This window comes from Centroberyx gerrardi, chromosome 19, assembly GCF_048128805.1.
Source record: "Centroberyx gerrardi isolate f3 chromosome 19, fCenGer3.hap1.cur.20231027, whole genome shotgun sequence".
Lineage (NCBI taxonomy): Eukaryota > Metazoa > Chordata > Actinopteri > Beryciformes > Berycidae > Centroberyx > Centroberyx gerrardi.
In genome coordinates, this window is record NC_136015.1 from 5,812,965 (window position 1) to 5,957,143 (window position 144,179).

Genomic DNA, 144,179 nt, shown 5'->3' on the forward strand with positions numbered 1-144,179 from the left:
CTTAGCGCAATGAGTTTGGCCATTCATTCATGGCTGCTATCATAACAGCAAGACTGATATTGTGTTTTACATACTGGGCCACATGACAACAGTGGCGGTCCTTGCTCATTTGGTGTCCGAGGCGAGATCATGAAGAGGTGCCCCTGTTTCATTAATTAACCTAGGTGAAACAAAAAACAACTGGTGCTATGTTTTATGTTTTTAAGAGAAGTTTCAGCTGGGTACAGGGTTGCCAGGTCCGTGGTTTTCCCACTGAATTGGACTAGTTTCAAAATTGAGTCACAGGTAAAAAAAAAAAAAAAAGAAAAAAAAATGCCGCGGGTGATGGGTTTTTGGGCTACTTCTGGGATGTGCCACGGCTGCGATCTGAGAGTGAAAGTAAATTTCACTGTGGTCTATATGTAAAAACTCAAAATCTGCTGGGTCTGAAAGAGAGGGGAGCTTGGTGTGTGTGTGTGTGTGTGTGTGAGAGACAGAGAGAGACTGTGAGTGACAGGCTACACACTGAGGACCACATCAGTTTTCCTCCAGGTAAATCCACTGCATTTGCTACTTGAGAGATTAGATTATACTGATTACTTGGGAAGGTTTAAATCCCTAGTCTTAGTTAACATCACAAATACAGAATCGTTTTGAAGATATGATTTATCTCTCCTCTCTCTTACTTTGTTCATGTAAAGTTCTAAGAAATAAATATAATTTCAAATAACACACACTTTTCAATGGCATTCAATCTAAAAATAAAATGTAAAATAAATACTGGCAGGTATATTTTGGGCTGGTTTCGGAGCTTGATGGGCGGGTTTTCAGTGACAATGGCTAGAAAATTTAGCCTCACCTGGCAACCCTGACTGGGTGCTAGCTAACCCATCCAGCCAGTGCATAAAGCAGCTATCTATAGGTTAGCTAGCAAGCTATCAGTGAGCAACTTTACACTTCAAAATCGTAACCATTACATAATAAAAATGCTCACGATGACATGGTGTACCTCTGTCTTGAGCATCACAGTTGATGGAACCGACGGCACCAGCGCAGGAAGGCAACTACTTTGAAAATAACAATAAATAAGCAGTGCTCTGCATGCCTGTATTGCCTATGCCACTGACCACTAAATGACCAGGCCGGCATTATGGATAGAGAAAACTTACACAATATCTTGAAGTGGGAAGCAGGAGAGGAGTAACAAAATGTTAGTCACAAGGCCAGCACAAGGCCTTGTGTCAAATAGTCACACAATACAGTGAGTGACCATTTAGATCAGGTACACCACTGACAATACGTGTTTGGTGCCTTTGACCCACCTGGAAGTAAACAAAAGACAAAGGGCTTTATTTTCTTGATGGTGCATGGAGGGGCTTTGCCCTGTTTTGTTTTCTTGTCCATTTGGTATTTTTGTGACTCGCAGTGAACTTGACTGTGCCGAAGTGGGAGGAGAGGCACAGTAGGGGCTGTGTCAGTGTCAATCCAGCGACGCAGTGCAATTTAGGTGTCATGGATTACCAGGATTTGTGTTTACGCCACCTGCTTAGACCAAATCAACGCGTGGCACAAGGCGCAGTTGTGTTCTGTGCTATTTCTGTAGCTTTACTAAGTGATGCGCACATGAATAGAACCTATTCAAAAGCTTACAATGATGGTATGTTGACCGATTTTACTTTGATATAAATTCCTCAAGCAGTAAAAAATAAGATACAAGATTTTTCATTCATTCAACTGTATATACATGTAGCTGTGAATGAATGATTGCCATACAACATGAAACTGTCAGTATGCGCCATGACACATGGAGTGGGGATTGTGGAGGCCGCCGCATCCTCTTTAGATGTCAGGAACTGTGGATGCTCCCCTCCTGTAGCCAAACTCCCTGAGGTTTGCTACCAACTTTTGTTTGGCTCTTTGCCTAATCATTGACCTGTTTCCTACATTGAGCAATTGTTCTCCTAGGACCAGAGCAAAATGGTAACCAATGTGTTATCTCCTCCCAAGATAATTTAATTTAAGGTGCCGTATATTCGCTTGTGGCAATTCTGCACCTCCCGCACAAGGACATCAGTTTCCTCTTGAGAGAAGGTTTTGTGGCGGATCTGCGTTGGACTGTTGTCTTCCATCACCAAATTGTCAGAGCGCCGTGGCGTAAAGCGCACTGCTTTTAAAGGGAAGGAAAACAGGTGATTTGATTGGTCATGAAGATGCCACCCCGTTTCCAACTGTGCTGCAGATGCACTGCGCTCCCTGGCCACGAATATACCAAACATAGTCACCACGGCCTTTGCACCGTTGACTTCGCTTTGCGTCGTGCGCCACTGATTCACCAAAGTAGGGCCCAAAATGTTAAGTCTTCTGGCCTTCAGTACCTATTCAGGCTAATGGTTACTGTCAACTTAAGGACCCAGCAGGAGTTTTGGGCCTTTGGGCCAATCATACACCCTCACCCAGGCAACCCAGCTGAGACTGATTAGGCAACCCAAATATCCTAACAATCAAATCCTCTTTAACCAGAGCTTAAAGCTATAATATTTTTTTTAGCTTTTATATTTTTTTGGATGTAACAATCACAAAAAATGACTCTTTCAGTAGGAACTTGTACAGAAAACTCCCTCTTAAAGGCAGATTCGTACCATCCTATTCCATTGAAGAAAAGTCTACCCATTAGCCAGTACAATCGAATACGCAGGATTTGCAGTGATGATGTCAACTACCAAATACAGTCACTCATTGGACCTGGCTAACAGATTTTAAGAGAGGGGATATCCTGACTACTGGATCAGTCAAGCCAAAGAGAGGTTTTCCATTGTCACACAAGAGGGGAAGGGGAGGGGAACAGATCGTGTGGCCTCTGCACTGTAGCTTCAAAGCAAGATGTACAGAATTTAAACATCCTCATACAGAAAAATCATATAATATAAAAGATTACATTACCTGATCCATGCAGTGGTGTATTTGCTGAAGTGCCCCTGCAGCTTAGCATACGTTGGGAAAACAAAAGGGCACTAAAGACTCGGATATCGGAACATAGAAGTAGTATCAGAAATGGAGAACAGAAAAGCCCAGTGGCTATGCATTTTGTGAAAGTGAAACAGTGTTTTCACCTTGAGATTCTGAGGTATTAAACATTTCAAGACCCCCAGAAGAGGTGGGGGCCTAGAGAGACTTGTTACAAAGAGAGGCAAAAGATATATGAACTGAACACTTTAGACCCAAATGTTAAATGAGGACTTTAACATCACCCCATTCTTATGAATGCCACACTGTCCAGTTGGCTCTTGAACAATTCTTGTGTGTGAAGTTCAGATCTAGTATTTATGACATTTGTCTGCTTGATTGTTAACATATACCTATTTTCGTACGATTAACTGTGTGGGCAGAAACGTTGTCTTTTAACTTGAAGAAAAATAAAGGTACCATGTGAGCTCTACTTTACCGTTTCCTTGGATTCTACTTCAGCCCAGAACATGTATAGATGAAATTCACTGGATGCCACATAACCGAGAACATATTTCCATGTTACTTCTGGGATCTTTGTCAATTTGTGTGCAGGGACTGCTGTGACACAGGGATATATTTTTTTTATGATTTTATATAGCATATTGTTGTATATGCGGTGCTTCTATAAACTGTATATATGCAATATGTTATACGCTATGCTTGCTTACGGTCCAGTTGCCACCGTTAAACTGAGATCACATTCAAATAAACTGCTAACTGATGAATATCACAAGTAGTGATCATTCTTATGTTTTTAAACAATTAATTATGGTCTTTGTATAGACATGCCAGCCTTCAGCATACATAGAGAAAATGAAAATAGGGTTTTGCAGCTAGTTAAAGAATAAAGCGTGGTAAGATTGATTTAATGCTCCCCCCATCACTCATGTAAAACACAGTTGGGATTTGTTGGCTGCCAGTTTTTTGCCTCTTTCAATGTGAGCCAGACAGGTAAATGGATCAAGTTACTTGGTTGTTCCAGCTCCTCTTTCACTCTAAGCTATTAATCCAGGCCTGTCTTGTGCTTTTGCCTTCTCGGATTTAGCAGACAGGAACCAAAAGAAGCCAAATCTGTTTCCTTTGGAGAACTTTTGCATGCAGCCCTAAACACAGTGTTTTTGTAGTCATTGTATATTCAATTTCAAACTATTCTCAACTTTGCAGCGTTCGAGGTCTCAGTCAAATGGAAACAGAAATGTCATTGTTATAAAACCATTAAAATTACATTGACACCATTTTGGCAATGACACATAAAGTACTGTAACAATGTGTTTGAAAGGGAGTCTTGTATTATTGTATTATATCAAACTACTGGCGGCTGCCATCATACACAGTATGTGACTGGAAAACGTATTGCAACTGACTGGAGTATACTCTCTCTCTCTCTTGTTCTTCATCTCTCTCCCTTTCTCTCTCACTTCGGGAAAAATGAACTGTATTAAATTAACTGTGTTGCAGGGAAATCAATAGACAAAGGGGCCAGGATTGTATAACTTCACTGTTCCAAAAATGTTTTTTGATTGAATGGGGGGAAGTTACATTCCTTGTATGGATTTTCTACCTCTCAATAAAAAATGTTCTCGTGATCGTTTTGCAGATCAAAGCAAACAAGACATTCTACACTTCGCTTGGTATGGATATTAGATGATTAAGAGAAGGATGATGGGTATAGCAATAACACGCACATGCACACACACTTACATTTAACATTTGAGGCATTTATTAAGTGCCTTTATTCAGAGCAACTTTCAGTGAGTGCCCCCCCCCCCCCCCCCCCCCACCCCCACCCCCACCCACCCACACACACACACACACACACACACACACACACACTCTTACTTTTACATTTTAGACATTTAGCTGCTGCTCTTATCCAGAGCGACTTAGAATAAGTACTCTCTCTCTCACACATACACACACACACTGGACATCCAGGGCTGTTCTAGGTATCAGGGCCATGTGATTTACTGAAGGGCAAGCAAAGTCAGCACAAAAACACAGTGCTGTTGTAGCTCCTTCAGAAATGGATGAACCGCTGCATTTTACATGACACAGGAATTTGCTTGTTGCACAAAATACAGAGGAGGGAAAAGCTCTGCACTGAGTACGGTCTCTCTCACTAGCTCCATGAACAGCCTATTTGGTTGGTGGTAGCCCTCTAATTTATTAACCTTTTGTAGCATGTCTCTCCATTACAATGTGGCAGACTTCTACATCTTAAAGTGTAGAATGTCATGGGGAACAACAGCTGATTACGTTTCTAAACTTACAACTCGTCCGTCTCAACAGTACTGAATAGACATGGTTCATTTCTGTGCTTTTTTAGCTGAGGACTGATCATTTTCGTAACTGACTAGCTAACCATAGTATCTGGTCAGCTAACCATCACTGTCTTGTGAACAGATTTGTGCAATTGCAAACATTAGGTGGCTAGGACCTAGGTTTGGCTAGTAGTTACAGACTGTATGAAGAGTTAGTTGCAACAGCATGCATTAGTTGCTTCGCCAAGATAGCTTGTTGGCTGATTAGCTAGCTAACAAAACAAAAAACTGTAAGTGAGCTGACTCTTCTAAGGCTACAACTTAGCGCCCTATTTTCATGTTGGTGCAGATCAAGTGCAGTGACTTTGCATTGGTGAAGTGGTAATGTCGTTGGGTGCCAGTGGACTTTTTCTCACCTGCAACCATTCGGTAATTATGGGGCTCACCATGACATTGCTTGCGCTGAAATAATGCCCAAAATGATTTTTGTATCTCAGCACTATCTGTCCTTTTTGCTTCAATTTGATGGCGTACTTAATGGCTGCTGAACTTTCAAGTCTGTATAGTGCTATTATTCCTATGTAAATTTGCTTTGTTACAGTAATATTATTCTTACTTAGTCTTGTACTGTTCCTGTTCTGCTGTGCAGGCTTTAATGGAGCCACCGGGCCGCAAATGATTGTTTCATTCCTTTTATTTTCAGCACTTTGTAAGTTTGTTAAGAAAAAAAGTTAGAACATCTATAACTATATCATCACTTCACGGTTAGTTTAAGGTTTAAGGCAATGGAGCCTACAGTAAAGGCATATAGTGCGATGAAAATAATAAACATAGTGAGAACGAATTCAAGCCTCTAAATCACTGGCCCTTCCTCAGAAGCAATGTGTTAAAGGCACCAATGATAGAATCTGAAGGACTTGAAAGTGGCCTATTCTCTGATTACAGATTGGGGCCTAAATTTAGTATGTGTCTGGCTGGCTTATTATGCAGGAGGATTGCTGCAGGAAGACAAATGGAGGAGTTAATGATGTCACCTCTTCCAAGGAATGAATTTATGATGTCATCTTGTGATGGATTCCTTTTGGTGGGCCTATTACAGATGATGTGCGATTTCTGTAAGGGCCGGGGAGGAGACTGGCATGCGCCGAGGTTTCCAATGGAGTCTTGCTGGACGGACATCTTGGCCTTAAAATTACCTCAACATTAATTTGTTGTAATAGTCTACAATACCACTGTCTGTGGTGTGAAACACAAATGAAAAGTTTCCCAGGATGTATTAGGGCAACGCTTTACAAGCTATTCTCCCATATCGGTAGTTCAGCACGCTATTGTGAATTAAGAACATAAGTATGACAGCCAAGCAATGCAATCCTCATCCGGTGACAAGACATTTTCTTAATTAACCCAACTAGAAGCTCCTTCTTCCGGCTCGGGGAGCAGAAATGTCAAAGTGGCCATCAGTTGGGGAACACTTCAAATACACCAAACTGACTTGTTGACCCGCAGCATGCGAGTTCAAAGCTCCGCTACGTGTGGTCAGGGTGTCTGCTGAATATGTGCCTGCCTACTTAGTGTCAGATGAAAATTAATAGACACAGATGTACTCTACAGCTTAGGATAATCATGTAGCCCTCGGGGCAGTGGGGAAAGAAAACCACAGTCTAAATATCTCATTAATTCAAATTCAGGGAGGTCACGGGGAGGTTTTGCCTTCGTGGCGCTGACATTTTAATCAGAAGTCAGCCCAAGTCTCCATTAATAGAATAATGGAGATTATGATAGCGTGCACGCACGGTATAGTAATATCTTCGGACATTTGGAGCGAGATTGTAACTGTACTACTGTAGCTATTTTCTCCGCAATCCACCTGTGAGAGCTACCCCCGGCATTGATTGCTGTGCCGCTGCTAACCTGATACTCAGCACAGTTTTGGAGATATTCTGCAGGTCTGGGACATTCTCTCCTCCGCCTGTCCCAGCATGAGATATTCCTCCCACAGATGGAACTGTGATTTCAGCAATATCCAGGCATTTAATTTATGGCCCGAGGTCTTGCTAAATGATGCACTTACACATTAGAGGTGGAGAGGAGGTGTGCTGTCAAGGCAGGTCCAATATTCCGGCTTTCACAGATACTCTTGATACCCAAGGCAGAGTGCGCTTTATGGGGGACAACTTTCTGTGTGTGTGTGTGTGTGTGTGTGTGTGTAATTTAGAAAAGGACAGCGCTCAACATCCCACTTGGGTGAAGCACCACTCGGTGTTACCAGCGTAATGGCAATTGATATGATGTGTTACAACACAAAGTAAGGGAGAAATGTGTAAAGTCTTTAGCGCAAGTGAGGAATTAATTTGTGGCATCTTCAATTCATGATTAATTTCACAGTTCCAAAAGTAATTAGCAAGGGCTGTACTGCATAATGATGGTGGCGACCTTTGCTAATGGGAACACATTCAAAATGAGTTCTACTGTAACTTAAAGGGGAACAACACTAAATTAAAGAATTCATATGGTATTTCATATGGTAAATATGTCTCTCCCAAACCCAGAAACCGGCAAGCTGGGACTCAAAATTGTGATCAGGTATGAATTCTGCTCCATAGAGGGTGAACAGGGGTGTGTGTGTGTGTGTGTGTGTGTGTGTGTGTGTTTTTAATTAACAACCTAAACAAATTCATGTTGACTTTGTGAATTGAGGTGCACATGCATAAAGGAGAGAATTTGTCTTTCATCCATCCAAATGGTTCAGATAAGGAGAAGATCAGGATCAGAATTTATTCCTGTTGGCACGGCTGGGTTTAGCCGCAGGGCAGACTGTTCTGTGGGACCCCCCACCCCTTCCCTCCCCCCTCTCGCACTGTTCGCAATCACCATTCAACCCTGCTCATTGTGCATCTACACAGACAAATGCCTACGGGCTGGGATAATCTCACTTGTTTCCAATGCAAATCAGCTTGTGTCAAGATTTTCCTTGAATCTTCAAGTGTCATTGTATTGATTCCAGCGGAGTGATCTGCCTTATTCTGCCTTGTTTTAAGATATTGCACATTTGTTTCAGTAAAATTCCTGAAACAAGTGATACTGCATTGGAAACAGGTGGAATTTTCTCACCCCATGGGCAGAATTTTTCACTCGTAAAGTAATAATCTGCAATATTGTCATATCAATAAATGTCGTGATAGTGATTAGACTTCATGAAAGCTTTTACATTTGCTGTTCAAAATACCTGGTGTCTGGTAGGTTTCTGGCTTGTTTGGAATAAATAGAAGAAGAACTGGGTAGTTATCATGAGCAGTGATAGCCACCATGGCTGAACAGACAAAGAAAAGAGAAACTCAAACTGCATCAACAGAAAATCCAAGCTCCGCCCACACTGCTTGATTGACAGGTGATCTGTGAGAGGTGCAGTGCAGAAACACCACAGCAACAGGAACTCATGGATTACCTCTTTAAGAAAAATAAGAGTCACTGAATATAACACAAAATTACTTGTTAAGATAGATGTATTTTTGTATAGGTCAGGCAAACAATAGAAAAATTGAAGATAGCTGAAATTCATATGAAAGAGGACAAGTTTACAATTAAATTACATTTCTAAATGCAAACTGGGGGCTTTCGCAAACATCTTACTCCTTATACTTTTGATTTATGCATAAACTCAGACTCACACAGCATTATGGGTACATTCTGATGTCAACAAAAAACATAGCGGCAAGCAGTGCGTGGTATAACAATTACTACTGCGATCATCAATTCTTTCCACTGTATTGGAGTGTTTATTCATGGCAACAGGGAGACTCAATCAGAGGTTATCAAAAGTTCATGTAAACAGCTTAACCTGAAGGAGACCTTAACTGGAGAAAAGCCAATAGCCCGGTTACTCTGTGCATGTAAACATAGCTGATGATCCCCTGCCATCTCTCAAAAAAAATCCATTCCTTTTCTATTCGCCTGCCTTATCCACACAGAACTGGACTCATTTTTGTCGGTTTTGGCAATGTGTGTGTGTGTGTGCACCTTGAAGAACAGGTCATGCTATGGGAGTTTTAATAGAAGTGAATCTATTTGAAGTATTTGAACTTTTCAATGCATGCTATACACCGAGTTTGGGAGAGCAAAACAGGGTTGGAGTCACTCATTAAAAGCTCAGCATTGCAGAGAGAAGCAGACTCGCCGTTTATTGTCCGAAGGTCCAAATCTGTTGGGAGAGGGAGAGCCATTCATACGTTCAAGTCAAAAGAGTCTAATGTAAAATTTAAGAGGTGAACAGAAATAGAGATGAGAAATGATATGGCTTCTATTCATGGAGTACAGCTCTACAGTAGCTTGTCATGTTGAGAAATAAGAGGAATGAAATAGCAACCAAACTGATCTATCAAATGTCAAATCCCAAAAGTTATACATTATATATATCTCGGTTAAATTCATTTAAAAAACAGTCTGAGAAAATGGTTTCTTTTGTTATTATCATATGGCAATAGCACCTTCAGTCATTATATGGTTGATTCCTTGCCTTAAAGTATAATTTAAAAAGACAAGAATAGAAACAGTAACAGCATAGTAGATTTGATCTTTTCCAAGGTAGAGAGAGGCAACCTGTCCGTTCGCGGTTTGCTCTGAATTCCAAAGCGGCGACCTGACGTGTCAGAAGGGAAGGAAACTGCTCGCTCCTAAGCAGGGCACATATTTTGATATTGATTGCAGCCTATCGTCGCCTCCTTGGAGATTAGCTAAATTACCCTCCCCGTAATTGGGACTTGCACTTAAGTAGAACTCCACTGTGAGGGAAGATTTAAAATTCCATTAGTGTCAATGACAGCTCGGCAGCGGGTTTTAAGACGGGTCTCGTCTGATCACCGTCCAAAATGTTCAAGGTAATTGATGATAAAAAATTAGCCTGCCACAGCGGGGTGATTGATACCAGTGACTCTCTAATTACAGAGCCGCGTCTCTCCGAGGGGGCTCTCTCACTTAGCCATTGTTGGAAAATCTCTACCCCTGCCTCTCGACTCGAGGAACAAATGACGGGGGATCATAATTTCCATTCACGGTGAACGTATGTGGCCTAATCGCTTAATGGCTCCTGAGTCATCATAAGACTTTCGCTTTCTCTGTATTCCCCACCCCTCTCTGCAGTATAATGACATCTAATTTGAGCTAATACTGTGTCAGAAATACAGCAAACGACAACCACACTCTTCACCTTACTTACCTTACCTACTTTCCCGGTCCTGTATACATTTCACCTATAGAACTCCTGCCGACTTTTCCACTTACCCAGACAATGCTCTCACTTTCTGAATGAGTTCAAGTACGCCGGTTAAGTTGAGGAGGCTGTGGCTAATTGCTGATATGATTAATGAGTTAGTAGTACATGATCCTCTGGCGTGAATCATGGAATTCACACCACACAGTGCAACTATGCTGAGATTTCGGTATTTCCCTCATGACTCATTTAATGCGGTTCAGTTGGATAAACATATTGTTATACCACTATTTGTACAGCAGCATCTCTGACAATGTCTACGCGAGGCATGTGCATTAAATGGATTAATTACATTTTCAAAGACGACATGCAGTGGAAATGTAATCGCCCTCTTTAAATTTAATCTTCTCACTTATTGTTTGCAGTAATCCCCGTGAGTCTTACAGTGCCGTCATACAGCGGCACACACCTGATGACATTTTTCCCCCTCGGCGGAATGCGTTCGTGATTAAGCGGCGAACTCAGACCTGAAATCAATTCTCATTTCTTTCTTATGTTTCAAGGACAGAAATTCATGCCTACATGTTTACTCTGCCTGTGCCCCTGTTACCATCATGACAATCAGCGGCTCGCACGCTCTCGCTCCTCTTGTTCGTAATCTCCGTCTGCCTTTCCCCACGCCGCGAAAGAACAAGGTCTCATCTGCCGCTTTATTTCACACTTCACTTGCCATATTCTTCACGAGGCAGGACCTCCGACTCATCACCAGCCCCAGATTGGCTAGAGAAATATTATGCAAATGCTCCCATGGTCTGCGAAACAGGAGGCGAGGGATGGGAAGCATATTTTAGCGCACCTTCATCCACTCCTGCACTAGTTCTCTTTTAAAGGGCAAACTATTTCCTAGATGAGGCTGTAATGAAACCTTTTTAGCTAAGTGGATATGAATTTTTTGGAGAGAAAAATACCAGTAGGGCAAAGAGGTGAACTGAAGTTCGATTGAAAAACCAAGACGTTAAATCATCTCCACCTACCGCAAATTTAATTTCGAACCCGTAGGCAAGATCAGCCGGACAGTGAGGGAGGATTGAAGAGCCTGGTGATGAAGGTGTGGCTGTGTGACTTTGGCATAGCAGCAGCTACATGCCATGAGGGCGCTAAATGCGATGCATCGAATGAATAATACATGCGTTTTCGCGAAAAACAAAACTCGGCCTGCGTTAGCGTTTGCCCCAGCTGGTGCCCTTGGTTTCACCCCGATGGTACTTGGTGACCCATTTGAAGATCAAGCCTGCCACACCTTTAACCACTTTGGCATCAATAAAATATTGACAGTAAGAGCAAACGGCATGGTTAAATATTTACAGGTAGTACAGCTCTGTGTTCGCCACGGTGTGGTGTTAGCATCAGAACTGAATGCCACGATGTCCTGATAACCTCAATTGAAAATGGGTTTCAGAGGATGATTTTATCGCCCATCATGATATTCCAGATGCTTACGAGAGTGACAAAACTGCCATGTATTACCGTGTCATGTCATGTCATTTCATGCAGATAGTTTTTTTCTTTCCCCCAGCTGATACTGTGATTATATAGGCGGGTTGGAGCATGTTTCCTTTATGCCTGATCCCGCTGTGTGATCCCTTTTTACGCCGGTGGAATCCAGACGCGAGGAAATGAGAGTAAATTGAATCAACGTCGTGAGTGACAGGAGCATTATGGTCCAGGGTTGGCCGTCAGTAGCCAAGCTCCCAACAGGATAGCGAAGAAAAGATCAATCACAGGGGCTTTGTAGCTCTTATCCATTAAGGTACATAGTCACACAAGAACATCACAGCCAAGCCACTCCGAGAGACCGGCAGAGTCTGTTCTGTCAAATGAACCGGTGATGGGATTGTAGTGGAAGGCTCATTTGAATATACTTCCATCATAGAACTAGATGCAATGCAATGACGTTTCTCTACAGATATTTCAGCAGATCAGCAGTGTAGGATCGAAATAAGAGTAAATACATGCCTGGAAAACAAAGAGAAAGCAGTAGAGGATATAATGTAAAGGTCAGCTATTAATTCTCTCGTCCCCGGGGAAACAACTGCCAAGGCCATTCAGCACCTTGGCCATGAGTATTTCTCACCTCCGAAGCAAATGAGCACCGTGTCATCTTACATTTGGTTGTGGTAGTTTTTAGTCTTTCAAAAACTGCTGTCAAAGTCTGCACTGTGAGTAAAGAAGAACATCTCAGCACCTTTATGGGATCTTCTGCTCGTCCTTAGGAGAGCTGAATACAAGGGTAAATGCCGAAGATAATACTTAGGGTTTTGTGCGTTTGATGTTCATTCGTGCTTTCTTGGGATTCAAATGTTATTTTGCCTTTGTTTATGGCAAATTTTTATAAAAATGGTTGTCCCTTTTGTTACTAGTTAGTAACCCATACATACAGTAATGCTGAGGAAAGCCAAGGGCTGAAACGCGTCCGTTTGTTTTGCTGCTGTGCATCATTAAAGAAGTGATATACATTTATCTGTGAGTGCTGACGACTTCATTTGTTATTTTTGTGATTTTTGGGTCGGCACCCATTACGCTCTAAAGACTGTGAGTTGAGCATGCCAGTTCTTTCGTTTAAGTAACCCATACATACCTCTGACCTCTGGTGAGCTAATATTCAAGCTGTAATACTCCATAGGCATCCCAAAACTGAACAGATATTGCACCTATAAACATAACACCACTGGCTGAAAATAAAGAAATAAAAATCAAATATAGATTTTACTCCTGAAGTTGCAAATTTTGCCTGGATTTGTTCTTAATCTAGCTGTGGATTTAAAAAGGATACGCTAATAACCAGGTAATTCCATGGGAGCAAACAAAGCTTTATTTTACAGTCCTGTTCCACCTTGATATCAGAGAAAATTAGAAGGTAATGCACTTAGAAATACACTGATGCATACATGGTAGCCGTTCAGCAGAGATGAAGTTATCTCGGGATACCAAACGTATGCATACCTGTATGTACCCATTATTTAAAGGGGCAATGAGTAAGATTTTTACTGCCCACAAGATGACAATAATTTATCTGTGGGGGTTGATAGCCTTGTTCAGTAGCAATGACTCAACGTTTACTTCACCAGGTGCTGAGATTTCTGGCTTTCAAAACTCACTAGTATTTCAAGAAAGTACTGGCTAATTCCTAGAAAGTACACAATTTTTTTTACTGTAAATCCAGTGACAAAGCATCACTGGCTACATTTACAGGCACACAATATTTCAGATACTGACTCATATCCCGGTCAAGGTTTTAGTTGAAAATCCCTGTATTCATGCATCTGGAAATAAACAGAATTTCTGCCTTTCTGCGTCCTCCTGCCAATGAATAAGCCAGCAAAGTAAGCTAGTTACAACTGCATTGAAAGATGCTGGAGTTGAATCACACAATTTTGATTCTTGGCTGCATTATATAATCTCTTTAGAACTTTCTACTGTGACCCGACTCGATCAGTAGCTCGCAGAAACCACGCCGCCTTGCATTTTTTCCCACGAGGAACATAAATAAATCGCCATCCAAACAACCAGGTATATTCACGTCGTTCACAATTCAGTTTCATCTTCACTCCAGAAGTGAGATGGCCTGGACCTAACTTTAACCATGATACAATGTAATATTGAGCTTGTGAAGACCTCAAACAGTAAATGGGATAACATGTTAATATGCGACAGAATCCTAGATAAAATGGAAATATCCCAGACACTTCTATAGCTGGAATATTGGGTTAACTGTACACTGTGAGTGGGATGATTGATTATTAACTTAAATATGTCACTGACAGTGATTCATTGAGGCCATTCATCTAATCATAATCATACCTGTTATCAGAGTCACACATAAAATACTTAGAACATTTGCTCTGAACGTTATGGAAGCTGAATGCTCTCTATTTTAAACAGTGTGCTGCCATTTACATATTTTGAATAAATATAGTGAAAGGGATCTAAAGAATGGGCTAGGGTTAGCTTGATGTATTTGTTTGATGGCTATCATTATTATTATTACTATTATTATTATTGTTATCATCCTGGGTTTCAGTTGAGACGTTAAGTGTCCCATGGTCTAATTGCTGTTTAAGAGGCTTTTCCACACAGTAAACAATGAATACTAGTAATTTGGGGGTTTTTTTGGCATGAAAATAGTCAAATAAATCAGCAGCTTCAATCAAAGACTTTGGTATCGTAAACCCATACTGGTCGAACCCCAGAATGGGCCGATGCTACTTTCAGAACTTTTAATCCTCAAAATGTGAGCTCTTATTTACGAAAAAAGTAAAGCAACACCCTTTCGGAACTCCTATTTCTTTTCAGTGTGTTTGACATTATCTTGTTGTGAGCCATTAAGCTCTCCTAAGTTGATTTGTCAACACATTTTAAGGTGCCAAGTATAAAAGTATGAAGCCTGGGGGGACGTGTGAGAATAATAGAGGGCCAAGGGGAACATTAGCGTCGTCTATTAATTGCAATAGCTGCTGTCTGTAGTCTGACATTGTGACAGAGCTGGAGCTCACCCAGTCCACAAACAAGCCGAACATAGACTTTAGACAACTGTGGAATCACCTTTGGAAAATTCATTACTTAGAAGGCAATAACAAACACTGTTAAAATGCCTCTTATGACTGCTGGCAGCTGTACTGCAGTCAAATCAAACAGGAGAAATCAAAGGTTAGCATCTAAAAGCTTTTTATGAGCTTTTGATAGTACAAAAACCGAGTACAGTAGCTACAAAAGAGAAGCTCTGTCAATGTGACGTTCTTATATAGAGATATTCATGCTGAATTGAATCTATTATTCACTATTTACATAATTGATCAGATTGTCTGCGGGCCATATTAATAGGTAGTGACAGTTCTTTAGATGAGAGGGTTAGCTGGGTGGTGGTATGAGTTCAGGAAGCCGAACAGCTGAGTCGCTGCTGATTTAATGCAGCGTTTTCCCCACGGACGGCGAGTTGGATGGCGACGAGACCACCGGAGGGGTCCTAATGACCAAATCGAGTTAGGTAAATCACCACCTGTACCCCAGCAAACGAGATGATATCGGAACCGGAGTGACGGAGGCCTGGCGTCGTTTGTCTTCCTCTTCCGTTTACCCGGCATGACTGGGATTAAATGGGCCATTCTTTATCATCGCCGACAAACGTAAGGGATACGGTCTACCTGTCACAGTGGGGAGACGCTTAGATAAAAATCAAAGCAAACAAATAATATGCTCTAGCCTTTCGAGGACTGACGGCGATTCACAAGTGCTGATTAATAATCCATGACAAAGAGAGTGGTTATACCCATATCACCGTTGCCACAAAAGACCCAACAAAACCATGTGCCGTATTAATGCTAAATATAACAGTTTATCGTGAGTAAATGATAGCTCTTTTCCCTGTTCGTGTTACACTCGCTACATGCTGACTGTCCAAAAATTGTACGTCCACGTAAACCTCTGTGATTTAGAGGTAGAAAAGCAAAGGTGGATAATTGTTATGATTATTTCTTTTTTAATGTACCTGCATATTGCCCATGGTAAAGAGACATAAACACGTACACGGCACATGCAAACGCATTGTGACAGCGGTGATGATATTGCACTGGTAGTAGCTGTTGTCGAAAGAGAGAGAGACCTTTGATGGCTAATTAGTGTAGGCAGCTGTCAGAACAGTAATGGCAGAGATTTGAAAGTTTTGATACTACGGTTATATTTATGCTTTCACAGCTCGCTTTGTTCTCTCAGGGATTATTGGGTTGCTGAGGACCGCGCTGGAGCGAGGGAGAGGAGAAGGAACATCAGATTTCCTCTTCCCGCGGTGGATGTGACCACATTAATTATAGATCATGGAAGCGGCAGTTACATTCTCTCCACATATTTTTAGAATATGAGAGGCTGATTTATTTCTTTAATCAAGACGACAGGTGTCAGCTCAGTTCAGAGAAAAGATACTGAAAGCTACTTAAAATTGTCAGACAGTGACATTTGGAGGAGGCTGAGGTGTGAAGCGTCTATTTGTGAATTCTGGCCCAAGGCGAAAGGCGGAGGGAGGTGGAGGTGAGGGTGTTCCATAGATATCAAATTACTGTAACATACGACCATTTACAGTATATTCTGAAAATCACCGCATCACCCATGACTAGGGGTGGAAAGAATACCAAAATATCCCTCTTAAGTGCTGTTGCTTTGCTGAAATTTTACCGAAATAGAAGAGAAACTACGAGCCTGGTCTCCTGACATTTTGTGGAATGTGCACAATGTCTTAAATTGAAAATTCATTCTCAGTGCACGAAAAATATGTTTCCCCACCACAAAAGGATGACATGGAGACACAACTAGAAGCAGGCAGTACATTGAACTGGCGCGGAGGTGGAGGTGGTGGATGGGCGTAAATATTTTGCCTTCAACTCCAACAACCCGGATTCAATTCCCAGATTTCCACTGTGAGTGAAGTTTTTATTTTTAGCAAAAGTTTTTTTTAATTTAACCCTGACCAAAACCTAACCCTAACCTTAACCAAAGTTTTAGTTGCCTAACCATAACCTTGTTTACAAGGGCGTAGGTTTGATTTTGACATTGGTAGGGACACAAATGGGGGAGGTCCGGAGGGGATGTAACCCCCACTGGAAGCTGAGGCATTTTACATTTATGATAGACTTCTGACCGCCATTTCATGTCATCTAGATCAGTGATTCTCAACCTTTTTCATATCGAGGACCCCTAGTTTAGTCCACATTAGAGCCATGGACCCCCATTTGATGAGATTTTGTCTCTCGGACCCAAATCTGAGAATACTTTTATTGTTAGATATGATTTTGATCCAGAATCCCATGACTGTCTGTATTGTAGGTAGAGAGATAACAGTGAAACTATGATCAAAACAGTCATTCTTCTACATTCTGTAATTGTGTTAACTATTTGTAAATTAAATAATGCTGAAGTTTAACAATTCATCAATTTGCTGGGGACCCCCTGGAACCTCCTCAAGGACCGCTGGTGGTCCCCGGACCCCACGTCGAGAACCACTGATCTAGATAGTTATGGTAGCCAATACACTCATTAACAGACACACAGACACAGGGGTGTAGCACATTAATGAATCCTTTACTCAAATTTGCCAGCTGAATGGGACTTTGAAGAGCACATTTTGTTTTAAGGCAGGTACTGTAGTACTGTTGCCTATTCAAACCAACGATCTGTATTTACATTTAAAATAATAATAATAATAATAATAATAATAATAATAATAATAATAATAATGATAAGATATTGTAAACTATATCCAAACCCTACATACAAACAGCTGAGTGTCCACTGCCTTGCTCCTATTTGAAGGAGCCAAACACATGCCTACGCCTGTCATTAACAGAGATGAACTGTTGGCATATTTGTTTTACATCAGTGTTGTCCAGTGTGGCACACAGCAGCATTGTTCAATCTCACTTGTGACATGTAGGCTACTTACGGTCGTCACTCGTCACAGACGCACGCGACACGGTACTTAAATAAACTAACTTTAATGGCTAAACACAACTGTTACTAATATAAAATAGCATGGAGTCTTCACTCGCATGCTCGCCGGTAGGCGGAGCTTTTGCTCTTCTTGCGTTTCGTTACAGCGTCCGTTGCTATGCCGACGCGGGACACCAATGCACTACACCAATGCAGCGGGACTCGTAGTAGAGAACGCGATCTGTTAACATTGACTAGACACTGACGGACAAAACAACGTTTATTGTCAATCAAAATAATTGCTAGGGACATTTCAGAGTCGCTTGATATTGGTAGGGACACGTCCCTACCGTCCCTACCCATATTCTACGCCCTTGCTTGTTTACTTGCCTAAACTTAACCGTTAGCTCACCCTTTCATGTGACAAAGAAGTGAAAATGGCATTTCCAATTCATACTATTTTCACATAATCCTTTCATGGTGGAGGAGCCTTCACCTTCACATAACTCATAATAATAATTCAGCATTTCAGTTTGTCCTTGTCCATTGCACGTTGTTAGTCTATTGAGCTATGTCATTAAAAATATGATATTCATGTCACTATTGAATCTGTGATTTAAAAAAAACAACTGAAAATGACCATCTCCATTATTCATTAACATTGCTCCTCTGATGTGTCTTTTGCTACTAGCTATCCAACTAGCTAGCAAGGCTAGCGAACTAGCTAGACAACAACCAAAACAACCCAATAATACTGTACTGTAGATGGATGACTTTTTGGCTAATGTTAACTAAGCTATTGGATAAATTTCAGCATTTAATGTTACAGTTAGCTAACATAACATCCTCCACATGCTTCAGCGGGTTTGAGATGCCTAATTTCCAACTGTCCAGTTTCCCATGATGCTTATGGAGCGCTTATAAAAATTGTAATGGAAGCCATTCAAAATGTAGTGAAATAGCTACAATACATTACTCAAAAAGTATTTAAGTAAAAGTAAAATTACTGACTTCAAAAAACACTCAGGTAAAAGGTAAGGTGAAACTACACAAAAACGCTGCTCAGTTACAGTAACAAGTGTAAATGTCAATTCCACCCTTGACCATAACCAGTATATGTGTAATACACTGATGAGCACAGGAGAGACTGGAGACTAAACACTTCACCAGCTGTACATTCATAGGACAGTGGCTGTCAGCCTAGTGAGTACAAGATGATTTAAGCAATGTGGAAAATACTTTAATATAGAAATATGTAAATAACTGTGTATTATCTTAGTGAAAAAAGTGTTATTAATAATAAAATAACAATAATTTGCAGCCTATAAGCTTCCTACAATAATTACTAGAAAACTAGAAAACACTGGACTAGAAAAAAATACAATGACCCAATAGAATAAAAAAACTGAATTGCTGTTGTCATTGTCATCATTGTCATATTTCATTCTCTGACTGGCATCCTTTAGTTGTTGTATGCTGATATATACTAAAATAAACTGTATGTTGCTACTTTAGGTAAACATTTGTCATTGTGTTTGCAGTACATTAACACACTGGTTGCCTCGTATTTCTATTTATACATAGCTTATCCATTACATAATGTTGTATGACTAATGGGATGAGAGAACTACTAACCTGACTTTTCAGATGCATTAGGAGGGATTGTTGAGGGACTTTCTCATTGTCACATGGTGTTTCAGAAGCTATGAAGCCATTAGGACTTGGCAGGGCACACGATACATCCTAACTCTAATTTGTTTAGTCCAGGGATTAAATTAGCTCGTCTAAGAGCTCGTTTGAAAAAGAGAAGATTAAGTCATTTCCGTTCTCTAGTGTTTTCTAGTGTCACCTTGGGCGGAATTTCCTCTAAATGTGGTGCAAAATGATCAATACCCTGAGTAGTGTAAAATGGCAGGTGACATCCTCTGAAGGGGAGATGTGATAATGGATCCCACACCACGTCTGATACCAGCGGCATGTCAGTAACCTCTTCCTCCGGCCCCTCCTGCGGTCTGCACCAGGTATATCATCATATCAGCTGATTGTTTTCAATGTGACTTTGATTGATATCAAATTCACGCTGTTTTCTAGTTCACAGACCAGAAGCTGGCTCTCATGGGGTATCGGTTACCTGCGAGTCACCACATTACCTTTGCTACAACTATACTTTGATACATGTGATGGCACCACAATACCCCCAATCTACTCCATCTTCCCACCCGGGATGTGTCATGTTTTCTAGATCAAGAGGAGTGGATGGAGTCACTCCATTCTGACAGATCATTACAACCCTTAGAAATGTGTCTTACAGTGTGACAGCTGAAGTAGGAGCCACTTCTCTATCTCTTTCTCTCCCTCTCTCATTATTTATTTTGTATTCGTTTGGTTGGTCGTTTTTAACATGGATGGAAAGTACTGGCTCAGCTGTGGTTTGATTTGCTTGAGTGACTTGATGATAAAAGCACATCTACTGCAAAGCAAAGCCTATATGGTATCTGAGAGTAGGGACACATACACAATAGCTACAGGAAACAAACAGTGTGTACAAAGATACTGCAGAGGATGTTTCATTTTAAAGTAACAATGCGCAACATCTTTAGATGAATAAATGTACATTTTGCTACTCTCTATTGCTGACTATTATAACACAGTGGTGATTCAATCTATATCCAGTTCATGAAGTTCATGACCAAAAAAATCCTCTGGCGCACTCGAAGTGATGTGTTTTGCGTTTCCAGCGTCAGTAACAGCAGTTTGTTTGGAATCAATAGAAGAAGAACTGGGTAGTTAGCATGAGCAGTGATAGCCACCATGACTGAACAGACAAAGAACAGAGCGCCACCTACAGAAACTCAAACTGCACCAACAGAAAATCCAAGGAAAAAGACGTCACAGTACTGGACACACTGTTTGACTAACAGGTGATTTCTGGGAAGAGCAGAGCAGAAACACCACAGCAATGAGCGCTGAGCAACAAAGATGTCACTAAAATAATAAAAAATCTTGTGGATTACCACTTTAACTCAATGCAGGATGATGCATTGAACACTAGTTATAAGTTGCACTTTATAAATGTCAGTAATGATATAATTGTATGATTCAGTGGTGATAAACTATCACATACGTACCCTGGTGATGTATTTTTGTCTGCTCTGATTAAGGCATTTCATGTGCTGTCAACTGAACTACATGTCCCCGCATTGCATCAGTCTTACTGTAGGTAACCGTACACAAGTGGCAAATCAGCCTAATACTATTCAGCTATCTAGAGGCAATCGCAAAATGAGTGTGCTGACCAAGCCAATATATTATTACCAACCCCATTTGGATTCTTTTCATAAATATAAAAAGAGACATTTTTCTGGTGGGGGGAATGCAAAGGGAAAAAGAACTAACTCAGGTATTACAGTGCACAGATATCTCTGCATGTATAAATAAACAACCATGGTCAACAAAAACATGCTGTGATTCCTATCAACGGGAAACGCAGGCAATTTGTGCAGAGGCAGTTTTTGTGTCAGCTCTATTTGCTAGATTTCCATACCCCCGCCCCCGCTGTTCCTGCAGCCCCTGTCTCACCGGCCAGCAGGAAATAGGCATTCAATGCTTTCTAGATGACTTCCTGAAAGAAATGAATCTCTCACGGAAAATGAGAACAATGAATAATGAAACACTGGATGGGATGTGCCTGACCCATGCTATTCATACAACCTGCGCCGTCGCAGAGAGCCATGTATGAAATTGAAGGTTCGTGATCACAGGGCCGGAAAGCGCCGTTGGTTGGACCATTAGATGGAGGGGAAACAAATAGGTTTTCTCGGCGCACATATAATCATATGATTTAGGCTACATGCGGACCGGAGAGCTTTAGTCAAGATAAATCTTGAATTTCACAACTGTAAAATAGATTACATATTTTTTCTCCATTCACAACATCCTGCATTTCTTCTGGGAATCGCGGTGTTATCAATCACAGCCATTTTGACGACTAAGCTATGCAGAATTGAAAAATGGATAGAAAACTTTGCCCCGTCTGTATGCCTACAGTGTCATTGCACGCAAAGTTCCTCAGGGAGAAATAATGGCATTGAACAGACCATTTCCACCGTGTGTAGCCACTTTACGCCAGAGTCCTAGCAACATCCACAACCCCACGGAGAAAATAATCCACCAATGAGGGCGACCGCAACTGTATGGCAGCAGAAGAATGCCAGGGCCAGGAGGTGTTCCTGGGTTTGAAAGCCTGTTTCTCTGCCTCACATTAGCCTCAGCAGGACGGCCAAGAAAAGGAAGGCAACAATGTTGCTCGCGCCCGTTTAAAAAGAACTCCGACGGCAGCCCTCCAGCTACCACCGCAATCCTGACATGAAGGAGTCAGCTTGAGCACTTACAAATCTTTCTAATCCCTTTCAACATAGAGCAGCATTTGCCAGACCCCTGCTCCTCCAGGGTCTTAGGGAGAGAGAGAGAGAGAGAGAGAGAGAGAGGGGGAGTGCGTGTATTGGTCTGTCAGTGAGGTTAAATTTGAAATGGGGGAAGGACTTTTGAGAGTCATTGGGAGAGGGAAAGCACAGCGGCTCCTCAGTATGAAACTCCACATTCTGCTGTACAGCTATCATTTACCCTGCGGGTGTCGGCGTGGCTTACCGCATGTGCATTACCAAAAGCTGTGAATGGCAGACTCAAATAATTACTGAGCATGGGTGAGGTGCCTGTGTGTGTGTGTGTGTTTGGGATGCTGCACAGTGTTCATTTGGCTGTGTATAAGCGTATTGAATGCGGCGGCACGGGCGCCTAGCTGCCACGGAGCGCCGACCGCTGCGCTTTGGGTCACCGAGCACCGTTTACGACTCATCGATTTTGTTGTACGACAACATCGCAAGACACAAGGCTAGGCTGCGTCTCATCACACACCAAGCGTTCCTAGCGAGAGGCCAACAAACATGAGAAAGGTGGGGGGGGACCATGAAGTGTCACAGCAGCCCAATTATGTTTTTGTAATAAGCCAGTGTGCCGGGCCAGTGTGCCGGGGGCCCCCCAGGGGGAACGCCGGCGCCCGCTATTTCTACCGGAGTCGCCAATTCCAATCTAATTCGCCGCGTCATTTTCATCTTCTAAATGTTGGAATCGTAATCAGATGATTGATTGAAGAGAACTGTTGTTCTGACAGAATACTGACACGGACACAGCTGGCTGCCTGTCAGAGCGGATGGCTGAATGATATATGAGTATCATCGCTCAAAACAAAGCAGAAACCGCCCACAGTCGCAAGGTGATACTGTACCCCCTTACCGGGGCGCGCGTCACATGTCTCCGTGTTCGCTCGTTATCCGCAGCGTTTGAAGCATATCAGGAGACCCCTTGTCTTTTGATTGCTGACCGCAGCCACACGTCCATGCTTTACCATTGATGGGTTAGCTGGGTTTGCTCATAGTGTTTGGAAAAAGTCTTCAGTGTGGAGTTTGCATGTTCTCCCCATGTTTGTGTGGTTTTCCTCCCACAGTCCAAAGACATGCAGGTCAGGTGGATTGAAGACTCGATTTATGCAGTATGTATATGATGTAGTATAGGATGTATATGACATAGTATAGGATGTATATGATGTGTGTATATACGTATGTTATGATATAGTATGGTATATGACATGTATATGATGGTATGTAAAGCCCTTTGAGACTTGACTGTGATAAAGGGCTATAGAAATAAACAAGACTTGACTAGATTAGTTAGTTCAAATTTATAGAAATCCAGTTACTTATAAGTTTTTATATGTTTACTAAAATCTGGTTACTGATAAGCACAGCGAAGATCTTGATTTCAGTCTGCAGCAGAGCACCAGCTACCTTGATATAAAACCCGCCATCTGTTTCTTCCCTTATTTTAATGAATGCTATGGCTACAGTGGTGCAGAGTGATACTGAGATGCAAGAATACTCCCACACATATAATCTCATAGCTCATTTTAAGTACAGACACAATCATTAGAGAGGGAGAAAACACAATAGAGCCACACTCCATTAAATGTTACTACTGTAGATGGCTGTTGTCGGCTAATAACAAAAACATATTGGATTTTAACTCGGAACTATTGTGGAAAAACTGGGAGAATCTATAAGAAAAATCCATCCAGTCCAAGTCCGTCAGATAACTCTTGTACACTTGAACTGATTGATGCTGTGGAAAAATAGTATTGATTGATTAGAGTCTCTTTATCATGTTTATTGATTGTGTTTTATACCAGTGTGCTGTGGATTACAGCCACATGTCTATACTCTTGCTAGTCAGAGGGGAAGAACTGCTGCTTCAGGTAATGAAATATGAGGATCTATTGAATCGGAAAAATAAATGCTTTAGAAAATATTGCTCTACAAAGCTAAATTGACGGGCTTCTGAAACAATCATTATTTATGGGGGAACAAGCTGGGGAAGATGACATGGCACATCCTTTTCAGCATTTTTCATGCAACAAGATACTACACAATGGCTAGACTGGCTCCAAATAAAAGACTGCGCAAAGGCAAAGAGAAAAAGTGCATGTGGCAATATGCTTAAAGAAACCGGGATCAATAACCAATCTGGGGAGCAGAGAGGGTCAGGTTCGGCATGGGGAGGTTATCATATAGCTCAACCCATATAATGAAGGGCTTCTCACAGTGTCGGGACAGCTTTAAGATAGCTTTCAGAGCGGAGTCGGAGTGATAGTATGGGAAAGGAAAGGAGTTTTCTTTTTGATAGCTTGAAGAGGAGAGAGCGCAGCCTCGTACCTGTCATGTGGAGATTACCTTTGATATGGCAACAGGGTGTTGCCAGATTAAATTCACGATTTTTAGCATTGCACTTGAGAATTGTTGCAGTTTATTATCGTAGCTTATAATGCACTGTATAACGTCTATAGAGGGCTTTCAGGTGATGTAGCGCACCCTCTGGCGGCCATATTGGAGGTACTCAGCTCTTGGGCTACAGCTGGTTGCGTTAATAAATGTACTAATACTTGTCCATCTCAACAGAACTGAATAGACATGGTTGATTTCTGTGCTGTTTTAGACTGGGAAGAGATCATTTTGCCACTGATGCTCCAAATACCAAATACATGGAACGATCTACAACACATCCTAAAAATCAATACTCTCGTAAACTTTGGTCATTTCAGAAACATGATCACAAACCTTCCCCAGTCTGTATGCACTTGTTTTTAACAGTTTATTCATCCCTTACTGTTTAGTCAGGTCCTTTTTGTTGTTTTGTCTGGCTTCGTTTTGTTTTATCCATCATTGTAATGAGGGCCACCCTCAATGATTTCTTCGAGAAATAAATAAAGGTTGAATGAATGAATGAATATGATCAATTTTGTGTTTAGATCATGTCAGCTTCTAGCTAACCGTAGTATCTGGTTACTGTCTTTCTGTAAACACATCTGCTCACTAGCTAACCTATCTACTAGAAGCACAGACCAAATAAACATTGGTTGGAAACGCAGAATCAACATATTAAAAGTTGACTCAACTTCCAGAGTCATTGGCTGAGAGCCGACCCCGACTCTTTTGGGGTTGACACTCCACCATACCTGCTGGATAGTTAGCTAGCTAACCAAGCCAAAAACCATCACTTTGTATTTGTAGTAGCTAGCTAACAAAAACCAACAGTGAACTGGTCTGACTCTTCTCAAGTTACAACTTGTAGAGGTTTTGAGTAGAGACTAGGGCTAAAGAAAAGACAGTTTACTGTGTCACCTACATCTGGAAACAAATCCACCATATAAGACTGTTCACTTTTACTTGTAACATTTCATATGTCTCTCTGCAACTGCAAAGCCTTTCATTTTAAACTGAATATAGACATTTCTGACATTTGTTTCCACAATGCCTGACAACATTAGCTTCATGTGGCTGTATAGTGCTAAGGACCTAATAGCACTCGTGTCCATGGCTACACTATATTTCCAACCCTAGCTGTGCTGTTCATATAATGTTATATGGCATGAAAGAGTAAGCTTTAATTCATGTTTGGTGTCATGCTAACATAATGTATACTTTTGCATGTGAAAGCAATATAAAGCTTGAATTAGCCATGCGGATATTGTGATGTTAGCTGACATGCCAGATTAATGGAGTCTCTTACAGTCGTGTACGGTTATTAGGAACCGGGTTCACAGATCCTTTCACAGCAGATATCACAGGACCCATTACGTTACTGCTATTTGTCTGATCATTGAATAAGCCCGGCCACTCTTTATCACGATTGCTGTTTATCCCCGTGTCATAAAATCATTTCACAATATGTAGCTCTTCATCATATCTAAATGGCTTTTGTAAAAGTCTTGGGGGAGACATTTGGAGAGGATGGAGGGGCGAATGTGTCTGTCAAGTATTGTTAATTCTTAAGAGAATAAATGTCATAATTCCAGAGGGCAAACATAATCTCCAACAGTTGAACCCAAAAAGCTGAAGCAACGAAATCCCCTCCTTCCGCTTCTTCTGATGTGACTTGGACACGGCAGAAAACTAGCAGCCAGTAAACAAGGAAGTGTGTGAGCAACGCTAAAAAAGTTTCAAATGGACTATTATGCACGATTATAAATGTCATGATAATTGTTCAGTTGCAGCTACTGTATTTAAAGACATGTAGCTGCACTGTGGGTGTTATTGTGTTGCCGTGTTTTAATTGCTTTTCGTGTTCGACTGTGGGGAGAGTGTGTTTGCCCTGTGGGTGTGTATTGGAGAGCAGCGCTCCCGGCAAACTGGAGGAATGAATTAAGCTCTATACAGCGAAATGAGTGGTGAGTTATTCTTTAATACAGATGTAAAGAAAAATTGTCATCAAAATTGAGTGCATTAGTACATTTTCAGCCCTTCACCTTGGTTATAGACTTGCCATGGTCATATTGTTTTGTTCTGTGGTCAACCATTTGACCATTCACAATAAAATATTGTATATCTTGTGTCCTAAACCCAAATCGACCTCAGTATTGCTTTTAAAGCGTGAAATATTTGACTTAAATTCACAGTATACATCATAGTCAGTGGCATAGTCAGTGAGAATAGGGTCTTTTAAGGGGAAAAAAGGCATAAATTAATAATATAAAATATTAGTAAAATTAGTTTACCCACTTTTTTATTTGCCACTACATCACTGCCCAAAACTAATATACAGAAATCTCAGTAAACATGAATAGCTACAGATCTGTCGTGGTTATGCTGCACTTGTGGTTCTGGTTTAACAAAAGTCTCAGCAGGCCAGCTCCTAACACAGAGGGGGCTCTCTGTGGGAAGGACATGATGAACATGACTAATATAACCACAAATGCAATTTTAGAGTACAAATTTGCAGCTTCATGCAGCTTGGCTCAGCCAGCGTTACCAGATCCACTCTTTCTCACCTGATTGCTTTGTTTTAAAAATCGGATATCGGCCAGTCACAGTCGTCCACCTCTGATATTACGGATGTGATGCAGTTTGATTAATTACATATTTATTGTATAACTGATCAATACCACGCTAGTGGTGTATGGGAAAACCTTAGCCTGAATTAATTCCAACGAGACAGATGTTTAGTATACTTCACTAATTTTTTGGCATGAAAATTGTCAAATTTAAAGATAATGAAAATCTACAAAAAATATCTGCTATTGATCCAAAACATATTAGTATCGGCCTTCAAAAGCCCATATCAGTCTTTATCAACCTCTCAATTGTCCATTCATACTGTTTAGTGGACACTGCACAACCATAATCTGACTAGCTCTTATTAAAATCAGAAAGCAGTGTAAATATGAATGATAATGGGAAATACACTGGGAATCCAAACACTTCTGACATGGACGAGATATGAGATTGACCTCAAATACAAGGCTCACGTCAGGTCTTGCTCTGTATAAATAAGCTGCTTCAGTGAATGTCCCGCAGCACCCAAAATAACTCACTTAGTTAATTAAAACGGGTAAAGGATCAATAAACCTCACTGTCCCCTTCTCCTAATTCTCCTAATTCTCCAGTATTAATTAAAGATACTGGCTTTGAAGAGCATTTTCTCTATTCTGTATCTAGTTAATGAGAAACTTTGAAGCAGTAAACGGCTCAAAATTAGATTAACAAAGCAACAGTAGATCTAAAGCCACAGTTCTGATGTTTATCAAAAAATTTCAGCCGTAAGCGACGGAATTGAGTAGAAATTGTTGTCATACCACTCATTCTGACGAGTTTGTCCGGAGAGATTGTGGTATTAAATATGGATTTGGGTTTTTGACCAATCTGGTTCCACAGTCAGAATCTAAATGACATGCCATCAGGAGGCCCAGACAAAAGAGCACTGCCTCAAATTGTTCCACAGTGGCCTAAAGCGAAGGAATATGAGGAAAATGGCTTTCACTGCATCATAACCTTGACCTGAGTGGTTGCTCTGCTCTGAGCTTTGGCCGCTGATGCACTCGAGGGCCACTTTGTGCCAGTATTACCCCTCCATGTGCTCTTGCCATCAGAGTGCAGCAAGCCCAGTGGCAAAAAATAATAAAATGAAATGTCAAATCAAAGAGAGGACAGAGAATGGTCTTTACCACAGGGCTTAGATTTTTGAGTGAAATGGAAAAGTGGATTTACTGTTGCTAGTCTCGCATTTAGTGGATATGCTCCAAATTGAGTCAATGAAATATGGACTGAGCGTCAGACCTCGACTGGTGAGGAAGACATGTATCCTCCGCCAAGGATCGCCTCGGTTACAGGTGCTATGTGCAGAATTTTGACATGAATAAATTATTAACACATTAATTTTGAGACATTAGTATAATTACCATAAACAATCAAGACCATCGCTAAGAAGATTGGCAGCCTCTACACTAAATTTTATACTGTTTCCAGGTCAAATTTGGGGGGAAATCTGCTGGATTGCTTTACAGCACAAAGGAATATTGCTTTACAACACAAAACATGACAAGTTTTTACTTTGCTTTTAGTAATACACAACTTCAGATTACCTGATCAGAATACATATTTGCGGTTATCAAGGCTTATAAATTCTTAACTATAACATAATTTTCCGCTGTTGCATTTTAGTATTTTACTGTATCAGTCATTGTTTTGAAAGCTCTGTGCTTTTATGTCTGCATTTTAACAGACGGGCCAGAAAGTGAGTTTTGAAAGCCAGAAATCTCAGCACCTGCCCAAGTAATCATTGAGTTATTAGTATTGATCCACAACCCTATCAACCCCCCACAGATATATGATGGTCATTTTGTGCTATGGGGCAGTAAAAATCGTACTTATCGCCCCTTTAATAGTGAGAAACAAAATGCAATGCATCGCACCTTTAAAAAAGATTCCTGCAGAAATCAAAGCTGACACACACTGATGCAAGACGGTCTATTGTTAGCCAAAGAGACACACCCCCCTTCTATAGAGACATCACGCACCTCGCTCTCCTCGCTCATGCGTCGATATCACCAACGCTCCGTGGATCGAGCAGTAGCGATGGCCTCCCGAGAGTCCAGATGCTGCGGGGAAGGTCTCCGCTGACCTCGCGGCAGACCTGGGATCAGTGTACTGTGGGCCCGCAGTGATCATCCTAGGGCCCTTTTTAGATGAGGTGTGCATAATGGGGAGGTTTCTTTCACTGAAGGATGAATCAATGTGGCATGAAGAAGAGAATTTCCACCCCATTTCCTCCCCTGATTACCCCACCACATACAGCTCCTTAATAGCTTGTTGTGTCTCATAAATCTCTTTTTACCACCATCGCATCACAGATGTATTACAGTGTATGCCTTACATATTAAACCAAAGGTGTCATTGGGATTTGGTGTGGGTAGTATGTTGAGACTGTAAGGGTTCAGGCAATCCATAGGCAACATGTTCCATTTGTTGTGGTGTCAGGAAAGTCTTGCAGCCGGCCTGCTGGTCTTCAAACGGCTCTCAGGTTTATAATAAACCGGTCCCAGGATGGGATGCAGTGAGGAACGCTGCTGCTTTCACCTCGCAGATGGGTTTCCAGTGTAGGTTAAGGCCCACAGGCGATACGCAAACCGCAAACTGTGGGTGTGCTGTGGCTTAGGGTCACTGGAATTTCCTGTTAAGAGCGGTTGGGTATCAGTATCTACTGTGGGAAATACTGTTCCAAATGGAAGCCAATAGAAAAAGGTCATCTATATGTGCAAAATATCTGATCTACTGTTTAATTATACTTCTAGGCAAACACCAGCAAGGTCCAGCTTTTAGAATATTTACATTCCACGCAAAAAGAACATTTACAAGATAAAAACGTTATTGGCTGACAGTTTCATCCCATGGCTCTTGCAGCATTGATTACTGGGTTTACAGATAATGCGTCAATACAAGCTAGTTATCGCATATATCATAATCCCGCTCACCTTTCAAAAAGAAAATAGGTGCTGTCGCTTAGCATAGTCAGGAGAGTTTTGGGGCAGCATTTGTCTCTGTAAACAGCATGGATCCACCCGAAAGTGAGAAAAGGGGGCGAGACTGCAAAACAATCAATATGAAATAAAACCGAAAGAGACGTTTACACCGGGCTAATATGAATTCATTGCTATGCTTAACAGTCATTGGTTTTTCATGGATTCAACAAAGCCTTTTACTTACTGTGCATGATTATTGCATTCATTTCATGCAAGAGGGAGATAGTTTTTTTTTTTTTGTTGTTTATTCAAATAAACAGTGTCAGTGCAGCGGTCTATGACAAACACTCAATTGAATTGCTATTGTGATAAACAAGTTACTTTCTCAAACACCTTTTTTTAAATGAGACTGGGGAAACAAATAGCAAGTGTTCCAGTGACTTCATTTCCATAGCAAAGGTTTGAATGAACTCGACATCACCCCCAATGACAGCCGCTTCCCGAGGAGATTTTTTCCCATAATTTCATGGGAAGTGAATATATCAGCTTATACCCAGAAATTATCAAGCAAATGGTCTATCCTTGCGTATCGCATAATATCCACTGACTGAAATTACATCTATATGCAAGGCTCATACGTCTATGACAGATATCTCAATATGACTGTAATTTCAGGCATATTATATCAGTCCTCGTAAACCAATATCCCACATAAAAAAGTTTGATGGCCACATAAATAAAAAATGCCCCCCCAAAGACACTCCACTCTGCTTTTGAATCCTCCTGCAATTTACATATTTTCCATTTATTTACCAATTACACTTCTCTTCACCTATGGGCACAGTCTTTAAACAGTGGAAAAAAATCATGCACACTCCTTTAATCGTTACCATTTGTTTTTATTTTTTATTTTGATAAATGAACACTCGGGCAGAATAATTCAAGGATTAAACAAAAAAAAACAATAATTTTTGCTGTGGGATGTTATCGACTCACTTTTCCCCCCACATTTCATTCATCAGCTGTGAAACACGATTCATTTTTGTCATGCAAGGCTTGACACAGTGCCCTAATCAAAACAGATTTTAATTCCACCTCCATCTTCTTACAGGAACAGTAAATATTTGGTCAATTGGGTGGGCATACTCCTCACAAAATTGATTTCTCACTGAATAACATGCAGCCTATTCTTTGCTGTAATAAATCACAAATTTCAAGATGATGAGAAAAGCAACTATTGAGGGGAGGAGATTGCGTTGCATCGTTGAATTTAGCAACTCGTATTTCAATACATTTCTTTGTGAATTCACAAGAGGAGAACAGTGTTTTTGACATATAGATTAAACATATGACAATGGAATTACACACACAAAAGGTAAAGCTGAAGACTTTAAATCCACGTCTAATTCTCTCTTACATCTGTCCATGTTTTGACATGAAGCAATCTGAATAAGAATAAGCATCAGATGCAAGGTATACCCTCAAGTGCTGAGTAAGTGTTTTTTTTTTCTATCACACAGGCCTATTTACCCCTGGCCGTTACTGTAAAAGTGCAATTTCTACAAAACGCTAAAGACAAATACACTTCAACTCATGCAAGAGCTTAATGGCGGAGTAAAAAGACATCTGAGAGAAGACATTATCATCCCAGAGGACGAAAACGCTATTATAAACTGATTAGGTGGAGGAGAGCTGGATGGAAATCACTCTCGAATCTTTTTTTAACCATTAATTAGTGCTTCTGTCAGTGAGGTTCATTCTGCAGGGATGACTAATGCGTATAGCTCTCCCACTGGTCTTCATGACCAGTTGGTACATTGCTGTCACATTTGCATATGAAGCTCTGACAGCAAAAGAAAAATCCCATTGCCTATTAATGTAGCTGCAGTTCTGTGTGCTGTTTGTGTGTTACGGCGCGGCTGCACTTGCCGCTCAGAAACAAGACGACATGAAAGCAACAGGATAGCTGCCTTCTGTCAGTAATTGCTTGACTGTAAAATGAGTTGGACAAAGTTGTGCAAACATAAGAATGTACAGTATCCATTTACACTGGAACAGCATTGTCAAGCGAGTTTTTAGGGTGACAGAATCTGTTTTAAATACCTTTTGGGCCAAAAGTGAGAGATATTATATTCTCTCTGACAAATACGGATTTCTCCGTGACTACGTCTTCCAATTGACGACTCTGTGTTCAAAATCACTGAGAGGGTTTGTAAGCCGGTGCTTAGAGGGCGATCTGCAGCCAAAAAAATATTGTTCAGTGCTCGTTACCAGCCCATACTCTCTCACTGCTTTCCTGACATCTTCTATTGAATTTTCCCTCAGCTGGGATCAATAGGGCTAAGCCTGGAACGATTCAAATGTGGATGAACAGCACCTCCATTTTCAAAGAACTTCTCCTAAAGTGAAATGCTTTATGTAGGCCAAATATTTTAATTGATGTATGTGCCTTTGCATTTGACTTTTTACTGGAATGCTTTAAACATTCTACTGTATGTGTTGTGGGAATGGAGGGTTAAAGTGGGGGTTAAAGGAGGGCTGGTTTCTCTTCTCACATCCAATGTGTATAGCATGTCTTCTGTTATGTTCATTAATGAATAAATACAAACTTAAATTCAAGCATGTGAAAACTAGTTTAGCGCTAGTTCTATGCTTGCCAGCTGTGAGTGACTCGGCAAATAATGTAATAAAATCAAATCAGCAATAATAACTCACTAATACAACTAATGTTACTGCTAACATACACTCAGCAAGACTACTATACATCCTCAACAAAGGATTAAACCCACTTACAACAAAGTAGTTCAGTAAACAGTATGCAAAAAACCTAAATCAAACAATCTGATGTTGTAAAATGATACGACTCAGGAAAGCAGGGAACTTGAAATGAATCTTCTGCTTGCCAGTGAAACGCTTCCACAAGCAATTTGAATTGTAGAGGAATGGAAAAAGGAAAAAGCAATCTTCCAATACAACTGCACAGCGGCGGGCTATAAAGGTTACTACCACAGGCATTTCAGACATGGCAGTTCAACAAGGACCTAATGAAAATCCTACAGTCTCTTAGACACAAGAGCATATGGAGATGCTGGACCTTCTCATAGCATGAAAAAGAATCAGTTTTGAGCTGATAGTTTCAGCAAAGACAAGACCCTGGAAGTAAAAAAAAGTCATCAATCAAGAGTCATTACCCATTTCAGTCAGGGATTTGAGCAGCTACCATACGTACGTCACCTCCGTTTAGCGTTCTGTTTTGTGTTTTAGAGAACGAGACTGACTGGGGTTCAGTCCGAGGCCGGCGCAGATCGCGGGACAGCGCTGACCCGATCCCCCGCCGTCACAGCGGAGTCATCACCCGGCCCCGCGTGCCGAGCAGCCACCAGGCGACCTCTGACCCCCGGCCGGTCGCGGAGGTTTTGATCCGACCGTCAGCCAGCGGCGGCACAGCTGTAGCGGCAGAGGGAGGCGTCCTCGGGCCCCAATTAGGCTGCCGAGTCCCAGCCGGCCCGCCGCGGCAGCCCTCCTCCAGGGAGCTGAGGCCTGACACTGATGTGGCTGTACAGCAGCTGAGGGGGAGGGCAGCAGGAGGTGCTACCTTTGAGGCAATGCCAATAAGTGGTTTAAAAATGTATGGCACCCTTGTCAAACTTTCTCCATTTCATGATGCCATAGCAACCGACTTTCGGGCTCGTGGCATGGTTGGAGGTAACAAAACTGAGGGTCACATTTGTTCTGCCTGTGTGTCTCTCTCTCTCTATCTCTCTCTCTCTCTATCGTTTTCTCTCTCTCTCACACACACATTTCACAATTCATTGACTTCATTGACGTGACTGTTTATCTGAAACAATGTTTCCACAGCAGTGTACAAAAAAATACATACAAACCATATTGAGATGATTAATTATTTGGTGAATTGTAATATACAATAGTACATAATCAAAATCTATTATGACTATTATAATTATTTAGTTTGAAAACATGTAATATACAATAGCACATACTCAAAACCTATTATAGATATTAATTATTTGGTTTGAAAACATATAGTATACAATAATACATAATCAGAATCTATTATAACTATTAATTATTTGGTTTGAAAACAAATATATATATACAATATACAATAGTACATTATATGTATAATATTGATTAGAACTTGTTGTATTGAGACATTAGTATATACATACATTATATATTAGTTATGTATATAAATCATCGGCCATAGTAAATTCATTTTCTCTTTCTATCTATCTATCTATCTATCTATCCATCTGTCATTTTGTCAGCCTATCCATAGCTTCATTTTGGCTGTACACTAACATGTTCAAATTATATAATGCAAAAATTATTTTCATAGCAGAACACTTGGCTGACAGCACCTTCCCAACTTATGTTAATGAGCATCTCCCATGTTGAATGCTGGCCAGCAGCCTGGCAGTGCGAGGGAGTGAGAATCTGTGCTGTCAATTATCCAATGTGAAACTAGCCTGGTAGGGACAGCTTGTAGCCTCGCCGCTCATCTACCAGATATAGTCAGTCTAATGCGCACTGTCTTTCCATCAGTGGCTTTAAAATGAAGTGCTCGTCTAATAAAGATCACATCCGAGTGTGGGCCCAGGAACAGAAGCCAGAGCTGTGCACGATTGTTTCAAAGCAAATTTGTTGATTTTGTTTGATTTAAAGGGCCGATAAGTAAGATTTTTACTGCCTCATAGCACAAAATGACCAGACTATTTCTGTGTGGGGTTGATATGGTTGTTAATCAATACCAATGACTCAGCGATTACTTGGCCAGGTGCTGAGATTTCTGGCTTTCAAAGCTCACTTACTTTCTGGCCCGACGATCCCAACCTCCCCACCCACCAACCCCCACTTACTGGCTTTTTCAACTGTTTAACAATGGAGGACGGTGCTATGAGCGTCACAATGCATTTCAGCTACGCCTTGTTCTCAAGCCAAAAAAGCAAATGACACAGCAGCATTATTGTTCCATTATTGTATTGCCTCTTCACTAGATGTTTCTGTTGGATCTGCTGTAATTACCTAGCTTACTCCTCTCTATTGTAAAAATGTGACCTGTGAGGTGTGTGTGTGTGTGTGTGAGACACCTGTTGATGATGATGATGAATGATGCCATTGCTACTGTTCACTGATAGCGGTTGACGGAAGCCATAGATTTCTTATGCCCCTTTAATTTGTGATTTTAACCATTTGCTGACCTTTTGGTTCATTTTGCAGATTTGAGAAGAGGGGGGAATTAATTGCCTCCTGCTCTACTGTCTCTATACATTATTTGCATGAGCATGTGACTGAGACAAGGCGTTTCATTAGGATTGAGAATATGGTCATGGTAGCCCCTATCAACTTCCCGCAGACTAGCTGACGCTATTCATCCCGGATGTGAAACTCTCTGGAGGGCCTCTCCTTGGGTTCAACCCTTGCCAATCACTCCGGTGCTTTGTTCATGTGCAATTTTGCTCATTTTGTCACATTTAATTACATTTGAGAGAAGTCAATTGTTTCCCAGGCATTAAGATAATTGGAGAATCCAAGTTTTCAGCGCATCACATGATCACATTGGATCCTCGTGCAGTGGGCAAAACATGGAGGAAGAGGTTGATAGAGAGATAACAGTCACGTGTTCACATTTTTCTTACCGATTTAGATGCGCGCTCCTCATAATGTCTGATTAGAGGTAGAAAACAACCCCTAAAAACCATTAAATAACTTTCACACGTAACACGCCTCCGAGGTGATTAAGGAAGACAGTAATAGCGCGGGGTGCAGTTGAGCGCAGTGAGCAGGCTGAACTCATTTGAAGAGGCCCACTTTCGTTCCCGGAGAAGAACTGCTCGGATGAAGACAAAAAATGCTAATTTCCAAGCGGCTCTTGTAAGAAAGTGACCCTCGCTGGAACTCCGGGGGAGGCTTTCTTGTCGGAGGTACCCCCAGAGATGTGATATTTTTCCCCAAGTGATTTATTAAATGGGGCTGGCTGTGTAACAGCAGGGGAGGTGGGGGTGGGGAGGCCCGGTATCGTCTTCCCTCGGGACGCGTGTGCACACAGCTATGTGACAAATTAACATCAAAAAGTGCCTCTTGTCCCCCCCCCCCCCCCCCCCCCCCCCCCCTCGGCAGCAAAGGGGAAACTTCCTTACGGCTGATTTATGTCGTCTCTCCGCTCCCGGACGCTGCAGCCGCTCTGACCGCTCAGACGGCTCGCAGCCACATAAAATTGAGCCGTTTAATTAAATCCCAACCTAAATGACCCTACCGTATTTTGCCCTAAATGTGACCCACAATAACGCTCAACGATCCCTCCGTGTGACCGCCCACGTGAGATTTCACTGGCTTCGGGGATTTTACGGTCATTAAGGTAAAGGAAACATAAAGCGGCAGTTTCTTGTGATGCGTTTAATTCCAGGAGCCGTTTTCTTTTCATTGGCAGCCAATAAAAACGTTATTCGTTTGCAATTGTCAAGGCTTTCATTTCATTACAAAACGAACTAAATGCTCTGCCCACCATACAATATACGCCTCATCACATAGAGAATCTGAATTACACTACCAGTCAAAAATTTGGACACACTTGATTGAATGTACTGTGTCTTTCATTCTCTTAAAGCCATTCTGATCTAAAGGCTTATGCTTAAATGCTTGAAATTAGTTTCTTAGACAAATATAAATAGTGAAGTTGATCCTATGTATGAATTTCTTTCCAAAGCCTTTGCCTTTACATCAAGGCAAAGGGCGGCTACTTTAAAGAATCTAAAATATAAGATAGTTTTGATTTGTTTAACACTTTTTTTGGTCACTGCATGATTCCATTTGTGTTATTTCATAGTTTTGATGTCTTTACTGTTGTTCTAAAACGTGGAAAATAGTAAAAATAAAGAAAAATGTGGTGTCCAAACCACATCTAACCGAAGGAAGTGTTCTGGTTTCCACTGAGATATTCTTGAAGTCCAAAACAGAAATGTGTGTCAAGGTCCATGTGTGTCGCTCAGGTCTGGGTCTTTAACAGTGTGTGAGTGGAGGTGTAAAGCTTCCCTCCAGACAGACAGCAATAAGAAGCCTCTCCACTGACCTCAAAGAATTTAGATTGGCTTGCTATCTGTTTAATCTCACCTCTCATGAATACATATTAAACATCACACAACTGGGTTTTACAACAGAACTTGTACTGGAAAGTGATTTTCGGTAATATTTTACAACAGACTTATTCCAGTGTATTAACCTGCAGAAATGTACTGTAAATATACAATAAGGCCATGATCAGATAGGAGGCTTTTATTTCTCCTGATAACTCGCAAAGCTCAGCTGTGAGCGTTGCTCGCAACAGAGACAGCAAGAGCTCAAAGGGCGCAAGAAGCGTTACATCATTCTTGTTGCCATGCAACGATCTAATCAGCGTTAGCTAGCTAACCTGAAGTAACAAAGGGATAACGTTGTTGAAAATGAAAACGGACTAGAGAAAGTTAGCGGTTGCTCTAGTCGCTGTTGAAGAAGAGGATGAGGAGGCCATTCTGAAGCAGAAAATGTAGATGCATAACATCCTCCCACACTGTCAGTGAGAGCTTTATCTGAGAGACAGTGTAAGGAGAACAGAGCAGCCAGTTTCATCATCTCGTCCAACATTGATGTAGCGGCGCGGCTGAAGCTGAGGCATGTTCAACAAGGAGCGCCGCCAAACGTGAGCCGCATGGTGTGGAGGAGACGAGTGCCTGCTGTGACCCAACCATTGACTGGGGAAAAAAAGCGCAGGTGTATTCAAAAAAGCCTCCAATTTGATCATGGATTAAGGAGTTAATGTCAGTTAAACCCCTGAAACATAATGTACTTTACAAGGTCGTAACAACACAATAAGCAACCTATTGGCTGCGATGCAAAGTTTGATCACAGCTTGAACATAGCCGGATAACTAAGAAAACAAACTGACATCAAACTACTCCAATTATACCTTAGTGCTCAATGAGGCACATCATGGCATCATTTCAGTAATGCTGGCACATTTCCCACATACTACATTACATTTGTACATTTGCAATTACACTGTTTGTTGTTGCACCCCTGTAAGTACATTACGCATTAGGAGGATTTTCATTAAGTCCTTAGACTATTATTGCGTACTTATACTATTTTTACGCTGAAATAAAACCATTGTAAAGCATAATCAGATTTTTCCACCTGAACAAATCGGACACACATTGATTCTTGCTCCCATTACTCACCATGTTCTTGGGTAGAGTTAAGGTGTAGCGGACATTTTAAATGCCACACACACTTACAGTAGCTTAACAGGAGCCAAATGTCATTTAGAAGGTCAGTGTCCCATGAGTGGAAATAAGTGTTAAGGTAAACACTTATGGGAGTCCATTCATATTGAGCTTGCGATATGACAGTGCCGTTTCTGTATTATTTCACCCCTGTCTGCTTCTATTGCATGCATCTCCCCTTATGCACCCAAAGCATAAACAGTTGTTTTAATCTCCCAGCTCTGCGGCCGGGTCCGGAGCTTTATGGAGGGTATTTTACGCTCGGGGTTCTCCCTCGCTGGCCTCGGAATGAAAAGCATAAAGTCGGGACCGGATATCAAACGGACTCGGGCATCCGCTTATTAACCAGGCCGCCCGCTGGAAAGAGCGTCCGAACGGCCTCAGCCTCGCTTTATTGGGGAACTGTGTTGTTATTCTCACCTGTGATTAAACAACAGAAAGGAAATAGTTTGGTTTCTGACGCACACACACACACACACACACAGGCACAGGCACACCTCGGGCCCTAGAGTACTGCACTGTAGTTGAGTGCTGTTGAGCAAAACCGTCTTGAAAGATTCAGAGCTAGCTGGCTTGTACAATCCCTTTTTCTGCTCTAATGAATAAATCAAAAATAGATAATAAATTCATTGTCTGCAATGGCTTGTGTCAGGTGTAATTGATCCAGTGAAGCTGAAAGCGCTCACTCAACTGGCCCGCTGTGATTTAGCGGCTACCTCTGACCTATTAAAAACAACAACCTCATTTTTTTTGTGTTTTTTTTATATAAATATATGTATTGACGGGGGCATGAACAGATGGACTTTAATCTAAAATTTCACACAGTTGAGAGGGAACTTCAAAGTGAAACGGCCCGCAGGATGGAAGCAGAATAAAGCCGAAAGAATAAAGAACGGCGGTATTTACATGAGGAGAGAGATGTATCCGAGGCAACAGCGGAGGGGAACATACAATATTTAAAAGGTTCGAGCCTAAGACGAGCCCTTTCTACACAAACTTATTTGATCTGCGACTATTGTTTCAAGGGCATATCAAGGTAAATAATATCCCAGGAGCAGCGCTTTTTGAAGCTCGGAAAAACAACGTCAACTGCCAAAACCCATCACGAGCTCTCTCGCTCGGCGTTATTAAACCAATAAAAGTGTATTTAGCGCCGACTTCATTACAGAATGTCAATCCTCAGCAGTCAAGATCCTGGAAATGCCTTTGTAATTTGTTTCCCAGACATGACACACTGCGGTTCGACATATACGACTTTGAAGCGCCGTATCAAAGGGAAAAGACCTTCACGGCGCTCTCAGCATCAGCACCATCAAAACACAGTCCACAAAACAATCTCTCTCTCTTTCTTTACCAGAATAAAACTTTATTGTAAACCTTAACGACTACAAACTAATCCATTTCAGATTTGGAATCAGAATCAGTTTAATCGTCCGGTACATTTGTTTGTGCTTTGACTCACACTTAACCTAAATACATACAGTACATGAAAATAAACACTTATACAGAGTAAAGGACAGATTTTGCACAACATACACAATACACAATTTATAGAATATACACGGTTGGAAAATACACTTATTGAGTTTACATGCTTTACACACATGTTGAAAAAAGTGGGTTTTAAGGTTTTTTCAGTATCTTTCCTATTTGAGATTGAGTTTTCTCCTACAATATGAAGCATTTTGTAAGATTATTGGAAGGTTTTCTTTCCTTGTTAGAATTTCGGGTGCACTTATGCTGCTGCTCTCTAACCTTGTATTGCCCTTTTGTTTTCCCTTCCCTTTTGTCTTCCCCTTTTGTCTGTACCTGTACCTTGTGTTTTCTTGTTTTTTTGGGGGTTGTTTTTTTATGTAAGATATTGTCTCTCTGAGATTTATTTTTTTTGTGTTGTCCTGATGTCTTTTCCAGTACCCTCCCAGAACCCTTCTGTTTCCAGTATCGTTCCCTTTGCTTGTATTGTTTTACCTCTTGTTATAAGTTTTTAATAAAATGCTAATCATAAAAAACATAAGTGTATTCTTGATATATAATGAATATTGGAATGGAATGGATCTTAAAGGATATCCATTGGCCAACATTTTGGTGGTAAACATATTATACTTCCTATTATTGCCATTAATTACATAACCGATATCATAACTTAATGTATGTACTTCTGTTCACTTAAAGCACTAAGCCCCATAATGATGGCTCCTTCAGAATTTACCTTTCCACTTAGCAGGCTACAAACACTGACCTGTGGTCACATTAGGGCTTCTGCTAAATGGCTTCCAAAAACAAAAGGGGGCACTTCAAAACTGATCAAGCTGCTTTAATCTCAGTAAGATTAAGAGCCGTCCGGTTAATTAAAGAGCAAAAGGCCCGAGAACTTCAACCTGATTAAGAGGAATACAAGTCTAGAAGCACAGCTCACACAATCAAAAAGCCATCACTTGCTTCATGGTTGCTAGGCAAAAAACCCCCCCAAAAAACCTGTTCATTTTTCCATGGCACATGATACACACAGAGGCTATATGTTTCTACTGAGCCTTGCTTTGCGTCTTACTGTTTTGTTGAGATTGTTATTTTTCATCTCACATGATACACATGGACCATCGCTCAGTGTTGGGTCACATACAATGGACAGGAGCAGAGGTTGAATCTTCCTTACACATTCTCTCCTTGTGCTTTGAGGGAGTGAAATCGATGGTAACACTTTACATTAAGTGTTCATTTACTAATGTTAACTAATGCATTTAATAACATGAATTAAACATGAATAACAACATTAGCAAAGATTCGTTTTTGTTAAATGCACAATAAACAACTGCATTAAGTAATGTTGTTACACGTTTGTTAATGTTAACTAATGTGTTTACTAACATGAATTAAGCATGAACAGTGACACTAACAAAGATGAGTTCATATTAAATGCACAATAAAAACTGTATTATTGTCTAAATTGAAACTCTGAACTCTCATGTATTACTGAAACATATCCTGGTCTTAACTAAAGTGAGTAAGTTACAACAAGCATTACCTAACATGAATAACATGAAATCATAACATGAATTAACAGAATTCATGTTAGTAAATGTAGTAGTTAACATTAGTTAATGAACACTTAATGTAAAGTGTTACCAAATAATAGTGAAAATAAACAATTCCTCATTTTGAGACCCCCGGTGGTCCCCAGAATGTAGTTTGGGAACCGCTGATCTATTCTAGTGTTAAAATGGGACTGGTCTAACCAGTGACAGATCCTTTGTAGGTATTCTTAATCAAATAAGCGGCTCTCGCTTTATTAACTCGGACAAGCTCACTTCAGACGAGCCTGTCGTTTTAAGCCACTTCAGAGGGGGAATCAGAGCGCGGAGGTGATGAGAGTTGACTTCGCGAGCTTAGGCCGCCGCGTTATTGTCTGGGGCTTGGCCCGCGACTCCAGAGAGAATCACTTCCTCTAATGGAAAACCATTGTCTGCCGCCGAGGACACACGGCGGCGCGGGATGCGGCTCGGCCTCTCCGGACTTATGCACGAGAGAGAATGTGGCTCTCTACCCCCGTGGAAAGCTATTTTGGAATTGTAATATCCTCTGAAGTCGATTCTGATTAGGCAGTACATCCGGAGCGGGGCGTATTCCTGTTCCTATGTATTCCAGCTTCGTGGCAATTCACACGGAAAAAAAAGCGAAAACAGAAGAGAAAATAGATACCTTTTCTAGCGTGCTGCCCCACATTTTACCTCTCAAAACCGTGGGAGTCGGCGTCTAAATCGGTCTTGACAAACAATAAGGCACTTGGTGAATTATTTATTCATTTGAGTGGATTGGATATAGGTTAATGAACAAAACAATATGCAATTAGAACACTGACTTTGCTAGAAATATAATGTCACGCCCTTGGCATATTGCATTATTAATTCGCTCATCTTTGCCAGTAGACGACAGTTAATGTCTAATGTAAAGGAGGGAGACACGTTCCCTCCCTCTTCTAACAAGCTGAATCAACACAGACACAGGGCAGGTTCACAGCCGGTGCAGCGTACTCCTTTATGTATGTAAAATGTATACAGAGGCGGTGAACCTCCGAAGGAAATAGTCTCAGACGGAGAGTCCCAGAGGACGAGGAACTCCATTTGCCTCGCGGGTTTCCTCTCTCTCTCTCTCTCTCTCTCTCTTTCTCTCTCCGGAGACCGAGGAAGTGCGATACACACATTATCTTTTTTTCCCCCCCTTTTTACCCCGAACCTCAACAGGTCACTCTCCGTCTTGTTCCCCGCAGAATTCACCTCAGTTCAGCCTGTGAAAATTGAATGTCCGCCGTTCGGCCCGTGGAGAGAGAGATCCATTGTGAGGTTGAGGTTTGCCTTTTTTTTTTTGCAGGGTCGGGGTGGGGGGGTGGGGTGGGGGGACATTCTGCACTGTTGAGTTTTTTTGGGGGGAAAGAAGCTTGTGTGTGGTTCGTCCTCAAATCACCCAAAAAGTCTATCGGGGAGCGGAAGAAGAAGAGGAGGAAGAAGAAGAAGAACAAGATAAACAAAACCAAAAAGAAGCAAACAAAAAAAACCCATAATCTCTCTACAGGATCCGTCTTTTAGCACATTCTGGGGAGCTGCTCTTCAAGGTTGGAGTGTTTTTTGGCAAAGGCAATCAATCAGGCATTAAGTTTCTGTGCTTAATACAAGCGCAGGGTGTCAGTTTCAAATGACTGCAGCGGGAGGAACCCTGTCGTGGTTCAGATGGCACAGAGTGCTCTTGTGCACTAATTGCATAGGCACAAAGGGTGGCAGAGACTCCGCCAGGCATGGGGAAAAGCCCGAGGGGATTGTGGGAGGGCTGGAGCAGGAAAGCTAAGGGGTTGCGCATCCAAACTGGAGACGATCCTGGAGGATTTCCTGAGCCCCGGAAAAAAAGATTTTCAACACTAAACACCCGTCAAGAGAACATCAACTCGCCTCAGAATCATATTAAATTTTGATATGCCATGATAACGCTGTGTCCTCTGCGGAAGATTTCAGATTCTGCTTCCCAAGGGTGTTTCATATCAAGAAATAGATTAAACTAAAGATTTTGTATTTCTATGATTTAGCATAGAGTTATATATCTGTTTACACTGCATGGGCTGATACCAGTGGAGAGTAAAATATATCAAAATAGTCATTGTTATACACTCCTTCATCATGCTAGTGATGAAGGAATGATCATAATACTGAATTTAAACTATTTGTTGAGCTATATGACATTTCAGTACGTTATATTATAGCGTTTACATGCAAAAATAAATGAAATATTATTACAAAGAACGTACCTTAAGCACTCATGAGATAATCAGATGGATGATTGTCTGGTAGAAGCCTGGACGCCAACCTAAAAATGGAATAAAAGCAACAGTATGACCATACAAATCCGCCACATAAAGCGACATTGGCACTGAGAATATAACATCCAAACAATGCCAAAGATATTTTATGGTTCAAGTATCTCAACACAGGACATATTTTTTATCAAAGTCTTAGGGATAAAGTTATTTCAGTATACAATTCGTTGAAATATTACTGCTATTTATCATACTTTTTTTTACAGTTGTGTTGTTTTTTCTTTTTCTTTTTTTAACAGATATCTAATTATTCCCAGCTTTGTGGCTAGATTACGGCAAAAGAGACAGGAAAACATGTTACATTTTTTAGTTTTAGAGAGGGTTTATGTCCAACTACGTTAGGGGTGAGGTTAAACTGGGTCAGGTTGTTTACCTTGTGGGACGGAGGTCTTTTTAAACAGCTACTGCCATCCTCTCTCTGCAGGAGGTCAGCTGGGGGTCATTTAGAGTCTCTTTAATGGACGGGGCAAAGGCAGGCTCTTTAAACGACTGGGAGAGGGTCACATGACCGGAGGAGAACAGAAAGAGCAAAACAACAAGAGAAAGAAATCCCCCATACTGTACTGAACATAGGCCTAGAAGCTCCAAGAGGCTTTTCCTGCGATGCTAACGACCAGCTTCCCTATCAGTGGATAGAGTTTCAAGAATGAGGATTTGGTTATGGCTAAATCCTTCAAAATGCATCACATGGTGTTCAAATGCAAATAGTAAACCATTCTCATCAGATTACAAAGGTCATATACTGTACAACAGCCATCTTGTTGTTTGCACTGTTTGCAAGTATTTTTCCTAATGCCATGCTGTTACCACTTTTGGCATTTGGATTTTATCCTGGAACATATGATGTTTTATGTTGTTTTGCATCACTCAGTTAATATGATATCCACTGTGTTTTAATTCATCATAGGCTGTAACCTGGGGGCTAAATATTCCCAGCTGATTATCAAGCTTTATCATATAGGTTTGTTAGTTTAGATTATAGTTTCTTTTATTAAGGACATAATTATTCTCTCGAACACAAGATGTTTCTTTCAAAATGTTTATTCAGCATCAACCAAGAAGAAAATATTAAAGGGCTTACATAAGCTCAAAATGAATATAGTTGAACAAATGGGAAAGCTCACCAATTCTCCAGTATTGGATTTAGTATCTGAAAATTGATTATTAGGCCTACAAAGTCAGAAAAGTATTTGTTTAAATTCAAAAAATGACATTGAAATTACTTGTTTAGAGCCTCTAAAAAAATCACAAAAACCCCAAAGCTCTTGGACTGTTTTGCAGCTAGGGTTATTCGGTTTACAGAAAATATGACCAGCTATTTAAGATGTATTAAAGGGGATGTATTAGGGGGGAATAATCATGAACACAACTACATAGGCTTTAAGAAGAAAACAGCTGACAATATCCACAGTTCCACACCATGCTTTTATAAGCCCTTTAACACTAAAGAACTATTATCTTACAAAAAGGAGAAAACAGCAATACAATATGTATACAGTATGACTTTTCTCTTTTCATTTTGTAAAGGTATAATTTACAAGGGACACAATTCACCAATTACCCCTCAGAAAAATATCTACAGTACTGCACTTTCCTAGAACTAAACTACTACATTTTAAAGTGATCAACCACGCATTTCAAGGTTTAAAGAATAGAGGGTGATAAATTAAGTTGCACTGGCAGCTGTGTAACAACATTGTATCAACATCTTCTAGTGATTTAGTAATCATTACCAAGTAAAATAGCTTGATACAATGTCGTTCTTTACAATCACATAGCTGAGAGAGAAACTTAATGTACTATGGAGTCTTTCTTAATCTCAATGTCCAGTCGATTTTCTCCTAGAGGAAAGGATAGATTATCTAAATTGCTTTACACATTTTTGCCCAGTGGGAATAAGTTTTGTAATCAGGGGGCTGCCATTTTAAAACAACTTTTATGGATTCATCGTATTTGCTATCGCCGTTTCCTCTGCGTTATTAGGCGGTTTAGTTTCATTTTCAATTCTAAAAAGGTGGGAGCGTCCATAAAAAATCCATTACTTGAGTTGAAACAGCCATGAGGACTCAGGTGCAGGTTGTATAAACAGTTCAATATCTGGAGTATGGCTGATCTCTGTACACTCCCTTGGTTGTTCGTGCTGACGGTGCCTTGCTGCGGTTATTTGCCCACTCTTCCTGACCTGATTAGGAGGAAAACAAAAGAAGCAGATGGGGAATGATTAAAGAGGAGTGAAGTCTGTATAACTAGTTTAATCATACACTCATAACCAGTCATGTAAGCCTTGTAAATACGTTCTGCTCCGTGGAAGCGATGCATCGCAAAATTGTGAGCCCTTTGCATGTGTGGTATTGATGTGGCTAATCTAATGACAAAAGTACTGTTTCAAGCCTGGAGAGCAAACACAGAGTCAGACCAAGAAGCCTGACTTTCACCTGGAAGGATGCATATCAGATAATTGAATGAGAGGATCAAATAGCTACTTGAAAAGGACCCGTTTAGTGGCTCCCAGCAAAAAGGTCACAATTACCATTAGCCCAAATCAGCCTCTGCTCACCCCCCGGTACTGTCAATGTGAAAGTGCCAGTATCGATGGCACCCTTTGTCTGATCTCCAGCCAGCAGAGACTCTTCCCTAGAGCTGAGGCTCACAAAGGGTTGTTTTTTTCTCAGTGGCAGGCTCTCTGTTGGCAGCCCATAACCAATACTCCTTAATTAAACCTGTCACCCTTTCACTGACAGTCACTTTAAAGAAACGGACCAAGGTAACCTTGTGTGTTGAGAACAAGGATGCGCATCAACCCTGTTTATCTGGTTTCCTTTGAACTGTCGAGCGCCTTTTCTCTTTGACCTATGCAGCAATTATGTGCTGTGCTGTTTTCATTGTATGTGTCGGTGCGCAATACTCCAGTGAGTTGACGCTGCTTGGTTCTTCTGCTTGTGTGGTCAGCAAAGTTGGGGAAAGTTTCCTCCAAAACACATTTGTTGTGGTAGTTCTGACTTACTTTTAAGAACACATTCAAATCCCTTCATCATAAAAATAAGTTGGTCATGCAGAGCTAATGGGGATCTAGATAAATCAAATCAAATCGATAAATGTAATGATGCAAAGGATACAGTGACTACTTTTTCCTCATTTCCCCAAATAACTAGCGATGTGTACATTTCACACGGAAAAGAATACGCAGAGCAAAATCACAGCAGTCATCTCTCATTGTACTTTAAGGCATGAAAAAATGTGCAGCACAAATTTCTTTAACACAGAAGTGTGATTTAGCGTACTTTAACACTGCGGTAATTAAAAAAGCAACTGTAATTATATTATCCATTTGCAAAAAGTAATGCATTCTTACTTACAGTAAGTTGCTAATTAAACAAATGTTAGAAAAAAACATTTACATATAGAACATACATTTCTGTAGCCTTGTCTGAGAGCCAAATACTTGAGTTAAATCTTTGCGCTTGTAGCTTAGCTCAGCACACACGAATGCACAAACTAATCCATCACTCTTTTAACACTATATTTTTAAGTTTGCAGCTGCATGGTCAGAATAGATTTTTCTCAGAGGATTAAATGGTGCACACCAGCATGTTCTAAGCAACACTATTAATTGAACCGCAGCCTCTGGAATATAACTGCAATAATGAGTTAATTGTGTACTAATGCATTTTCCACTGCAAGTTGTGCATTAAACACCTTAGAGAAGCTTCTCAGTGTGAGTTATATAGTGCAGTGTATATCTCATTACCAGAGGAGGATTAACCTGCAGCTCAACAGCATATACTGTATTAGCTCCATTATTGTTCTGTTGCACTCTATGTGTTAGGGGACTCTGCAGCAGCCGTGACCTTGGCCGGCTTCATATCTTGTCAAAACACTGAGATGTTAAACAAGTATTGTTTACCATTGTCTCAGCGGTGTTAACTTTGTGTGTACTTTATGGCAACTCGCATCTCTTTTTAAACTTCATGTACAGCATCCCAACAGGAGACTGGTCACGAAGCTGAGGCATGAAGCCGAGCGCCGAGCCAGACGGGACGGGGTGTTGCACCAACAAACTCTCAGGGTGCGATCACACCTATCTTTGGTCCAAACCACAGTGGAAAAGTTGATTTTGTTGCATTTTTGTATTTGATTCGTTTAGGACTGCCTAATTACAAGTGAAGCAGGGCTTGTAAACAAAAGTCACATGGACTCACAAGAAGCTCGTTGATTAGACAGAGTTTTGGTGACCTGTCGTCCCGCCAGGTTAGGGATTTTGGTGGCAGGGGGAGTCAAAACAAATCTGCTTCCAGTTCCTGTAACTTTAGCTGAGCGTGATGGACTTGTCTGTGCTTTTTGCTGTAACTGACCGTCTCTGGTGTTCATACCAGTTAAGAACACAGGAAGAAATAGCTGAATATGAGCATTAGTCCAGACTGACCTTTGCCATTTTGTTATGTTAGGCTTTCTTAGCATGAGTAACTGCTGGGTATCAGATGTCAACACCTGATACCCATAAGCCTTGCGTTTTAGGGTAGTTTCCTGTAGTTCTCCTAAAAAACTGCAGTAAAAAAATACTAGTAATTCTGTTATGTGTATTTATATAACAGGGCGGGGGCGGGGGGGGTTGGGGGGGGGGGGGTACAGGCTACTTTACAGAACCATGCTGCACAACTGCATCTGCATCGCATCATATCACATTATCAGTGGAGGGGAAATTTGAAGAGAAAACGGCAACTCACCATAGGAATCATATGATTCCCCACTGTGTCCATACTCATAGTAGTCATCTGAGCTGTGAAAAGAGAGAACAGTTAGTTGGAAGTCAGAATCTATCGGTAAACATGAAATAAGAGAAAAATGATATACTTTGCATCGCACAAATTGCAGTTATCAGCAGATAAATGGAATATAAATTACTCATTTTCAGTAGGCCTATTATGGAAGAACATCAAAGTCATATTTAGCAATATGCAATCACAGAGTATACGGTGTCGCTGAGGGAAACACACAGGAGGCGTTTTTCAGCTATACTCTGTTGGACATAAAAGTAGAAAGCAACCATCAGACGGCCTCCAATCACTCAAAAGTTGGGCTACATTTGCGCTTTCACAAGGCAATTTCCTTCGCCATATTTTTGCACAAACTTACAGTTCCGTATCACCGCATATGGAGATCTATGAGAGATGGCAACTTTAATGAAAAATAAAAAGATGTGGGGGAGGGGGGCATAGTGGTTCATTTCTTGCTATTTATTTATTTATTTATCTGCGGTCGCCGGTGAGATGCTGACAGAACAATCCTGCGTCAGTATCATTCAGTAACAGTGCTATCATTCAAGAGAGGCAATTCATCATAAGGCTGCCACTGAGCCGACGCCAGCCATCACAGCTGGGTCCTCTCTGCCTGCCTGTCAGTCTGTCAGTGACAGCAGCACCTCTCTTCTCTGCGGATTAGAGAGCTGAAGGCACCATCCAAAGCCTCAACACACCACATCAACACAACACCGCTTCTGAGGGCAACTAGGGGTGACAGTGGTGACATACGAGACGAGGTAACGCACTGCATTTACTCTCGTTACTGTCGTTTGAGTAGCTTTTTTACGCCATGATCTTCAAAAGCAAAATTCAGGACTACTATCAGTCAGGGGTGAGACACTTCAGTTCTCTATCGAATGACATCAGCACTTGAGGACATTTGCAAATTGCAAATTAAATCTGCTATTAAGTCTGCTCTTTATTGAGCAGTAGCCACTTAATAAAAATAAGTACTATTGTGAAAATGTAACCTTAATTATGAATCTTCACATCTTTGCAAATTTTCAATAATTCCCAATATCTTCCTCTCGTATGCAAATTAATTCACCAGACATCATAGGTTACAACAGGAGAACTTACTTCTCAGTTTTTCATCTAGTAGTTTGCCATACAGTGATGTATGGAGAAATATATGGCGATCGTACGACACGACACATTTAATAACAAAGTGTATTGTTGTATAATCAATGCATGGATGTATACAGTATATATTACGCATATAGTGTATGTAAGTAATATGCTATAAGATAGGTTTGCTAACGGTTCAGTTGCTAATGTTAGCTAGCCAAGAAGCCTAACTTAACTGTATACTCCATGGAAGAGATGGAGGCAGCTGATCAACCAGGGAGCCAGAGAGCTGAGATCACTTTCAATCTAATAGTACTGTTTTGAGTAGTTCATGAAGTCAATCATTTTACTCTTACTTAAGTTATTTTTGACGTAAGTATTATAGCACAATCTATAGCACAGTTTTTAGCGGCTCTCCATAAGCATTGCATCAGAACCTGGCCAGATATGAACTACATCTGCATCAAACCTGCTAAAGCACATGGAGGAAAGGTTACGTTAACTAACTGTAACATGAAATGCTGAAATATATCCATGATAGCAGCTCAGTTAACATTATCAAAAAGTCATCCATCCCACTTTGTGTTAGCCTGGTTGTTGTCTAGCTTGTTCATTAGCCTTGTTAGCTAGTTGGAGCTATAACAAAATAAACATCAGTGTAGTAATGTTATTGAATAACAGGGACAGACATTTTCAGTTAATTTTATATTATAGGTCAAATAATGAAATGAATTTCAGAATCTTATTTTGAAAACGTTCAACATCCCAGTTCAATGTCCCATATTGAACTCTGTTCTCTCATCTTTCTTACATTGCAAGGGAAAGATCATACTGTATGTAACAATGTCTTTTTTATTTTAAATGTAACTCGGTCACTTTCAAGTACATTTTAAATTAGCTACTCTTTACTTTTATGTGAATACATTTTTACAGCAGTAATTTTACCTCTACTAAAATAGAATTTGAGAAAAGTACTTCTACTCAAGTACTCGAGTAGAATATGTTGGAACTCTTTCCACCACAGATGCCATTCAGTAGCAACATCATGACAAGCTGATTGACTGTTGCATTGTTTTCTGAAACTAGTGTTTGTAAAGAAACAACCTAACATGACCAATTGGGGACAGAGGAAGGAATCTATTTAAAAGCACTATGCCGGCTTAATGAGACATGCGACAGCTCCCTAAAGAGGTTTGCGCCTTAAGTCAGGCTTAGCATAAATTTTGCACAGCTCATGATTCAACTACAAACAATGCAAACCCAACAGCAGCAAACAAGGCTTTTCCCTCGTGCTAATGTAGTCTCCCTTCACGAAGTGAGGCCAGCTGTTGTTGCTCAGAGTGCGAGCTTTCCAATCAGCCCTCGCGGCAGAGGTGCCACCTTGCATCTGCCATGGGTGTCAAGTCACTGGAATATCCTTGACACCGCTCATTGGTGAAGCGAGAGAGAGAGAAAGAGAGAGAGAGAGAGAGAGAGAGAGAGAGAGAGAGAGAGAGACACACATGCGACAACTGAGTGCATGTTTTGGCTCGTCATGTTGTGTACCCCTTGACAAGACCTGACAGGATACTAAATAATTAGATTTCACACTATGCTAAAATGCCAGGGTATATTCCAGAGTGGTCCCCCTCTAAATAAACATCAATTTTTATGAATGTCAGAAAATCAATTTGCCACAATTCACATCGGGCACAGGGGCTTCCAGACATATGACAAATATTGGATAATCTCGGGCTCTCCTGTACAACGCTCTCTCATATTTAAGAATATAAAAAAAAAACACAAACCACACAAACCAGGATGCCTCACAGCACAGGTAACACTAGTTCAGAGATTTGCTCACAAGCTGTAGGCCGTCTGAAGTTATTCCTCACTTAATATATTTTCACTGTGTTTTCTCGCAGAAACCCAGAGCTCAGATGCCTGCGAAATGGTTTTTTTTCGGTTCACCACTACTCTTAAAGACTGCGAGGACCAATAACTGTGCTCTGGTATGTTGAAAGCTGCCGGGTCAGACCTGCTCTTTGCACAAAGAGGAAGAGTGCACCAAAAGCTGTTAGGCGCTTCTAATTTCTGGGGTGACATTTTATCAATATCCCTACACAACTTCTCCCCATAGCGACTTTCCCTTCTCAATTACCGAGATGGGCGAGTCCAGAGATGCATCCTGAAGGTCAAAGATTCGGGTGAAATTTCTGGTATGCGCGGTCCAAAGTTCAGCGCAGTCGAAAGCCCCTGCGGCACATTTTAGCATCACTCACCGGTCTATGAAGTGAACTAATGGCGTAAACACAGTATGCATCTAGAATTGAAAACATTCCCACGGTGTATGGCTTATTTCAATTAATGCTACTGTATATATTTATGTACTATATATTCCAAGCAAACTAAACATTCCCTAACAGCTAATGATGGAGCAAGGAAACCTAGACACTCTTATTTCATAATGTAATTTCTAGTAATTACATCACTAGCTTCAAAGGATTCAGTATACTCATGTTTTTCAGGTTCCAAACAAAAAAGAAGAAGAAATATTGAAAATGTTGTCAGCTGGTAATAGTTTAGAGAAATAAAGGAAACTTTCAACTGAAAAGCCTTGACATTCCCTCGTACATTCCGCGTTTATCACCACTGATCCCAAATCACAGCTTCGCCTAGTCAAAAGTGCACAGCTGGCAGCATGAACACAAGCATGAGATGAGGTGCCTGGGGTGGTTAAGTCTCAGTAGAGATATTGCCCTGTCATAGGTGTGAAAGTGCTTTGACTTTCTAAATAGGTCAGCTTTTGATTTGACATTCATTAGCGGAAGGCGTCCGCTGCTCTGTGTCTCCCAGCACTTCAGCTGGCCAAGACACGAAGAAAGGCAATCTGTCTAAAGCCCTGGCCCCGGACCTCCAGGAACAAACACAACGCCTATTAGATGAGCGCGTCTCTCATCAGGAACCTGATTCCAGGCCTACTTTTCCACAGGTAAGAACCTGCCTCTTCCGGGCATCTGTCATCTCCGTGAATGGCTCATTTTAAGCACTGATGTTGCCATTCCCGGGTGCCGCGAAACAGATGGTGGTGTTAAATCTGAATGATGTAGTACATGTCCCTAGTGGACTTTGTTTTCTTATATCGCCATTACTCTTCCATTCCTCTTTGATAAATTTGAAGAAATCAAGTGGGACATTAGGAGCGGCTGCAGAGGAACTGGGGGTCAGCCTGACATGGGGAGAGGCAGCTTTTCTGGTACAGGCCTACTTCTTGCATGCGCGCTGGACATTTTTATCCCAGCTGACTGATCATGAAGGACACAAAGGACTAAGAATCCTTAAGTGACAATACTTCTTTGACTTGTATAATCACATTTTTCATTCATTCCTGGAACGAGGATGAACAATAAAACGCTGACGAAAAATGCCCCACATTGAATGGTCTGATTACAGTACAGAACTCACCGGTGATTTCCGAAGACGACAATAGATGGACTGAAAACGGACGGGGAAAAAAAGGAGCAGCATTACTTTTTTTCCGTCGTACGGTTTAAAATGAAGCTCACATTATTTCAAATGGAAACCCTCCTTATGGGTACACTGGTGATTGCTCAACGTGGTGGCTGATTGCAAGGCAATCTCCAATGTTGAACCCCCGCTGAGGTGTCACAAAGAAGGACAAAATGGCCTGCGGCACAGATTTTACTTTACAAATGAGTCAAATCTTCTTTCTAGTCTCAGTCGGACCATTTATGTTACGGTTTTTTGGACTAAAAATACATGACATCCACCAGTGTAGACTGTATAGTGTCTTTTATTTTAAGTATAATCTTTCATCCATATGGTCCAACACTTTAATAATAATAATGTTTGGAATAATGTTTTGGTTGCACTAAACATGAGTGTAATACTGTGACTATCTAGAATCTGTGAATCCTATTGAGGGAGCATTAAAGCTACAATATGTAACTTTTTGTCTTGAGACAGGAAGTGTATTGTTAGTCCCGCCCCCCTCCCCCTCAGTTGGTTAAGTTCCCGCCCCAACACTTGTCACTCATCTTGATGAGTGGTCTACATTGAAACAGATATCAGTGTTGTTGATAGAACTTATCTCCTCCTATGCAGGTTTCTGGCACAGCTGCTCGTTCGTATCTCCGTCCTCCATTGTTGAGCAGTTTAAAATGTGAAGGGGTGTGTGTGTGTGTGTGTGTGTGAGTGTGTGTCTTGAAACTGGTGGTGTGGGGTGTTTTTGTTCCAAAAGACTATGTGCCAGAATGTGAGTTTTGAAAGCCAGCAATCTCAGCACCTGGCCAAATAATGGTTGAGTCATTAGTATTGATCAAAACCCCTATCAATTCCCTGCAGATATATTATGGTCATTTTGTGCCATGGGGCAGTACAAATCTTACTTATTGCCCCTTTAAATTATTAATAGAATGGGACTAGAAGTTTGTGTGAGTGTGTGTGTGTGTGTGTGTGTGTGTTTGGCGGCGGCGAGTTGTTTTGAGTTGTTTCGGGGCTCTTTCAAGCAGCCGACCTGATCCGCCACGCCGGCGCAATTCCGAAAATCCAGCAGCTCTCCTCCTCTGTTCTCCTCCACGCCTGTCTCCTGTACGGAGATTTACAGCTGCTCCTCAGGGATGCGTCTGCCCTTTTTAAAACACTGTCACACAGCTATCCTTGTAACCGCGGGCCCCTCGGGAGCCGCGCCGACGCCGACGCAGCGCACCAGAGCAAGGTGGAAGGGAAGGGAGGCGCGAGGTGTCAGCGGCCCCGCAGTCTCGCAGGTGTCAAGTATGAAATAACGCTCTGATCCGCGCGGGCCGACCTCGCCGCGACCTCTCCGAGTGTCCAGTCGGGGCCGCGCCACAGCTGTCATCCCTCCTCATTTCCCTGCAGAGAGATCACCTTCTCTCGCGCGCTAATAAAATTAAAGACGCTCTCCGCACAAGCAGCGCTCCTTGACCTTCCGCCTGATTGGTACCCGAGCGCGGCGCATTTCGGCTCGCTCTCTCCGGAGACGAGGCCCTGCTGCATTTCCCTAAGAAGATGATAAATTAGCGCTCTACAGTATGTTGCATAAACACAGTGCGAGAGGCGGCTGTGATGTGGGAGCCAGTGGACCGACTGCCACGGCTGTCATGCTGAGGTAGCGTTCCGCGAGGTTCCCCCCCCGGGCTTCGGCTCTCTTCTGAAAGATGTAAATGTCTGGAAGTGTCTTTGGGGCATCTAAAAAAAGGGGGCTTGCTTAGCTTAAGTCTCATGTCTCAAGGTTGGGGAGCGCCTTATTTGCCTTTCAACTTGAATTAAGCCAAAATTACTCGATTCTAGCTCTTGCATGCGACGGAATTTGTAAGGAGCGGTTAGACATGCGTCTCGCCTCATTTGTCACCGGTTGCCGTTTTCCACCTCGGTGTAACATTCTTAAACCCAGCGAACGACATTAAGATTTTATCGTCGTCATTGCTGGGCAGTGACAGCGGTCAGGAATGATATTTCAGGTATCGATGAAGAAAAATAGCTGTTACTTTTGTTATCGTCCGCTTTAAAAGTCAGATTGAAGTTGAATTATCCAAAATCCATGGACAATCGCCATCCCTCATCATAATTAGTCATCATCCTCTCACGCTGAGCTAGTTTAGATGAAAAATAGTGACTTTATCCGGGTGGAAGTATTCTCACTACTTTGAATTTATCAAGCGAAAGGACAAGAACAATGAAGGTAAGAGAGGAATCAACCGCCCATGTTTTCTCTATCTAAATGTACTGCGTGTGTTGTGGAACTATTTAAAGATACATACAGCACCAGGAGCCACTGTCTGTGCAGCATCACAGTCTGCTTATGAGGAAGAGCACCTTTTTAAACCATCCTTTAATTTCAAACTGTGTCCATAAATGGCAGGCCTGTTTGCACCACAAGCCTTTGGGGTAATACCATGACAGAGAGACGGTAAATTGCTCTGCTTGTTATCCTCCGGCTACTGAAATCCTGCCACGCAGTCAGAGCTCAGATGTGGTGACTGGAAGCTCCTTAGGCTGCGAGAGGCATTGTTAGGAGAGATCTTGTCCACATACACACACACACACACACACACACGCACACACACACACACACACACACACACACACTCCTTGAGGCCCCTGCTGCAGCTGGGACCTGCCACGACTTTTCCTCAGGCTCAGGGCGAAAAAGGCTGCACCTTTGTCCATCACGAAACTAAACGGGACTGTGACTGAAGAGGAATTCACCGAGTGGCACGCCATTATTACGTTGGCTTAATTACAGCTGCCACAAAAGTGCCGCTTTTGATGTAGAAAACGCATTAATTAAACATAATGAATTGTTTGATTACAGTTGTAATGGATTGTTTGATTACAGTTTGCGTCACAATTCTGTCTCTGTATCGCTCCAAAATCAAACACTGTGGTGAGGAAATGTAAAGAATCAAGAGTCTCAAGCGCTTGACGTTGTCACATGCTAGCATTATTCATCATTCCTGTCAATATTGGACGGTTTTATGATGCTAATTATATTGTAACGCCTACAAGACACAACAGCGGACAAATAAAGAGCTTGTGCCGCACAACGTATCCTCTGTGTTTATGGACAGACGGTCTCAGAAAAAAGAGAGGGGAGTCAATCAAACCAACGGCTGTCACATTACAACAATGCTGTATAAACCTGTCTTTTATTACACACGGCTTACAGTAACAGAAACCTTTCAAGCAAATGTGAGACATAGCACGCACAAATAAGAGAAGAAGTAAGTGAATCACTGGTCTCTGGAGATGCAGGCTTCGATGTCTGGGCCCTATTAGTTGCCTCGTCTCTCGCCAGATAACAGACATGAAAATCTCTTTTGAGTCAACCCAGCCTCCAGCCTTTACATGATGGACTCCATTTTTCTTCTGCTGCCCCCGCCCCCACCGAGCCCCCCCCCCTCCCACCATTATTCACAAGGCTGCTTTTAAAACAAATAGCTGCAGATACCCAGGGCGGGCCTGCGTCCCTCCAGCCAGCATCTCTACATCTAACAGCCAACACTTCAAGATGAGAGAGAGAGAGAGAGCGAGAGAGAGAGACTGGTCCAAAAAAGAGATAGCACAAAGGATGGACGAGGCCTGGGTGACATACATCCTGACACCGCCACAAAAGAAAACATCGACCATCCCGCTCACAAAAGGCAGGGGACAGAGTAATATGTTTTTTTTCTGCCTTTTTTTTCTTCTTCTTTTTTTTTTACAGCTGCCACTAATACAATGCAATTTTCTGACACCCTAAGTGTGCCAACAATCATTCCCCTCTATGAAACGGCTCAGGCAGACAAATATAAACGGAGCACATTGTGTGACGGAGTTTCGCTGTTAGCGGGACACCAACAAACCAAAGCGAAAGCCTTTGACCTTATGTGACACAGGGAGGGTGATCGCTCCCTGGATATACGAAAATCAATATTCTGCATTTAGCTGCGCAGGACCCTCTGTTAAATGGAGCAACATGCCAGCAAGACAGTTTGCTTTGCATTGTCATGAGACACAACAGCGACCGCACTGAAGAAAAGAAGAAAAACTGACGGGAGCACACTATTGGCAAGATCTTTTAAAGGGTGATTAAAGCCAAGATAATGAATTTAACTCAATTAACTGCCATTAATACGTTTGACGCAAATGTAGCTCCTCTGAAACTGTGTATTTTCCGTATTATCTGAGCCAAAGTTTCTACGCTTCCCTGCTAACAACTGTAATACTTAACTAAGAGACCCTGCTATGCCATCCAATTTCACCTTTTGTTATGCTTCTTGAATGTTTCTGACTGCTCCCTTTCAGTCCGTGACATTATGACTGTAGCTTATTGTTATTAATAACTCGCATTCAGCATTCGCGCCAGTGTACTCCTACATACACACCACATCCTGTCTCCACATAGTGTGGGCTATGCTGGATGTCATGTATGCAACATCCTGTCAACAATCCCAGATATGTTTTAATTTATTTATTTTTATTCTGTCTACTCAACGTGACTCAACGTTCTTTTTTATGTTGATACAAGTGGAGTTTCATGAGTTATGCTTTGCTTTTTTTGAGCTGTCCTAAAGTAAGTGGCTCATAGCGAGAAATATTTGGAGAAGAAAGTGACTATTAGCAATGAATGCTGTACTTACTTTTGTCCTTGATTGCTGTAGTTGTTGTCATAGGATTCATATCCCTGGTCATCATAAGCTGTTCCGTAGCCATCGTCGTATTCCTAAGGAAAGAGAGACAAAATGTTATTAATTTGAGGTCAAAATAGTTAGAATTGAATAGATGTTAATACGATGGCCTGCAGCAACATTGAAAACCTATCATATGGCCCCAAAATGAAAGTTGGGACAACGTCAACCTAAATATTAGGGATGGGATGATATATTGAAATTCAATATATCGCAATACAAAAATGTCACAATATGCATCATGGGGCAGAAAAATGAATCGTGATATTAGGTCCATTTTATTCTGCTATAGTAATCACAAATGAGACGCTTGACCATCACAATTTCACAAGGGTTAGCCCATCCAAATTATATTATTTACACTTTGTAATGACATTTTTAAATTGTTGTTTACATTCTAGCAAGCCAATGCCATCTGAAATCAACATAATTCTACACAGTCAGACTTTGTTGTCATGGAACTTTTATTTACTACATCGTATTGTGGTTGTACTGAATCGTGAACTCCATATTGCGTATCGAATCGTATCGTGAGATAAACATATGGTCCCATCCCTACTAAACATCTTTCTGATATCAGTTCATAACAGCTTCCAAAGCTGTTTTAATATGAATTTTTACCATGCCATAGTATCGCATTGTGAAAAAATGTGTGCTCGTTTCACTTGACACTGAACTTGAGCACCTGTGACACATCACCATCCGTCAAATGCTCGCTGGGTAGTGCTTTCATCCTCATTAGACTATAACTTTGCAATGCACCGGTGCCCTCCAGTCAAATCACATGCGAGTACAGTGGCGTTTGCCAAGTCTAACTACGCGCCGCTCTGTGTTGGAGTGTCAACCGCAGTCCTGCCCTTGTGTCTCCGTGTCAACTGAGTGACAGTGGGATGTAAAGACTCACGCCCCGGCCACGTTTCATCACCACCTCAAAGGATGAGCCTTGAACATCTGTTTGTGCTCCAGCAATCTGCCCCGATCCCCCCCCCTCTGCACCCCGCCCGAGCCCCCGCCAAGACGAACATCAAAGGGAAACAGTGCCGCACCCGTCCTAATTTGGAATAAATGGGACTTATGTTCCACAAAAGACGTCGACCCCTAGCGACACATCTCTCATCCCCCACACACTTCTTCGCTAATTCCATCTGCCCCTGATTTGCATGCTTGAAATGAATGTCTGTAAGATTTAGCACCAGAAGAAAATACTCATCACATCCATATTATTATTAAGGCCCTAATGCCTGATTAGAAACATGCATTTGCCAAATGACAGCATTTGAGTTCGGTCTTTTATCTTTAATCCTCGAGAAAACGAAGTGTGTGTGAAGGAACTACATATGAAGTTCATCAAAGCGACCCGGGTGTGATGCTTGCTTGTTTCTGAGGGTTTTTTGCTTCAGTTTTTCTCAGCTATAGGCGCTGGCTAGAGGTTTGGTCTCGGTTACTTAGTCATTACAGTGTAATGGCCTCTAATTTCAGTGGTTACCTCATTTTCTTTTAGGTTTCTTGCTTTCTGCAACAGTTTGTTAGTCATAATGTTCTTCTCCTGCGCCTGCCAAGCTAAAGCAGTTAAAGCCTTGGCAGAGGATAGGTGTAGTGAGGACACACCTTGAGCTCTGCCACAAGACAACGCTTTGCTTGATTTTCTCTGTATGAGCTGGGACAGATGGTTCATTCATTCATTCATTCACTCATTCACTCAGTAAGTCATTGATTTAGTGAGTCATTCATTAAGTCATTCATTTCCCCCCAGGTTTTTCTTTTCTTAGTTTGTAGTTTTGCCGTTTTTGGACATAATTAGTGGGGACTCTTGGCGGAATGGCAGAAACCATTCTTATTTGCTCACAACTCTTTTTGGGCATCCCAGTGGGTGGCTTTCAGAACTTGTTTTCATCCCCCCTTTTCTATTCTTGGTTGGTTGGTTTTTGCGGTGGTCTTTGTTAGTTCCCTTCTGTTTGTTTGGAGGAGGCTTGAGGGGAATATAGGTCCCTCCTGGAATTTGTAATTTTGCAATTACAAGAGCTTTTACAAAGTCAACAATTCCCCACAGCTAGTGCAAGGACTTGTAATTTTAGTCAATAACTGTACTTTTTTTATAATATTAAACCCTGTAAATCTTTTAAAAACAATAGGGGCAGCACTTTTCAAAAAGCGGTGCAATTTTGTCAAAAGAAGGGGTCTAATTAAAGGCACTTTTCAACATGAAGACGAAATTGTATCCTTTGATTTACAATTTTCCATCCTTGCACTTTACTGCAAATGGAAACCAAAAAATACAACGAAAAGAAAAATACACAAATTACCTCACAATTTTTTTTGAACAGCTGTTAGAAAACATGGTTCTTGGTTGTAATCATCGCAACACTGGCAATATTCAAAGCAAAGATAACATCCGGGGGGGACTGTGAAGGACTTGTGTCTTCTGGAGGTATATTTGAAGAAACAGGCTGTGGAGGACAGCCCCAAAGAGAATACATTAGGAAGAAAGTCGACGGGAATGATGAGCCTTGGGAGCATTTGTAGTTCTGTTTGTAGTTCACAAGTACATTACTGCGCATGTCAAAGTCAGTGATATATAAACTCGTCAATGAATATTTATGATTTTCCCCATCCGCTTGATGCATATTTATGATCATCATGTTTTAGTCTGATGCTTGATTTGACAGAAGAACCAAGCCTGCCCCCAGTCATGAATATTCATGAGAATATCATCCGTTTGAGGAGACTTATGTTACTGTATTTTGTAGATTGAGTGGACCAAGCTCACATCCCCATCACATCCTAACATCTTGCTCCTTGGAAATACAGTATGATCACCTTATTACTGCAGTTGGTCCTGGTTTTAACCAGTACTTCATTATGCTAACTACCTACAAAGGTAAAGGAAACAAACAGTAACTAGGAATACTGTACAAAAGCAGATTTGGGCGTCATTCCTCACTGCTGAGTCTACATTAAGTAGCAGAAAAATCACAATGCAAATCAAACAATTTATTCAAATTCAGAGCCAAAGTGTTTGAAGAAAGCTGAAACAAAAAGACACCTATTGAAGTACGTTTGTGCATTCACACAAACATTATTAGAAAATCCATCTTATTTGAAATTGAAATAATGTTGCTCTGTTTTCGTCAGATACATGCTTGTTTTTGTTTCAAAACTCGGAGGATTAGCCTTTTTCAAATCTATTTAAAAGTTGGCTCTATTATACCAATTGCAGGGTAGGATAAACAAGTTTGGTGATGAATATTGAATGATAGGAATCTCGGCAGGAAGACAAAAAGTAAAGTCATGTAGCTGTGGTTGTGAAGGCAGCCTCAGCTATCAAATAAATTAGTCTCCTCGAGTATAAAAAGCAAGAAGACAGCCACAACCTGTATCGCATTAGAGAGTCAACTGGTTGCACTAGTTATTCCATATTGACTCAGAAACCAAGCCAGCCTGTTTTTACACATCAGCAGCATAAGGCCTGTCCATATGGCCACATGATAATAAACAGAAACGCTCATTGTTTTCTCCTCTGTTTTGTTTCCTTTAAAAAACAATCAAGGGCAACAGCATTCAATAACTTTCAACTTAACTTCTAACAGCTGTAAAACACAGGCTATCACCTAGAACATATTTAAACATAAAATGAACATTTAAATCTCCTGATCTCCGAGTGGTGGAGGGCGTACGCATTTGCATTCAATGCCAACGACACTAGTTCGATTCTCAAGTCAAGTCATTCCAAGAAGATTTCTACCATGAATAAGTTTTCATTTTTACCTTTTCTTATTTAACCATGACCAAAGCCTCCCTAACCTTAACCAAATTGTTTTAGTTGCCTAAACCTAACCGTAACCTTGAAACCAACCTTAAATACAGTGGTTTCCTAACCTTAACCCTAAGCTTAGCCAAAACCTTAACCAATGTTGTTTTACTTGCCTAAACTTAACAGTTAGCCAACCTTTAAGTGAAAATGGCCTGTCCAATTTGTGTTTTTGTCCAATTCATGGCGGAGGAATGTCGTTTTCACATAATTTCTGTCCACAACGCCCAATCTGCGCTTCAGACTTCGTGCTCATTTCACAAAATTTCACTTTGCAGCAGAACTGTAACCATTGAAAAGTGTCTAGCTAGGATCCATGGCTACACTGTAGCAGAACTGTAACTTAAACAAATCCGGTGAGATTGCAGTTCAGCCTCTAACCAGCAACCAAAGTTTCATGCTCTCAAAACTGACTTGCACTTCTTGACTGCGGAGTGATATGACTAGATGTGAAACTACGGTCTGTTATTCAGAAATAACCAACCTCAGTATGCCTTGATTGGAATATCCTATTATTATCCCATTCAAGAACTTAGTGTGGTTCGCATGGGGAGCAGTCTGCCTAAGGTACTGATAAGCTAGAGCATTGCTTGTCCTTATGTCCAATAGTGCCTTAATGCACAAAGCACTGTAACCATGGGTGATGTTTACCGTACATTGTGTTAGCAGAGCAGGTAGATGCCCTGATTAGTTTTCAGCACAAGCCAGGTACCATTAGTGCTAACTGAGTCCTCCTCTCATCTCATTGGTGACTCTATCTAGGTGCTGTCCATTCACATTGGACAACACTGGCTGGTGTTAAAGACCGCATTAAACCTTAACAATGGCATGTTATTGCCATTTATTAGACCAGCCACTCTATAATTGAGTTACAAGCAAGCTGAGAGGAGAAACATGGTTGTTTTATAAATCATGTTGGCAAGTCTAAAATGACACTTGCGATCCTTTACTTTGCTCTACGGCTGTAGGCTGATGAAAAACAGCCTCGATATGGAAAGTGGACTGTGACAGTGTAAGTGATGCTATTATAATATTTGATGCATTCATATTGATATGCCATTTACTCAAAATATCTTGGAGAGCACAATAGCACAACAATACTGCAATACCGCTATGTTGCCAAGACTAAACAGGATTAGTGTGACAGCGAGAGGTGGGGAGGGAGGGGGGAGATAGAGAGGGAGACAGAGTGAGAGAGAGAGAGGGAGAGAGAGAGAGAGAGAGGGAGAGAGAGAGAGAGAGCAGCCCCTAAGTGAGTCTTTCATTTGTATGCCAGTGGATGGCTGAGAGGCGTGTTGTTAAAAGATAAGGACTGGCCTCTGAGGCCACTGAAGACTAACACAGGGCCTGGCACTGCATGTTACAACACCAGTATCACAGCCGCTCCACTGTGCTCTACAATACCGCTGTAACAGATAGGGATGCCACGGTCATAGAGAATAGGCTTTTGAGGCAGCAGATTTGTTCGGAGCGTACTGTACTAAATCCAAATGATTTACACATTACACTGTCGAGAATTGGATGTACCGCGCTGCCCATGCACCGCTAAAATCCAAGTAACTGAAAAGGTGTCACAAATGCAAATGACAAAACAGGAAAACTTCACAGATTAAGAAAATCAAATGAAGAGGCAGAGTCTTGTTTTTCCCCGACTACTGTATTACGATGCCATCTGTCAGAGGAAAAAAACATGCCTGGCCTCCATACAGCTGTGCCACACAAGGCTTTTCATGGATAAAAGCGAAATAATTTCTAATGGTATAACTCCAGGTAAACAAAAAGCAGAATATTTGCATGCCATGGACATCGGTCTACAATTTCTCATTTATTCTGGGTTTTTTTTGTGACACAATCCTTCTCCCAGTTTCACAAACCTGAACAGGCTGGAATTGGTTGAAGCTTTTCCTCTGTAGGGGTAGACACGCTAATTGGACCATCAGATTGAGAATGTCAAAAAGTTGCCGCATGCGTCAAAATGTGACATTGCTATTCTGTGTTATACTAGTCAAACGTCTGGACTTGCCTTGGACTCAGCTTTGACCACCTTTGGTCTTGAGCCTGACTGGTCTTGACTGGAGTGGTCTTGACTGCAACACTGGTTGGAAGCAGCCTCAGTACTGTATATGAAATATTTTCCCAGCCCTTACACTCAATTGAGTTTAAAAGGACAAGGACAGCACCATGGAAAATATAATAGTCTTCACTGTCCACCAGACAAACGACACTCAATTAACCCTCCATGGCTCTCAACATGGCTGGCCGTGCAGCAGCCAGAAGGGCCTGGGGGGTGTGACGGCGATTCGTAATGCCACAAGAGTCAGCAAGCAGGTTATAACCCGCAATGCTCAGAAAGGATTACTGTATCTGCAGGACTTAACGTAAACAATACCGACCCACTTGCGTTGCGCATCGCTTGGCCTCCGCACCCAAAAGGATTAAAGCTTCTCATCTGGTATGGATTCAAACACACGCAGTTACAGTCATATTGTAGGCCTTGATTTACCGTGACAGTGGAGTTCAGCTAGTGCTTAGCCTACTTTAACTAGCGTCCTCAGATTCTGTGTTTGCAACGTTCAAATCGGGAATCTAACTGAACCTGAAAAGCGTCCTTGTCGCATGCCAAAATGCTAGGAAATAGATGGCATGTGGCCTTATTTAAGAATTGAGAATTACATTATGACTAATTCTTCTCCAATGGGATTAGTGGCAGGTAAGACAGTGATCTCAATGCGCCTAATGAATTACATGAAATGAGATTTGGCTGCAATCATAGTAACCATTCAAGTCTGATGGGGCTGCCAAGACTGAATCATCGGATAATAACATTTCTGTGATTTTGTTTGGTAACAATTGGATTCAGAGTAATTTGATACTGATACTTACAGTACAAATACGAGCTTTGATAGAAGTGGATTATGTAAACCAAGCCATCCAGACAAAGATATATCCATATATCATTGTGACAAAAGAGGTAACCTAGATCTAATGCGTTTTGTCTCTATAAGATAGGAGAACAAAAAGCAGCGCACGCCTGCAGCTGAATTAATGTTTTGGCCTATGGCGATGCCACACAGCAACTAATAGACAAGCAGACATGCAGGAAGAGAAATATGGGAACAGGCACAGCAGTGTACGCTAAGCAGTAATACATGTAGGCAACAAACATGGGCGAGAAACACCTCCATGTCATTTCATTGATGAATACAACAGCCTATTTGTCAGCGCCTGACGGAGAACACAAGTCCTGGGATAGCGATGCATTCAGATAATACAGAGCAACTCATTCAGCCTCTAATTTGCAGCGATGTGGTTAGATTTATCATCTGGCAGATGTTGGGGGTCTTTTTTCCACCCAGATACACAGGTGCAGGTGTCGGGGGATGCAGTTTACAACTGTGACAATGATGGGAAACAGCTGGTCCAGGAGTCATTCTCTATGACCTCCACGCATTTGAATTGCAACCTCTGAATAAACCTGTCAGATGTTGTTAGGTATGGGCTGCTGGGGCAATTTTCCAACGCAGGCCACCTCCTCTCTCCCTCTATCTGCTAAATATGCTATGTTGATGGCGGAGTCCCAGGGGAACTTGCCTTGACAGTGCGGCGGGAGACTCTCCTGGCAAATGCACAAAGGCTCTGACTCTAAGCCTAATATATTCATCTCTGGCAGCTGTTGATATTTCACCAAGGTTCCCATAAGACTGTGCAGGTAAGCTACAACACCAAATCACAATAACAGTTACAATAACAAATCCATTCTCTCTCTCACATGTTGTAAGAGAACAGCTGAATATGGAGCACTGTACAGTACTACATGCATACTAGGGGTCAACCCATATGGAATTTGACGACAGATACCGATACCGATATTTTTGGACTGAATCTACAGATAGCCGATATTTTGTGCCGATATCTTTAAATTTGAAAAAACATTACAAAACATTACAAGGATTCAGTGTTTCTTGTGTTTATTTTGACTCTGACTTTGGATGTTGACTCCACTTTTTCCTGCCTATCTAAAAGTTTTTCACCACCTTTCTCCACCTTTGTTCTCTCCCCAGCACCATGAACAATTTAAGGGATTACACCCCTGTATAGTATGTAATGGCCCTCAAACTCATACGCATTATTTAGTAGTAAGTTGAAGGTTATAGTGCAGAGCTCCTGCAAATAGACTGAGATCGCTGTTCATCCTTAAGAAACTCCCCAAGCATTTTTTTCACATTTGGAAAGATGTATACACTGTTTATTGCCTATTTTGGTCTTGCTCTTGAATAGGACTTGATTTGCTCTGGTCTTGGTCTTGACTTTGTCTTGAACCCCTTTGGACCTGGTCTTGACTTAAACCTGACTGGACCTGGTATTGGAGTTGACTTGGACATAGGACCATAAAACTCTCCATTGAAAGCCAAACTAATGAAATTCTTATAGGTGGGTTAGCAGCTCCTTAAGGCCAGTATCGGCCCAATATATCAGCAAACCGATATATCAGTCTAACCCCAATGTGTGTAAAGGATCAGTTTGAGTGTGTGAAGGTCTGTGTGCATCTGTACAGCATCTTTTCTACATATATATACTCACATATTCGCCGTATGTGTCCTGCACTATGGGAGGGGGCGGTCGGTATCCGGCAGGCGGGGGGGCGCCTCTGGCTCTCTGCACCCCCCTCCCTCTGGAAGATGGCGCCCGGCTGGGTGGAGCACCTCTGGGTGCTGCTCCCCGGGGCACCGCCGCATGCAGAGGAGGAACTCCTCCTCGACTCCTGACACAAGACAAACAGCCACCGGGTTTTAGATGAAAGAGCGGCAAAATCAACATGGCAGCATCTGCACAGAAACATTTTCACAGGTCCGTTTAGCTTTTTGTGGAGTTTGCAGTAAATGTAATGCTGTGGATTATTAGAAAGAGAATTGGATATTTGCGCATAGTCGCTGCCAGGGTGAGTGGATGGATCAGATTTAAAGCAAATATCCCCTTTTTACACAAGTTATTCAGATGATCTTGGACAGTTAAATGAAAAATCCACCCTTGGATACGATTACACTGTGATATATCATCAGTTATTTTGTGATGAAGTATTGTAATTTACTTTTTTGGTGTACCCACTTTCTCTCAAGCTGCCTCATCTACTTCTACTTCAGTTAGCGATTTCCTACATTTCCCAGGATGACTTTCAACAACCTCCAGAGAATGTGCCTGAACTCGTTCCATTCAGCGGTGGGTTATGCGTGTAGGTGGAGAGAGCAATCGCAGGAGTGGAGTGAGAGTTTTTCCAGTCGAGAAAAAGTGAATTGGTCTCTCTGCCTCTTCTATGATGGATTTCTCTCTGTGTGATTGTCGAATGTTGGTGCGAATTGGTGAGTCTAGAAAGAAGCCCTCACTCTTTGATTCACACCAATACCTGACGTCTACCGTTGATGTTTTATATCGCTGAAAACTTTTCTGCTATCAAATTCCATTGTAGCTGCGCTGGAAATATCTCAACATGACATCACGTAATCTACATTTGGCCAGTTATCCTTGGAAATAAGAAAAATACACCAGCAAACAAAATAATGGGCCCAGAAATGCAAGATACATCCCCAATGTATAATAGTGTTAATAGTGTTAAATTGTTTAGGGTGGATTTTTCCTTTAATATTTATATACGCAAACATGTACAGTCATCTATAAACACTTTCCAGACCTGCTCCACTGACAATGCACTGGAGACTTGAACAATGTGACAGTACTGGGGGGGGGGGTTTACAGGCTATATTAGCACATTTTCTGGTTCATAAACATTGACACTAAGATGAATTAACACGGACCCTGCACTCTAATATGCGATGTAATCAAGATGCAAGCAAAGTCGAGCTGCTCAGTTTGAAAAATGAAAGGCGGCCTGACCTTGTGGTCTGGCAGGATGTTTTTTGAGCTTTTACACCTAACTGAGCTTCCTTTTAAAGCAGTGAACTGATCTGAACCAGCAGGTTTAGTCATAGCAGCAGAAAACCACCGAGGCTGCTCTCCGGGTCACTTTTTTCCCTGTGCTTTCCATTTCGTCGTCAGTGGAGCTGTATAGCACATTGATGAAACATCACAGATTTGGGGCTGGGGAAAAAATCGTTTCTGGCTAAAAGGGACGGTGGTGAATGTTTAGATTGCGGAATTGAACTGTCCTCAAGCGTAGAAAAAAACATGAAAGTCAGTTCAGGACTTCTCTTCCAAAGTCAGAGCAAGGTGGAATATGTGACCCCCTACACAGTCTATGTCCTGAGCAGTGGCATCTGTTAAAAGTAAGCACACGTTAGCGTGAATGTGCAGTATACTGTACATGACTTTCTGCCGAGGAGCCTGTGGGACTTCTGTCTTATCACACTCAAATTAGGTATGGTAAATGCTAATTACAGTGTAATTTAAAACACAGCCAATTATATTCTGACTCAGAGCAATACAAATACGCCTCTCTGTGACCTTGTTTATCTCCAAATCTGTTAAAAAGATGTGCGTTTGCTTTTATAAACACAGAGAACAAACAAGGCAACGCTTTGCATTTTCCGTTTCAAAGCGCACCGTCGATGCCGAGAATGTCCAAGTCTTGTAATGGCCATGAATATTTTTGTTTGTGCTGTTATGGGGTCTCGGCGGAGTCGGAATTAGCATGGGTTCAGTGGGACAGTAGAGAGGCAGGCATATAACGCAGATCATTTGCATATAAAGGCTTTTATGCAAATTGGACTTTACTATGCTGCTGTTTATGGACACCAGACATTGCATCACTGTACACTACTATCCGCTATAAAATATGAAGTTTGTTTTCAGATGGTATTGACAATAAAAGGCGTTTACTTTGATGGGCTGCCAGATTGACCTAATTCAATTCAGATTATATTGGTCTCAGCTTAATTATGGCCATCATAATGTGGAATAAAAAACCTCCATTCGCAGTGTTAACACAGTGCCAGCCTAAATTACAAAGTGGGGCTGCAACAGAAAAGACCGTCTCATTCCACCTAATTGAGACGCTGAGATTCTGCCTATTTGCCCAAATGAAATTCTGGTGTCAGGTATAAACACTGATGAATCAAAACTTAAGAGTGAAATCCAAACTGCCTCCTAAGCAGCAGAGAGCCGTCCAGAGAAAGCTGGACTCATCTTTTGTCTCTCTCGTCTCTTTGGTATGGTTGGTATAAAGCATCACAGACCGGCCGGCTTGGTAAACATGAGCGAGCTGTGTGCAGTTTACCGACGTCACCTTACAGGATTTCTGGGTATTGAAGTTCAAACAGTTTTCAAACAATCACCTCTTGATGCCATTTGGAGCTGCCAATGTGCAAAGTTGCCCAGTGCAGCTTTAAAGCATACAGTAATACCGGTGTGTTTTTAAGTTTGTGCCAGTCGTCTAGGTCGCTCCTCTCTATTATTCCTGATGGTGTCTGAACTCAGTCGGCATAGTTGGAGATATCAGAGTTCATTTTGCTACCTTCAGGCAAAGCCGTTTGCTGCCATTCATTCCTGTACAGTATGAAAAAGAACTTCCACAGACTTGAAAATTGCCTGTGCTAGATAATCCATTACAGTAAATACGAAGACCTAATTTGGTTTTGTCACAGTTTCTGTTTTATCATTATTTCATTGTGCCCGAGCGGAGTGTTTTCATATCAATGTGTTACGTTACGCTCTGCTTACTGTCAATCACCTCACACCCACAGGAAGAAATGCGAGTCTCAAACAAAAAGTCCCTCAAAAACATGTCGCCTTACAGACTTTGTTGTCACATTCAGGTCTTTTTTTATTTAGGGCATCTTTGTTAGCCGGGACAGCAGTTCATTTCAAGCTAGTTCTGACACTGGAAAGTTTGTATTTTAAAAACGACCGAAAACAAGTAAAAAATCAAATTCCATACGACTTGCAAGATTGGTGGAAATGTAAACTAGACAGAGGCAGAAGTAAATGGACTCGAACTCTAAATGACACCGGAGTTCTCCTTTAATTGTGGAATCTCATTATGGAAATGCAAAAGGATATCCTACACATCCATCTGCAGACAAAATACTAGCTTGCCAACAGCTCTTTAAGTGTAAATAATACCCAAGCCCCGACCGAACCAAAGTGCACTCACACACACAACCCCTCGCACACACACACACACTTCTTGGAAAACAGGTTACCTGGGAGGCCCTGGAACAGGTGTCCCTCTTCCACGGGCGGCTGACTTGCCCCTCACCGATGGCACCTTGGCATCCTCCGAGCCGCCATTCAGGTACGTGAGCTCCTGCAGCTGGGCCTGTCTGATCTCATCATTGTAATCCTGCAGACAGAGGCGGCACGCACGCACACGCACACACACACACAAGTGCACATACACACACAAACACACACGGCGACACACTCGCTTTCAATTACACTGTATTAAATTACGTCCTTTATCTCCAGGGCTACAGCCCCGGGAATATCTAATTAATGTACTTTACAGTACTGCCGTGACCGCTGTTCCTGAGGCAGCAAAACATTTCAGATCCCCCGTTGATAAATCCTCGGGACCCCGTTTGGCTTTATCGCCTCACACAGTTGTTTTTCGCCAGTGAATTAAAACACATAATTAACATGGAAATAGGTCTTTAATCACAAAAAGATTGATATGATTGTCATGTGTCCGCTTTATCAATAGATATATTTTGATGGTGGAAAGAGGGAAGTGGAAAAGAGGGTGGGAGGGGGGCGGGTTGGGTGATAATTAATGATGAGATGTAAATCATCATAGCTCAGAGCATGGGAGAGAGCATACATAATGAATGGAGTAAGAGTAAATAAGCTCCCCCGCATGCCGGCGCCAAGGAGGTTCGGCCCATGCGGAGTGAATCCTGCCCGCCTTTCTGCTCGTTACACCCGTGACTTCCCGCTCAGGATCGTGCGTCGAATCGGATGAGCCCGCCAGAGCCTCAGATGGCCCTGACAGAATTACAGTCAGGGAGAAAGAGCGAACGAAAGAGCAGGTTGTTTCTATATGCCGGGGTCGGCCGAGGCCAAAAAGAGCAGATCTATGCGTTGAAGGAGCGGAGGGCGGGTGTAGTAGAGAAGGGAAGGGGGAAACGTACTGGGATGAGGAACTTCTTGATCTCCTCCAGGGCGTGACCCATCCTGGCGTAGGCCTCGGCCGGCGGGGCGAACACCTCGATGAGCACGTGCAGGTCTTCGTTCAGGTGCTGGTACTTGGCCTCGCCGCTCTTCCGTAGCTCTTCCTCCTGTTGGTACAAAAGCAGCCATGTATCATACACCCTCCATCTAGGGAATAAGCACGCTGTCAAAGCCTGGGAACATTTCTCATGGATTTTTCTTTTTTTTTTTTTTGTATTTCTGCAAGGATTTATTCCAGGGAGTTTATCTACAACTGTTACATAATGAGGTTCAGCGCTTGAATGCTACGTGGAATGTGATGCATTAGTTACGCGAAGACAGGCCGACAAAAAAAAAAAATACATCCATGCGGCTCTCGTAAACTAACATTTCTGTGAACAGGCAATCCTTACAATCCCTTCAACTGCTGCTGCTGCTGTCACATTTAACTGATTGCTTTGGTCCTCTCACAGCTGCCTGTCCTCATAACAAATGTACAGATGAAGCCAGTTGAAAACAACACATGGTTGTATGTGCGCTCATATACTCCATCATAATGTCTGGACTGATTTTCGCATTTTAGTGTAGTATCATCAAAACAAATTCGGCCATTCTGGGAGAAAACAAAATACTGATTTGTATTATACTGATTGAGAATCTCATGTTAAAATATGATCAATATGTATTTGAATTAATTCACCACTTTGGCGCTTGAAGTCAATAATGATTCATCTTTTCAAACCATCTTTAATGCAGACAAAGAGAATAATAGGGTACTTGATTTATACAAATAGCCTCGCTCTCTACATTGTGCCAATACTGTAAGCAATCACTTCATTATCACCATATATTTAACTCAGTTTGGAGTAAGAGTGCTTGACTGGTACTCAAGTGTCAAGAGTAGCTCACCAAAAATACTGGAGAGCTTAATATCTTTTAAATGAAAATCATTAAGAGTTTCTTTATGACTCAAAACTGCCCCCTCAGCCATTTGGGTCCTTGCAAATAATTTTTAGTCATAATTTAGTCCGTTATCAGTCAAAGATTTTGGGGACGGTGCATTTTTAACCAAATTCACAAAATCATATCAGTTATGGAGAGTTAGGCCTACATCCAGAATAATGATCTTTTGCAATAAATAACACATCTTATTGCACTTGCTACTGACTTAAGTAATAATCTGTGACATTTTCATACATAAATGTTTGTTTTGCTAAACTATATTGCTGACTGGTATAAAACAATAGTGATCCAATCTATATCCAGTTCATTAAAGCTTTTACATTTGCTGTTCTAAACACCTGCTGTCTGGTAGATCTTTCTTCGGAAAAATCTTCTGTCACACAGGAAGTGATGCGTTTTATATTTTCGGTTTGTTTGGAATAAACAGTAGAAGAAGAACTGGGAAGTTAGCATGAGCAGTGATGGCCACCATGGCTGAACAGACAAAGAACAGAGCGCCACCTACAGAAACTCAAACTGCATCAACAGAAAATCCAAGGAGAAAGACGTCACAGTCCCGCCCACAGTGTTTGATTGACAGGTGATCTCTGGGAAGAGCAGTGCAGAAACACCACAGCAATGAGTGCTGAGCAACAAAGACGGAGACACAATAAAAGTGAGGATCTCGAGGATTACCACTTTAAGGAAGAGTAAATAGTTACAGAAAATGACAAGGTAAAAGTAACGGTACAGGATTAAAAGTGATTGTATTTGTTATTTGTTCCTCATACGATCTAGTCAGGCTGTAAGTAGAGCAGTTGTAACTCACTTTCCACCTCTGCCTACAGAACTGCAGCTCATTTACCTTGCGACAGAAACTATAGCATGTAAACAGCGAGGGGCTTCGCAGGCCATTCAGGCCCGACAGAAGCAGGCCAGTATAATGTTATTGATGGCGAGAAATAGGACAGCCAAAACCCCAAATGTCTGCCACCGCATTACACAAAGGCAACAACAGGTTTGGCGTCCCAGTTTCTAGTTTTCAAAAAAAAAAACCTAAAATAAGAAAAAAAACAGTCTTCTCCGGGGCATTCCAGTGGCGGCAAGTTACTTCCCTTCTCCCTCTCCAGCACCATGCAAGGCAGTGTCTCTGATGTCACCTAATTATAAATAACCTTCTTTTAAGAGTGCCTGTGGTATGTTAATGATATGGTAATTTCCCCCATAAATCTGTGCTTTACGAGGAGAGGGCTCCTTTGTGCATAGCACCACCGCTGATGGAGCTGCCGGTGTCAAGCAGAGTGTGTAAGCAGGGTGTTGGAAAGAGACGACTGCTGGTGAATCTCCCTCTCTTTTTCCCTTTTATCTATTCCTATATATGGGTTTAAAAAAAAAAAACAGTCATTACCTGGTGTTTCTAATATCAGCAGCCGAATCTCCGAAATACAGACAATCCGGCAGTCTAATGTTTGGCATTTATCAAGCGAGAAATTGAGTTACCTCTTTAAAAAGTACCGCAATCCATTCTCTTTCCCCATATATTCCCACTCATACAGTCTGTTTCACGTGTTGAAATCGTCAGAATATGTTTATTTTACCCCACAATTGTTTATATTATTTCTACTGTTGTACTCATATTCTATTTGTCTGCTGTAACAACCTAATTTCCCCACAGGATCAATAAAGTTTCATATTATTCTCTTTTTTTTTTATGCTTTGCAATCAATCATTTTGTAAGAGTAAGTGTCACATTTTCAAACAGTGGATATCTCACTTTGTGGGATGAAACTCTTCCCTATGTGTGTGTGTGTGTGTGTGTGTGTGACCACATGGCCGGGGTGTGTTATCGTGTGCCATGTGTGTTAGTATACCAATTTTCATACATAGGGCCTCTCTCCCAGCGCTGATAAGAGGCATCAATGATCCAGCATCATCCTATAGCAGCTAAGCAGCCCATGGCAGGAGATTACAGCTGTCTCTTTCTCCTATCTACTGGCAGCATCTTCCCTCCTGTTTATATTTTCTCTGTGTAAATCTGCTTATGAAAAGCCATTCGCCCTGGAAACAGAGGGCCACCACGCTTTGGACACCGGAGCCTCTCCAGACCGAGCCCAGCGGTAAAGAATAATGTGAATCTCTGAGCATTCACATTCAAATGAAATATTTAAAGGCAGACACTGGATGCTGGGGGGCGAATTCTATTATGCCATTTGAATGACAGGAGGAAAAACACATCATATGCAATAACAGCCATCTATTGTGCTGATGTACCGCACAACTCTATCAGCCTTGTTTATCCGCACTTCAGACATCAAACTGGCTTATTAACACATAGGCCAAGTTTAGTGACCCAGTTTCTTCTTTCCACTAATAATATACGTATATCTAGCAATATAAATGCCATTTGGTGGACATTTTTGTCCAAAGCACCTTATTGAACAATGAGTGCCAATATTAAATATGGGTGGCCACAGAGAGAATCAACCCTCTGTCAGTGCCTAGGAGCAGTATTGATATCCACAACAACCTCCATCAGCTTCAGATAACCAAGGATCTACTCTGCTTGTGTTGTCTGTTCATCTCTGTACCATCAAAATGAATGTTTTCCTTAAAGTGGTAATCCATGAGGTTCTGTTCTTATTTGGTCTCCTTTTTGGTGCTCAGCGCTCATTGTTTCTGCACTGCTCTTCCCAGAGATCACCTGTCAATCAAACAGTGTGTCCAGTACTGTGACGTCTTTCTCCTTGGATTTTCTGTTGATGCAGTTTGAGTTTCTGTAGGTGGCGCTCTGTTCTTTGTCTGTTCAGCCATGGTGGCTATCACTGCTCATGCTAACTACCCCTAACGAACCGGAAACGTTAAATGCATCACTTCCTGTGCAGCAGAGGATTTTTCCCAGGAAAGAGCTACCAGACACCGGCTGTTTAGAACAGCAAATGTAAAAGTTTTCATTAACTGGATATAGGTTGAATTCCTATTATGTTACAGCAATCGGTGATAGAGAGTAGCAAAACAGACACTTATTTATATGGAAATGTAGCAGATTATTACTTTAAGTTAGTCAGTAGCAAGTGCAATAAGATGTGTAATTTGTTGCAAAACACTGTCACTCTGGACTTTTCCTTCCATAACTCATATGCTTGTTAATATAATTAAAAATGCACCATCCCCCAAATCTTCAACTGATAATGGACTATCAAATCATTTGCAACGACCACGCCCAAACTGGTAATCAGCTAATTTTTAGGGGGAGGACAGTTTTGACACACAGAAATTAGAATATGAAAATGTCACAGATTATTACTTTAGGACAATTGAGGTATTTCTCCGCAGTAGCTCGCAATTAAATCCGATGCAAGCTACAAAACTGAAACAAAGAAAATGTGATTGTTTTGTCTATCAGGAAAATTAAAGAGGGAGTACAAGTCCCAAGGATGAGAATGGATGAGTTAATCACGGCGCTAACGAGAAGCAGTGAGCAACGCGGATGCCTTTACATCATCCGGCGCTGACAGCAGCAGGACAACCAAGGTGCCATATCCAGACTGAGAGACTCTGACTCAGACAGCTCAGCGCCTCTCCTCCCTTCTGCACTCACGTTCTTGTCAACAGAAGATCAAGGTCCCCCAGCAGCAAATATTTGAGGAATTATCCCAGCTCTTTGCAGTGTCTACACCATACACTGACGCGCACAAGATTATAAGGGGAACGTATTGACTTGAAACATTGTACAGTTTCATCCTCCGACGCATCTATTATCTTCCCTGAATGGCAAGATCACAATTACATTTCCATCTTACATCTTCGGCAGGGTATAAAGTGTACATTATCTCCTCTCCCCTCCGTCAGCACCCACCGAAAAGTGTGTATTTTATCGGTATAAATAGAAACGTGTCCTTAAGTGCGACAGTGCCTGACTGTTGCTTCCATATAGACAAGATAGTTTTGTTTTCGCTCCCTGTGAAAGAGCCTCTGGCTGCAAGTAGACCTCTCCCTCTCTCTCTTGGTTCAGCATACACAAACAAAGAAACTCTGTTCTGCAGTGGCCCGGCTCCCTGACCTGCACGAGGAATTTCAAGCATTGAAAACTACGATGACATATGGAGGAAAGCCGTGCAGCTCGAAATAGCAAGTGAGAAAGCGTTGCAACCGGCTGAAGACAAAGCAATAGTTGTCTGTGTAGGGTTTTTATTTATTTTTTTTCGTATTTTTTTCCCCAAACAACGCAGGCAACGGCGCACGCTGCGTCCCCGACAGAAAGCTGTCAGTCATAAATCCTGCAGGGGGTTTTGCGGAGACAGGTGAGGGCTGCCGAGGTCAGCACATCTCCATGACAGATCTTTTCTCCAGGTACTCACGAGGAGTCTGCCATCAAAGACTATTGATCACAGTAATCAAAAGGAATGTGCTGTATGATAGCGAGAATCATCGCCGCCGACAAATCACCCGTGACAAACGGAGGAAGAGGAGAGCTCCAGACAAGCCAAGTGAAGTCGTTTCACTCGCTGCTGTCCAGTTCGGTGTGCCATCGATTCCGCTATTAAAGGGCCGTCGTAGGAATTCTCTGTTTATATACATATATGATTAAAGATGATAAATGTAGACATCATTAAAATTGGATTTTGTTTGAGTGGTTCAAGAATCCACCCTTTTTTTACAGGCAGTTTCAGACTAACTCCAGTAAACGCACTAAAATGTAAATTGGTCTTCAAATTCATTCAATTCAACTAGTTCAATTTAACTTTTAACTAAACCACATTTATTTGCAACACATCATGAGGAACATTATTCTTATCCCGAGCCATAGTATATCTGAAAACAAAATCATGAAACTGAATAAAATGAGGCCTTTAAGATCAAATATTTGATAAATCCACTGATCCACTCTTGTGCATTTGCATGATAGGAGGGGAGAAGAGTGAAGAAAGGGAGAAGAAAGATGAAAATGAAAGAAGGGACTGGAGTGTTACCTTTTCTTTGTCTCTCATGGATCCCTTTCCGAGAATTGACATCTTTGTGAGGGTGTCCTCCTGTAGTCTCTTTAACGAGTTCCCACGTGGCCCGAGGAGTTTGCCGACAAAGTTAAACTACAACAGAGAACAAGAGCGGAGATCAATCAGAATCCGTCTGTTTGAGATAAAGAGCAAAGACATTTCTTACGTCAATCACACTTGGCTCAAGCAGCGCGCTTTTGATTGAAGCTTATTAAAACTTATCAGCATTTCTTCCTGCCCGCGACTTGACAGGAGACCAATCCGGCTTGGAAGCCTTTCCAAACTGTCTTATCCCAGTCAAGTTTGCAGTTTGTCAGTTTTTCATGGGTAGCGGTCTTATGAAGATGCTCTGCGGTTGACCCTCTTGCTGAAATGTCCTAGTATAAAATGGAAAAAGTATTCATAATAATAAATAGATAACTCCCAGCAAACATTCTGACATTGAATAGATGTTGATATGACATTGAAAACCTCTGTAAAGCGGCAAAATGAAAGGTGAGACGACCTCCGTAGTCTTCTGCTACCTACATCGTTTTGTGAAATCAGAACCTAAATATCTTTCTGATATCAGCTCCAAACGGTCTCTAAAGCTGTTTGAATATGAATTATTGCTGTACCACAATATCATGTTGTGAACATTTCGAGTGTATCTGGGTTGACGTGGAACGACGCCGTCCGTCAAATGCTTCCCGCGTTAGATTACTTCACAAGGTCACCGCCGTTTGCCATAATGACGCGGATGTTATGCATTGCTATGTCAAAGAATGTACAATAGCAATACAGGCTGAACGCAACCCCACCAGCAGCTGGAGACGGTCAGGGAGAGAGAAGAGGAGCGATGCTTTTCTCCCCTCCTCCCATGTTTCCTTTAACGGTGAGTTATACAGCTGTCTCCCTCAACTATCTAGGTCATCAATTAGCAAGTAGGAGGGAAAAAAACACCCATTTTTGTTCTACACCTCACCTATATCTCTCCTGCCTTTTGTTCAGAAGCCAAGTGCTTATTAGGAGGCTCCTGCCAATTCCTGGGTGAGGGATTTGAGAGCCAAGCCTTCGTGATTCGCTCTAATGCAGTAACTGACTATTCGGTTTTATCCTGGCCAGTGTACTCAGGTGAACTCCAGCAGTTCTCAACTATGTTCGTTCAACTTTTGTAATTACACCACGGCCCGTGGCTATAGAGTTGATCATGTAGGGCCCTATTCAGACCGTGACTTACAGTAAGCACCACGCCCCACTGTGCCAATTCCAACCCTGGACTTACGTGTGGGGGATAAGTGGTCTCCTGCAAAGTTACGACCTTGGCTTGATGAATATGTAAATCAAGGCGTGTCCACCTTCACATTATAATATGTGGATTGCGGTGCTAACTTAGGTCCATTTGTACCTTACGCACCTGAAACCCTGCAATATGTCTGAAGGAAAAGGATCAGACTGTGGAATTGTGATGGTATTTAAAGCAAGCTGATGACGCTCCACAACTAAGCAAACAAGACGCGTTCTGCCATTTACGTGTTCAAGGTTACAAGGGATCATCAAAGGAGACGGCAGTACCAGGGCGCGCAGACGTTGTCAAGAAATCTTTTAAATGTGCCGAGTTTAACCGACACCCTGTGCATCCATCGTTTCCGCCTGGATAGGGCCTTGATCATTGAGCTGCGTCGTCTTTTGAACAATGATTTGCAGAGCCAGATCACACGGCCGACATCCCTTCATGTTACTCAAGGTATCGGGCACCCTTTCCGTCCTGGTGACGGGTTCTGCGTCGGACAGGGTGCTGTGGGAATGTCTCAGTCCTCTGTCTCCCACTGCCTGGCCTCGTGCACTGGACACTGATCACTGATTTCTTGATTAGGAACAAGGAGTCTCTCATGTTGTTTAACAAAAGGTCATAAGTGCCATCAACTGTACGCATGTGACCAGTTTACAGGAAGAGGAAGGCTGACTCCACAAATTGGTATTTGATGCAGACATGGCCATAACCAGTGTTTGCACAAAGCTTCAATGCAATGAGCGATGTAATTGGAGAGTGGCTTATTGGTGAGTTGTTAAGATTATAGTCAACCAAGCCACCAGGACACCCCAAGAAACTCCCATTTTGATATAAAACTATTTTTTGATCTAAAAGTTTATTTCAATGACTTCACAAAAGAGAAAATGCAGAATAGCCTAAGTCATTTCAGATTTTGTAAGGTCTTTTTTATAATGTTTTAATCCATATTAATGTCCCGTGGGCAAGTTTCTACTTCAATCTTCGCGTGTAATCGTCCTAAACAAAACTGAATTAAAGGCGCATAGAATTTAAAGGATATACATCAGCAGAAAGACAAGAAGAGGGAAAAGTCCATAGCCTGATTTTACACCATACCAATGGGAAGTACAAAATAAACCTGTGAAGGCACACCCAAAATCCTCAGTGCGCACATCAAATGGTCCAAGTTTGAAAAAGTACAAAGTACAGATCTCAATCCACAGAAGACCCGCGTTACTTTATGCAGCTTGAATTGGGCCCAGAGATATCTACAAAAACTGCTGAAAACATAATTCAAGTACATTAGTAAGCTACAACTTATTGCTACACAACATCAGATGTAAAGCAAAAGAAGAACGACACTGTGAGAATCTATTTAAAATTTGGTAATTATTTGATTACCCAGCTTTGAGACACTAATATTGACCCTGAGTGAGCAGGATGCCACGCAGGTTGGAGCCGATTCAGATGGTGTTATAGATGATGTAGTGGCTTGATATGGTGTGTTGTAGTGACATGATATAATGGTATTTATTTGGTGCTATTGGAATGTCTGGCTATTTAAAGAGAGATTATGCATATTTGCCTTAGATTTGACCAGACTAATGCCAGTAAATGTCAGAGGGAGGTCTTAATCTGGACATTAAACGCATCACCACCATGTCGATATGTTTGCTGGTGCAAAGTTTCCCATCACTAAACCCGCATTTCATCACACGGACGATCCTCCAAATATAGTCTTACTAAATGCAGAATATAATCCCTGTTGTTTATCGGATATCAAAATCCTTCCAACTGTGATTGATGTTTTGGGGTTTTGGTAATGCTTTAGTTATCATGAGGGATTTTCTGACTGGGCTCCCGTGGCGGTTCATGTCATTAGACCGTGAGGGGATTGCGCTGGCGCTGTCTGTAATCACCAGAATAAAAGCTGATGTGTTTAATCATAGGTGGTTGCCTGCTGCTCTGTTGTGGTTTTAGTTGCACAGCCCTTTCTCCTCCACTGGAGTTTAGTAACGCTGGATGCTCGAGAATGCTCATAAAAAAAAACACAGCGACTAAAAACACAACAGTTTCAGCCGTTGCACCGTCTCCTGGTTTGGCAGCTGAAAAGAAGAGGGATGTGGCTTGTGGATGATTAAAAAGTCAGTGGACACAAGTAGGGAAAGGATCTATGATTAATCACACTTAACCAGAAGGGGGTGGCGGGTAGGGTTGGGGGTTGGGGGGTGGCGGTGGGGGGGGGGGGGGGGGGGGCACATCTGAGATCTTTTCATCATTTGCTGAATGTATTACTGTGAGCCTGGCGAGAGGTGTGCTCAGAGAAAGCCAGTGCAGAATGATTGTGCTGAGGACAGCAGGACAGGGGCGACAGTAGAAGGATAAATCACCGTTCCCCGGCACAGAGAAAAGCCACAGACTGAACTGGAAATAAACCAGTGGGACTCCTTACGCCTCACAAATGGCCCGCGGTGCTTCGTGCCAAAAGATGCTTTCTGAGAGGGCCCACATAGATCCAGCAAATGTATAGGAGAGCACCGATAGCACATTTAAAAGCGTTTAAAAGCTGTGGTATTGTACATATAGCTTCTGAGTAGGTGGGGCAGCATGTGTCATACTGGCTCAATCATGATTTGAAATTCTTTTATGTGAAAGAGGTTTCAATTGAATGGTGCCTTTATCTAAAATAATAACAATACAAAACAATAACACAAATGACCCTCATGGTTACTAGTTAATTGAGCATACATAAAATATGTAGAGGTATACTTGTTTGTAAAGGCTGTTGCAGGACATTCTTTACAGTGCTGTGATGTCCATTGCACAGCAGAACTGCAGCACACAGCATCATAACATCATCAGTCTTCTTCCTGTTATCTCAAAAGCCTTCAACGTTCCACGGATCCAGAAATTAAAGAAATTTTCATTGGGCCAATTATTTGCAGCATAGCAGACAATATAATTCATCAGGGTTTGGTATTAAAAATCATCAGTGAAGAACAGATCCATTTGTCTTGGAGAATCATCAGTCTGCAACTTGCTGCATGGTGTCCTTGCCTGGTTCATATTGATAAAAAGCTATGTTTGCAGAGGATGGATTTAAGTTCTCTGTACATGCTCCTAAATGGCTATTTGGAAAATGGCTGCGCCACTTCAATGCCAGAAGCCAAAAGGTGATGCTTGCAGTTCAGGAGAAAGCCCATTCAAGTCAGACCGATCACTCTTGCCATTGCTACCTGTCAGATAGAACAAATTGAATTTGTCTTCCTTCGGTGGCTTGTTGGAACTCTAAACAGCGTATTAGCGGCTCCACTTATCAAACCTGTCAAAGCAAATCTGTTTAGCTGTGAACCTATGAGACACAGATTGGCCTCCAGATGACAGTACATACACAGCACTCAATGCTCCCCAAGATTATTTTTTACATTCAGGGTTAAATTCAGGTTTAGATCAGAGTGCATATAGCTGAAAACCTTCTCAAAGTTCTACCAGGTATAATCAGGAATATAATGGAACATAAACCCATCTATTTATTTGCAGCACTTATCATCCACCTTTTTAGGCTGATCTAAACCTTTATGAACCAAATTCATAGTATACATCATAGTAAGGAGTGTCAAACTGATGCACATTATATGAAGACAGGGTCTTTTAAGGCAAAAATTAACGCATTTCTGGAAACATATTTTTTGTTCATGGAAGTCATGGCTTCTCCACCTTTTTATTTACCAGTACATCACTGTGTCTATCACTTATTTGTCTTCCTCGATTCTCACACTGCAAATTTTTCCTGCATTCACAAGTGTTGATTTTGACGTGGCAATTATTTTGAATTAACAAGTGTTGATTGAGGAGCTGTCTGTCTTAGAGCTGGTATGGCTCTGGGGTTAGCTTTTCAAAAACCATCTCTTAAAGTGTTACATTGACTCTGACGGGTGTGGACTGACATAAAACCTGGCGTGCTGTTAATACACTCCCAGAGGTAAATGAACACTGACAATTTTGCTGTCCATGTCATTGCTGGCATAAGTAGCAGCGCTTCTCAGATTGAAATAAAGCAGAAAAGCAGATATTTTTTTCTTCTGTCGGCACCTACAGAGCTTTTAGGTTGAATATATGACTCCTCTACTGTATTTCCGCAGCCTCTGTCCTCTCAAGTCAGGCCATTCACATACTGTAGGTTACCGCTCCTCCCTCCCAGGGGGACTGAGGTGAAAACTTGAGTGATGTCCCCCATCTAAGAGTGGGCCTCTCACTTTTACACCAGCCTCCCCACCATGCTCCCAGTGGGAAATCCCTGTCATGCACCGAGCATGCGGCTCCCATTAAACGGCGCTGCGCTTGCTGCTGAGGGCTCCTTGCCACGGCGGGGCCTCAAGTGCTCTCACCGCATGGCGACCGGCGGCGTTATCACTCCAAACGGCTGCGCGGCTTCTTTCTTTTTTTCTCCATTTTCACATGGAGGTCATCGTGAACCTGCCTCTTGTCTAGAACGCTGGGTACGCGTGACTCATTCGTCGCATTACGAGCACACTCTTGTCACCCTGCGAGCTTTTTTCAATTTTCCCAGGTCCGTGCGTGTCTGCCCGTCTGCTGTTTTCTGATCAATTCCGACTATTGCGGTTCAAAATAAACAGGCAGCGCGCCATGATGGGGGAGATGATTTTCCACTCATAGCGCGCACTCGTCTTGCATAAACAAACATTTGCATGCAAAAGAGTTGGGAAAAAAGACTGAAAAGTATAAACATGTATCCACCTGAGTACCATACGGAATACATACACAGTCAAACAAATGCATTTCAATGTGAGGTAATTCCTTCCTATCGTATATTCATAAATATTCATTGACAAATTAATATACCGAGACATGAAAGCGTCATTGACCAAGGTCAGTGTAATAGGCACAGGGAGGGGGAGAGGCAGAGAGAATTACAGTTGTAACATTTCAAAAGCTTAAAACAATTCTTTAGAGAGGAAATAACATCCTTAATATAGTTCTACCCCAGTTCTGTCAGCCAACACTCTGCCTGTACGCTGTCTTCCAGATATGCTACATCTAATAACATAAAGCATCAACAAAACCTGTCAAGTGGCTGTTGTAAGGAGTTTAAATGAAAAGCTAGTTGGCTTCATTATCTATAAATAACACAATCTCAAAATTCTCTATGTGTGCATGTGAAATTCTCGGAGAATCCTCTGCAGCGACGCTATAGCACTTACTTTAGGAAACTGCTTGACTGGTATTAAAACTTTCTGGCCCAGTTTCATGTTCTTGTTGATGACGACGTCGATGAACTTCTCTTCTTCCTTCCCCTCATCTTTCTGAATTTTTTCGATTTCTGCAGATAGGGAAGAACCAAAGGTAAACAAGTCAGTGTTTAGAAGCAACAAGTATGCAACTGAAAACGGTCAAAGATGATCGAAAAAGGGTCAAGAAGTGTTTGTCCTTGATAAACTGAAATAGTTGACGCTCTCGCTCGCACCTTTTTGGCCTGTTCAGTCAACTGCCACGTCAATACTGATGTGTTTTTATTGGAAATGATGTACCATAAGTCCCATCAGCGCCATTCATCTCACCTATTGGATGGTGGATGAGGCTCTATCACCGTAATACTTTGCAGTTTGAGCAGAGACACCAATTTACCCGTAGAGACACGTCATGTTCCTCAATCCCTTTCATGTGCTTCTAAAAAAAAAAAAAAAATGATGGGGAGGACAGTGGAGTTTGCACCTCCAGGCTACCAAAACTATTGGCTGTCACGCTTCTTCTTTTCTAAGAGGCAGACTTTGATGTATTTGGCGATGTAACCTTGAACGTTTAATCAGATGGATAACATCTGTGTTTCAGTGCCAGTGAAATGGTTTTTGCAGAGAGGGCAGCTCCGAGGTGTGGGAGGCTACAACAAAGACTTCAGGCTAAAACCCTGGCAGGGGAGAGGGTGAAGCAGAAGGTGAACTCCATCAGAGGTTTATTTCTTCTGTAGCAAAATTATTCTGAATGGGGAAAAAAAAACATAAGATTAAAATGGAGCAATCACGATGCTTTTAGTGTCTGCTTTTCTATTTGACTGCTCATCAAGGGTCATGTTTGGATACAGATTTTTGGAGGAGATTGGTTCAGAATAAGATGTTGCGGTGCTTGAATTCAAACCTTGTAGAGCCACAACAAATAATGACAAACCTCATAGAAGCATACAAACAAAAGCATGATACATTCAAACATGTACAGTGCAAATACACATGTACAGTGCAAATACCATTCATTTCCAGTTACACTGCATTCCCCTTTTTCAATTGCACTGGGTCAGAGTTGAGCCAGGTGTATCAGCACAGCAAACCAGAAACTAAGGCAACTGTGATTCCTCCACAAAAGCTCTGCAGCATTAAATTTGAAGAATGCAATTAAAACCTTTGATATGAGTTTTAACCAGGATAAAAAGAAGTATCAGTGAGATGGAGATATCTTTCAGCTTCAGTTTATCCCAAGGGGGGCCAGAGACTGCACACATTCTGAGAAAAGACAAAATTAATATTAATGCATCGCCTAGCAACATGCCGAGATGGAGTTTCCTCCTTCCATAATTCCTTGTCCTCAAAACATTCAGGCCCTGATTCGCTGAGATTGTGTTACATCGGCAAGTCGTGCAATTCTTTGCTCTTCAGTTTCTCAAGCTTGTAGTGCAGAGTTCCCTGACTTGCTCGCACAGAAGGTTTTGCATTTCAAGCTGTGGTGTCCGAATAACCCCCCAAAAAGACATTTCTAACAACCAGCCAAACTGTATCTTCAAATGAATTGAAATTCTGAAAATTGGAATACAGAATCAGCCGGAGTGAATTGCCATACTAAATACAATACTTTCAAAAGATCTTGTTTGAGCCACAGTTTATGAGGCAGATGATGTGGCAACATGAACTCAGGGCCAAGTCATTATTATATGTAAAAAAAAAAAAAGATTTAAACCTGCATGACTGATACAAACACAAAGTTTTTGTCTTTTTGTCTATTAGACCCTTCTCCACCCTCTGCAAATGGAGAGTGAATAGCATGATATTCTATAGCCATTTGAGATGTACAATGTGTTCTCTACACAATGCAAATCTTTAGTGAATCAGGGCCTTGAAATATCACCAAACACACATAGGCTTTTTCCAGATTGTCATGTACGTCGTCCTTTATCCAAACGCTTATCTTCTGTACCATTCTACTGTAGTGTTGATGTGTGAAGCTTCAAGACAAATGAAAAGACTTCAGGTACTCTTGGGGAGCAATTTCACGAAGCTTTAATATTAAAAAACAACGTGTTTCGGCTGCAAATGACACCTAAGTGGAATGAATGAGGAATTTAAGTTCAAAGATGTCCTTTAGATGCTTTGACGGGTTATAATGTTCTTGACTGTGAGATGGGAGTTAAACCCTGTGGTGCCTCCAGCACCAGTTGATAGCAATTGTTTTTTAACGAGTAACTAAACCCCCAACCCAAATCTGTATTAAGCCTGACATCTAATGGTAAAAAGCATGCTACTGAAATTGCCATCTGCTATTGGCTGATCTTTGGTTCTAGGTGATGTCATATTCTATAGAGTACATTTAGAGTAGTAACAGGTATTGACATCACCTGGCACCAAATATCAGCCAATGCTTTTTACCTTTAGATGTCAGGCTTTACACAGATTTGGGTTTGGTGTTGAGTTACTCTTTAAATACTAGTATCTTACTGGTATCTGGGCTCTGGAGTAGCCATTTTGGATATCATTATGTATTGTAACCATATAACCCTGATGTAGGCAATTGCAACTGAAACACGATGGTTTTAAATATTAAAGCTTTGTCAAATTGTTCCTCAAGAGTAGCTGAAATCTTTTCATTGCTTTGGTTCTTTTAGATTCAAGCACCTTGGAGGAGCTGCGAGGTTGTGACAGGTTTTTTACCCTTACGATTTGTGAAGCTACAAAATGGTTTGACATAATAAAGAGCAGACAGTGAGCAGCAAGAGCATCAACCTTTTTTTCAACCAGAATCAACTGGTATGGCATGAATTTTCCCCCAGGCTCTTCTTGTTTTAGGGCTTCTTTTGCAAGAAACATTGTCAACCTTTCAACCCTGCCACGCATTAAAATTGTATTTACAGTCTATAAAGTGCATGTGCCTGAGTGACGACACCACACGACGGGACGCCATCCCAGCTGTCTGCTTTTCTATTAGAAATGGAATCACTTAAAAGCAGCCATGTGATTTAGGCCTTTCCATTTAAAATTCATAAGCTGGGTAGATTTTGTGGGATTATGCATGACTTCAGCCGAGTGTTGGAGAGTGGAGTTGGGGGAGGAGGCAATCGGGTCATTAAGTCTACCAATTTCATGTTGAGGGGTGAGATACATATTAAATACAGTTTCTGCAAACTGTGTGTGCTCTCCTTATTACTGGACAAGATTCACAACTAATAGGATCAGTATGTGTCACTTAGCAAGAGCACACGCTACACATGTATAGAGTGTATTGTACCTTGTTCTGATGGTGCTGTAATACAAACAGAGTAAATATAAACCTTATTCCTATTCAAGGTTGTGGAGGGGCTGGAGGCCTATCCCAGCATGCATTGGGTGGAAGGCAGAGAAACACCCTTGGACGGGTCGCCAGTCCATCACAGTGTGCATGTTCAGATTGATTTAATGAGCATCATAGGAAGAATTGTTTCAGTTAACAGTAGTTTGGGATTTTTCCCTTTCACTTCACTCTTTATATTTAGGTGTTAAGATTTAGCCAATGCTCATTTAAGTCATATTTGAAAATACCATGAGATCAGCAGTCTAATAGAGGGAGCAGCGCTGTATGGATGCCCTTAGTGGTGTCACTTCGGTAAGCAGTATGTGTGAAATAAAAGTTCACAGCTAACAAATCTAATGAGAACCAAATTGTCCCTAATGTACACACTGATTCAAACACTAATTATCCAAGAGAGTCTCAAACTTGAGTTTCGAATTCCCCAACTCAACACAGACTTTGAATTATAGATCTTATGACACGTTTTATGCCGCGAGCAGAAGATCTAGATGAGTCTGAGGCGGCACGGAAATGAAGGAAAACTGGACCAGTATTTTCCTTTTAAAGAGCAAGCAGTGCCGTCTAACCCCATATCTTAGTTCAATTGACTGGAACTGACTGGCGCTTTGGAATTAATTGTACATAAAAGCCGTTTTATGCCACAATTTTTCATGTTAGTGACTCAACCTACAGGTATTTATCTAACGGTGGTATTTATCTAACTGTGGTGCCCCAAGGCAGCGTGCGCTTCTCAGAGAAACCTTTTTAGTCGCAATAAAGAGAGGCTGTCAGGGAGTAGCATCAGCCTTAAAGAGCCAAGCATTCTTTTGGTCCAAAATAATAAGAAAAATGAATGCTAGGCTATACAGTATATTGTCATTTCAACTATGTCACATGGTCTTGTTTGATTTAGACACAATCCCCCTTCAATTACCCCCTTCTTGTGAGTATGCAGTATGTTTTCATTGTCATTTGTTATCTCTAAGCAACATTGTGCACACTAAATAACCATCTATTAACATATTTGCCTTTTTTTTTTTCATTTGTATTTTACAAATGTTATTTCATTTGCGCTGCTCTTCGTTTCACCCCAACACAGGATACACCTGCATACAAAAGCTTAGCTCTTAGTGTGTTTCCTTGCTTAAAATAATTTGATTGAATTGAAAATTGGAGGACAGAGGATTTCTCTTGTGCTTCAGTAAATAGTTGAAGGCAATAAAAGCATATCTTGTTCATGTAGTACTATGCTTTCTGCAGTTTATACAAATGATGCTGTACGCTGCTCTCTGCCAACAAAGGCTCATTATTTTGTGGTCTATGTTTTGCAAATTACACATCACAAATCAAATGAAATGCTCGAGCAGGAAGGTCACATCGTTATTCTCATTTTCCAGCAGAACCTTGCTCATCCAAACCCAAAGGGTGTGGAGGTCACTCAGAAAATTTTAATTTTCAAAATAAAATGCAACAAAATTCATGATCAAAGCCACAGATTATGAACTGAAGAATAATCTGCATGTTAAATGCTTGTAACTCTATCAGGGAAATTGCAGCAGTTATTCATATATGTAAAATGTATTTTAACATTACAGCATTTTTTTGCACATTGTGCTCATGACCAAATGTTAGGTAGACAAATGAGTTTGGAAGTGTGAAGTTTGGATGATCAATAATCTTCTTCTCTTATGAATACTGCAACAAACACGCTGCTCATTCTCAGCATAACAGAAGGCAAGTGCTCATAAGTGTCTACATACTCAAATCCATACTACTGTCATTTCATATCAAGATGACATTCACGACCATTACCATCAGACAAAAGACAAACTGTGGTGCTACGAGCAAAGTCTGGTGTTGTTTCCTCGCGCTATAAAGACTCTCCACTGAAGCCAACGACTGAGGGTTTCAGGCAGTATGGTCAATGTCAGAAACAGTTTGCCCCACGCACATTTCATGTGTGCTGCCGGTGTGACCACACACATTTAGCGTGAATCACGGTGTCAAGGCTGTGACCCTTGAAAGAGAAATGCTAACGCTCCAAAAAAAAAGAAAAAAAAACCCTCGACTCGCTCCTGTCCTGAAATCTCAATTTCACTCTGGCTCCTCCATTGCCTTGACAAGGTCAGGCTGGCAGCAGGAATTCGTCTCGCCCCCTAATCTGGAGATTACATTCTCGGCGGCCGGGCAAGGCCCTCCCTCCTTCCCTTCCCTTTCTGCCTCTCTCCCTGCAACCCTGCCAGCCTGGCTCTCTACTGCGAGGTAACGAGCCAAGACCCGCTTACAGTGTAGAGATAATGTCCACGGATTAAGACAGAGAGCCCCTCGAGTGGTGCCTCTTTCATTTCAGTATCCGGCCTGTGAAGCATCATAAATACAGCCAGCTAGTCAGGGACTCCATTCTCTGGATCTCTGGATCTCTCCCTGTCAAACTCTACGCTCTTACAGCGGGAGAAATAAAAGCATATAGAGTAGCACATGATCTTAATCTGCGAAACTCGGGAAGTAATGGCCACAGCCGTAGACAAACACAAAAGACATATTTTCGCTGGGAAAACTCTGGGATCTTCAGGGATGCTCGTCACCCTCGGGGGTGACTCGAAAATCCAAAACGGGTGTGTAAGAACATTAAAGTTCCCTGAAGATCCCCTTGGGTGGCAGGGTTCTTGGAAGTACACAAGCATGGTTTTAGGGGCTTTAAGGGTTGCTGCTAAGAAGTTCAAGCTGCCTTAAAGATGCCAGAATTGCTGCAGACATCTAAAACCTTGCATGGCACCGCTGCATACAGACCTGCATTGTTTGTACGTTATTAGGGTGGTGGCGGGGTGCATTTGTAGTGATTATATCTTGGCACCTGTTCATGTAAAGACTTGATTGCATGGAGATTATAAAAGTGTACTCAACCTCTCAGCGGATTTTGCATTACAAATTTGCCCTTATCCCTGGAATTATGACTTACTGCATTAAACAGCAAGCTAAAGTGTACAGGAAGTGGTGTTTTTTCTGAGGTAAGACATCAACATCAACCAGGAAAGCATGTGATTTTTAGCCAAACCACTGAAACCACATGGCTGTTTATACTTGCATGTCCTGTAAGTATCCAGTAATTGTCTTTTTTTTGTCTGTAGCATTCCTTGGGATCACAGTAAGTCCTAAAGAACATATCTTAGGCTAAAATGGGCAGGAATGGGTAGGAATCAGCAAAATTAGGCATTAGAGTGGGGAAAGGTTCATTTTCAAGAGAGCAAGTGAATGCAAGTAAGCTAAAATGAAAAATAACAAGACAGCAATTCATAAAAACTTCATTTTGCCTCCCTAAAAGGTATTCCCACTAATAAAGAGTTTGGAGAATTTCCCCTGCCTGCTATGGCAACAGAGAGGACTTGAAGTTAGTTTGTTCACTCGTCCTGCCGGAGTCTTTTGAACCGCATTAGCATTTATATTTCCAGCAAGCAGTCCAGGGAGGCAGATGCAGAGAGGTTCAGAAGAGAGTCAGAGACATGAAAGGATCTGCATGCATTTGTGTGGGCATCACTTTTTCAGCCATAACCCGACTGAACGCTAAGACCCACCTCCTGCTCCTCAGATGATAAAGATGTCAGCGGTACAATGCAAACACTGGACACAAATATTATGATTTGATAAAGTTACCGCATGAAGAATCCAGTCTTATTTCACCTTTGATAAAGTAGACTATTTCTGTGGGTGCGGGTGCTTTTGCTAAGCTGCTGTGAAACAAAAAATACTGCTAAAGAATAAAAAAAAAAAAAATGTCCCAATGGCCATGCGCCAATGCATATGCACCAATCTGTTTACACTGGAAATATTTAATTGTTTGAACTAGTAATAACAGCTAATTGAGCTGTGTCAGTGACATGGCCATTCCATCAATTTACTACAAATGTGATGTCTATTTATGCAGATTATAATAGGATAGGGTGATTTTTTAGTTAGTCAACCGGTTAATTAGATCAACAAAATAAAATTAAAGCAATATTTCAAGAGATATGTTTCAAAATAAGATGAAAAATGTGGCATCTACTTTCTCATTGGGTGTTCATCGGTGTTCATTGGGTCCTGAGTTACCAGTTATTGGTGCTTAATGATGCATTGTATATATCTCACATATGTTACATAAATTAAACACACATAACATAACCCACAGAATATACAGCTGTGCCAATTCAAGAGCAAATTTATAGAGCATTCAAAAATATAGGATCTAAAAATCTCTCCGACGCTGAATGCGAAATTAGTTTGTTCCTCAAACATCTTATATAGGTTAATAATATTCCCCCATACATAATTCAAAAATATTCTCATCATAAAATATTCTGTTTTCGCACAATAGACTAGCAAACAGCAAACTGCTCTGAAGTTTCCTCAAACTAGCAGGATATAGCCTGACCTTACATTGAAATTAACTCATGCATTTACCATGAAAGTTGTGCAGAGCCATCGCAGAAGTAGAGGATAAACCACTCTAAAATCAGACTGATACAGTACAGAAGGGTGGAGTAAGCAGTAAAACATCCTGCAGTATTGATAATGGAAATAAGTCCACAGTAAAACATCCTACAGTTCTCAACCTCACCATGACCTCATCAACCTGACTAATTTTGCATCACCATCACCTCTGCCTTCACCCACTTCCTTGTTTCTTCAGCTGCTCCATACTTTAGCAGTACCTGCACTTTTAAAGTTTCTGATCAAAACAAATGCAGTTTAATGAAGGCCACCCTGCAAAAGACATTAGGGTTCAACCGACATAGGTTTTTGAAGACCAATATCTCTAGACTGAGGTTGCCAATAGTCTATATTTTGTGTCAATGTTCAGTACTTTCATGAGAAAGAATTGCAATCAATTCAGTGTTTCCCCCAGAATTGTATTCTCAGCCTCTGAAACAGCATTTTAGACCATCATGGGACACTAAAACTCTCCATTGAAACCCTGAATAATGAAATTATTTTAGGGTTAGCAGCTACTTAAGGCAGGGAGACAACCCACACCTATTCACACACTACTAAAATAATGTACATTCAATGAAAAAATAAAATGTGGAGAGAAAATAAAATTTCATATCAGGTTTTCCAGACTGTTTTTCTGTAGCTGTCATGAACCTCTATCATATAGGCAGTGGAGCACATGACTGGCGGATATCTGATATTTAATAAAAGAGCAATATCAGCCCCATATATCGGTCTAACCCTAGCGGACACCCCAGCGCTGTTCTCTCCTCAGATTACACCTTTGATGAATCACTATCTTTGTTTGGCAAATCCTCAATAACAGCGAGGCCTGTAATGCTTTCTCTCCCATACACTGCAGCCCACTATCTGCAGACCACTAATGCACAGCAAAACAAGCAAGCCCAGTGACTGTGCATTCTGAATGAATAGGGTGAAAAGAAAAGGACGGAGCGGCGAAGATGAATCATTTGAAACATGTATTAATTAACAATAAATCATCGGTCTGGTTACACCCCCACCTCCACAATAAACCTTTTTTTCTTTCCTGTGGACCCCGACATGAAAAGGACCACAGCAAGACTACTTTAGCCCACAATTAACATAAGCTGATGTTTATCGGTTCAACATCCCTTTGCCTAATGAAGTTTCCCATAAAACTGTCATTAGGCTCTGAGAGGGGCGGGGGTGGGGTGGGACGGGGGGAGATTTGAGGATGAAAATGAAAACTGTGCGGCTTAATGTACATCATTATCTGGAACTCATCTCAGGCTGCATTATCAAAATACACTGAATCATCATAACTCATAATGACCAGACCGCCTTCATTTTTTATTTCAATTACTCATCGGATGTCAATTAAAACTGCAGACAAATGCTTGAAAGCATGTAAGTGCCTCTTAAAAGGATTTTGCACTGTTTGTTCGAATCTATACAGTCTGTGTTTGAGAAATGACAAATAGAGAAATTCATTGGCACACAAAATCAATCAGCGAGCATTAGACATTAAACATTAAAGGGTGCAGGAGTGGTTATGATATTATCGCATGCATATTATATTCTAACATTTTCTAACATGGTGTTGTGCTAATATACTGCCTCTCTTTGCTTGTCCTCTGATCGCAACAAGCTCAGTCAACCTCTGTCCCTAACTGAGCACAATCAATTAGATTGCAGAGGCTTTTCATGGCAGTGAGCATCAAACAATTCAAGAACGAAAAGGATCAATATTCTAAATGAAATAAGGCACTTGATGTTCTCCAGCGTAGATGCACTAATTTCTACTCACAGATAGAGACAGTATTTGGCATCAATTTCCAGCATTGGCAATGACCTGCTGGATCAGCTTTACAAATGCAGCCTCTGTTGTTTTATTACCACAGATTAAAGTTTTGTATGTGGGATTAATAGCCAATCCCACTGAGTACATGATCATACAGTAGATGCTGCCTGCTGAATCTCTCTATGTAGCATATTCTCTCAAATGGATTACACACTGGCTGTCAATGCATGACAGAAAGTCGAGTGTATTATGAGTTGTTTTCTTTCCTGACGAGACATGAATGTGGATCTACGTTAGCAGGTCAAAGAGGCACAGAAGATTCATAATAGATGTCTAAATATGCACAGCATCTGAAATGTCAGTGAAGTAAACTTGACTGTCGGTGTTCAGCTCTCGTCGAAACATCACAGTTGTGCTTTTTATGATCTATGTTTGAAACCAAGAAAAAGTGATGCAAAGCAGCTGGGAACTGGCTTTTGCAGGCAGACCGGAGCTTTAGTGTAAAAGTATAAAAACATTTCTCAGGGGTGGAAATAATCTCATTGGTTGAATTAAATCTCAGTGGGCGGAGCCAAAAAACTTTTTTTTTTTGGCTAAGTAACTAGACTCAAGCCCAGAAGAAGGCGAGGGGTAAGCTAATATTATGAAACCTTGCTACTATGTGGAAAAAAAGCAATCTAACCATAGTAAGTTATAGTAAGTTTAGCTAGTTAGCCTAGCTGACCTTCCAAGTTCAAACTAGCCATACTAGCCTATAGCTATTTAGGTAAGCTAGTTAGCTAGCTGCTGACCTTCCAACATCATGAATGCCATGGTAATGAATTAATGAAATTTGTATTTTTATAATTTGTATTTCTTAATTAGTATTTTGACCAGACTTCCTTCTTTGCCATTCACGTTTTCCAGTTAGCTAATTTGCGCTGTGAAAAAAACTGTGGTTCTTTGGCTCCGCCCACTGAGGTTTAACTCAACCAATCAGATTATCTCTGCCTCCAGAGCAGCTCTGCCTCTGAGAAATGTTTAACTAAAACTCCAATTAACTGTTTGCAGGCTGACACACTGCAGATGTATTGACACACTGAGATTTAAACACACAGTTTTCAATCGGTGTTCGCAAAACACAGTTTGTAAAATGTATACAGTGGTTTTGGCAGAATGTCTTTCAGAAATATCTAAGTGGCATGACTTCACACCAGGATAAAGATATGGCTCTCTAGATGGCTGGAGAGGTGAACAATAGGTTTTACTGGTTGAGTGTCCAGTACATTCTGCTGGGAAATTACAACCCAATCATCCACATGCTGTGCTTCTGTGGTGAAAAAGATACAATATATCTCATGCTGTTACCTTTCACCTCTCTTTCTTGTACATTTTTGCTATACTGCAAAAAAAAACAAAAGCTTAAAGAGGCTGGACTTCCTGTACAGAAAATATAAAATCTAACCCTTCTTACAGAATTCAAACGGGGAACCGAATGCACTTTTTTTCTTAACGTTACACTGATAATAAATACGTTGAAAAAGAGCCAAGACAGATAATACATCTTTTGGGGCCCTGTTTGTGCCATAGAAAATACCTTGTAGTGAAAAATCTTCTACATTTTTATGAATTAAGTGTAAAAATAAGTATGCATTCGAAAATGTAGGCCTTGGAATTACCCTCTAAAGCAACAAATCATGTTTTAAATATTATGTTGAGTATCTCAATGCATAATTTATGTATCAAAGATTACACACCAAGGACTGTTTTGGGACCATATGAGGGCAGTTAACACTAAACTTTGACTTACACTTGAGATACACTTTCTTGAGACTGTGATAAAACTGTGCAGATCTTTAGAAAAAAGGCATTTCATGTTATATTGTATGTTTATTGTGATCCTGCAGACGACATCATTAGTCAGGAATTTTCAAAATTAATGTTTAGCAGGAATTGCTGATACTGGAAAAATAACCCTAAAAATAATTACGCTTACTTACAATGACACCAGCTCCCACTACTACTGTTGATTTTAATTTCCTATTCACATGCTTGCATCCCTGCAACATTAAAACCAGTGTCCCATTATGGATAAGAGCATCTTTTATGTAATGGGCTGTGAAGAACTCATAATTGCTCCAAACAGAATACTTAACCCTGCTTGTCCATTCGACTTTGACGGGCCGGACCCGCTCAAGTGCAGAGAATAGCTTCTAGTGAAACCACCGGAGAGCGAGTAACGTGTAAGAAAAGTAAAACAAGACATCCAGTAAGATCTAAAAAGAAAATGTCTTGATTAAGCTCGGGTCAGACATTTTTGAAACGTAGCCAGACGGCTAAAAAGATTCCAGTCTTACTGCTCAGGGAGTAGACCATGACGAGTTTTACAGTTATGAGGGAGGATCTAACGAGTCTCAGAAGGCTACGAAAAGTGAAGAGGAACCCTGTGCCGCCTTAACAGAGTTGCTTAGGCTGCACAGATGATATGCCTACTACGTGCAGAAAAATATCCTTTCTATCTCCTTAGCTCTTATTCTATTTCATCTTCCTCCACTTTCCTCTTACATGATCCTTTTATGGTCAGGTGAATATTTTAAGGCCGCTAAGGCTCTGACCTTTGCAATCCGTATTTCTGGCAGCTTGTAATTTTCGACGACCTAGGAGCTGAAGTTTATTCTGCCGTTCGCGCTCGCTGTAGGTCGTTCTGGATAAAGGCATCAGCGAAATGCCCGAAATGTAAAATGTCATAACTGCAATATCGGAGTCGTCATGATCCGAGGTCCTAGACGCGCGCTGGGACAAATCTTGTGCTCACAATTTATAGATGCTACATTGAATGAGAATGTTATGACTGGGGTTAAGTCATGAACCCGGCTCCACAGGGCAGGGAAAACCAACAGCTCCATTTTGTGTTTGTTGAATCAACTCAATTTCTTTTTCTTATGCCCTGTGACAGCCGGTCCCCACAGAGAATGATACAATACTCTGGGCTGAGGAGGAGGAGAGGAGATCATTAAGCTGGTTGATGCATGTGCATATGAACATCAGCCTCTTCTTTTACCATGTATCCATGCATAACTAATTATTTATGTCTTCTAAGCTTTATTACTCATCTGAAAAAAACAGTCAGCAACAACAGCTTTCTTCGAAACCTGAAGGACTGCATCGCAGAATATTCTATTTTTTCCTCTGGAAATGGCCCACTGTGTCATCTGCTGGGTTTCACATATGAATCATCAGATTTATAGGCAATGTATATGCAAAAATTCTCTAATTAGTCCAGGAACTAATTAAATAGTTATGTGATATTTTCCACATTTCTTTTGCCGAACCTCCATTACATGACTGTCAAAAGTTTAATTACAAAAGGAGATTAAAATGATTTCGCAATGATCAAATATTAATATAGCTAGTGTGATCATTTCTCTTGGCCCTCATATTTCTTAATAATAAGTTGACTTCTATGGGATATTTTTCTCCCCTGTCATTTGTCTGGAGGAAACTTGACCTCAATGAAAATCCAGGGACAAATTTAAACTCAAGATCAAGTGCATTACTGTGGTAATTCATTGCATGCATACTTATTTCTTTAGTTTTTACTCAACTAGGCAAAGCTACCTCATCAAATTTATGAGCACATAAAAAAGATGAACCCAAGTGCAGTGTGTGTCCAAAATATATCCGCGTATATGCTCATTCTCAATTTGTAGCATTCTGATTTTCCCATTCAGGATTTTACAGTGAGAATTAATTCCCAGGAAAGATGGCATGAAGACGACCATGAAATTACACTACACAACCCGAAACAAATGTCCAGCCTCTGTCCTATATATTCAAACTCCTCACAGACTTGGACATGATTTGGCCAACACTGGAAAGTACTTTAGCATGCTACTCAGTGTCCCATGACAGCATATAGAGTTACAGTAAGTGATATCCTTGAATGGACAAGAAATAGATACCGATGGCTCTCCTATTTCCAGGCACGCACACTGAAAGCATTGTTCACTTTTACTTTTCTGTACACCTTTCACTTTGAAACTAAGGGTACTAAGAATGGGACAAAGGGTGCTAAATTTAGCAGTATGAGCAGGGGTGGTATCACTGGAAACCAAAGAGACTGCATGCGTGGCGGGGAAACACAGGTTTGCTCCCTGATAGTGAATTAGAGAGATAAACATTAGACCATGACTCCTTTGTTATCAAGGCTGGAAGGAACGGATTACATTTACTCTGGTTACTAATTGAGTAGGTCTCTTGTGTAATTGGCCTTTTTTGAGTTTACTTTTACTTAAGTATTTGACTGAAGTATTTTAGTTTGCTGCTTTTTAAATTGCATCTGTTACAGAGTATTCATTTTATAGATTCTCCTTGAGCATTGCATCAGAAATTGGCCAGTCGGAAATTACATCTGCATCAAACCTGCTCAAACATATGGAGGAAACATTAATTTAGCTAACTGTAACATTAAATGCTCAAAGTTATCCAGGATATTACCTTAGCATTAGCCAAAGAGCCATCCAGAATTATCACAGTATTGTTACAGCATCATTATTTTATGCTAGCCTGGTGTAGTTTGTTAGCCTTGCTAACTAGTTGGATAGCTAGTAGCAAAAGAAAAATCAATGCAATGACATTACTGAAAAGTACGGATAGACATTTTCAGTTTTGTTTTAATAATGACATGAATTTCAGTTTATTTATAATACTAAACATAGTCTAGAAAAACATCCAATATCATGTCCTTGTCTTTTTTGAATTGTATGGGAAGGATGTAGCAATGTCTCTTTTTGTAAAGTAACTCGGTAACTATTACTCTGACTAGCCTAAATTTTAAATTAAATATTTTTAGATTTTAGATTTTTACAGCAGTAATTTCACTTCTACCTAAGTAAAATTTCATCAGGGTAACAGTACGTCTATTTAGTAGGAAATATTGGTACCACCACTGTTTATGTACTGCATCACTTAACATTAGATAGGCCTATTTGTATGATGTCTCCATCTGCTTTCATTAGTGGTCAAGTGAGCTAATGATGAAAACGTACGATAAATTGTCAAATCTGAGGAAGCTTTTAATGTACGGCATAGACAGCGCATCTAGAGAGGCAGAGAACGACAGAAAGAGAGAGGTTGAGAGAGAGAGAGAGAGAGAGAGAGAGAGAGAGAGCGAGGTGGAGGGATGGTTAGCAGTAGGCAGCTGGGGCCGGCTGTGCTGAACGGGCAGCAGCCAGGCTGATGGATTACACCGGCTCTCTCCTGGGTAAACGGACACCGCCACCCCTCCCCTTTTAACAATGTCTCAGCCTGTATCGTCATTGAAATGTCTCCAAAGATGGAGGTGAACATGCAGCTGAGCCACTTAATCTGAGAGGCTACATTTCTACCACAAGCAGTGGATTTGAGAGACCCTCCAAAAGATCTTTTCTAAACAAATCTGATATCATTTTCGCAGAAATGACTTGTCTACCAATACCAATATCATCTCCGAGCCAAGAGCAATGCTGAAAAACAAGACAATCCAGCCGGTCATCGATTCAGTCAACACTAATTGCCGGGAAAGAAGCCCATATTGTTTTCATACATATTTCCTAGCTCATTGTCATTTGCAGTGCAGCTGTGAGCGGAGTGACTTCTTGCCCATGGTTTGGCATGTGGTTGTACAGGTTATGACACCAGGGGCCGTCATCCCCTCAGCTGGTATGAATGGAGAGTTTTTGGGTACGGTGATCGCTACACAAGCCGCTTCAATCAGGTCTGCGCTAAAAGGTCATGCTGCATAAGAGCGTACTCGGAGTAAATAAATAATGAGAAATGGGAATGTGCAAGAGCAAAGCAGTGCAAATGACCCCCCCCAACACACACACACACACACACACACGCTTTCACATTTACTCTCATATTATCTAAGTTGAGGAGCTGTCCTCATGTTTCACAGCTACAAACTGAGTCCTCAGTAAAGCCCTTGACATTTTCTCAACTACTTCATCAAGCCTTGAAGCTAGGAAATCCCAGAGCCATACTTAATGCTTTCCTGAGCAGAGCAGGAGAGTAGCCTATTATATGTAACAGTAATTTGATCACAAAAAGATGTTCATTGATAACTTTAGTCTTTTACAGTTACAGTTAATTTTTTTTTTGTAATAAATGTAACCTGATTACAAATAACTGAAAAAAATAAACTGGCAATTACTTGAATTACTTAGATTGATGTCTGAAGGGGGAAAACTGTGAAATTCTGGATGCAAACACACCACCTGAAATACTTATGGCTGTAGATAACAATTGGACAGTTTGAATATGCCATAAAATTCATCCTGTATATATTTTGGGGGCAAGACATTTTGGAAAGTAATTGAAAGTAAATAGATTCTGTTACAGTGCTGGAGTGACCCAGTGGATTGCATTACTGATTGATTAATCTGCACTACATTTTGAAAGTAACCCTCCCAACTCTGATAGCGAAGTCTCCACTGGGTCACCATATCTGATTAGCCTTTAGTACGTGGGTAAGCTTTAAAAGCAGGGGAAAAACATGAACAGAGCCTCCCTATATTCTGCTCCTATTCAAAGTGATTAAATCAATTGTGAGTGCTTAGATTCGCTTCAGGCCCTTGCTGTAGGAGCGATAGTGTCAGTCTGCTGATTTTGTGCTCGCTGAGTCACCCGGCGTGCACTGCCAAGCACTTACCGGATCCCCGGGAAGCACATCAAACCTGGGATTTTATGAAAGAGGATACTGCGGAGAACCACGACGGGGAGCCGGCTTGGTGACAAGATCAACGGGAAGAAAATGAGAAAAAGCGACAAAAAGAATATGTGCCTTTGTAAGGCTCATTGTGCTTGGCCAAAGCCCGAACCAGAGGGAGCGCTTGTCCTGCGGCCACCTATCCCTCTATACTCTGATAGCCTGAGGTCACCAGTTGCTCACTGGCCTGGAGTTGCAAGGAAGTCTGCAATTAATCATTCTAAATGGAGCTTAACAAGGAGATTTGTTCACCATCTTTATTGAGGATCTTGCATTACAGAGGGTATTTCATTTGTGCGCCGGATCTTTTTTCCCTTCGTTTATCCGACCCCATAGGAGGCGATATGTGTGATCAAGTAGCGAGGAAACTGATGGAAAATAATGACTCAGTGTTACAGGACTAGCCTGTGGGCAGAGATTAAGGAAATGAAAAAGAGTTCATGGAGTTGTTCTGCTGCTCTACCAGTCTCATTATCGACCACACACCGAAGGGGATGACACTTGGCTCTCAGCACCTGTGTCCTCACAGCCACGCTAGCCTCGCCATTACTCCAAACAATACCACAGTGGAGAAAATTAAAAACTGTAACTGAACGACAGAGGGGAGTAGGCGCTGTGGCAAGAGAGAAAAGCTAGAGCTCAGTAAAACTCTTTTATTCCACTGACTGACAGCCTGAATGTTGGCTGGAATGGAAAAGAAGCTGGGCTTCCTTTCCATGTGTGTGTGTGTGTGTGTGTGAGTGTGTGTATGTGTATGTCTGCATGTGTGTAAGTAACCATTAAGAGTTGCTTTGGTGATTGTGATCATGACTACAAAACACTTAAAAGAAAAGGAAGTGGTAAATGTAGCTGGAGATGCAGTTCTTAAGATGCATTGTGGAAAAAAAACAGGTATCCATGAGCAAAAGTGCTCTAACTGTTGGTTTACCTATTATATAACACCACAGTAGGCTCTCCACAGTGCAGATTATTTTCTTTTAACCTTGTTACTCAGTCATTTTGGCGAACGGAGCCATTTAAATGTATTTGACATGAGTAGGTGGCTAACTTTGTGAAGGCCACCATGGTTTAGGATTGGGTTGTTGCATCAACTCCTCCACACATCTGAAAGGTTTCTCCTCTGTCATCTGCAGCACAAAAGTGCACACATAGCTACTTAGGAGTTGCATTCTGCAGATTGGATTTTTAGTTAAACATTTCTCAGAAGCAGAGCTGCTCTGGAGGCAGACATAATCTTATTTTTGAGTTATCTACGTTAATCTATTCTAAAATTAATCTACGTTTGAGCTAATCCTCAGTGGGCGGAGCCAAAGAACCACAGTTTTTTGGAGCGCAAGTTAGCTAACTGGCAAACAGCAAAGAAACAACTCTATATAAATAATAAAAATACAAATGGCAATGACTTTTTTTCATTTATTCACTCCCATGGCATTCATGATGTTTGAAGGTCAGCAGACTAGCTAACTAGCTTACCTAGATAGCTATGGACTAGTATGGCTAGTTTGAACTTGGAAGGTCAGCTAGGCTAACTAGCTAACCTAGATAACTCATACTAACTTATGTTAGTATGGCTAGACTGCGTTTTTGATTGACGGAGCATGTGTACGTGAAAATATCGCAACCCAGTCCGTCAAAAAAGTTGAAACTAATTGAACTTTTGACAGAGCACAGGTAAACATCATCTGCTAATAGACTTATTCAGCCAATGAAATTTGTACAGACTGCTTCAAAATGTTTCGAGACACGCCCACAGCAACGGAACCTAGGTGGCGTCAACGCCAACTTGTCTGTGAATGTGACAGATGGTAAATGTTCTGCGTGAACGCCGCCTTACTACTTGCCCTTTTCACTGAGCTTCTACCGTTACATAGCCAGAAAAACTGGTTTAACTCAACAAATGAGATTATTTCTGCTTCCAGAGCAGCTCTGTCTCCAAGAAATGTTTGTAGAAGGAAAACATCAATCTGCCTACATTCTCCTCGGCTAAGAAGTGGAGGTGGCGCTCAAGAAGGTCATTTTTCTCCACTCCAAAGCATGAGCATTCTGTATTCTGACTTTATAAGTAAACTCACATTCGAATATATGGTTACCACAGCTTCCCTCTTCCCTACTGTTACGGACAGTGAGAGCCAGTCTGTTGTTCTAAAAAAGCGGAGAAAAAAAAGTAAGTCCTGTATGAATGATATAGTGGTTTGTGCAACGGCATCTGGGCCAATCCTGCCAACTGAAATGCGGCAGAATGCACAGGCTGACACAGACCTCCATCTCCCATGGTTCCAGCCAGAGCCAGGCTGTCAGGAAGATGAAAATATGCCTGGCTTCATTTAGTGCTGTGGGGATCCTGTGGAGAAAAGGGGCAGGTAGAGCTAATGGACTACTCTAGGACACAGCGGGGCTGTCGACTCAGCAACGCCGCCGGCTGTCTCTTCAGGACGCACCATTTTTATGACAATCTCTCCGAGGCCACAGCAGGCGTACGGGGGCCCAGGAGCCATCACCTCCATGCCCAGATTGTGCAGGATTTACTGTAAACAAAATCCATTTGGGGGAATTTCAGATTATTTTAGAACCAGCCGTGTTGACATAAATCATAAGGGCAGGTCTTTTTTTACACTGCAAAAAATATCCATTTCAAAAATTCGAACGTTTTCCTGAATCGGGTGACATTATCTTGATACTTATGAAGTGATCCGCCTTATTTCAAGATAATGTCTTTTTTCAAGAAAATTCTTGAGAACAAGGAAATGGAAACAAAATGGAAAGTGAAATTATATGATTTTTTTTTTTTACTTGTTTTAAGGAAAGATTTTAAGACGGATGGATATTTTTTCAGAGTAGATATAACTGCGTGTGTGTGTGTGTGCATATGCAGTACGTGCACATGTGTACGCACACTTGCATGGTTGCATATATTTGCATGCTCGTCTGTGTAATCACACGTTTCTGGTGCTAACCGAGGACTAGATCTATCATGAGCTGTCAGTCTAGCAGAGCAAAAAGAGAGATAGAGCAGCTGCACTGATTGACAGAGAGGAAATTGAAGTGTCACATGAAACATGTAAACCATATTTTGCTTCGTGTTGTCACCCACTGGCACGTTACTTCAGTCAAGCAACAAGAGCAGGGAAAACGTCAACAGGAAAAATCCAAGGAGAGGAGGAGAAATTTACAGACTGAGTAATACCGAAAATGGAATGTTTCCCAGTTGCCGTGCATCTTCACTAGCGGGTACGGCTCTGTGAGGCTTTGTTCCGACTACATCGTTACTGTCCCTTATCTATGGAATGTAGGCCAGCACTCTATTTCTCGGCACTGTCACATCTGACAATAACCTTTGACAGTGTTGTCAATGTCGGACCTGTGACATGAAACTTATGAGCAAATAAGGCTGTGAAAGTGAGAAAAAAACAAGAGTCTCTAAAGGGTATGCATACTCTTCAGGATGACAGTTCACAGTGTAACACATCGAAGATGTAGCTTCGTGTCACATGGAAGTGAGAATTCGCTCTCACACCATGGCAGAGGCATCTGTACTGCCTCAGTGCATCACCACCCACCGCACATCATTAGCATGGCAGCTCCAGCATGGAAATATAGGAGGCAGCTGTCCACTACTCTTGTCAAGCTCACCTGGTTCAAATCTGAGCTGGTGCTTACAATGGTCTGAATAAAATTGGAGGGGACAAGAGGGGGCACTGGTTTATTTAAACCTAGACAAAAGCATCTACGCTGTTGTTGTGCTCCGACAATCACAGATTACAGTAAGAGTGTTTGCATGAAACTTGGCAGCTAAACGCCGTTAAATGAATATTATTGTGAAAGTCTGGGTGCGAAAGATGCATTTGCAGCGCATACATGCCAACTGTGGGTAGGTGATAATGGGATCTCAGCAGCTAAAGGTCACACACACATTATGTGGTTGTTTACTGTATTGTTGGTTGAGAATATATACAAAAACTGCTCATTTTAAATTGTCAACAATGAAAATGTACCCTCAGTGGGGTAGAGATTGACCCTAGTTAATGCAAACTCTTGACAAGCATATGTGAACACAACACACCCAAAATATACAAGTTCCAATACATTACAGATTGTATCTTTAATGTTCACACCCCATCGCATTTTCAAATCACACCCTATCAACTCCTTTGTAAAATATTTTTTAAATACCCCTTCCCAGCCTGTTTAACATTTAAATTATGTAATTCATTCAGTGTTCATAAGAAAATAGTTAACTCAACTAGCAGTAAGACCTAACAAATTCGCTGTGCAGAACATAAACTCTGAGTGAAGCAAAGAGTTATTATTTCCTAAATATTTGTATTGGCGTTACTAATTTGAATAAAGTATGTAAAATAGTAAGCGGTAATGGTAGCGATAATAAAGTTCTGAGGTGTATACATTATCAAGGGCCAGAAAATTGCTTCTAAATACAACTGTGTTCCTATACAGTGCCAAAGCAGTCATTACACACTGTTATGCATAAACATAACATATCATGTTTACAATGATTTCAGCACTGCCACAGGGCTTAATTCATTGTGTTGAAGTAGCTTAGTTGTAATTGTTATATTTTGTGCCCTGCTTTCCAGAGGGTTCAAGGAATAAACTGTCTGAGCCAAAAACAGATAGCACAGTGCAGGAACATCAGAGTGACTGCATTAAATAAAATGTCATCGTAACAGCATGCATTTTACTTTTTTCATGCTCTCCCTTTCCATCTCTTTAAATTGTTGTATGCACATTGTGGCTGGATTGCTTTGAACACAATGCAAGCCTGACCACTTTCATATCTGGTTCTAAATAGGCCTATATGATAGCATTTTGGGAAAAATATATTTTTTGTACATTCTGATATGTCACTTAACATGATGATAAAAGTCATATTGAAATGACAAGTGTAACTGTGGCCATGGTTCATAAATCAATTGGGCAGGAATATGACAGAAAATGAATTCAAATGTAATATTTAGTAGTATTTCTTACTGTCTGAATTCTATTTTGCATTTATAAACAGATATCAAACATCATAAGATATAGGTCGATACTGCACAAATTTAACAAATTATGCTTAGTAATATATAGCCTATGCTAAGAGATTCTTATGTCAAGTGTGTCTTCAATAACTCAATCTATAAAGTATTGGTGACAGTCATGCTGGTGGCAATTCAAAGCCAATGCAGTCTGTATGTTTTTCTGTAGAACAAACATTAAATTACTTAGTAACAAGGTCCATCAAGCCAAGGTGTTGTACAGTATAGCATTGCTGTACCTCAGTAGCTAAGAATATCCTCTTCTTCCTGCTGGACTTAGCTCCCATGCTGAGTCTCTTTAGACGTCTTTCAATGCTTTACTCATAGGAGAGACGACCAGACAAGCACATCTCATTAATTATAGCTCAGTGGAAATATCAGTCCAGAGCTCCCAGCCATTTGACTAAGGCAGAGGTAATGAAACCCCATGCATTGAAGCTAAATGAGGGTGGGGTTGCCAGGTTGGGAGGGGACTAAATCTGTGTCTAAGGCCGGAGCTCGGGTTAAATCAATTCGAGGCCAGCGAGAGAGCTAAAGTTAGGGCTAGGGCTGGGGCTGGGTGGATTAGGGTGGGGCTGGGTTAAGACGCGAGGGGGAACACTATGGCCTATAAGAGACTCATCGCCCCGACCCAATTAGACCACTGCAGTCTGGACATTATGTGCTGGAAAAGCAGCCGTTTGGTGCGAGTGCAGCACACCGCCTGTCTTGACTTTACCAATATTGCTGCCCGCTTGAAAGTGTCATAACAAAAAACTGCGGGGTTTACAATCTCCCTTTTGTCATACGCGCTCTCTAAAACGACAAATCAGTGATATGCTGCACCGAAGCATCTAGCCATATCATATCAGCATGCACTGTATTTAAAGCACCGGACAGCGAGGATTATCAATAAGCGTTTCCTAAATGTAAAGCATTGAGAAGGTCACGGTCAATTAGATGGATAAAGTAACAACGATGACATTCACATTGTCACTAAAGGAGAGGGTTGGGCCCCCTGGGAGGGAGCGATGGATAGCGCTCGGGCCTACTGCCGCAGCCACATCTGCAGGAAGTCAATGACTGATGCCAGCAGAGACAACAATGTTTTTGCCTTTGTGCAAATTGAAGAAACATAACCATAAATTTGCAAGCAGCGGATCAATAGTCCAGACATGGCCAAGCCCTGAGAAAGGTATCCAAGGGAAGCCATTCAATAATTCCGATCAGAGATGGACTGGTTGCCTGCTATTAATCTTCCATTACCAGCCACAGGCCAGTGGCCATTGTGGACGAGCTGTAGACGTTTAGTGACAGATTCAACCATTAAAGGTTACACTGATGTGTAGAGCTGGCAATCAGACAGATTTCTTCTTGTATTATTGGTACAATCATGGCCATCCATCAGATGTGCCCCATTACACCGGTCAGGTTACAAAGGGCGGCACCGCAGCCCTTTCCTTTCACCAGCACGGCTCTATAAACTATATCACTGGCCACTAGGCAAACATATTGATGTTAAGTGAGTATTTCATTACGTATTGCTTACATGACAGATCATTGATCCTGTGAGTTGGATTTCCAACATTCCCTCCAAGGAAAGCATTTTATAGTCTGCATTTCCTAAACTTATCTGTAATAACGCAGTCATTGTAAACTAAAACAATGCTTAGCTAGGAACAGAAAAATATATTTTTCATGTGTTTTTTTATTTTCACTTTAATGACAAGGACAGGCCTGTGACTATGCTTAATAGTAATGCTCCCATTACACACAGCAGTATCTCTGGAGACTACCCTTAAATATGGGCCTACTCAATCATGACGAGTGAACCCATGTTGGAATGAAATGGGTCATATGATACTTTAAATAAATATGATAATGAGGCAGACACTACCAATTGCCAGGGGGTTTATTTGTGTTATGTGAAGGGAACAGTAGGCTTCCAGGCCGTCTCAGTAGATGGGAACTGAATAATGCTACAGTGGAAGTGATTCTGGTCTATATCACACAGGAGTTAAGATGTGATGTGATGTGTTATGCAGTGGTGCCTGTGTGTGCGAATGAGCTTGTTTTGCACATGCATGTGCACTGATGTGTTCACACTGAGTCGTATGAACTAAACAACTAAAAATGCCCTAGTGCTATATTTCTTTTAAGTATAATAATATGTGAGATTTTTATATAAGTAAATGTGGGTTTTACCACTCTCTATTGACAATAGACATACCACAATAGTGATTCAACCTATTTAAAAAAGCTTTTACATTTGCTGTTCTAAACACCCGGTGTCTGGTACTGAAACTTTCCTGGGAAAAACCACAAAAGCACAGGAAGTGATGCGTTTTACGTTTCCGGTTTGTTTGGAATAACTAGAAGAAGAAAGTAGCGTGAGCAGTGATAGCCGCCATGGCTGAACAGAAAAAGAACAGAGCGCCACCTACAGAAACGCAAACTGCATCAGAAAATCCAAGGAAAAAGACGTCACAGTGCTGGACACACTGTTTGACTGACAGGTGATCTCTGAGAAGTGCGGTGCAGAAACACCACTCCAATGAGCGCTTAGCACCAAAGATGTCAATAAAAAAAAAGAAAAAAAACAAGGAACAAGATTACCACTTTAACTCTGAAGGAAAAGTGCTTTGAACTGGTGCCTTGTGATGAACGAAAGATGGCTGCCGCTGGGCTCTTCCCTCTCAGCAGGGGCCACAATTATTTCTCCCCGGGCGACCTGAGTAGCTCAGTGGAGGTAATGTACTCCGAAAAATGAGATCTATGACACATATAGTGCCATCTTTCCTACTGTACATTCTCCTGACCCAGGGGCATTGTGTATGGGGCAAAGGGGGCGATAACTCAAAAAGGTTTGGAGTGATGGCACTTTACACTAGAGTTAGGGACTGATATGTTAGCGTGCTCCAATATTTTGCTTATATTAAATATCAGTAGATACATGGCATCCACGTCTGATATGATGGAGGTTCCTGCCTGACCACAGTAAAATCAGTCTGGAAAATCTGCAGTGTAATTTAATTTATTCTAATTTTTTTCATCTAATCGTTCAATAAATGTGAATTAAATTGTAAATGAATTCTTCTTTTAAAGACAGTAATGGTAATTTTTTTTTGGCATAAAAATGTTTAAAAAAAAAAAGCAAAGATATTGAATAATGGCACAAAATATCGGCTATCGGCAGCTACAATACAAAAATATCTGTATCAGCCTTCAAAAGCCCATACATTATTTATATATCATTATATGTTATACTGTTATACTATTACAATACAGCTATACAATTACACTATTCTATAATATTTCAAAGGGACAAATGATTTATCTTTTAATTGGGCCTACAATTCTTGGCAATGCCCACATCGAACCACTGAGCTATCCCATTGAGAGATTAACTGAATTCTAATTCAGCTGAATTATTGAAAAAATGTAATGACAATAGTATAAATTTGGGTAATACAAAGGTTACGAAATTGATAATAATACCGCTTCAGTGCAGATGCTGTCTAGTATAAAGGAGGCTAAAACCACAAACCTGCAACAAGGACTGCTTTGTTTTCTGTTTCGTAATCAATGCATTTTCGCTAATTGATTGTGAATATGATGCATCTCGTGCATGCAGCTGTTTCACTTATGTTACTTGCAGCACCAGGTCCTTGCTCATTCATGGCCATCTGCTCTGGTATTTTCTTCTCCAACTGCGGACTTGGACTGATACTGTTTGCCTCTGTCAGATTTCGGCCAGCTTTTGTGTCCTCAAATGCTGGATATGGCTGTCAGCGCTGGACCTCGAAGGCTCACAAGACCCTGAAACAGCTCTGACTCCTGGCCCTGAAATGCGATCCACTGCTCCATGTGTCTCCCTGGCTCCTGTGTTCTTATCAGCTCCTCCAGCATGAGAACCTGTCAATACAACAACCACAGAGAAAGAAACCCATCCCTTCCCCCTACTTCTCCTATCAGTATGGCCTGTCTTCACACAGAACCAACCTTGGTCAGACAGCAATTAAAACCCTGGCTGTCCAGTGGAAGGATGGAAGCGTGCGAACCACCGATCTATAAGCTTGATTTCTATCCAGTCACCTCTCGCAGCTTCCCATTGACACACCAGCACAAGAGGCGCTGCCTGTGTGGACTGCATGCTGAGTGTAATTATGATCATCTTTGTCAGGGATACATTACATATGACAGCTAAGAATTGAGATGTGATACTTCTGGTCTCCTTCGTAATAAATAATCTGCTAAATAAATAGCTGCCCTTGCTGCAGACTGGAGTTTTAGTTCTACAAACATTTCTCAGAGGCAAAGCTGCTCTGGAGGCAGAAATAATCTCATTGGTTGAGTTAAAGCTCAGTGGGCGGAGCCAAAGAACCACAGGTTTTCTGAGCGCAAAATTAACTGGCAAACTTGAATGGCAACAAAGTCAAATAATAGAAATGGCAATAACTTAATTTTTCCATTTATTTATGACTATAGCATTCATTATCTTGCATTATTTCAGATCGTAGCAGAGCGCTAGCCTTCATAATATTAGCTTCCTCCTTATGCTTATGCTTTGCCTTTGTCACTGGGCTTCAGTCTAATGTTACTTAGCTACAAAAACTGTGGTTTTTTGGCTTCGCCCACTGAGGTTAAACTCAACCAATGAGATTATTTCTGCCTCCAGAGCAGCTCTGCCTCGCAGAAATGTTTGTATAATTAAAACTCCAATCTGCGCTGTTGCTGTTGTGAGAGCTATGTGTTCCTCACAGTATGCTGCAAGGTCTTTGTCTAGTGACGATATAAAAAAAAAAAAACAACAGGTTTTCATGACTCCATAGAAACTCCAAACATTTTCCATAATGATGGCCAGAGAGAGAGAGAGAGAAATTTAACAAGCAGTGAGAGATCCACTCCCAGGTCAAACTTTAACAAGCCGCTTTTGGGCAAATCCCAGGTCAAACTTTAACAAGCAGTGCTGCCAAATAGCAGGGTCAAGGAGCAAATATGAGCCATCAGTTTTGGTACCAAACAGACAGCAGCGACAGAGTGATTTTATTACCAAGGAGAGACTGGATAACTGCTTGTTATGAGGGGAATGCATCCTCACTTGACCCCAAGTTTATGGTTGGGCTATAAGACTTAATGAGCATTTTACAGCCAATCGCAACAACGGTGACATGTAAACAGGACAAAAAACAATGTACATGCTGCATCTGGTGGCCATTAATGGAAATGAGGAGATGAGATCAGTCTGTTCAACATTCAATAAACCCACAGTAAATTTGCTTAAAAGCCGTAATTCTAAGAATCCACAAATTATGCATCGCGCGCCGCATGCTCCGCTTTCATTTTTAACGAGTTTGCCGGCGTGCGACTCTTCAGGACAAAAAGAGGACGAGAAAGAGAAAGAGAAGGAGAAGGAGACGTCCCCGAAAAAAAAAATCTGAATACAATTAGGCTTTAATATCAGGCTCTTAAAATAGAGACGGGAGACACAGTGAAGTGAAGCAGCCCAGCAGGACACGAGGAAAGGTCTCCTGGCACTGGTGGTAAACGAGCATCCATCTCCTCCTTTCTCAGTACATTACAGGATAACTTTTCCTGCTCCAAAAACCCAGAAAATGCACTTAACTTTCATTTACTGATATCCCACCGCCCTTCACTCATTAAAGATTCATACCCACCACCACCAAAGCCTGGGCCTCTTTCTTTTTTTCTCTCTCTGTTTTCATAAGGTGAGCAGGACATTTAATACGTAACGCACAAAAGAAGATTAATGCAATTCACTCAGGGTTACTTATGAAAGGACAGCCACATTCTGAACTATTTTGTTTCTTTCCATTATGTCAAAATGAAACTAATAGGCGAATTGGTGACAGAAGAATCTAACCTGGCCTATTCTTCCTCTTTCTTTTTTATTTATACAGTGGGATTTGCAAGTCATACGTATGCTCCGTGTGAAATACGTGTACAGTAAGTTTCTATTCTCTGTCGGTTTATTTGTGTGTTGTGCGCCGGGCTGTTCTGACAGGCACTCCTTTGAAAAAGAGCGCTGTAGATCTCAACAGAACTCCCCTGTTAAAATACAGGATAAAAATAAATAAATAAATAAAATATAAAAACAGAATATGCCCGTCAAAAAAATAGGCCTAAAATAATAGATTAGCCCAAGTGTATTAAACCAGAGTTTTTAAGGAGGCGGTGCAGATGACAGAGGAGCATTCAATACAGGAAACAGAGCTGGGTCTATTCTTCCCTTTTCTTCCGCGGTACTTGTTGGGCTGTAACATCTGGTGCTCAGCACACATGACTACACCAACACTGCAACTGGCTCAGAAAGGATGGAGGCATTTCCTGCTCATATAGAACTACTGAGCACAGTAGCCGAAGGGCCTGAATACATTTAATCTCATAACAAAATTTTATGCTGTTTGCGGCACAATCGCCGCATTCCGAGAGAAGAAAAAAAAGTTGGATTTTCAACATGGTCAAGGTTGCCGTTTCCCCACAGTGGAGCCTTTTGAATTGCGCCCACCGACAACAGAGTCTACTACCGTTGTTGAGTGCTTGAAAAACTATTTTTAGGCTCTTATTGTGAGCTTTTGATATTGCATGCTAGGGATTAGACTCACAGAAGTAATAAAGGAGACTGTATACATAGTGGGCACATTAATTCTCCCACCGCTGCAACATCAGAGGGGCGAGGTGGGGAGAGAGGAGGGGGGTGGGGGGGTCTTGACACATGCTAAACTGTGCAAATTCCCCTAACAACAATAACAAAAAAATTGAGGTTACGATCTTCAACCTTGGATGTTTTTTTTCCCCCTCGGCCGATATGCCACAATGAGCACCTAGGCCCGTTTGTGAGGAACTCTAAAGCATAATATTATAGCTAACATAGTATTTACCGAGAGTGTAGGTGACTTACACCATCTGTTTATAAAGCAACAGGCTCAGGCAGACACTCTGCCAGTAAAAAGCCACAAGGTCCCAGGGCTTATCTTGGTCGAGGTGTGCTGCCGCTCCTCAGCTCCAGCGAGGTGGAACGATAAACATAATTAAATTGAGTTGGATTACACAAAATGGATCGGATCAGTTGGGAAGGCGGAGAAGCTTAATCCAGCCCAATCCTCTCTATAGAGGTGCCAACCGCACAAAACGATATAAATAAAGAAGAGGAAAAGGGAGGCAGTGGCTGTCAGAGGGAGATCAAGGTAGGGGCACAGGAAGGACCCTGCCAAGTGAAAACAAGCAAAACCACTCCAAAGTCAAACACTCGCCACAATAACGTGAGTTCACCTCACGGAAAGCCAGGGAACAATTACCAAGGAGAAATCGAGCGATAACGCAGCGAATTAAGTTTGATTATCCGATATACCGAGCAGAAGCGTATTCAAATCTAAGTGCCGAAAATAGAGCAGCTGGGTTGAACATCTCATTCTCCACTGATTCAGCCAAAGGACTTCTTTTTTTCTGAAGCACTTTTCAACATGAGAGGACTTGTTGTTTATTGTATGGGGCTGGCTTTGAAACGCCACCATAGTGTCAAAAATGAATAAGCAATAATGAATTTACACCAGTCCCATCCTTTGAGGAACTGGGAAATCGCACTTGTCTTTCATCGCGGCGATAATGACAGTGACTTTATCATATGAGATGCGCCACTCCTGGCAGCCAGTCACCTGAGAGTACACACGCACCCCACATACGAAAATGTGTTTTAGCTATAGAAGACGAGATGGAGAAAGACTGGGGTAGGATGTTATGAAAAAACAGGTCAACAGTAGCTTGGGTTTTCCTGTTAAGACACCTGAAATTTTTTATTTGTCAGTAACACATCGACGACAGCACTTCCCATTATCACTTTTTTTTTCCGATTTCAATTCCTGTTCCTCTTTTTTTTGTTTCTTCCACAGATTGCATTTTCCTTTTGTAACTGACTGTGGTGCAATCCCTTACAAATAACTTTCCCCCGGGGGAAAGGAGCGCTTACTGTCTCTACAGCCCTCTCAACCCACTCCTACCCTCTCTCTCTCTCTCTCTTTTCTCTTCCCCTCTGCCTTTGTCTCTCACCCTTAGGTACAGCAGACAGATGGATACAGTCTGGGGGTTTCTCCTGCTTTCATACTAATCCATTGTAATCCTAGTCTGTCTGCGTGCCGTCTTGGACAGCGCTGTGCATAGCATTATCATCCAATAAAATCATGATTAATGGATCCATAAGTGATGCAGGAGAGCCTGGAGCAGAGTGCTCTCTTGCCTCTGTTTGCGCTATACGGTGAAAGTGACAATTTGCGTCTCGCCGAGGTGAAGACGGGGCTGAGCTCGTCTCGCAGTCCGTCCGGCAATTAAAGGTCCACACCGACTGGTTCTGAAGACCCCGCCGCACACACCTTTAAATGATCTCGTTACCAGAGATTCAGAATAGCTCTCAGAATCCTCCTGCCCTTTTCTAAACAAGTGCTGTTTGCATTATTTAAGACGCCTTGGCTGGATGCTTTAAATGAGAGGCTCCTCTTGGATACCCATCCTAGCAGACAGCTCAAGGCAGGCCCTCAGCAATGGATGTATGTAGGTGGAGGGAAATGCACATTTTCGTGGCATTTGAAATATGAATGCAGCATTTATTCTGGAGCAGCATGTTTTACATGGTAATTTGACAACCTCAACACTATATCAACCAGCTATGCCCAAGGCTGGCTCTCTGGCAGGTAGGGTCCATATCCACATGCAATATGGTGATGAGATTGCTTGTACGATGATGGCATTGCTCTGCAGATCGAAGAGAAGACCAACAAGCCATCAATTGGAGAGGTGTAAATGTAATTATAGCTACTATTTTATGGCATGATTTTTTAAGATCTAACACTGGTTTGAACAGAAAGTGGGTCTGGGAAAAGTCATGGAAGGACAAAAATCTGAGATAGTTGAATTGTAAAATTCAAAACAGCTGTCAACTGACTGCTGCTCAGCCTTTCTAGTAGTAAGGTGAGTGGCTCGGGATACTCAGTATTTTTTGACTGAAGCTTTCTAATGCTTTTCCTTCACCAGGTCATATGGTGTTAGGGATGGGACGATATTCTTCGATTCGATACACGATATAGGGAAAATGATTCAATACAACCCGATACGATGTAATAAATAAAAGTTCAATGACAACAAAGTCTGACTGTGCATTATTCTGTTTATTTTGAGCCACAATTTTTTCTAGCGATGGCACTGGCTTGCTAGAATGTAAACAACAATTTAAAGATGTCATTCCAAAGTGTAAATAATATAATTTGGATGGAGAGCTTGTGGAATTGTGATGGTCAAGCGTCTCATTTGTGATTACTACAGCAGAATAAAATGGAGCTCATTGCAATTTATATTTCTGCCACTTTTTTGCATTGCGATATATTGAATTTCAATACATCATCGCATCCCTATAAAGCATGCATTGAAATGTATACTATAGTGGATAGTTAGACGATTAAGTATATGACGAATTCAGCGAGAGGCCAGACAAGGAATAAATCAGGGAAATAGGGCCCATTTTATGTTTTCGTGTTTGTTTGTGTTTCCGTCACTTAGTGCACTATTAGAGTCACTTACTTTCTGGCTACATTCCAGTGGTTAGACTACATCAATAATGCCCATCCAGGTGAGACAGGAAATTACTTCACACGGCTTTCCACCAGCACTGTTATGATACATCAGTGATTACTTCTCACTGATAGCGAACTGCGTATGTTGTTTACACACAGGGCGGAACACAGATGACTCGTGTTAATAATTACACCAATTCCAGGTTTGCTGTTTTAAGCGCGTCAAACCTGCGTGTGTCACAACCGCTGTATCCGGGCGAGAACACATCGAAATTACAGCATCGTCAACTCATTATTACCACAATAACGAGCGAGAACATGCGTCCCACATTAGCAGTGAAAATCAATGCAGGCGCGTCGCTCATCACGTCTGCGGACGACGTGCCATTAGGTTTTATAGCCGGGGTGTGCTGTGTGTTAGTGGTGGCCTACATTTCACCCCTGGATTCCAGTGGGAGCTGCAGGGAAGGGGAGACAGAGCTCTGCAAACACCTCTTAGCCACAGCACCACTCGACATCCCCGCGCTACTTGTCTGAAATGCAAAGCGCTTTTTCTAGGGCTCTCCGTCTGCCCTCTTGCAGTTCACTCGCGAGTTCACTACATCTGTAGGTCAAATCGCAGAGCCAGCGAGAGCTCTCTCTCTCTCGGCCTCAGACGTGGGGGCTCCGGCGCCGCGGCTGCACCGCTATCTCGCTGTGTGGCTCAGCGTGTCGGCCAGCCACAGATCCGCAGATCATTATCGCTATCAAGCACTGTTTTCCCAACAAAACGATATCTCTGCCTTTGATCCTATGCCAAGGCTTATTTTCGTTCACTTCTGGGCATTCTAACCCGAGACTGCACTCACTTGGGGCAAAACTCAAGTATGGCTAAAAATATCCCGCTCTTCTGTTGATGAGATGGAAACGTATGAATTAACTATGGGGGGCGCCACATCTGAAATAAGGATTCTTTTTCCCGCACCTGCTCGATGGCTGGAAAATGTACGGTAGGGGATGATTTGCTTGAAGGTTTTTTAACCCAAGCTGGCGGAGGTCGTTAAGGTAATGCAAACATTGTGCCGGGTTCCTGCTGTGGAACATCCAATTATAAACCGGGAGAGATGGAGCTTATGTGCAGCACTAGGGTTACAACCTCCAAACTGGGCCAGAGGTCCTGAAACATTCAGACTGGGCTGCATGCTGCTCTGGATCCACATGTTCAAGAAACAGAAGAAGTCCGGTACAGCATGTGATTGTACATTTTTAATTTGTTATTGCTTGAAACTGCCTCTCTAGGAAAGACAGTAGTGATTTCAGTTTTTTTTTTCTTTTTAGCAAAGTGAATTCTACTATAATAATAACAATAATAACAGTTCTGCAAAAATAATGATGTTTTTCACATCTGTATGTGGCTGTCACATTGAAAGAACTTATTTCACACTGGAAGCAAACAGCGTTAAAAATTGAATAAAGTTAACAGATCATAGTCCCAAATGCAACAGAATTTCCTACTTCTGCGTCATACAGTCGAACACCACAATCTGTTAAATCTTAATGGATCCACATTCATTGCCATTTAGGTTAGCGCTGATTTCCAGGTGATGGATGCACTTCATGGATTACTGCCACCCAAGGTGTTACAGTGCCTAGAAGCCACTCATTAGTATGCTGCTGAGGAATTTTCATTTCTGGATGTAGGCTGCTGGTCCTATTTGTCTCTTTGGCTTAAGATATTTCTACAGCTCCAAATGTGGCTGTTCCACTTGTGAGAGTGAGTGCCGCTGAAGTGTGTGACGGTATGAAGCCTGTCGTAAGGGCAGAGATATGGTTCTTGTGGGAGAAGAGCTGCAAATGGCCCAAACTTATCAAAGCAGCCTGCCCGGTCCCCAAGCTTTGAACACAATGGTTCCCTAATTTCTACTGAATGGAAATCTCTCCAGACCTGGAGTAATCTCATATTCGCTGTTTGCATGCAGACTCTAGTTATTCTAGCTTTGTTTGCATCCCCTGCCAATTGCATAATCAAGTCCAGAGCTCATCAGCAAGATGGCAGAAGAAGTGCTCTATTAAGCTGCATCGCCTGCCATCTGTTGTGTAAGAGAGAGATAACAGTATTTACAGTTTTGGAGTTGTGGCATACTGTTTTGGCCAGATTTTGTGCATCACAGAGTTGTGCTTGCTTCATAAAATGTCATGGATTAATTCTGCTGCATGTGGCGGTGTCCAACTGCAGTCTTTGCCCCACCAGAAATATCACAAACTTAAGTAAGTTTATTGGAACTGGTATATCAGTGCCTTGTGTTATGAAACTGTATGTAAAACTGCATTATTTGAATGTAAAATATAGGGGGAAATTCCATCTTTTTCTTTTGGTTTCTCTTGGCTCATAGGTGTTCTATGATTTTTATTCTTCGTTTCCATTGAGGAAAATAGCCAATATTTGCTATAACTCTACAGAATGCATCAGTGTGGATAAAGGAGTTTAAGAAACACTCTCTCAAGGAAGTGGGTACTAAGTGTCTTTCAACTGGCATTAAGTATTCAGTGCTCAAATCTTTCTATCGGTGAGGGAAATATGCGTTCTGAGAAAAAGACTAACCCACTTTTGAATATCGAAACCAGCTGATAACAAAAAGTGCTGAGTAAAATACAGCCAGCCTTATCTTCCTTACGTACTAGAATGAATTTACCTTACGTGAAACAGCTGACTGAAAGATATTCAGAACTGTTATTCTGCCTCTGCATTAGCCTAACTCAGTACTTTCACACAAGACTCAAATCTGCAACTGCAGGGATCTCACTCCTCGCTCTCCAACTGATATCTTCCAGGCCATTACAGCCATAAATCCAACAAACATAGAAGGAATAGAGGAAAATGAATCTAAAAGTGTCTGCCTCGGCCCACAAAATATTTCACTTTTATATATATTACTGAATTAAAAGGCAAGAATATGAAGATTAAAATAGGAATAGGTGGGGATACCACACAAACTACATTCTCTCCACTGAAGTAACTTAAGGTTACTGTACCTTGTGCCTTGATTGCTACACAACAAACCAACATATTTAGACCAGTACAGAAGAATTATCTTACCAGTAGCTATTTTTAGGACAAACCTTTTCATTTCAAGGACCCCTAAATCGACCAAAATTCAAAATAATTCAATAAATTCTACTAAAACCCCTAAAACACCCTATTTGAAGCACCATCAGAGAAGAAAAAGATGAAAATGATTTAGAAAAGAATTGCATTTTCATACTGTAGATGGGGAGGGAACAGACAAACGATGAAAAAAGTCATTCTTATACATTCTGTCACTGCGCAAACCACTAGTGAGTGAAAGAATAGTGAAATTAAATGGTTCCTAATGTTGCTGGGGACCTGGTGGAACCCCCTCAAGGACCCCTGGAGATCTCAAGACCCCACTTTGGGAACCAGTGACTAGCAGTACATGAGCATCCGACAACACAGATAGAACAAAAAGAGGTCTGTTGCAGCAATTGCACCTGCGGGGTCAATGGAATTAGTTACAATGCAGCACATTTTTAAGCGCAACTGTTTACAGTAGACTGAACCGCCTTGTCTGTTACCTTTAAAGCCAACAGCATTCTGCTAGGCTCTAGACAAAGCCCATGAGTGGTACTTGAAGGATGTACTTGGATGCTATTCCTGTGCACTTCCCACATGAGGAGATCCACAGGGCTGCGTCTGAGAAGTGTTTGCAAAATTCAGAGAGCTTCAAAGCAGCAGGCTGAGCAACGGATTAATTAAAACATCTGCAAGTTGCTTTGGAAAGTGCTGCTCTCTCCGCTCAAATTCCATTTCAGTCAACTTCTTCAAAGGGGGGAAACAAATGCACATTTGAATAAGACTGTGATGATTCCACCGCTAACATCATAGCTTACACATGTCTTGTACAGTATGCACATGACTGCAGCCTGCAAACGGGGATACAGCAGCCTAGTTCAGGGGCTCCCAAAGCGGGGTCCTGGGACCAGCCGGGGGACCCTTGAGGGGGTCTGGGGGGTCCACCAGCAAAATGAGGAATAGTTTAATTGCACTTTTGCTTCACTCAGTAGAGGTTAGCGCAATGACAGAATGTATAAGAGCGATTTGGTGGGAGGTTTCACTGCTCCCTCCCTCCGGTAATTGCATAATTCCACTATTACTCCATTAGGAGATAGAAGAGTGAGAGAATGATATATGAGTTTTCACCCTCCTCCTCTGTTATCTCCACACCTACAGCATCAACAGTTGCCCAGTTCTGTACCAAATCATATCCAACAGCAAAAATCTAGTCAGATGGGAGGGTCTAACAGACAAAATCTGATTCATTGGGGTTCTGTGGGCCAACGTCTATCTATTTGATATGAAAAGTTTAGGAACCTTTGGCCTAGTTAATCAGACAGATACAGTCTTTTGTCAAACCTGGCCCGTTCCTCTGATTTCAGTCGACTACAACAGGCTGCATATAGCACTTTTGTTGCATAAATATGTAACAACTTGACAAAAATTATGCTAAAAGGAGCTCATTATTTTACCATGACCAAACAGGAATTTGTAAGTACACCCATGAAACCTCTTAATAACTTGTAGTAGACTGGTTTCACATACAGTAGGCCAAGTACAGTAAAAGCCCCTTTTACATTCTAGCCCAACACCATGCGTTTGGCTAGCAAAATCTCAAACTTTAAACCTGAAAAGTGGATAAATATGGGCTTGTGAGCCAGACAGACCCCCCAACTGCCTCCAAACAGGCCTGAACTCCGGCAGTATAGCTTTACAGTACACCTAGTATTTAAACACGGGCATTTACCTTGATCCAGTAACCGCAAGGAGTGCTGAAAAGACGGGTCCAGCGTGTCCTTCTCTGCCATAAGCTCCGGCAAGTACTTTTCGCTCCCCATCTCGTCCTGGGCTTTTTTTGGGCTCCACGCAAATGACTCTGTTGCAATACAATTCAAGACGATAAAACTTGGCTCGAGCCCCGCCAACTTACGGCACCGCCAAATGTTTGTTTAAAGCGGGGGGGGGGGGGGGGAAATGCAGGCAATAATGTCACTCGCGCTCGCTACAAGAGCATTTCTCAGTCAGGTTGCCGGTTAAATTTGACCGGGAGGTTTTATCCCATCGGAGGAGTTGTGTTCAGCCCGCAGAGCCCCGCTATGCATCACAGCCACACTGAAATTTCCTCTCCTCTCTGGGTGGACAGGCTCTTTGAAGCTCCCTCTGTTGTATCCTGTGGTAAACTAACGGCTCGGTCCCGGCTGCTCCAGCTATTGGTCGCCGTTCACAGCAGGCAGGCAGTCGGTTGGAAGGGGCGGCGCGTCACGCTGGAGCTGTCCGCGGTGCTGAATCCGCCCATCATCATATCATTATCATAAACTCGACATAAACAGGGGCGGCAATTCAGAAACCCTATAAGCTATGGCAAAGCACCTGCATCTAATAGCATTTCCACAACCCGCCTACTGTATGTAATGTTGATGATACACACATTACAGCAGCTCATCTCATTGGTTTGTTCCCTCCCCTCTGGTTGAAGCTAATCACTAAAATTGGCTGGTGGAGTGTTTGGTTTGAATGAAAACTTACAGACTTTTTTTTTTGTGCAGGTTTTCATGGTTGCTGATCACTGCTCTAAGCTATATGGCAAAGTCCTTGCATCTAATATCATTTACCAAAACTTCCAAACCTGCTTATGAAGATAGCCTAGTCTAGGGACAAAGTGGAGCAATGACTGATGGCTGACAACATATGTGATAAATTAGTAAAAGTAGGTCACCAAACTATCAGCTTAGAGGGAACATTGGTCCTGAATCCTCCTCTGATGTGACTTTTTTTCTTTTTAGCTTCCAAATAGATTTCTGGTAATATTTGCTTGATCTTTGCTCTCCAATATAATGATTAAACCTACAAAATCAGATTTGGACTTTTGTCCCTTGCCAAACCCCATTGACCCCCAACTGACTGAAATGTTTAAAATGTCAGTGTATATGTAAATGTATATCTATGTAACAGTATGTAATTCCCTGGTTGAAGTAGGTTCAGGTCTATTATTAGATCTGTTATCCTTATGAAAAAGAAGTACAATATATTAATCTTATTATAACTTTTGGAAGGATACTATACAAATCACAGCAAAATGATAAGGAATAGGCATTGGTCTATTATCAAATCTGTTTTCCATAAACATTTGCTCACTTGCTTAAGAAATCACCCATACAAAACAGAACCATAGAAATCCTAAACTAAACTTTAGAAGGATCCTATACAGATATGGGAATATTATAGGAATGTTATAGAAATAGAAATAGGAGAGTACCACAGGAGATTGAAAATACCATTACTGTATGATAAGGTCACTATAAACTCACTGATGAGTACTGCAGACACACTATAAGTGCCTCTAGGAATATTACAGTGATTTTCTGTTTGGTCATATACTTTTATATGGATTTTTTCAGGGCTGTTTCACATGTAATTCCATTAGAAGTACAAGTGTTCTCGATAAGTCGTCTCTGTACAGCCTGAGACTGACTTAATATTGACATGACGAAGGTGTACGCTTAGAAACGACCTCTGAAAATTGCTGAAATTGCCTATTCAGAGGTCAGACTGACTCCATGTGAAAATACCACCTGTCATGACTTACGCCTGACCCCATCTGGATGTGTAGAGGCTAATGGGAGACGTACAGCACTTTCTCAGGGTGAATTAGTTGATTTTCTTAAACCTTTTTTTTCCGGTTTCAACGTGTGGGCGAGTTCAGCATACAAATGACTTCCGTACCGTAGTTAGACGCATATATTAAACAGGCTTATTCTTTTGAATCCCTGTTTGGATGACGCATATCTAGGTGTACAGTTCAGCGGAGAGTGAGCGCAGAGGCAGGAACATCTCAAGAGGCTCCAAAAGTGTCCTCTTTACTCATTTAAGCAATTGATTAGCGCCGTACGACTCCTCAGGTTCCTTTTACTTGTTAGGACAACCTGTCAATAGTTCAGAGGAAAATCCATTCACCTTCTCATAGGTCAAGCATGCTTTTCTCCTGGGAGTGTCTATGAATTAATCAAATAGGAACACCTTCTTTAGGAAACATTTGCATTCATAATAAGCTTTGGTCATCACTGGAGCAAAACTTTGCATGTCTCCTGTCCTATAACAACAGCTGTGTGATAAGTCAGTGACAATAGTGTCTTAAAAAGTCATAAATACAATTTCATTCCAGGCAGCAGACAGCTAAAGATACAGCCACAAATCTGCTTTATCAGGCATCATGAGTAACTGTAGTTCCTGGAAAACATACAGTGAATGCAAAGTGTCTCTGTGAAGAATTTAAGGTGTTTAACGGTTCGGGAAAAACAGGATTTGTCTACAAGCCGAGCCATCATATTTGTTAGAAAATGTGGGCAAAAGATAAGAATTCTGTCGATATTTGTGGAGGATGCTGAGGTAGCCCCAGGTGGGCGGCTATCTGTAGGCTGATCAGCACTGGTTATATAATTGAGATGGTTCATTTTTTTTTTCCATTCTATTTCAATAACTTGGAGAAAATTTGACCCAGAGGCTAAAACCAAGATGGGTTTATGTATATTATCAACATTGTATCCTCCGTGAACTTTGGAGTGTGCTATTGGTTACTTTTATGGCTTGATTTGTGTGCTGGAATAACTCCTCCAGGCATTAAATTATAGTTTTAGATATATACATATATATCGTGGATGGAAAATAAATGGATGAGAATACACTCCTTTGGTTTGGTGAGGTCTTCATTATCACCCAAAAGGTCTCACAGTGATCCAAATGCAAGAGGGAAGATGCATGCAGCACTTTCTTCACTTAATAGTTTATAAAATGCATTCATTATAACCTTTTCAAATGACTCGCCTGGCAGCGCAGCGGTTTTTATGCCAAAAAGGAATAACATTCATGAATCTTTTTTTGCCGGCGTACACAAGAGACGTGTTATATTTGCATTCCACTTATTAAATATAACTTCCTGTCTTAAGTATGTTGGAGATTTTTCCACTGATTCTTTCCAGACGCCTGTTTATGAGTGATTCACTGCAAAGAGAAACGCATTATGAAGCGGCTTACTATTTAATCTCTCTGAGAGACCATTAAAAACCGGCTCAAATGCACTAATCTCCTATTCAGAAGAGCGACTTATTTATAGATATGCTTGCCATCTGTTGCGCCCCGTCTTCATAAACAAAGCCTCGCATTGTCGTCCCGCGTCCCTAGTCAAAGTTGGAGGCCTATACGTCTTCCTCGCGAGCGCGGCTCTGTCACGGGGAGCTCGCTAAGTGATCGCAATACATCAGCCGCAATGAAAATAATCAAGTTTTGTGAGCCAACATTTTTATATAAGTCACGGGCCAACCACAGGGGCAGCAGGGCCGGTGTAAACAAAGCTATGAGAAATACTCTGTCAGATGGGTGTAAAGGATGAAGAACGGCGGGCTATTACATTGACAAAGCGTCATTTTGATCATTAGAGAATAGCTGCCCCCAGTCTCTCCTAACTGTCCCCACAGCCACTAAATATGATGTTGACTACACCTAGGACTAAAGACAGCTTGCACCCCGAGGCCTAATAGATACACCCATACTGTTATGGCTGCTGCACCGTTTGGTAATTCAACATCCAAAGTCAACATTTCTCCCTCTCCTAACAAGAGGCAGGAGTTTAATCGACTCCCTCGCTCTTGACTTGATGTAAATCCTGGCTGATTTCAAAATGCAAGCCCTTGTCTTGTCAGCTCTCAATCTTCACGCAATCCCATTTGGAGCAAAAAGAGGGGGGAAGGGGGTGGGTGTCACGGGAGGTCCTGTCACCTGAGGAGTAATTAGTCCTCGATGTGTCCAGGAGCTGATTTGTCTCACGAGAGGGACGTGCACTGTGATTTCCCGGGCCAGGCTTCGTTTTGTTTCGATTTTTTTTGGTTTGGTTTTTGTCTCTGTGAAATGGGCCGGGTTACAATGGCAAACCGGGAGCTCTCTTAACACCTAACACGTCAGTATAGGTCTTGTGACGGTTGGTGGTGGCAAACGGACCGCGAGGAGAGTGACAATACTGCCTCCTTGTGACCATGCCGCACTCTTTAGCAGACATCTGCTCACATGAGAAAATAAGGGCTCCAAAAGAGGGATGATGCGTTTATTTTTTTAATATGTGGAAGAGAGGGAATATTGGAAATGAAAGGTTGTAAGTCAGACAAATATTTTCATGTGAGAGAGGGTGATATCCTTTTCATCATCTATTTCATTGGAGTGATTTCATATTTTTTTCTGATGTGTGTGTCTGATTAGCAATTGTCAAAAAGCCTTGCTGGAAATTGTTCTGTTCGTTTAACTTATCTGCAGCCCCAAGGCTCCCAGTGCAGCTTTGTTTGGTAAAAGCATAATTACAGTGATCCAAAGGTCCTGGGTTCACATTCAAAACCATACAAATTAGAGGTAATAAGGGTAAATGGTTTTAATGGGTCACTGCAAAGTAAGAACAGAATGGGATCTGAAGGGTAGAGACTCCACGTAGGCATAAGAAAATTGTTTTTTATGTCGCTGTGATGTTTTTTGCCTTTATCTTGCCCTATTTTTTCCCTGCACTTAAAAGGTTCTGCGAAATGCACGTAAGCTATCTGAAGGAAATAATACCAAAAAAGCCTTGATGATGCGAAATTGCACTTTCCACTCGATCCCCTCATATGACTGTGGAATAAAACACAATATCGCTCGCTGTTTCTCTCATTGTCTAATTGTCTCTCTGTGTAATTTCAACACCCCCCTTTTTGCTCGAGATGCTTTTTTGTCTTCCATACAGCACCACAATGCCGCTTCAGTCACAAAAGGGGCTTTATTGTGGCCACTAAATGGAGCGCTCACATCCACTAAACAGCCATTCAACAGAATTATATTGCCAGCGCCAGTCTATCAGGTACATTGATTACACATCCTCTGGCTGTGAAGTGCAGACTCCGGTCTCCTCTCCTGGAAGTGTTGTGCAAAAGAAACCTAATGAGAAACTGTCAGCAGCGCACAGGTAAACAAATCAATGGCACCCAGCAGTGCTCCCAAGGTCGACCTTCTCTCCTCGCACACACACACACACACACACACACACACACAAAACATCAAGCCCAGCCCGCTAACAAACACCTGAGGTTGGAGCCAAAGCTTCTTCGGTGTAAAGGGCGCTGTCAGGATTTGACTTGTACGCTCTAAACAGCGTTCTAATGAGACTTCTTTGTAGTTAACACCGGTTTGGGTCATTGTTGTACTGTTTAATGATTGATTTTTATGCCACAATATGTATTACTGTGTAGTTAGTTGATTCTGAGGCAAAACTGTAAATGTAATATTGTATTTTACCAGTAAATCCATGGAGAACAAAACTTTTCTATACTATTCTGTACTAGCTGACTTCATGTTAGACTTCCAACTGACAGTGTAGGTCAGTTTTATTTGCTATTTTCACATGTATATAGGTGTATATGTATGCGTGTGTGTGCTTGTATGCATATGTACATACTGTACACAACAAACACATACATACACATACATATACATCAAATTAACCTATTAGCTGTTTACACAGCACAAGACTTGCTACTGTAAAGGTAGGATTTTACAAACAAGACTCATGAACTTTCAACTGCGTGTCATTCCCAAGTGCTTCACACCCATTATGGAAATCTCCTAAGCAGTCACTTCACAGAATGGGTGTTGTTTCACCTCAGGATAAAAGGGACCCAAGCACTTATTTTTTATTTTCATGCACCCCCCCCCCCCCCCCCCTCATTTCTGACTCAGCCTCAATAAACTTCTCCCATTTTTCAAGATGTTCCCGCGTATTATTATTCTTGTTTGCGATGTATCCTTCTAAAATAAACTGGTACTGGTAGATTTTTTTTTATAAGAAAGTCTGTTTGATTGTTTCATTTAAAAAAATGGCAATTATATAGAAAATATTGAAAAAATGTCTAAATATGGAAAGGGAAACTGCATTGCATGGGAAAAGGATGGCAATCAAGCAGTATTACATCGAATAAAAAAGTAAAAACATGGGGATTCGGAAATATTAGGAAGCTGACTTGGTCCATTACAGCATGTGCTGACTATCAAACTGATCCCACAAATTTAGTCTTTTTACTCCTCTAAACCAGATAAACTAAGATAATGAGGTAAATCATGGTGTAAAAATGACTTTTATCAAACAAATCCTACACCTTGAAATCTAAAATGAATGCTCGGACTCAGTTTGCAGCTTTCTCTTTGTCCTTAATCAATACCAGCTCAGTAGAACAGCCCTGGAACAGCCTATGATATATAGTGAGCAAGCTGCCGGTGTGTACAGAGAGTGATTGTCATGCACTTGCATATCAGAGAAAGGCACAAGGTCAACAACAGCAATTATTCTGCGGGAAACTTGGTCTTTAGTGGGTGATTTCATTTCCCGTCATTAGCCACAGCAATTAAGCGCAAGTGCAATGATACTATGATAGCATCACCCACCACCACACAGCCCAGGGGTATTCTCCAATACTCTCCGAACGCTGCTTTCCAAGTCAGCGCTGCCCTTTTTTTTTTTTTTTTTTTTAACGAAGCCCTAGTTCAGACGAATCTCCATCTGTAACGCGCCAGCATTCCTGCATATTTATTTTCATTTTCATACATATTTGAACACGGGCTACCAGCTCAGTTTTTACCTCATTTAGATTTAATGTCTTGTTAGCTTTTTTCCATACGTGCCTTCAGTAGATTGTTTGCTGGACGGTTAAATTGTCATGCCCTTTGCTTTCTTTTTGGTGAGAAGTGGAATCGGATCTCAGGCTTGTTTATATGATATCATAGCATCATTAAAGCGCAATGCAATTCAATATGTGGCACGGACATCAGTGTGTACAATGTGTCTGAAACTGCTCTATTGACAGACTGACTTTGTGGACTCATGGAGTATTTATTTGAGGATTTCACTTTAAGTAGTAATCCATGACATTTTCATAGAAATAAATGTCTGTTTGCTACTCCCCATCGCTCACTGATATAATACAACAGTGATTCAATCCATATCCAGTTCATGAAAGCTTTTACATCTGCTGTTCCTTCAGAAACTCAAACTCAACTACATCAACAGAAAATCCAAGGTCTGCCCACACGGTTTGATTGACAGGTGATCTATGGGAAGTGCAGTGCAGAAACACCACAGCAATGAGCGCTGAGCACCAAAGATGGAGGCAAAATAAAAAGAACGAGGACGTCGCAGATTAGCACTTTAAATGAGCTTTATTTTATCTAACAGTTAACAGCTACAGATTGTGGAAAACCTACCCATATGGCCAGAAATCCAACATGGGTGCTCTCACAGTCATCCTTTTTATTTTATCCAGTCAACTGTTAATGGAGCATTGCATGCATGTGCCATCTTAGATTAGAGGATGAACTGCCCTAGAGCACTGGAAAAGCATATTAAAGTACTGAAATCCCCCTTACATGTGTATTTTCACATGTGAAAATACACATGTGAATTCAAAGCACTTGAGCTTTTTGGCCTCATGTTGCTTTTGCATGTAAAATAAACTTTTCCCACGTTAAACAAACATAGTCTCATGTAACGGCAGGTCACTACATGTGAAAACAAACTGTCACGTCACAAAACAGAAGAACAAATCGTTGACATGTGAAAACCAATGTGTCCAAAGAGCGCATTTGCTTTGATTGTCACATGTGACTGTTTGTGTAAGGGCAGGAGTGGTATAAAGTAGTACTTGTCAGAGCATAAGGGGAAAGGAAGATGGACGGGGCGAGGGGAGAAAGGAAGCCGAATTGCCGGCCTTCATAGTGGCGGGAATGTGTAATTTCCTGTGCGAGCCATTAGGCTCTGTGATGGCAGCTCAAAGATGGTGTTGAAAGCAGCGGGAGGAAAAGGGCTGAGGAGAGGATTTACCTGTCCAGTCTAGACAACTGATCTGCGGGGATGAAGAGGACCGGAGCGAGCCAAATCCTCCATCTCCCTTCATGCAGTATCTGTGGCACCTCGTCAGCCGCGGATAACCAAGGAAACTCGGCCACTTTTTTCGTGGTGATCAGAGATATGTCCACTTCTTTCTATGTGAAGTTTCAATTTAGAAGAGGAATTTGCAAAGACGGGGATTTATATGGGTGTGGGTGGCAAAAGCAAATGTTATATACAAAAGATCAATGCAAAAATGTAGGGTTTCACTGTGTGGTAAAAATACTGACAGAATATAGAGTGTAATATTAAGCTTTCCTGAGTGACAGGGCAGCTGAATGGTTTGAGAGTTCATCCTGTAACAGAAAGGTGACAGGAAGGTCACATGGTTCGATCTCCGGAACAGTCAATATGTCCATCAAAAGCTAAGCTGTTCACTCATTGTAAGTCTGTCTGTTACTGCAAATGCCTAAAAAAGGGTAATGATGCTATATATTCATTTTTTGGGAGGGAAAAAATCATTACTCGGCATTCATGCTTCAACAGCCTTAAAGTATTGCTGAAGAAGTCTGAAAATGTGTTTCCATTTTTGTCCACCGATGACTAAAGTTACATAATGCCCATTAAAAAGTACCATTATTTGTGCTTCCAATCATTTTAAGATCTGGTGTCACTTCATCCAACTGGAGGAAATCTTATTTTGGAATGAAACTCTTCAGTTAGCAGTAGTAGTTCAGTTAGTAGTTAGTTCCATTTTGTCCAAAGTTAAATAATGGCCATTAAAAAGTACCATCATCTGTTTAAGTTTTGCGCTTCCAATCATTTTAAGATCTGGCGTCACTTAGATTTTCCAACTGGTGGAAATCTTACTTTGGAATGAATCTCCTCAGTTAGCACTGGAAATACAGTGTGCAGTATATAGCACACTGTAAGCGCCATGGGCTGACCTACATCTTGTAATGTTTGATGTCTCCTTTTTAAAATTCAAAATAGAGATTAATTGGTAAGAAATGAAATGGAGTAAAAAAATTGGTTAAGTCGATGCCTGGCCTGTTACAAACCATAACACATCAGCTACAGTAGGCTACATGTAAGTGGAGCGATATTTAATATACAGAGAGATCATATCCTCGTATACTGAGACATCTTCAGCCATATAATAGTAATCAACTCAACAGCCTGCAAAGTCACACTCCCTTAGCTTCAGTGTTATTTTCTTCCACTGTTTTCTCATTGTGAATGAATGAGCTAATTGAGAAATGAAATGTGTGGTGAACAGGGAGTAATACATCAACCTCACAGTTAATTGTGAGAGATCATTCTCATTCAGGTGTGCACCATTCTACAATGCTGGGTGATTTCTAACATGCATACTGATGGTGTAAGCATCATTTGTTTGGTGTCAGCAAGCATTTATAAATCTGAATGAATGTATGTGCATATGCAGTTTTCTCTTTGTGTGTGTGCAGTGCGCGGCGAGGCCAAGTTTGATACATCTGGCCTCAGGAGGTACAGTGTCAAACAAAGGGGGACGATCATGGAACAGGAGATCAAACAAACAGTCTTCCTGTCCTAGAAAGTCATAAGAAAGGAGAACAATTGACGGAATTACCATTGGAAATAAAATACCCCCAAGCATTGTTAATGGGGAGGAATATCACACAGCGCGCAGAAGGCTCTCTTTTGTGCGATTCCCTGCCTTTTTCTCGAGGAGCGAGCGCGTTTCATATCCAGGGGCAATGGCAGATGGCAGAAAGGAGCTTTCATCTGAAAAGTCTGCCTAAGGTAAGAATACAAGTACAACCAAGAACATACAGTCCTTCTGTATCTGGTGTGAGGTAAAAGCCAATCCCTAAATTAAGTAAATGAATGAAAGCCAGACTAGTGCAGGAGTGGAGGAAATAAAACCTCATACGTTTTACAGTAATCTGGACAGCAATCCTCCATTAGCCCTTGTTAAGAACAAAGGAAAGATGGAAGGGTTGGAAAAAAAAAAAGGTAATTGGTTCTGACTTTCTCCCAACAAGCACCAGTGTCTGATTCTGAGTCTACTGGTACTGGGAAACATCCATTCCAGCACAGGAACAACTGTGGCTTATGACGCCGGGAGGAGCGTTGAGTGGCAGCTACAAAAGGTGGAGATTCTGAGAAATGATAATTACCTTTTTAAATTGGGAATGTGCGAAACAAGCGCCGAAGCCCCGGGGAAACGGCAGATTGCATTTTGGATGCAGCAGTCTGTCAGTGACTGGAAGCCAGGAATCTCATTCCCTTTACCGCCTTTGAAAAAAACACATAACCCGCACCTGAAAAGGTCCAAACACGCTGATTTACTTTTGTTAACATGTCCTCTTTGCATGTAATGTTGAAGTGTCAGGGAGCATAGCAAAAAAAATTCCAGTGTTAATATGTGTTGACGTTTCAGTGGTAAATTTTTTGACTTGACAAGTGCTGATATGGCTTTACGGCAGCTGTTCAAAATTATGTAAAGTGTTAAATTAACCCTGATGGGTGTGGACTGATTGAAACACATTTTTGATTTTTTACACTCAAGAGTTAAATTAACACAGGCAATTTTGCTGTGATATAGAATTTAGGGGTATGATACATTTCATGTAACACACTAAATAATAACCAATCATAATCATGGCCTTATATAGTGCTTATAGTATAAAGGCAAAGTTTCCAAAGTGCTTTACAGGAAGGCATAAAAACAAGAATAGTAAAATATACGATGGAGATAAAAATATATTCAAGAGAAAATGGGTTTAAAGGAAGAATCAATATATAAATAAAATAAAATGAGATCAAAAAGACAAGATTAAAAATGAACAAGATCAAAAACGGCGACATCAAAGCAGGTCTATAAAAGTGTGTTTAAAGACGTGATTTAAAAGATGATAGGGAATTAGCAGCCTATGTTCCTCAGGCGGGTCATTCCCCAGTCTAGAGGCCCTGATGGTAAAATCACCTTTGGTCTTGATTCTAGACTGAGGAAACAGTACAGTCTCATCAAATGATGTGAAATGAGCATGAACTCTGAAATGCAGGTTACATGTTGTGGACACAAATTATGTGGAGACTACGTCCCTCCACCAAGAAAGGTTTATGTAACAATTGCAGGAATTTGGACACAACATTTTCACCTGTTCGTCATGTGAAAAGGTTAGCTAACGGTTATGATTCGGCAAGTAAACAACTTTGGTTAAGGTTAGACAGCTTAGTCAGTTTGGTTAAAGCTGCAATAAGCAATTTTCCATCTACTAGAGGGTAACAGAAACACATCTGTAAATAAAGCACAGCAAAGCCACTGCACTATGGAGGCCTACTAAGGACAAACCATGCATAAAGGCTAACAGCTAAGCTAACCATACCTCGCTTTGCCAGATTTTTCTCCCGCTGAACGTTACGTCCCACATTTACAAGTGAAGAGGTAGGTAGCAAGTTTACTAGTTTAACAAGTTTACTCACTCGCTTTATCAATTCCGCCATTACAAGAATTTTTTTCAGGAGCGCTGCTTTTAAACAACAAGGGAGGAAACAAGCTAGTTTTAAAAATTGAAAAGCTACTGAATGGCCGAGAGGAGCTTTGTTCAGGAGCGGAATTTGACAACAAGCTTTAGAAAAGGGGTGAAAACAGTAATAAGGTCTGATATCAGTGGTGGGCAGTGGTGGCCTAAAGGTTAGAGAAGCGAGCTTGTGACCGGAAGGTCGTCGGTTCAATCCCCCGGACCGGCAGGATAAATCTGGGTGGGGAAAGTGAAAAGCAGCGCTTGCCCCTCCTTCATTACCACCACTGAGGTGCCCTTGAGCAAGGCCCTTAACCCCAACTGCTCCAGTGGAGCTGCTCAGTGGCCAGCAGATTAGACTGTGGTTGTACTGATCAGCTTCCAGGTGTGAATGTGTGTGAATGTGATCAGGGCATTCCTGAAAAAGAGAGCATTGCTCTCAGTGAAACTCCCCTGAATAAATAAAGGTTAAAAAAAAAAATATCGCAAGTTTAAGGTTAGAGTAAACTTTTGGTCATGGTTAAATAAAGACAACTTTAGCTAAAAAGCAAAACTTTAGTAGGAAACTTCTTCTGTATCCACCCATCTACCACCCTGACCACAACATCTTTGCTTTCAACTGTGCTATTTCAATGTCAAACTACTACCGGTTTCTAGTCATGTCTCTTCCACATCCTTTCATGGTGGAAAAACGTATTTCTCTCCCTTTTCGCGCACGGAGCACATATTTTAACATGCATTTTGATGATTTCACGGAATTCTGGGAGACCAGGCTTGAGGAAAAATCTGAAGTCTGAGCTCTGGCACAGGGAATTAAAAGGTCTGTAATGTGGCTATGGACCGGACCTAGCTGAGCATTAAACATGATCAGTAAAACCTTCAAATCAATTCTATATCTAACTGCCAGCCAGTGGAGAGGTGCTAAAATCGGGGATATATGGTCTCTTAGTTTGACATAAGTTAAAATCCTATCTGCTGCGTTCAGAACAAGCTGGAGATGTGAGAGTGATTTCTGACTGAAGCGGGAACAGAGGGAGTTGCGGCAGTCTAAACGAGAGGAGATAAAAGCACGGATGACCTTTTCTACTTTTGTAGAGGATAAAAACTTTTTCAAACAATTTTTTTTGATGTGTTCCTACAGTAAATTGTAGGAAGCAAGACCGTGCTTCACTCTTTATCGGTTATTCATAAGTCAAGTCAAAATTTCTCCTAAGTCTCTAAGGCTTTGTGTCGGACAATAGTCTACCAAGATCATTTAGAAGATTTCTGGAGAGTGTTCAGTATTCTTTAGACTATGCCACTGTGTTTTAATTATTCTGTCTCTATCTCCCTGCAACAAAACAAACAGTGGCCTTTTAAGTGAGATGGTAGAACATGTCTCCCGCCTGGCGCTTTCTCGCACTATAGTTCATCACAGCTTTCCTGAGCTCCTGCAGCAGCTGTCAGCAGGCCCGTCTGGCTATTAGGGCCGGACGAGCGGCTTCTGCTCTCCATTAGAACTGTCAACTCCGCTGAATGACTCCCTTTAATCACTTCAAATATCATTTCACACGAGGAATTTCAATTCCCTTAGAGCAACCGAGAAGACAAAGGCACATCAAGTGGGGCCTCGCAAGAGTATTTGCATGCTGGCAGCTGGGAGCCTCTCAGGCAAGGAATTGTGACTTTTCAGAGAAATGTGTGATTGCGCCAGAAGGCGGCCGGTTTTAGTGTAACACAGCTAAATGAGAAAAGATGAAAGAATCAGAATGTATTACCGTAAAATTACATTCAGTTGGATTGCTCCTATCAACGTGGCTTGAGTATCCCTCCTTTGATTCATAATGTGCTCTTGCATAACACGCATAGCACGTCCTATGAGCCATGATTTTTATATGACCCAGCGATCCTTCATGATGAAACAGATCAAAGACTCAATTTTCTGCGTGTCTGATATTTCAATGTCAAACTATGCGATGGGAAGTTTTGTTTCAACGTTCTTGACGGCTGACCGCCCACAGGAATTACTGTCTGCGAAGAATTTGAATTTGTGTAAATCCTGGTATCTTCAAAAGTATCTATATCATCCGCTCACAAACCATCCATCCTGTATTCACACACCTCCCCGAAGTGAATTCCAATCCAGGCAGCGCCATAAACCCCCAGTGTTACATGTTCTGCTTGCGATTGCTCTATTATTGACCTTTAACCCCCGCTGAGGCCAACAGTCGTGGGGCTGAGGAACTCGCTGATGCAGGAACTTTTGTCTGGGGGCTATCAACTCCCAAGATGCAGTCTCTTATTTATACAGCAGCGGGGTGGATAACTTGCACCGGCCTCTTTTGAATTGGAGAGGTCAAAGGAGAGAATTATGGGTTGAAGGGCCGGGAAGTTACCCTTGGCTACTTGAGTGTAGGATTACTGCTCGTACAAAAATATTTGAATTACTCTCCATGAGGAGAAGCATCCAATTTTCCCCTTTTACAGCAACTTTGAAAATATGTTTTTCAAATTCATGCAGTAGAACAGTTTTAAAGACTCATATAGAGATCTGAAATCAGTCACAAAATCATCTCTAAACAGTCTGTCTACTTTGGATTAAATACATTAAACAGTCATTGGGCTATAATGATGGTTTTGAGCATAAAGCATTAACTCAAACTGTCAATCTGAGCAATGCAATACGCTGAAGAGCCTTCTTTGACATGCCAAGAGCCGTTAATACCTTTGGCTATAATGTTCTTACTTAGCCAGTGAAAGCTTGTTTTCCTAATGTTGATATCTCTAAGCGTGCGCCGAGAGATGCGCTGTCAACTTGAGCCGATCCAACGCGGCATAAGCGAGAGCCACTGCGCTTTCTCCAAGTGATAAATGTCTCAATGTCTGACTGACAATTAACTGTCAATGGCGGTCTGGGTTTTTCCTGTCATGAACCGGAGCCCGCAATATCTATTACCTCTGTCCTCTTCAACCTTTGAGGGGCGATGGCCCATGTTTCTGTGTGAAAGGACATGGCTCCAGCATCGGGCGGCACATCCCTCTCTGTCTCTGCGGAGCCTGCTGGGACCTCTTAGGTGACAGCGTCACTCGAGCTGGAGGTGGAGGGCTTCCTCCTCCAGCCGGCTGCTTGGCTGCCTGCCTGCCCCTCTTCCTCTGCGCTCAACGGACATTGATCCCCCAGCAGCGACACCGTGTCCCAGGGAGGGGTAAGCAGATCCACCTCGTTGCCTCCAACAATCATTCTGCCCCTGTAGGGACAGGTCGTGGTAAATTAATAGTGTGCTTGCAGCGACTAGATATTGTTAATGTATTTGCTATTGATGGAGTGAGATAACATGAGTAGCTTCAGCCTTACTTAACACAAAACATAAATCCTCCAAGGCCGTTGAGGATGAGCTGGATGGGCAGTGAGTTATTTCAAGCTTTAAGGCAAGGATAAGGTACAGCACAGTACTGTTAATTACCTCCGCCAAAGAGGTTATGTTTTCGGTGCCGTTTGTTTGTTTGTCTGTTTGTTTGTCTGTTAGCAGGATTACGGAAAGACTACTGGCCCGATTTTCATGAAACTTCATGGAAGGGTGTAGCATGGGCCAAGGAAGAACCCATTAAATTTTGGAGCGGCTCCGGATCCGACTCACGAACAAGCAATAATAGCACGAACCTTGGCGGAGGTCTGCGCTCTCCGAGTGCCCTTCTAGTTGAATTCATGTAACATTCCCAAAGTGCTGTTAACAGTTAAAATTCTTTCTATTAATATGCCTTAAAATGCTTCCTAATCACTAATAAATAAGGGTTGAATAAAAACAGTATATTGTTTGGTGACCTGATTTTGTTTAGGATCAGTTTGTGTCTGAAGATTGCTCTTCTGTTTGGCTTAACAGCACTCAACAGCAGTAAAGTGGCAAGATGCTATTCACCGTCTATGGAGAGGAGTGAAGAGAATGGGGAAAGTGGTGAAAATGACGAGCCCCTGCAATCCTCCGCTCAAAAAGTTGCCTGATCGATTTCCTTTTTCATTTAACTGCTCAAAATACTTGGCAGAAAGAAAAAAAAAAAAACGCTTAAAAACGAAACCTTTTCCGTTTTTTTTCGAGTGCTGGTGCGTCGACCACAATCGGCCGTGCATTCGGATGGCGTGCATTTGACCTTTGGTGCTAGGAAGGGAAGGGATGCTGTCAATTTATTAGGCTATCTTGACCTATTTACAAGACCAATTTGAGCAGGTCCTGTCATGTTCAACCATCAAGTTCTACCTGGCAGATATCTTTCAGTGATGGTAGTGGAACACCGTGAACGCATGGCCTCGTCACTCAGTTCATGAAAGGTGCACTCTACCTAAAACTAGGCCATAATCCACTTCATCCTTCATGGGAGCTGTCACGCTGCTAGATCCATGGTGCAAAGCTCCCTTTGAACTTTTGGATTTGATGGGCTTTGGTGTGCTGTAAGATGTCTTACAAGGCCGCTCTACTTTAGACTTGCCTTCAGCCAAAAGAGTAGGAGACCTCCGTGAAGGTCCAACCCTCCTATACCATTACTAGGTTTGCTCTAGGTGTATCTAAGGTGACTCCATGCCCTAATGTGGCATAATTACACCTGAAGTATCTGAAGTTGGTTAAGGATGTCTGCTCTGTAGCCAACTGGGCTTCACCAAACCTTCATGAGGTTTCACTTTCTGGATATAATGTGCACCATTCTGTCTGCTGGGTCACAAGGCCTGTAACCACTTTTCTCTAGTTCTGTGGGGAGTGATTATATAGCTCCATATTAATGTATTGTGTTGTGTATCCCTGACCAATCACATTCATTGGCTGAAACTACCCATTGTATAAAAAAGCTCGTATAGCCCTTTGGGTGTGATTGTAGAGCTCCATAGACTGTCTAAAAAACATTACTGTCCATTAAAGTAGATGTGGCCGCTACTGTCTTCTTTCCCCTGAACAATATTAGTGACAACGGGGCATTTCAAATGCTGCGTTCACATTGTGGCCTAAAATACACCACACTGGTCAGCACTGCAGGATGGCAGCCGACCATAATGGTAAACTGCAAAACGCAAACATAGGAGCCCTCTTGTTGCCAAGTTAACTTTATAATGAAGAGGTTCAAGCATTCCATGTGCACTAATAAAAACTGATCTGGCAAATGGTGTTCATTTTCAATGTTGCATTTCATTTCACAATATCTAATAGACTCTATTTGGCAGAAATTATGAAATATTATTCCCACTGTAAATGAATGGGAAGCCAATGCAGAGAATTGGAATAGCCAAACCAAATTTTGGTGGTGCATCTTTTTCTCCCAAAGAAGGTTTTCCGGACTCGTTGGAGGACAAGACAAGAAGAGTAGATGCACAAGCATAAGGGTACATGAAAATACCGGACTATAAATACCTCTAATGGCCTTTACCAATATGATAGACTGGTATTCAGCATTACCGGTGCCCCAGCGATATGGCAACATGCCATAGACACAAGGTATCTCTGGCACACAATGCTACTCAGATGATTTCCTAGTAACTGGACCTGACGTTGTTAACCTATAGGCAGTTATGACCAGACTGGATGAGTATTGATTGGGAGCCAATAAGAACACATGTGCCTTTCTTAAGGATTCAATCAGGTACTGTGGACACAAACTTGACAGACATGGCCTTCACAGAACTCAGGACAAAATCGCTAGAGCGCTGACTGTACCAAAGCCAGAAAAGTTCCAATCATTTTTGGACCTTGTGAACTATTACTATAAGTTCCTACCAAACCTCTCAGACTGTGTTGCCCTCTCTGAACTGCTTGCTTGCTTACAGGGTGCTGTACTGTCCCACAATGTCGCTCTTGCATCAAAGTCTCTAGTGTGGTTAGTGAAGAAGTTTAACTAGTGTCTGCACAGAAAACACTTCTGCTTAATCACCACCACCAACCTCTCAATCCTCAGAAAGGCCTTTCTGCCATCGGAGCTGAATGATTACAGTGCTTTGTTCTAAGGTGATCACACCTACGCCATTGAGTTTAAAGGGACAAAACAATATGGAAACTTAAGACTGAGACTGCAATAGACCCCACTACTGTCCCAGAACTGTAGTGCAGGTTCATTTCTCCATATAAGGGGTTCTGGATAAAACTGCAGATCCATACCTTCCCCAGTCTGATTTAGAGCTAAGGACACTTCAGCTACCTCTCTAATAAGAGTGCTTATATCCAATATATGGCCATTTTGGTCTTGGTGAATGGGTAAAACTTCACTTGATTGTTACATCAGGGGGAAATAAAAGCAATTCAAATCCACTTTCCCAGGGCCTTAAGCGCATGATAAGTGCATTATTTCCCATAGCAATGTTTTCTGTACCTTTCCCTCTTGCTCACAGAGCAAGGCTACATTAATAATCATAATCATTTTTTCACTTCACAAAAACCTTGAGTTTTTACGATTGTTGCTCCATCATATACAGGAGTATCTGTTGGTGCAAACATGCTATGTTGCGTATTTGGTAAATAAATCATATTGTTGTGAGAATCCCAAGGTCCTATAGGTGCAAATCTGTGGATGAGCAAAATGCATTCCTGGAGAAATTGCCATAACAAGGCAATGATGTTGAATATGTATGATTTCCATACCTCCAAAATGCGAGACTTCTCATTTCTATAGTATGGAGAGCAAACAAATAGTTTTATATTTTTGTATTATTTGGTTTTTTTTGTGCATAGTAGAACCAGGCATGTGTTACTTCTATGGGCTTCTCAAAAAAGTTTTGTTTTGCTAATGGCACTTAAGTAAATTTGCTTGAATCCATGAAATAACCTTTCATTTGCTTTATTAATCTTTCTATGTGCATTTCAGAAAAAAAAAAGATAGGAAAAATGGCTTGTTTTAGGGCCTTTCATCCTTAACAGCCCTCTTTTCTAAAAAGGCTTCTTCAGCAGAATCACATCATCTAAGTATTTTAGTGTATGAGACAAATAAAAAAAAAAACACAATGTACATCAATCTGCACATTTCAGTGAAACAAAGAGAAATAGAAGCACAGCAAACCATAAGGAGCATGACAAATTCAAAACAAATCCATGTTTTTTTAACCAGAAACCATCTGGTTAAAACAGGCCATAAAGTTTAACGTGTGTAGCGCATTTGGCCGGCAGCACATGACAACATACCTTTTTAGCAATGCTGTTGCTCATGAATCTGTCCACCTGCAGAGGCTTGCAAAAAGCTCTACAAGGAGAGAATGTTCCACTCCACTGCACAGAGAAAATCAGTCTCTCTCATAATAGCTCTGGGCAATTTCAGACCACACAAAATGACAAGGGAATCAATTTTCCTGGTTAGGTTATAGATGGATTTTCTTTGCCTGGTCTTTTCATAAGTAATAACTGAGATATGTTATATGAATTATTAAGAAATCTCCAACAGCGTTCGATGCCGTAGGCTACACCACTTTCCCAAAATCTAATGAATATTGTTATTATTATACATTCAATGAGATTTTTTAGAAATTTGCATTCGCAGGTCTTGCTTTACACTTGTGACCAGAAATTGGGTATTCAAGGTAGTCTCACACATTCATGTGCACTGAATATCAAATACTGAATGAATGTCCTTTCATTTATCGCAAAAGGCTCAGTTAACATGAGTGTATTGTATCATGATGAGGATGGCAGTAGATGGCTCCAGCCTGACCTCATGTGGAGCATGCAGCACAAGGCAGTTTCCCAGCAAATCTGACTCTTTCAACTGTTAAACTGTTTTTAATCTGTGATTCACTGTGATATAAACCCAACAAAAATCCAGTCAAACTAGCACAGAGAGTGTTCTGATAGAGAAATCTGTCACTAGAAAGCAGTCCAAAGCGCATAGTGGCATTGTGGTTTGGTGAACCATCTGATAATATGTGAAGGTTCATATTTCATATTTGTATGTCAACATACTTGTCTTCACATAACACATGAGTGGTATCAACATGAACCCCGTATCTTAAAGTATTAAGGAGTTATAGCAGTTTCAAGAAAATCTGTTTTTCCTCATTGATATGCAAATGTCTGCAGCAAGGTGCTCCATAATCTAATTAGATCATTTACACTATAGGGGGAACCTGTGATGTGAGTATGAACCTGTGGTGAAGTATTATTGTGTTCAGAGACAGACAGCTGACATAATGTCCTGCATACCATGTACCATGGTGGAGAGACATAAAAATCACAGTAACACTTTACAGTAACTTAACACTTGCATAATGATGATTCATGCATTTATATACCTATGCCATAAGAACACGCACATGTAGGTTCGTTACCATACAAATAAAGCCACAAGCTGTTTGCCTAGCCAATACACTTCACCTAGGTTACATGTCAGGGTGACGGTGAGTTTTAGTGATTGTCAGTGGGATGTTGACAGACTGACGATTTCCCTCAAGCAGCGATTGCACTAGACAGTGGACTCTACCTCTGTTAGGTAAACACTGGAAGCAAAAGCAAGAATGGAATAAAAGTGTCCTACTGATTATAATGAGAGTAATCTAGAAAAATATCACTGTGTCATCTACTCACAATGAATTTATTTCAGCTGCTCCACGTCTCTCATCATAAGGTTTTAATGACTTGCTTTTAGATGTAATATGAATGCATCACCTGTGCCCAGTTAAAGTAACACACTGACTGATAATATCTTGTCAGTAATAAGTCATTGCTCCACTTTGTCCCCAGAAATGTAGTTGATTAAAGCAGTTTTGGTGGTAAATAACATTAGGTCAGGGCTTTGGGTTTAGTGAATTGACGCTCCTGATATTTTATATGCTATTGTTACATTCTATGTAAATCTCTGTTGATGAGAGCGTCAACTAAATGCCTAAAATGTCAAGTGTAAAATGTAAATGCAATTATTCCCAGTCTGTCCAGCACACGGTAGGCGGGACTTTGTTGCCATGGCAATGACGTCAATGTTGGTGTCGAGTAACCAAAGGTCAAAATAAAGACAAGTGAATGAAAACGGAAGGAAACTTAACAGGCTGGTCAGAACATGACAAAAACCAACTAAAACTTCATAATAATCCATTGCAAAGGATGTTGCTTTGATGTTGTCTGGAAATGCTCGTTTTATTCGCTGGTAAGGAAGCATCAGACAGCAGAAGGGTAGAGTCACAGACAAGCTAACATAAGATAGCTACGGTATGTCAGCGAGCTAGCTAGCCTAGGTCGTTGGCTAACGTGAGTTAGCGGTAGCGAGTTAACACATCAAAATGTTTGCTCTGGCTGCTTCCCTGACAAGACAAAGTTACTTTGACTAGTTCGCTAACTATAGTGTTTTGTTTACGGCAGCTGACGTTGGTTACTTAACGCTATCTGGCTAATTAAGTTAGCTTATTCTGTATGGCAGTCAGGACAGGACATAGTAGCTGGCCTTGCAACAGTCTGCATGTTTCCCAGCAGTGAAACTTAACTGACATAACACCGTTACACTGCATCAAGCTGCCTGGTTAGCTAACTAGCTAACCTTAGCTTTATAGCTAACGTTAATGTTCTTTACCTCATGTTGCAAATGTTATATTACATAGCAAGCTAGCTAACTGATTAATTATGGCTGAGCAAGTACAAGGCACTCCAGGTAACGTTAAACAAAGTTTTCCTAATTTGCACATTATTCATATGAGCACGTAATAGTTGTTACTCGTTAAATAGATCAATAGGCTTATTGGATCATTCACAATAAGCTGGTGGCTGAAAATCTTATTCCTTGTGGCCACTGTGAGCTGTGTTGTCATTGAAAGTCTCCTTTTGTCCTTAGCATCAGTGTGAGATTAGCCAGCTAGACTGTTACTTTTACCTTGGACAGGACGTCAGGCTGACTAACTTTGCTCCTACTGTAGTACTTTTTGTGAACACCGGACTGCAGACAACAGTCTCTGACATTGGAATCTGGATTGTCTACAGACACAATATAATCTCAGGAGCAGCGGCAGTCAATCTGTTACCCTGGTGACATTTCCATCCCCATGCCCTTTACTGTCCCTACCAGATTTACACCAAGTAGAGGCCCACACCATTTTTTTTAGCTTGCTTCTGGCATTGAGCTATTATAACAGAGATTTACAAAAGTTGAGGGGTGTCCTGTTGTTGCTGTCTAGATTTCTCCATGATTTGACAACATTGTGAATTGGTCTCTGACGGTGCTTAATTGGCAGTAAATGAATTTGCAACTCCACTAGGTAGTTTGGAGCTGTAAACATCCCCGACTGGAAGCTGTCTATCAGCAAAGCTTTCAGTCTGATGTTTGCTGCTGCCGACTGCCTCCAGCTCCACGGAAATGGACTAGGTAGGCAGACATGCTGTTTGAATTTAGTCTGTCCATTTATGTGACCTGCTTCTCTTAAATCAAAATGTAATTGTGTGGCAAGGCTGTGTTACTAAAAGTTAACAGTTAGGCCCAGTAGGTAAATGAATGTTTGATCTATAGCGTTGCCTTTTGGGGGCCTATGTCCGTAATCTGCATAACATAGTTATTCAGACTCAGTTCATGTAAACATCCTACACTCAGCTGTAATCAATTGCAGCAGAGGCTGAGAGAAGGTTGTTTACTTTAACTGGCTGGAAGTGACACTTTGTCAATGCTAACAAAACAAGCAGAACGCAGGTAGCCAAATGAAGGTCAGATATCACCGGTGTGCTGGTTGCGTTTAAAGGTGGTGGGAAAAAAATGTAAATGTGACATGCATAGAATATACTCATTACAAGGCTTGCTTCCAGCAGTCAGTAAATTACCTTGGTGTTGATGTGATATGATATGATACCATTAGTTTTTTTTCCCCAAAGGCAAAACAAAGGAAACATCAACATACAGTAAGTGCTGCCAAAGTGAAGGGTTTGCCTGTTTTGTAATGGTGTAGAATGTGTATGCTGGTGGGGAATTAAGCCAGTCAACTCAAAGAGGTAATAGTAATCACTTATATGATTCTGAGTCACCTGGTTTATTGTCTTTTTCGTTTTCTTTTTTGATGGAAGCAGGATCCTCCAGAATCACAGCGCTCCTGTCAGCGTAGAACAAGTGGTTTGACAGGCATGACGGTGATGTTAGCCAAGTATCAAGGCCCTGTCAGTAAGATTACCTCAAATGAGCAGTAGATTGGAGATACTGAAATGCGTGAGAAAACATCGTCTTTCCCATCGTAAAGATTAAGGGCCCAGATAATCAGCAGAATTGGCAGTAGTGAGCAGCATAGCACTGCTTGAGTCTTTCACTTTAAAGTTCTGATTCAGAGAATGAGGCGCATTTCAGATCCATCAGATCCTGTTCCTGCTTCCATGCTGACCTCTTAAATAGAGGTCTATAAATAGAGGGCCCCACTAGGCTGCATTGAGCTAACAGATCGCAGAGCGAGAGCGCACTGATTTGTAGATTTATCCATTACTCTGCAGTAGGTAGGCCTTGCAAACCTAAATATCTTACTTGGCAGGGGGATTTTACTTTGGTTGACTGGTAGATGTTTGATTTCTTTTGTGGGACAGTAATAGAGTTTAAAGCCACTCTGTTGAATGGCACAAAACGTGGGACAGATTTCTCTGTGGGAATGGCTTAGACTGCAACTGTTTATGCTTACTAGTCAGCTGATGTCAGCAAAATGTTTGATTTCCCATGTAGGAGACATGAGTTTGAACTGGTGTGTTACAACACTGACTGTTGTCTTTTCATCTTTTGAAGGATTCCTACACATCCTGGAAAACCCTGGAAATTTAAAGACAATTTTTGCACTCATGGAAGTCGCTTGGAAAATGTTAAAATGAATAAACTGCCATGGAAAATCAGAAGGTGTCAAGACATTTTCTTAAGTGCTAATGACCAAGTGATAATTTGCAGAAAATGTGTTTGAATGTTTGCAATAGCATAAATTATGAACACCGTACTTTGGCTTTTGTTATGATATGGCACCACTGTATTAAGAGATCTTTGAGATTGTGTATAACCCAAAAATGTGGTAGATGATTTCCAGAAAAAAATATTTATGGGGTGGAAAACCTATTGAGACTCAAACAACACATCACAGTGCATGTATTTATTTATTTATTTATTTATTAACATTTCAGATTATAGTACAATTATCAGTGGGCATGTAGTCTCAATAAAATGTGTATAACAAAAAGTGAAGGTTTTAGTTCATTTCAGCAGGAAACAAGCAGCACTGTGTAACTGCAATGCACACATTTGTCACTAGATGTCAGTCTTGTGCCTCTATTTGTTCAACATGGCACTCGAGAGAATCAATGGAAGAGTACAAGAAGTATTCATCACGTGCACACAGCTTTCCAGCTTAAGTTTGCTTCATGTATAGTGATCAGGGATTTTTGCCTGGTAGACCTTGACCCATTATTTCACAATCAATTCCAAGATCACACCTAGTATCTTGGCAGTGTATATATTGGTATGTGTGAGATGTGTTAAGCTAATGAGACAATGGACAATAATATGTCTTCAGGGTCAGGATTATTCAAATGTATAATATTCAAAATATTTTAACTTGCAAAGTATAACTTAGTGAGTCGGGAATGGTTGCTGAACAATGGCTTTGAATAACAAATCATAAAAGTCAACTTATGGAAAGTTGTCAGATACAGGCTATGTACATTGACATTCAGTGGCTTGTCTGCATCATATGGGCATAAACTGTTAAAACAAAGGCTATGAGTTTTCAGTGATTTGTGGAAAAAATGCCAGGCTTTCACATAACACATCATGAATCACTCATACCCTCTAACTCTTATTTCTCAAACAGAACCCATAATATAGTATAAATTACATTTGTGCTATGGGGGTGTGGGAGAATGCCAACCTCTAAAAGATTTTTGTTTGTTTTATCCGATACTTTATTGATCCCCATGGGGAAAAGCTCTTATTCCCCCCCACCACCACCCCTAAGGATAGTGATAGCAATGCTTTTATCCTTTTTAAAATTGAGTTCACCTTATTATACCCTACTATGAATTTTTTATTAGGTCATAGTTTAGGGTTTCAAATAAGGGTTTTCCTTTCACAATTATTGTATACAGTATCTATTGCTACATTACTGATATCAGTTCCTTCAATAGAAATTTTAGGGTGTAGGGTGGATTCTTCCTCACTATACCTGAGGACAATGCGTGAAATGAGAGCCTCCAAGTCCAGTTTAAACACACAAGCTTTCAAAGAAATCTATTACTTATTAACTTATGAATCTATTACTTTGTTATATATGTATCAAAAAAAAGGGGGATGTTTATGTATTTATCTTTTTCATGTATATCTGCTTTCAAATCCCAAATAAAAACACAATTCCCCCCCAAAAAAAGAAATCTATTACTTATTTTCTAAGGTTTCTCCTGATTTTCCATTGGTTTCATTTAGGATTCAAAGCCATTTAAAGCCATTTTAAGCAGTATGCATTCAATTCAGTTGCAGGAGAATACATTGTACACAAGCCAGCAAAGGCTCAGAGAGGCCAACTTGATTTTCCAGGATCCTACACACATCTTTATGGCTTTTGACTCGCTGCCCTCAGCCCAGTGCCTACGCTGCCTAGGGTGCACAACTAATAGAGGGAAGGCATCCTCGGTACCAG

At 41.4% G+C, this 144,179-nt stretch overlaps 1 protein-coding gene and 1 long non-coding RNA gene across 2 annotated transcripts; one reads left to right on the forward strand and one right to left on the reverse strand.

Moving 5' to 3' along the window:
* Positions 1 to 45,731: 45,731 nt before the first annotated feature.
* On the reverse strand, positions 45,732 to 119,064 carry khdrbs3 (KH domain containing, RNA binding, signal transduction associated 3). The gene is made up of 9 exons (XM_071913373.1): positions 118,974 to 119,064; positions 83,283 to 83,401; positions 76,785 to 76,901; positions 70,854 to 71,000; positions 69,927 to 70,066; positions 66,355 to 66,535; positions 57,918 to 58,000; positions 48,634 to 48,686; positions 45,732 to 46,091 (listed from the first exon to the last, which is right to left on the reverse strand). Exons 1-9 carry the CDS (start codon positions 119,062 to 119,064, stop codon positions 46,000 to 46,002), a joined length of 1,023 nt encoding a protein of 340 aa, XP_071769474.1. The 3' UTR covers positions 45,732 to 45,999.
* A 20,504-nt stretch (positions 119,065 to 139,568) lies between these two features.
* LOC139922776 (uncharacterized) lies at positions 139,569 to 142,497 on the forward strand. The gene is made up of 3 exons (XR_013507507.1): positions 139,569 to 139,699; positions 141,403 to 141,429; positions 141,592 to 142,497. It is a non-coding gene; the product is annotated as an uncharacterized LOC139922776 (long non-coding RNA).
* The last annotated feature ends 1,682 nt before the right edge of the window (positions 142,498 to 144,179 follow it).

Coding starts and splice junctions, on each gene's coding strand:
- khdrbs3 (XM_071913373.1), bottom strand. CDS start 119,064: ATGGGGAGCGAAAAGTACTTGCCGGAGCTTATGGCAGAGAAGGACACG. Junction 71,001..76,784: donor CCATGAGAGACAAAGAAAAG/GTAACACTCCAG, acceptor TTGTACCAACAG/GAGGAAGAGCTACGGAAGAG. Junction 66,536..69,926: donor CCTGTTCCAGGGCCTCCCAG/GTAACCTGTTTT, acceptor GTCTTGTGTCAG/GAGTCGAGGAGGAGTTCCTC.